The sequence below is a fragment of the Lynx rufus genome, unplaced genomic scaffold (assembly GCF_022079265.1).
Source record: "Lynx rufus isolate CCGP_SWC_20201006 ecotype Redwood Valley unplaced genomic scaffold, mLynRuf1.p SCAF_22, whole genome shotgun sequence".
Taxonomy (NCBI): domain Eukaryota; kingdom Metazoa; phylum Chordata; class Mammalia; order Carnivora; family Felidae; genus Lynx; species Lynx rufus.
Window position 1 is genome coordinate 10,515,203 of NW_025814837.1, and position 144,179 is coordinate 10,659,381.

At 37.4% G+C, this 144,179-nt stretch overlaps 2 protein-coding genes across 3 annotated transcripts; both read right to left on the bottom strand.

Annotated features, from left to right (window-relative positions):
• Window positions 1-14,156: 14,156 nt before the first annotated feature.
• Window positions 14,157-58,151, bottom strand: DSG4 (desmoglein 4). Its single transcript, XM_047086876.1, is given in 17 exon segments — window positions 14,157-14,924; window positions 17,298-17,506; window positions 18,255-18,318; window positions 18,471-18,610; window positions 21,408-21,713; window positions 24,964-25,182; window positions 27,055-27,194; window positions 28,402-28,673; window positions 35,395-35,580; window positions 36,611-36,745; window positions 37,015-37,181; window positions 39,367-39,511; window positions 39,814-39,969; window positions 41,622-41,753; window positions 43,287-43,322; window positions 44,015-44,163; window positions 58,082-58,151. Coding segments are annotated over 17 exon segments (3,294 nt in total).
• Window positions 58,152-79,271: 21,120 nt separating this feature from the next.
• DSG1 (desmoglein 1) lies at window positions 79,272-114,128 on the bottom strand. Of its 2 annotated transcripts, XM_047087007.1 has the most exons (16): window positions 114,081-114,128; window positions 104,559-104,594; window positions 104,172-104,303; window positions 102,593-102,748; window positions 100,365-100,509; window positions 98,334-98,500; window positions 95,952-96,086; window positions 95,463-95,648; window positions 92,667-92,926; window positions 91,227-91,366; window positions 88,024-88,125; window positions 87,790-87,978; window positions 86,020-86,153; window positions 85,617-85,689; window positions 82,316-82,524; window positions 79,272-80,318 (listed from the first exon to the last, which is right to left on the bottom strand). In XM_047087007.1, exons 1-16 carry the CDS (start codon window positions 114,126-114,128, stop codon window positions 79,272-79,274), a joined length of 3,159 nt encoding a protein of 1,052 aa, XP_046942963.1. The 2 variants fall into 2 exon arrangements, with proteins under 2 accessions (XP_046942963.1, XP_046942962.1); XM_047087006.1 differs by having other exon boundaries at window positions 87,790-88,125.
• Window positions 114,129-144,179: the final 30,051 nt, after the last annotated feature.

Sequence of the window (144,179 nt, forward strand, 5' to 3'; positions counted from 1 at the left end):
GTTAACCCATCGATGCAAGCTTGGGGAATTCATAAGCTTATTCCCCACAGTGGGGTTTGCTAGGTTCAATTTAATTGAAGATATGATGCACCAACAACCCACTGGCTTTTCTCCATGTAGACGAACTATCTTTCATTAGTAATAGTTATAATAGGTCTATGGTAGGTAAGGATCAAGTGCTCATTTTTACAAATTCTTCTGTAGTCTTCCAGGATCTGATAACTTCCTTGTTTTCCCAGTGTTTTCCAGGAAGAGGTATTCTATATAAAAGATCTACCCAGGGCTTATTTTCATGTGATGCAAATAATATCAAGGGCACTAAGGTATCTCTCACTTGCACTGCTTTTGCTCTGCTCTAAGAGGCACTGCCCCTGTCTATTGCTCTGAGCTTCCTCATTTCTAGCACTAAAACCCTTCTTATTTCTCTTGCAACTTTTTCAGCATTTGAGAACCTGAGGACATTTAAGATGATCTAGTCTAGTAGTTTTCTTTTTTTTTTTTTTAATTTTTTTTTTCAACGTTTATTTATTTTTGGGACAGAGAGAGACAGAGTATGAACGGGGGAGGGGCAGAGAGAGAGGGAGACACAGAATCGGAAACAGGCTCCAGGCTCTGAGCCATCAGCCCAGAGCCCGACACGGGGCTCGAACTCACGGACCGCGAGATCGTGACCTGGCTGAAGTCGGACGCTTAACCAACTGCGCCACCCAGGCGCCCCAGGTCTAGTAGTTTTCAAACGTCTTTAACCATGGTCAAAAATATGGTGTATGTCACCAACCAATGCACACATACTCTTACTATGTGTGATGTACTCTATTTCCTTTTCCTTTTTGTTCTGTTTAATTCCATTAAAGATGTTCATCTAGACAGGTATACTAAATTGACTTAATGACCCATCATTAGGGAGTATGACCCATAGTGTCATAGGGAGTATATACCATAGAAAAACAGTGGTATAATCCAATTCTCTAGTTTTACAAATAAGCCAAGTAAGGTAAACAGATTTAAGTGACTTATCCAAGAATTTGTCCTAAATGTGAATTCTCAGTACAGTTATTCAGAGCTGCAAGCCTTTATAGGTAGAAGGTGAATATCTAATTGTTTTTACCTCCTGGTAAGTTATAAATGTATGTTTTTTGATTTTATGATTTTTCTTTTAGAAAGCTGGATTCTCCTATAATCTACAGCTAGTAGAAGAGATAATTTTGAAAACAATATTAAGAATTGATTGAAGAAGGTAGTTTAATAAACAAGTATTCATTCCATGGCATTATTGAGTGTGTAATATCTACCAGGCACAGTTTGAGCCTAGAGATACAAAGATGAATGAAATAGTGGTGGAATCTTGAATCAGGGTGTGCACATAGGCAAAGAAAGAAAATGACTAATTCATTTCATGTTGTGAAGGATTTTACATGACTCACTAGTTACGTGAAATTGACAAATATTTAATGAATACCTACAATGGTGACTGTATTTTCTAAAACTCAACTTGTCTAAGAAGAATGAGTATGTCAGTGGATAACAGGGAAATGATTTCAGGTTAAGACTGAAAGGGATGGTGATAATAATTGTGAACCTGTCCTGGAAATCCAGGAAGTATGGTTACTATGAATTATGCACCCAACCCTAAGAATCGCCAACTGCTTCAAATGACAAAACTCATTATAAAGCAGTTTTTATTTTGGCCAGATTTTCCAGTTGACCATGGGATGGATGTTTTTCTCTTTTATGTATTCACTGCTCATCAGTCTGTCATGGAGCTTAGTGGTTCCAACTTCAGATTTCACTTCTCAGCCTTTTTCCTGTTGAGCTACATGCTTTTCTGTCTTAGCTGAGGGCACTTAACAAATAAGTTGCCAAAACATGCAATGAACTGAACACACCCTTATTTCAGAGAAAGGACACCCCTTTTGATTCCATGTAAACCATCATTCCTAAACCAGTGGGATTTTCTGTAGTCTTTTTTCCCTTCCTTTTCTTCTGCTCTCTAGGGGAAAGAGGAATCCTAGAGGAGTGTGCTGCCTTCTTGACCTTCTGGGTTTTCCTTTCTGAAGTAGCCCATGGTGTAGGGCAGAAAGGCACTGTTGACTTGGTGAGAGACTGGGAGAGGCTTGAATTACAGGAGGGTAGGTGTCCTGTTTCCTCCTGTTCCACTAAAGAACTGCTCCCTCTTTCAGATTCTCCTGCTTGCTTCCTCCCAATAGAAAGCAAGTCTACCATCAGAAGATCTGAAGATTGAGGGAAGACACTAAGTACTTAAACCAGTTGGTTACCAGAATATGGTAATGGATTTTTCCTTTCCATTTCTTTAGATAATCACTTATTTTTCAATGATACATTTTATGAATTGGGGTGGTGGAAAAGTGTTAAGGTTCCACTTGATTTTTTGAAGCACTTGCTGTGTGATATGGTCCTAAGGTACTGCTCAATTTTAGCAGTCAGTGGAAGCTCTTGGCTCTAGCCACGTTGTGAAGATTATGCTGTTGTTGAATAGATAACACCCATCAGCAAGAGTTCATGAATCTTATTAGCTTGTGATATATGTTTGAGGGGGAGGTTTGTTTGTAATTGTTGTTAAAGTGGTTACTGTATAAGCTGAATGTTCCCTCCATGCCCAGATCTTCCATTCTCTCTGGTCAAGGGTTAACACAAAACATCGTATCTTAGTTTTTCAACATTGTTTGTCATGGTAGCTTGTCTCCTGCCAACATCTCAGTGCAGGTGAAACAGAGAATGTAAATTCCCTAAGTTACAGGAGGTGGGTGAGCAACATTGGTTTGAAACTATGGAAATGGAGAAGATCAGGAACAAGCTAGTACTTGAAATCCACACATTGTGGAAGATTAGTCATAGTTTAATGTATTCCGGACAGTGTAAGAATCTCCATTTTTTTTGAAATTAAGAAGAAAGACAAGCAATAAGTGTCATCTCAGGATGGGATCTACAATCATCATGTCAGATCATGCTTTATCTTTGCTGGGAACAGTTTTTTTCCTCTAAAGCACATATTTAAATCTAAGGATCTTTCTTGGTGGATGGTGAACCTAGTTCTTTCAACCAGCTGACAGGTGGTACTTTGGAGATGCCAGTGTGGCATTGTAGTTTAGGTTTTCTCATAGTCTTTTGGGAGGAGAGATTTTTTTTTCAGTGTTCAAATTGTTAGATGGTAATTTGGTACTTTCTTAGAAAATTATAGCATATAATTTTCGTTCTAGAATTACATTATACATAGATCAGGGCTGACGACATAGATACATTGCCTTCACTCGAGAAAAATGAGTAAGTTCTAGGGCCATCAAAAATAACCTGGTGAAATTTAAGCCTTGATAGCGGGGAGTATCTATCTAAATATTCTTCTATAATGCTGGCATCCTTACAAATGAATATGTATCATAATAATGTGATACATTTCTTGGATCCATGGTCTCTGTCACAGTACTGGAAGGGAAACTGGAACTTCAGAAGTTGAACAATATATACTATGGCTGTGAATATTGCACTTTGGTGTATAAGGTATTTTTACAAACATTCAGGACTATCTTGTTAATGTGTTGTAATATACAGTTTCTTTAATTTTTTAAATAAAAATGTTTTTAATGTTTATTTTAGAGAGAGAGAAAGAGAGAGAGAGAGAGAGAGAGAGAGAGACAAGAGTGTGAACAGGAGTGGGGCAGAGAGAGAGGGAGATACAGAATCTGAAGTAGGCTCCAGGCTCTGAGCTGTCAGCACAGAGTCCAATGTGGGACTAGAACCCATGAGATGGGAGATCATGACCTGAGCCGAAGTTGACTGCTTAACCGACTGAGCCACCTAGGTGCCCCATAATATACAGTTTCTTAAGTGCATAAGTTTGTAGAAATTTAAATTCCAATGGAAATAATGTAAAATGCATGTAAAGTTCCACATCATTATTTACAATATGAAAAGAGTGGAAGAAACCTCAGCGCTCATTCATGGCATGAAATATCCCTTAAAATACTTTCATAAAGAATTTTAAATATAAAGTAGGCATGAGATTTTATATATCATAATCTCAACTTTAAAATGAGACGCAGTGGGGGCACCTGGGTGGCTCAGTCGGTTGAGCAACTGACTTCGTCTCAGGTCATGATCTCACAGCTCGTGGGTTCGAGCCCTGTGTTGGGCTCTGTGCTGACAGCTCGGAGCCTGGAGCCTGCTTCTGATTCTGTGTCTCCCTCTCTCTCTGCCCTTCCCCCACTGTGGTCTCTGTCTCTCTCAAAAATAAATCAACATTAAAAAAATTAAAAAAAGAATAAAATGAGACGCAGTAAGACTGTAGAGAAAGGATATAGAAGCTAGGTTTAAGAGTCACGAGTTTGGGTTTCTTGGGCATTAACCTGTCAGCTGAAGGGTAGAGCTGGGGAAACGTTAACTGAAAGGAAAACTATCATGGTGCTAGCAGAGGTTGTCTCTGGGTAATTGTATATGATTTCCGTTATCTTTTTGTATTTCCTAAATTTTCTACAATAGCTATACCCTAATTTTATCGTAGAAAATAATGAAAGCTGCATTAATAGCAAAACAAACAAACAAAACCAAGAAAAACCTTAAAATCTTAACACTGACCTATTTCAAATTTTTCATTTCTCTCCCTTATAAATGTAGAAAGCATTTTGTTCTTGAGATGAAAGTTTGGGCCTTAGTATCCATATTCTGCTCCTTTAGCAGACAGTCCTCCCGGGAGACACCTGTTTCAAGGGCATGTACTGGGCTTGATGGCTTGAGATTGCAGTGCCATCTTTGGGACATGGCTGGCATAGCTGGTTGTCACCATTTGTTGATGATGTGAGATACACAATTATAATATGGTTTTGTGATAGAGGCTGTTAATACGGGCAGTTAATTGGTCCATTATCCCAAGGATTATGATGAGTGGATGAAACTCCAGTCATTCTCTCACTGTCTTGGTTCATTGAAATAGCTTCCTCATTGATCTCCTATTAACAGCCTCATTGTGCCCTTTGATCTGTACCAGAGCAAAGTTCACAAGTGATTTCTTTTTCTTTTTTCAAAAAAAAAATATTTAAATTCAAATTAGTTAACCTACAGTGTAGTATTGGTTTCAGGAGTAGAACCCAGTGATTCATCTCTTATGTAGAACACCCAGTGCTCATCCCAACAAGTGCCCTCCTTAATATTACCCATTTAGCTCATCCCCCTGCCCACCTCCCCTCCAGCAACTCTCAGTTTGTCTTCTGTGTTTAAGAGTCTCTTATGGTTTGCCTACCTCTCTGTTTTTACCTTATTTTTACTTCCCTTCCTCTATCTTCATCTGTTGTGTTTGTTAAATTCCACATATGAGTGAAGTCATATGTTTGTCTTCCTCCGACTGACTTATTTCACTTAGCATAATACACTCTAGTTTCATCCACATTGTTGCAAATGGCAAGATTTCATTCTTTTTGATCGCTGAGTAATATTCCTTAATGAGGAAAAACTGAGAGCTTTCTCCTAATGTCCGGAACATGACAGGGATGTCCACTCTTACCACTATTGTTCAACATAGTACTGGAAGTCCAAACCTCAGCAATCAGACAAAAAAAAGAAGAAAGAAAGAAAGCAAGAAAGCAAGAAAGCAAGAAAGCAAGAAAGCAAGAAAGCAAGAAAGAAAGAAAGAAAGAAAGAAAGAAAGAAAGAAAGAAAGAAAAGTTATCCAAATTAGCAAGGAAGAAATCAAACTTTCACTCTTCACAAATGACATGATACCCTATGTGGAAAACCTGAAAGACTCCACCAAAAAACTGCTAGAATTGATCCATGAATTCAGCAAAGTCACAGGATATAAAATCAACATACAGAAATCAGTTGTATTTCTATACACCAATAATGAAGCAGCAGAAAGAGAAATCAAGGAATCAATCTCATTTACAACTGCACTGAAACCGAAAGAATACCTAGGAATAAACCTAACCAAAGAGGTAAAAAGACCTTTATGCTTTAAACTATAGAAAGCCTATGGAACAAATTGAAGAAAACACGAAGAAATGAAAAAACATTTCCATGCTCATGGATTGGAAGAACAAATATTGTTAAAATTTTGATAGTACCCGAAGCCATCTACACATTTAATGCAGTCTCTGTCAAAATAATACAAGCATTCTTCACAGAGCTAGAAAAAACAATTCTAAAATTTGTACGGAACCAGAAATGACCCCGAATAACCAAGGTAATGTTGAAAAAGAAAATCAAAGCTGGAGGCATCCCAATTCCAGACTTCAAACTACATTACAAAGTTTTACTCATCAAGACAATATGGTAGTGGCACGAAAACAGACACTCAGATCAGTGGAACAGAACAGAGAACCCAGAAATGGACCCACATACATATGGCCAACTAATTTTTGACAAAGCAGGAAATAGCATCCAATCAGCAAATGGTGTAGGGAAAACTGGACAGCAACATGCAGAAGAATGAACCTGGACCACTTTCTTATACCATACACAAAAATGAACTCAAAGTAGATGAAAGACATAAACATAAGACAGGAATTCGTCAAAGTCCTAGAGGAGACGACAGATAGCAATGTCTTTGACCTTGGTTGCAGCAGCTTCTTACTCAACACGTCTCCAGAGGCAAAGGAAACAAAAGCAAAAATGAACCATTGGGATCTCATCAAGATAAAGAGCTTCTTCACAGTGAAGGAAACACAAGTGATTTCAAATTCGGTGTTCTCCTTTAAATATTTCTGTGGTTTTCTTTAAGATAAAAATAAGAAATCCTTAGCATGTCATACATTTTAGGCTTCTGACTTGTTGTCCCTACAAACTTCTCTCCAGCCTTACCAGATTACTTTCCAGTTTTCAGAGGAGCTCATCTCTTTTTCCATGTCCCCTGTTTCTCTGTTTCTCTCCCATTCTAGCGTGCCCTTCCCATTTCTTCATCTGGCTGTTTCCCATGGGTCCTTCCAGACTCAGGTGAAAGGCCACTGCTGAGAAGCTTTTCCCAGCTCCACTCAGCTGGGTGCCCCCAATCTTATTTATTACCCTGGGTAACACTTGTCATACTGCATTTTAACTCTTTACTTCTTCCTGCATTGAATTGTGAGGTCCTTGGTGTCAAGGACCTTAGTTCACCTCTCTGCTCCTAGCAGTTAGCTCGCAGGTAAATAGTGAAATGATCAAACATCATTGAATGAATGAATGAATGAGCTTTGGAATGAAGTCATGGTGTTCCCGTAACTTTTCTTTCTCTTAATTTTCTCCATCTATAAAGGAAGATCATAGGTGGATTAAATAAGAATGTTTGAAAACCAACTAGCATAATGGCTTGCATATGATAATAAAGAAACATTTGGTTTTTTATTCTTCTCTCTTTACAACACCTCTCTAGTTTCATGTTTCTCACACCTGGTGGCTCATGTCTCACTGATACCAAAGTCCCCACCCAGTCAGTGCCTCCCGTGTATTCAAATGTGTAATGAAGTCTCCCCAGTCAACCAGTGGTTATGCTGATCACATGCATGCGCTATGACTTTTGTACCAACACCTCACCATCACTCACCACACATATTCACTGCCTCCCCGTTAAGCACACAGTCAGCATCTCTCTTACCTTTGACTTAGTCATCTTGCTAATCACAGAGAAACTCAGCTTTGTGGATTCCTAACCTAAGTGTGGCCCTCTTTTTGAGAAACACTTTTCAATGCTGAGAGTCGGTCTTTTATGCCAACAACAGTAAATACAGGTTTTCCTCAGTTTTCATTTGTTCCACTTTGATTCAACCTACTTTATCCACATTATATATTGACACCTTTATGTTGCCTTTCTGTGCACGGTTTCACCCACCCAGGAGCTGATGAACAAGTACTTTGTGGTAGCACAGGATGCCTGCCTGCCTGCCTGCCGGCCGGCAGTTCAGGTCCCCACAATTGCTATCTCTGTCTGTAAAGGAGAATTTATATGTGTAATTAATAGGGTTTCATTGCCTTTTCCTTTATTATTTTTTAAAATGATAAGACACTCACAATCTTTTGTTTATTTACTTTCTTAGCAATCCACAAAAGCACCAGCACCCCCCTGCCAGGGATCCCTTCCCAATGTGAATTGTTTCTTCAGTCTTACTGTCATTTCCAACAAGTTGAAATAGAATTTAAAGAACTTGTCTTAGCAAATTAATTTTCATTACCTGTGCTTCATATTTAGTCCATGTTTAAAATATTGTAACAACCATTGGAACATTGCAATGTTCAAGAAGTTATACCATATTTAGTGACAGTAAATGAGTTTTTTTGGGAATGAGTTATTTTCCATGTAACAAATAAGTGCAATTTTTAGGGTTCATTTATTTGATGTTCATGGTTGTTTTGATGAAAAGTTAAGAACCTTTATCTTAATATTAGGAACTCTATTTTTCTGGCTGTATACTCTATGACTTACACACACACACACACACACACACACACACACACATTTTGTTACCAAACTTACATGGAATACATGGTTTTGAAAGAGAAAAAAACCCACAATCAATTGCTCTAATGAAGGTAACCTTATTATCAGCAGCCTCTCAAAGTTTCAGAAATTTTAACTTTCTTCTGAAGTATTTATCCTGCCTAAAATCTCTTTCTCTGTAACATTTTAACATTCATTTTATTCAGCTATAACATAGCTTCTTTCAAAAAGCACATGAGGTTTTCAATAGCTTTATTACTTTTTCTGCAAAAGGTAAATTTCTCCTGAAATTAACTGTCTTTGTGAGTTATATACTTGCATTTTCTTGCTAAGAGTGGCATTTACACAAGCATTTCAAAGATCATTCAAAGGGCTGCTATCAAGAGGCAATGTTGTTGAATTGCAGACATTTCCTTTTAGATGCCTGAGAGAATTGGACTATATTCTTCACTTCTCTTTTATATATATATATATATATATATGTATATGTATATATATATGAAATTTATTGTCAAATTGGTTTCCATACAACACCCAGTGCTCATCCCAAAAGATGCCCTCTTCAATGCCCCTCAGTTTGTTCTCAGTTTTTAAGAGTGTCTTATGCTTTGGCTCTCTCCCACTCTAACCTCATTTTCTTCACTTCTAAGATTAATGAGTGCATGCTGTGTCCTAGACATTCTGTTAATCCTGGAGAAAAGCAGTGCCCTTGTTCTCAAGGTGCTCACAGGCTGATAGGCATAGGACAAATAGCGTGTTGCTGGTGGGAGTAAAGGAGACTTAGCTAAGCCAGCAGGTTGGGGATGTGAAAGAGATATCAGGAAATACTCCCAAGAAGTGGCAATGCTTGAGGTGAGTGTTGAAGGGTAAGGAGAAACAAGCTACTTAGATGAGGAGAGTGAAGAGGGCTCCAGGTAAAAGAACCAAGGAGGGGCAGAGTGACAGAGGTATGAAAAAGCATGCCCTATTCTAGAAACTGAAAATAGTCCATGCACCTCACTTAAAGTTAAAAAAAAAAAAAAAGTAAAAGGCATTCAGTGTAGAAAAACTTTGGAGTCACTTTAAATATTAACTGGGGTGCCTGGGTGGTTCAGTCAGTTAAGCCTCCGACTTCGGCTCAGGTCATGATCTCATGGCTTGTGAGTTCAAGTCCCACACTGGGCTCTGCGCTGACAGCGTGGAGCCTGGAGCCTGCTTCAGATTCTGTGTCTCCCTCTCTTTACCCCTCCCTGCTCGTGTTCTGTCTCTCCCTGTCTCAAAAATAAATAAACATTGAAAAAAATTTTTTTTAAATATTAAAAAAATTTTTAGGTTTATTTATAAGAGAGAGAGAGAGAGAGAGAGAGAGAGAGAGAGAGAGAGAGAGAGAAGCAGCATGAGCAGGGGAGGGGCAGAGAAAGAGAAAGGGAGAGAATCCCAAGCAGGTTCTACACTGTCAGCATAGAGTCTGACACAGGGCTCGATCCCACGAACTGTGAAATCATGACCTGAGCTGAAATCAAAAGTCAAATGTCCAACTGTATGAGCCACCCAGGCGCCCCTGATTGCGGTCACTTTAGACCACCCAACATATACCTGCTCATTGCAGCGGTCATCCAAGAGGATCTCTGACACTTTAGAGCCACCAGGCTCACCTTGGAATGTTGCCTTTTCATAAGATCCTAGGCTCTCTGCCTCAGTAATCTGGCCTCAAGGGCATCTCTGTAATCAACAACACACCAGCTATCATGAGGACTCCTGATGGCTGCCCCAGTGTCATCTCATAAAATAACACCATTTGACCATTTACCAGCACACAAAATTTCATTTGTTCCTCATTTTATACCAAGTTAAAACCAAACCCCTAATGGGATTCAAGATTCTTTACCATGTGCCTTTCTCACATATCCTTTCAGAATTAGGTCAAAAGAATTCGAAGATTAAGAACAAGAGTAGGCCTGGGGCGCCTGGGTGGCTCAGTCAGTTAAGCGTTCGACTTTAGCTCAGGTCATGATCTCGTAGTTCGTGAGTTCGAGCCCTGTGTCTGGCTTTGTGCTGACAGCTTGGACCCTGGAGACTGCTTCAGATTCTGTGTGTCCCTCTCTCTCTGCCCCTCCTGTCTCACGCTCTGTCTCTCTCTGTCAAAAATAAATAAACATTAAAAAATTAAAAAAAAATAATAAGAGTAGGCCATCCTGGGTTTGAATCTTAATCCTGCTACTCACTTAAGCTCTAACATAAAAATAAGAAATTCTTTTTGCTTTAGTGTCCTCATGTATGACGTGGATATCAGTCATACCGCGTGGTGTGGTTTTAAGAATTCAATAGGCTAATATATTCTGAGTAATTGGTATAGTAAACATCATATAAAATGGCTGACTATGAAATAATTTTATAATGCCTATTTTGTTTCAGATGTTTTTTTATTATGTTTAATTTGACCACTTAATATTCTTTGAATATGCTGTTTTTAGTTTTTATGCCTTTGGAATCTCTGTCAGATGATATTCTATTTGGCCTAGCACAGATCCCACCATCTTCAAGGAGCCTTCCTTAATTCCCCTTATTGAAATTAATTATTCTTTTCTTACTTCAACAGAAATTAGTACCTCTGGTAAAAGAGGAACAATAATGATAATTTTACTGAATTTAAATCCAGTGGGAAAAGAGGATATTTAATTCTGTAATGCATACAATGTTTAGAGCAATTTCTGGAATTTATTCAGTTGACTTGTTGACTAAACTAACGTTTATAGTGAGCATCTACTAAGAAAATAATGATTTTACTGAGAAATTTTACCATTGGTGAGTAAATGAATTATTCTGAATTTCATTTTACAAATGAATCCATGCTCCTGTATTATATACATCATGATAGAGATGATAATCACCTAGTAACACGATGGGAAAAAGATTTTCTGGATGTATGTTTGCATGTAGAACACTACATGCACCAAAGAGAAAATGAAATGTTTCTTTCCTTATCACATATTTTTTATTGAAGAAATATATAAAACACTATTACATTCAGGAATACATTGCAATCAGAAATATCTAATCCAAAAGAGGAAATTTTTTTAAATAATTTTTTTTTTTTGGAAACAAGGTTATAAATACTCTGTCTTCGTAATGTCTTCCTCTCCCTTCACCTAACAAGACTTTTCTGAGAGAACCCATTTATGCATTTGAATGCTTTCCCTACAGGTAATTGCATAGGGTAAGAGATATGACTGAAATTATACATTATTATATTTATTCATTAAATCTCATTTCTTGGGCTTCTGGGTTCATTTTCAAACCTTAAAATAAATGCTATATCAGCTTTATCTCCTAGATAAATCAGTATCCTAGCTCTTCAGCAGTGAAGGGGAAATCTTGCTTTCCACTTTCTGTTTTGTTTGATATTTTAAAAATATACCAATTTCAGAGATTTAAGTCATATATGAGTGATACTGACCGTCTTGGAATGATGGAGTTCTCCTCACTGATAATGTTAAAAGAGAAAATGAAATGGTTCTGGTCTTGTTTCCATGAATAGTATAAGGGAAAACATCCACCAGATGTACATTTTCTCTTTTGGAAGCACCCTTAAATCTTTGTGTATTGATGGAAGGAAAAGTTCACAAAGAAATTTTCTTACCCGTCTCACAAGAGATTTCAGTGAAATTCTTATGCTTAGTACTATTTTCTTAATTTCTCAGTCTTAAAGTATTTTCAGTTTTAATACTGTTAGCACCTTACATTTAATTATTCACTAGTTTTTTTCATAATTTAAAAAATTATTGTCCCAATAACATGCACAATTCAAAAGCAGAATATCCACATCAGGATATGCCACAGGACTGAGTGCATGCGAGATGTTACGTGGCTGGGACTATTAAAATGACCACGGTACTGATGCTCCTTGGCTACCCTATGGATTCGTCAAATTATAGAGTTATGAAATGTAGCAGAATCTTGGTTGTGAATAACTACGGTAAAGAATGACTATAACAACTGGTAACACACGTGATTTGGAAAAGATGAGAAAACATGTAAATAACCTTCTGGCATTATACCGTTCTAGCCATTCAGCATTTAAACTTCACAAAACCCATTTTTTTTTTTTGAGAGATAGTTTTTCTTCCAAGTAGGAAATAGCAAAGACCCTGCAACAGGCCAAACTAGATCCTGTCCGTGTCTGATGAAGTTATAACATTGAAACACTGGCCAGAATGCCCAAGCAATGGCTTCAAGGTTTTGTACCACAACTAGCAGGTTGTGGTCATTTTACCTCTCTAGTTCTAGATTCCTCTTCTGTCAAATAAGAGAATTGGGCAAGAGGTTATGTGTGATGCTCCAAATTCTACAGTAGTTTTAGTTATAAAGGAACAAATCAAGAAGCAATGCGGTTATTTCCTTCCAAAAGGAATAAGCCCTGACAATAAGTTTATTTCATTTACATTGTCTTACTGGTCATATTATAGTTACCACTATACAGTTTACATATTTTACAGAATTAAATAAAACTATCTTGCTAGAACCTCTCTTTCACAAGCCCACTTTATACCTACAAGGAGTAGCAATCTGTGCAAGTGTTTCCATTTCATTCATTCAGCAGAAGCAGCAATGTTAAACAGAGAAACACAACTTGGTAGTGGACTTAAATATTTTGTTACTTATTCTTGGTAGGAACCCAAAGCTGTATCCCCAGGGTTTTAAGTCTAGAAATGAGTTAGAAGTTCTGTGAAGTGAGAAATCATGTTTGTCTTCTTCCCCTATATATTCACGGAGACAAGACCAACAACACTCCACACATAATAGCTTCTAAGTAAATATTGTTGAATACGTGCATGACTACAGAGGTGCTTTGGAGACTATCTGATTGCCAAATGAAAGCTCTATGACTCAGGTCACTGAAACCGAGTAAACCATATTTCATATGTTTTTTTGACATAATTAGCAAGAATAGAGAAAACATTCCCCTTAAGAAGGAAATACTCTAATACTTTCCCTAAGAACTGTTTATACTCCATCATTGTCGTAATTCTTTTGACTATCATAAATTATTTTACAGTTACTGATATAAATCAATAAAGTGCGATACACATTCATCCATATTGATTTATGTATATATGCATATCTATCTATCTATCTATATACAATTCTTTTCGGTGAACCATTTTCAGTGGTGCATTCAGCTGGCAAACACTTTCCCTGTATTATATTAACCATGCCCTAAATATTGCATATCTTGAGAAACCGAACAAATGACTTCAGATGTCTAATGATAGATGTTCTATTTTCCTCTTAAATCTTCTTTCAGAAATGTATACTTCATTCACTTTTTCAATTAAACATTTTTAATAGAAATATTTCTCTAAAGGTATTTCCTGGCAAATGCAGGCAAGATTTCTTTTGCAACCTCCAAGAACAAGAGCATCCTGGTTTACATGACCAGTCCTATGGGCTGAAGACCTCTAAGATTCACCTTATGAGTTATGTGCTATTTATTAGACGGTATCGAAGGATATAAAACATTTTCTTTAAGTTTTTTGGCACATTATTTAAAACCAGAAAGAATTACAAAAGGCTTATCTAAAGTGCTTAGCCATATTCTCCCCCCGCCCCAAAGATATATTCAAAGAGTGGCATTGATCTTAGAATGTTCAAATATTTGTCGGCTGCTAAAATGTTAAATATAGTACATTATACATCTTTGATGGATATGTTGGTGATCACTAGGTGCAAGGTGTCCATATAGAATACTGACCAAAAGCACTTACTGTTGGGAGTAATGTATGTTACTATATCGTGTTACTCTGTGTCGAGATGTCATTGGAGATGTGGAGCCAGTGGTTTGACTTACGTGAATGTTGGGACTCATCATTTGTGTCACTTGAATTTCTGGCCCTACCAAAATACTGCCACTCATTACAGGCCCCATACAGCCATCAGTCATGCTACCGTTGCTCGTGTCAGGCATACCCGGACTAGACAGCACTCTCTCGGCATAGATTACATTGTGCGTGTTGGCTAACTCAGCAGGTATGCAGATATTCCCTTGAACATCATAGACAGGTGCCATTACTGTTTCGGTCACTACAACATTGGGTGCAAGCTGAGGATCGAAAACAATTGTTGTGGGTTGCACACATGGGTCAGCTGTTGTATAAGTCTCTGTCACTACGATATCCCCGTGGATCATGGGTTCCGGTATTGCCATTTCTGCCTGGAATTCAGCTTCTGAGAGGGTCATTCCTGAAGATTCATTAACAAAATAATTAGGCCCCAGCAAAGGCAGGTCAGTACTGATAGGTATACAGGCCTGCTGTGAAGGAAATGGTTCAATTTCTGTGTCTAAGCAGATTTCAGCCAGAGTCCTAAATTTTGGGTCTAAAGTTTCCATGTAGCTTTCATCTAAATCATCCACAATCCAACTGCAACAACCAATGGAGCCAACAGGAGACCCTACTCCCTCGTGGTCATAAATGAGCAAGCAGTCATTTGCAGGCCGACATTCATCTTCATCTGCATAAGCATACGCTTTCTAAAATTAGAGGGAAAACAGGAAGTTAAAAGTTACTTTTCCTTTAAAATAACCAAAGAATAACAACAATGCTTTAGAGATGTCTGATCTGAGAAGATTATAATGGAATGAACTGAAAAAAACACTGACGATTTTTCGCTGTATTTCTAAATAATTGGAATTTTTAAAGGAGATCAGAGGGCACTAATGGTGTATAGAATCTGAATCAATGTGAACTGCTCTTATTTGAAAGCTAACAAATAATAGTTTCTGCATTTTATTCAGATTTTGGCAATCTGAATTTGTCAGACAATGTTTTAACTTTTTGGATTTATAGTCTTTTGTTTCTGAGGGGTCTAGAAATAACAAAATATATTTAGTTATGTTCAACATGTTATTTCTTTAAGGAGAGAGATATTTGATCAACTTGGAATAAAAGCATGTATAAAGATGTCAGTATCTTTAAGCTTCAGAGACTTATGTCCAAATGTTCAGTGGTTTTACATGACCGAAGCAAAGAGAGCCAAGATGTCTTTGGAGTTAGGTTAACAGGAAGAAGGCACTAAAAGGTTATCTAGTGTGATTTTCAAATTATTTTTAATGGTGGACCCTTTGAATGTAATGCTAGGTAGGAGCCCTGTATATAGAACTAATGAAAGGGAACTTCTCTGTGGGAAGACGATGAGGTGGCTGCTCTCCTCCAGCTGCTATGGCTCTTGTTGGGTTCCGTGAAATCCTACGGGGCCTGACATAATCTTATCCCCTCTCTGTTTCATAAATAAGGTAACTGAAAGCCCAGAGAGAGTGAATGGCATGCTCCAGACTCAAATAATCATAGAATGCTACCTCAAATCCAACTATCCTTTTTACCCTACTTCGTGCTGCTTACCCTCTGGTCTATGCGAGACTCTAAATTCTACCATTAGAAATGGATGGTTTTAAGTCTTGAAAGCAATTATTCATGAGTTTGGCATTACCATAAACATGCCGCTTAATATTTTCAAGTGACACCTCGGTAAAAGGATAATCCCCCTTGCCGGGGCACAAGTTGGCTGTGGGGGTGGAGGGTGGTGGTGTAAAACATGGCAGAAAAGAAACACTGTACGTTCTGCAGAGGTTTTATCTTGTAGGGGGAGAGGCTGCATCTCACCACCTCTGAAACCTAGTGCCATTTTTTTAAAGTTTTTTGTTTGTTTGTTTTTGGATTTTTTGTTTGTTTGTTTGTTTTGAGAGAGAGAGAGTGGGAGAGGGGCAGAGAGAGGGAAAGAATCCTAAGTAGACTCCTGCATTGTTAGTGCAGAGCGCGATGTGGGGCTCGAACTTACAAACCCTGAGATTTAATGTATCAGGCACCAACTGTAATCAAAGGAAAAATTTTGAAAAATCAAAGGACATTAATGGTAAGGCTCTTTTAATGTTAGTGTGAATTTTATGAATGATTCATTAAATATAATTTCTATGACATTTCTATGACACATAATTTGTGCCCATTTGTTGGATGTACTTAGTGATATCTATCACTCATCTAAATAATCAATACTGTTCATGTGATGGTATTTGTAATCACCAATTTTAAGGAATAGCTTACATTTACAACAACATCCTTAACATTTTTTGTTGTTGTTGTTAATAGCAGGTAATAACTCATGTATTACCATATACGGAATAAAACAGGCTAGTTGAAATATGAGATGAAATGGATTGCTATTAAATGAAATAAACATACTAACTAGGGATTCACAGGGGATTTATTTACCCTTTGTGCCACCCTGTCAGGCCAACCCAATGCCTATGGAGCTTTCTTCTTTGGGATGCTCAGACCCATGATCCCTTCTCTTAGTGAGGGACACGTATCCCTTGGGGATGGGGCACTGGATAGAGAATAGGAGACCAGGGTTCTAGGCCCTGATATATCACCAAGTCATGGTGATACTCTGTTTCTGAGTTATCATTCTCTTCCTTTCCCAGTCCTGGTTTTTAATTTATTTTTTTTCTTCTTTCATTGGAGGTAACTGCAGGGTAGGAAGGACACCATAAAGAGAGGACATGCATACATTTTTTTTTTTTCTTGATCAGGATCTTCCTGTTTTGCTGCTGCTATGGGAAACAAAGTGGTAAAAGCAAGAGACAGAAGACAGAAAAATGGGAAAAAATGAAGTAGGGAATAATGAGAGATGCTAGCCTTTTCCACGATAGTAAGATGGATGTATGTCAATTGAATATGAAATGCTTTGGCAAATTGGCTTTCTGTATTCTAAGGAGAAATGAAATACTTTTTATTCAGGATTGGAATAGAGTTGAGAATAACTGAATATATTTCAGAAGAACCTATTGCCATCATTGTTATCATTCAGTCTCAAGACTATTTTGTATAACCGTGTGCAGGGGGATTACCTCAGAGAAATAACTGTCCAGGAAAGCCATGTTCAGGCCCGTGTCTGCATATTCCCACTGGGTTCCTATTGTGGAACTCCTCCTCCATCGAGCTCCTGCTGAACCTCCGGCCGCCACGCCAGCGGCCGTCACAAGGCCTGTGTTCAGTTCCACTCCTGACACACCCCCTTCAACCGTTCCTCCGCCCGCGTAGGTGTTAGTGTAGATTTCTGAAAGGACAGAGCATTCGTGGAACAGTGCTTGAGTGGTCCGCACTGTTCATCCACGTCAAACCCTGCTAGCCACTGTCTGCTATGTTGCACCACCACACATGTGAGTAGGTCCTGGAAAGCAAGGCCAGGAGCTATTTGAAATCTGCCCAGTCTTAGTTCCCTCATAAAATATAAGTCAGTAAATGGTACAGAGGGAGCCAGCTTTTGGAATTGGCCTCTGATTTGCACAAAAATATCCCCTAGACTCACAGGTATGGAGCCAGCCAAGGGGAGCAGGGCCTCTGCCTGTCTGCATCAGTCCTTCTGTCACTGCCTCTGGCAAGCTCCCTGGCCTGTGTGAGAGGGCTTGCACCCCGCTCAGGACCGCTCCACAGCAAGGCCAGCAGAAACTGAAACAGTCCTCACTCACCCCGGTGCTGGAGGGAGAACTGGCTTTCACAGGAATGTTCAGCCACCTTAGACTCTGCGTCAGAGTCTGGTTTGGGATACTGAGGAACCACTGCTGAGAAATCTCATGTTTGTCGACCTCTCTACTTCGTTCATTCATTGCCCACTAGTTGAGTATTTTACAGTATTCCTAGGTGTACATGGAACTGGTAAATTAGGAGAATGTAAGTCTGGTGAGGCAAATGCATGGATTGCATTGGCAGATATACTGTTTTTTTAAAGGTACTTATACATGAAATTAATCAGGTTAAATAATTTTGCAAACTTTAACAAGAAACAGATTTTGGTGTCCACTGACCAGAAGAATCTATACGATCCTGGGTATTAGAGGCTGTCATTGGTACACATATATTTGACACATCCTGAAAAGAAAGAGAAACATTTTTAAAATAAATGCTTTATGTTAAACACATAACAAATGACATAGTTTTCTTTCTGTGTGTCGTACAATTATCAAGACATGCTCGCTTGCACTGAAACCCCACCCCGCTCTGGACCATGGCCATTCACTCACCCTGTCCTCCGGGCGGGCCCCTTCTATTCCCCAGGCCTGCATCACTCCATCTCCCCCCTCTGGCACGGGAGCAAACCTCGTCCCCAGGCCTTCGGGCTGTCTTCGTTTGCAGCAACACATGAGGAGCAGGAGGGGCGCCACTGCCCAAGAAAGTGGATAGAGACTTAACACATTGTTGCTCAATTTAGGAAGTCACTGAATATATCATTTTTTGAAACATGTGGAATTATATTTAGAACCAAAGGGATGAATACAAATATAAGAAAGCATCAGTTCCCCCTGAAGAGTTGAATATATAGATCCATGTTTATGAATACAAAACCACCAAATCACATAGACTTTTAGAGCTGGACTGAAGGGAATTTGGGATTATGTAATCGGAGTTCTCTACTGATAGATTAGAAAAATTAGGCCCTTTATACCCTCTATTCCAAGACTCCTAACTGGCTGCTGGCAGATCCAGGATTCTGATTCCTAGTCCCCCATGTGCATGCATGTGCATTTATATGTGCATATGCGTGCACATATAGTCATCTGTATATGTATATGTATTTGCAAGCCTGTGTACACATATGAATAAATATGTACTTATCTCCAAGAGCATGTGTATAAGTGCAGGTGCCTATATATATATATATATGGACTATCTCTGTGGATATGTGTGTGTATGTATATATATATATATATACACACACACATATTTGCAAATCCATATAAAAACTGATATATACAAATCTGTGTAACCAAACATCATATATACACTATAAGTTAAATACATAATCAGTATATGTAATCAAAAGGATTGAATACAGGTTTCAGTTATAGACCTAGACATAGGACTCTTCCTCCACCCTTATACCAACCACATATCACCCTTAAAACCAACCACATATCACCCACCAAATTTAATTGAGTAACTGTTTACATTTATTTTAAGATCTTGTATACAAAATATAATGGAGACTTTACTTCAGTTCTACACTTTAATCCAGAAATTTACACATTTCTTAAGTTTTCTAAGATTCTAGAATACACTCAGTTTAGTTCTTTGGGTCCCCTCTAGTTGTTTTTTATACTTTTCAAATGCCCTAGTATAACATGCATTCCACTGAGTTAATTACAGGTGTGGAAGAAAAATGTCAAAGCTGCTAAGTCAGCGCTTTTTACTGATTTCCCTGAAACAGTTAATCTCACTCAGAGCAAACAGCAAAAGTCTTAAATGAAGGCCCTTTGAGAATATAAGTTTTGGGCAAGGACCTCTCCTCTCACTATCACACTGCACGACCCTCCCCCCCCCCCCCAAAACACAGCCTGGGCTTCTTCACTGAGAACCGATGACTTTGTCCAAAAAGGTCTTCCCCTCCTATTCTACAATCAACTTAACAACTCTTGTACTTTCTTGGCCTGATCAAGGAACAATCGTGAAATTTTGAGTGCTAGTCCACTGGGAATGTGGCTAATTCTGGGTGTTTATCCCTTAACTACACATTAGCTTCATTAGAGGGCTTAAACATACCACAACTTGGGTCTCATTTTGAGTATTCCTGCTTGAACATGATTAATTAAAAGACCTCCAATGATTCTAATGTGCAGCTAGGATTGAGAACCTCTAGCTTAATTTTTTTTAATGTTTATTTATTTTTGAGAGAGAGAGAGAGCGAGAGCGAGAGCGAGAGAGCATGAGCAGGGAGGGGCAGAGAGAAGGAGACTTAGAATCTGAAGCAGGCTCCAGGCTCTGAGCTGTCAGCACAGAGCCCGATGTGGGGCTCGAACTCACAAACTGCGACATCATGCTCTGATGTCAGATGCTTAATTGACTAAGCCACCCAGGCACCCTGAGACCTGCTGGCTTAAAGGCAAACTGATACCTCGACTCATCTGCTCTTGTCACGTTTTTGGGAAAATATCTCCAATATCATTATGATAATCACTCATGATCTTGGTATTATCTTACAAATTCATATTATTTTAAGAAATAAAGTTTGCCCAAAAGTCATTTGTTATTTTTTCATTCCTCAGAATGATAATGTTTTAGTTTGTACTTACCTATTGAAACATGCTAATGTTTTAGTTTGAAGGATTTAGTCAAATTGGATGTTAGAATCCAATTTTTGATTTCCACAAAATGTAAAGTATTGGGGCGGGGAACTAAAATGTGTTACTCCTCTGAGCGTCTACATGTTTTAAAACATGGTAGGGAGAGGAGGACACTTTTTGAAATGTTTACATAGGGACTTAAACATCCCTGTGACCATGGTCCTACTTGCAGATACTCTTATCAAGAATCCAGAGGCTAATTCTCTCTTCTAGGCTCTTCTCCCTGCTTCCTGTTATACCAGAATGAACAGGTCACCTGATCTCACACAGCCTCACTGATTTTTCATTGCCTGTGGACTGAAGCCCAGAATGTTTGGCTTATCATGAACGTTCCTGCAGACGGCTCCCAGCCTACCTTTTAGCCTGTCAACTTCCTGAGTGTTCTATGCCCTACCATCCCTCTCCCTGTTTATGATTGGGTTATTCCTTTCAGATTTCCCCAGATACCATCCTCCTTCTAAGAAAACCTTTAGCTTTTAGGGCCTGGCTTGAAGCCACCTTCTCCATAAAGACTCCCAACCTTCCCACTTGGACTTGATTGCTTCTACCTCTCTTAATGCACTTTGCTGAATTTTTCATTTTAGGATTGACTCTATGTTTTGCTATATTATATTTAGGAATTTGCTTGTGTTTTTCATCTTTATGACCCTCACTGCCTCTAACTGTAACTATTGAACAAGCACATGCCCTTATTAGCCCCATTGTTTACTTCCAAATTCCCACAAGAATTCCTATAGATACCAAAAAGGAATGGCCAAATGAACCTAGGCATCCCAGTGAGCCTGGTTACATTCTTATTTTGAAGAAGTGCTGAAAAGGGAGATTCAATCCAGTACTTACAAAGCAGTAGTAAGAGTCCCAGGGCAATCATGCCAATCCCTGTTGGTCCAAGACCAACATTTGAACCCTCAATTTGGTCTTCAGTGATGGTCCCATCTATATCACTGGCAACCGAGCTGCCATCCCCTGTGTTGATGCCTGTGGTACTAGAGTACAAACATATGTGGTTGTAGTCACAATCACAGGCCTCTAACTCCACAATCTGTGGCGATTCACATGCTCTGTTAAAGCTGTCCTTCACGATGATTGGGATTTGGTAAACTGTGGCGTATAATAGCTGCTCAGCCGTCAGGATTGCAGAAGTAGCTGAAAAGAAAGAGAGGAAAAAGAAAACAAATTGGAATTCCTTGGAATAACGCTTCCTAATACCCAAGACTAACCCAGGGCCTGAGTTTTTCATACTCTCTTAGTCATATGGCATCCTATACTTAATTTTTAAACATTTATAATGAATTGTTCAATACTTTTTGCTGCTTAATTATTTCTTTTTTTTTCTTTAAGTTTATTTTGAGAGAGAGAGAGGGAAAAGCAGAGAGGGAGGGATAGAGAGAATTCCAAGCAGGCTCCACACTGTCAGCAGAGAACCAGGCACGGGGGCTCAACGCTACGACCGTGAGATCATGACCCGAGCCAAAGTCAAGAGTTGGACACTTAACTGACTGAGCCACCCAGGCATCCCTGAATTGTTATTTCTATGAAGCAGGCTGGGATCCTGTTGCTTATTTCCAAAACAACAATATTTGTCATATTATGTGTACTCAATAAATATTTGTCCAGTGAATGAAGAATATTGAGTTGAAAGGAAATATTGGAAGTTTTCTATTTAGGATTACAGTTTGCAAATACCCTCCTGAAGACTATTATTTATCTCTTATTCAAAATCGCTATCCTATCATTTAAATTTAAATTATTCCAATAACTATTTTCCTAATTCTTTGTTACCATTGCCTATCAATTTGTATAGAAACTATTGTTTAAAACATAGGTTGAAATTTATTTATCAACCCAAGGAGGGCTTAGAGATGATTAAGTGTACACCTAAATCATGAATATTAATTGATTAATCCATAACATGCAATAATTATAGGTATTATTATTTATTAATTTCATTTAGCTATATGATAAGCCAGCTATGTCTACCAAAATATAGCCTATGCACAAAGAGTTGAATGAGGTGATGCCATAGCACATTAAGTGAAAGTTTATTCCTTTCTTTAACACCAACATTGAAACAGGACTCTAGGAATATTCTCTCCAATGTGATTATATTTTTTACTGGCAAATCTATTATATAATTTGAATACCTTTACAAACATCCACATAGAACCTTTTTTTTCTTATATTTTTACTCATAATATCTAGGATCTTAATGAGGAAAAAGTGGTTAGTACTTGTTATTTACCAATGGGATATTGGACTTCATAGGAAGGGTGAATTCAAAGTTGTCTTGATTTTTGTTTCTTTTTTTTTTAAAACTTTATTTTTTATTTTGTAAAATTTACATCCAAATTAGTTAGCATATAGTGGAGCATTGATTTTAGGAGTAGATTCCTTAGTGCCCCTTACCCATTTAGCCCATCCCCCCTCCCGCCATGCTCCAGCAACCCTCAGTTTGTTCTCCATATTTATGAGTCTCTTCTGTTTTGTCCCCCTCCCTGTTTTTATATTATTTTTGTTTCCCTTCCCTTATGCTCATCTGTTTTATCTCTTAAAGTCCTCATATGAATGAAGTCATATGATTACTGTCTTTCTCTGACAATTTCACTTAGCATAATACCCTCCAGTTCCATCCACATAGTTGCAAATGGCAAGATTTCATTCTTTTTGATTGCCCAGTAATACTCCATTGTATATATATATACCACATCTTCTTTATCCATTCATCCATCGATGGACATTTGGGCTCTTTCCCTACTTTGGCTATTGTTGATAGTGCTGCCATAAACATGGGGGTGCATATGTCCCTTCGAAACAGCACACCTGTATCCCTTGGATAAATGCCTAGTAGTGCAGTTGCTGGGTCATAGGGTAGTTCTATTTTTAGTTTTTTTTGAGGAACCTCCATACCGCTTTCCAGAGTGGCTGCACCAGCTTGCATTCCCACCAACAATGCAAAAGAGATCCTCTTTCTCCACATCCTCACCAAAAGTTGTCTTGATTTTTAATGGGGTTACTTTAATGTGCTTAACTTTTTAAAATATTGAAATGATTTTGTGTAAAAGAGCCAAAAGGTTTTATTATGAAAACAAGTTGCCTAATTTCCTCTTTTGACTAAGTGCTTAATGGTGGTCTGTTTTCTGGCATCATCTTAGGGTTTCTCCATTCTACGAATGGAAAAGCTTAGTGGCCTCGGGAGATGTGAAGTGTTTCCTCTCTGAGGACTGACCCTCTAAAAATCTTTAACTGTTGCCTCAAATGAATATAAGATTAGGGAGCTATTGTAGCCCAAATGAGGTCCTCTTAATGGCATTTCATTTCTATGTATATTTAACATCTCAGGGAAATAGAACCTAAGGTATGTAAAACGTTATCTTCTCTGAAATTTACTTTCATTTTAAAAATCAATTTCAGGCATTTATTTTTACATAGCAACAGTTAGCACAAACATACATATTACTTGGGTATCTTTACTCTTTAAGTACTTTGGTTTATGTATTTCCTTGTATCTAAATTCTCACATAATTCTTTTTTTTTTTAATTTGCAAATTTTTTACTTTTTTAAGTTTTGTCTTTTTTAAAAAAAATTGTTTTTAATGCTTATTTTTGAGACAGAGAGAGACAGAGCATGAGTGGGGAAGGGGCAGAGAGAGAGACACACACACCAGAATCCGAAGCAGGCTCCAGGCTCTGAGCTGTCGGCACGGAGCCCAACGCGGAGCTTGAGCTCAAAAACCGTGAGATCATGACCTGAGCTGAAGTCAGACACTTAACCAACTGAGCCACCCAGGCGCCCCAATTCTCCCATAATTCTAATTTTAATTCCGTGTGTACTACACCTTAATAATATATATATGTACTACTGTTTGCTTAACCATTCTTCTCATATTAAGCAATTTGGATTTAAATTTTTTACCTTTACAAAGAGTCTGAGCTCATCATTATTTCTAAAAAAAAAAATTTCATTGAACTTACGTGCATTGATCTTATGATATTAGAAAATATATAATTGTATCTATGGAATACTTGAGTTGCAGAAACTTTTAAGTGATTTGCCTGAAATAATTTAGAGTAGGGAATTATGACATACGGTGAGTTAGTGAAGGACTCTATTTCAAACTGTTCAAATATTGGTTTAGCACACCATATAAAATGGCAAATAAACTGATATTTACATACTAATATTTGTAATTGCAGTATTGATAAAACATATTTACTTTTATTTCAGTTTAAAATTTTTCCAAATATCCTGTGTGAATATGAAAGATTTTCTCATTTAATATGAATATGGCAAGAATCTTAGAAACAGAGATAGAAAGTATTACATAACTTGCCTAATTATTTGGTAATTGTTTTTGCTTTTGGTCTTAAAGTTTGAGCAAGTTTGGATTCCACTTACCATTTATTGATCTGATATCCCATAAGTCAGCTGTCCCTGGTGGCTGATCAGCCACACAGAAGGTAAAGGGAGCCCCATAAGAATGATCATAAACAGAGATAAGGATCGATGGAGAGGCAATGCAGATGTATTTACTTTCAGCAAAAATGACTGGACAGTAATCATGAACATCAGGAACTTCGATACATATGGTTCCTGTTGCTGTTTTCCCAGAGCCATCTGAAATAGCAAAGCATCATGAGTATTGGGGTAAATGGTGTCAGGGAGAAAATCCTTTCTTATATTCAATGATGATGCCACAACATAGAGGAATAGCATGAATGACTCCTGAAGTGGTGCATGATGGGTTCCTGCTTACTTCAATGACCTGAAGCCACTCTTGTCTTTGCTCACTACCTTCCAGCCACACTGGTTTCTTTTTAATTCTTGAAACAAATTTCTTCCTAACCCAGGACTCTTGTGCATTCTATTCATTCTTCCCAACATGTTTTTCACCTCCATTTCATTCAGCCAACTCCTACACATCCCAAGATGCAAAATTAAATGTCCTTCAAAACAGGCTTACAGTTTCTAGTCTTATGCTGTCCCCATAAACAAGACTCCCAGTCCAGTCTAGAGCCTTCCATTCAGGATGCTTATTGATTTCTGTATTTGTAGGAAAATAACCACAATTGAAATTAAAGAATTGTCTGTATGCTTTTTCTTTCTGTTTTACTATTTATTTTAATTCCATCCGTTAGATGCTATTTCTCTCTGAAATGGCACTTCTGAAAACAAATATAAATCTATGAGGTTTTTTTCCCTCACCCATTCAAAACAAATTTTGGGTCAATATAGTTTATTAGAAGGGCAGAAGAGCAAGAAATTTGAATCTGGACTTTTAGTTCACTTTTCCATCTGGATGGCTTGTGCCTATGCAGATACTCTGCTTAGGCAAGTAAACAATAGCCCTTGTTTTAGTTTTCTGTTGATACATTTTGATAGTTTTTTTCTCCCTCTTTATCACTTGATGACTAATTTTTATTCTAGTTATCGAAGATATTCACATATGACCAACATGCAAAGATAGGCTGTAATCAACATGGTTAGAGTCCTTTTAGGGAAGTGGCTTTCTAGCATGCTGATAACAAATAAGACTATAATATTTCTATAACTGACGCAGGTGTTAGAAGTGACACAGAATGAAGACCAGAATGTACGGACTATAATGACTTGGGGATTATCACGGTTTCTTTTAAAATCTTTTACTGCCCATTTATCTTTTTCTTTGGCTACTGTACAGCTCAGACATAAACAATGCAAACCTACAGTATCTATCTTCTATTAGGTGTATATCTAGAACATCTATTTTCTCTCTTCTTTTCTAGTTACTGACCTTTTTCTGTTTTGTTCTGTAGTAGCTGGTTTCCTAGGCACTGTTCAGAGAATGATTAACTGTTGGTAAATAAATAAACTCCTGTTGCTATCACCAAAAAGGAATGCTTAATAGCTTTTCCCGTGAGAAGCAGCTCAGTTACAAGTTAGTTCAGTGCATCTGCTCTTATGACTTTTAATTTGGCTCTTATATTTGGAATAATCTTGTGCTTTAACATCTTACTTTGGACATGTCTACTCAAGCAGCACTTACACAGGCCTCTCATTGTAGCTCAGTTTTAGTGGTTCTAAAATAACTATACTCTGGGACACTGACTTTCTCCTAGGTCATTCCCAAATGAACTTTGCATACACCTTGTAGTGCTTCCTTTACGTAAACATTCCTAACATACTCTGAAAGTTGGATGAAGCGTCTCAAGAAATGAGGCCAGAAGCAGAAATTGAATTTTATTTATAGACTTAAACTTTTGTGCTTTCTGCTGTAAGCCACATACTGTTCTTTTTTGGAAGTAGGTAAAATAAATTATGCTTAAATGTAAATAATGGTATGGGTGGACTGAATTCAGTTCTTGATCTAAGGTATTTAGAACTCTCTGTAAGTCTTGCAGACACACTAAATATGTTATTTGAGTCAATCTAGTATAAATATTAGAATTATATTTATATTTAATGGAATAATAATAATTTTATTGAAATATTGAAAATAAATTTTCTTACCATCTACAGCCAGGATCTCTGCTGTGTATATCCCATTGGTAATATATTTTGACTTCTTATCAAATTCCCTAGACAATTGTAGCTCACCAGTCCTTGAATCTACTTTTAACCAGCTGCCTGCATCATGTCCTATGATATACCTGTTTTTAAATAAATAAGTTCATCATTTGCTTATGTGAAAGTTAATGATTTTAAGTCACATGCAGTGCATTAAACTTAAATATAGTGTTTGTATGTTTTACAGTGATAATTGCCTTGGTTTATAAAATGTATATATATCAATAAAATTTTAGTGTTGAACATATTAATACACAGGTCCACAACAGAGTTTTAAAATTTCATAATTCTTACTCTTCTAGCTCTTAATATAATTGTTAGTAAAATGTATGAGTCTCTTTCAGGTTTGTTTATTGTAGCAATATCTACTGAGGGAATATACTTTATTCATTTTTACATGTGGTGCCCTTCGTTTGTCCTAGATTTTAAGGTGTATTAGTTTTAGGGTACCTTGCTGTTGGCCTGTTATGGGTTTTAGTATTATATAAATAATATAATATAATAATATAATGTATTCAAAATGCTCGACCTTATTGAAAGAAGATCTGGCCTCTGTACCAGGTACAATTTCAAGTGTACTTATTTGACACATCCTTTTTCTCTATCCCATACTGATAGACTTCATAATTTTTGTTGTCTATCTATTTGTTAACCTATTAAGTAATCAAATTGTTAATATCAAAGTAATTTACAAATCAATAGACTGTTGACTCCAAAAATATTAGGAGGAGGAAAGAAGAGAGACAAGGAAGGAGAATACACTTACATATTTCACTAGTCATTTTCCAGAATATCTTGTATAGATCTAATTCATGTATAATCTGTGTACCTAGTGTCTCTAATGCCTACTTTTCTACTTCTCCAGTTCTGAGTTTATACTCATCAAATTTCTGAAACACCTGTGTTTTAGTTTCTATTATCTTTTTTCTTCCTCTTAAGCTGGTGGTTGAAATTAGTCCCAGAGTCATTAGATAACAGGTTTTAAGGAAACAAGCAGTGACTCATCTTTTATGAGGTCTTATAGTTTACAATATGGCTTACTCAGCCTGGGGCCAGGGTGGTAACAACTGGCCACAAAAAGATCAGAGAGACTCAGGGAGTCAGAATCTTCTAGTAGTTCTTTGACCTTATAGTTGCTCCCTGTACACAATTACCATTCTAACCTTTTGGAGTCCATTTTGCAAAACTCAAGACGTATTTCAACCCACATACACGAGTACATTCTATATGAACTAACACTGGACAAAGCCACATTTTATCACTTTGATATGAGCACAGTATTTGTGGTACCTGACATTTGTTGCAGGATTCCCCGTGTCCATATCTATAGCTGTATATGTGCCAAGCACATAATTCAATAAGGAATTTCCTTTTATTCCTTCTCGAATACTGAAGGTCATGGAATTTGGATGAAATGTGGGTCCTTCTCTCACATTAACAACCTGAATTCTCACAGGGGTTGAGTGCATTCGGAATTGAGAAGCAACTGAGTGGTGAAATTCAGCTTGGTTTTTAACTCCAATACTAAGATGAATATTAGGCATTTGTTCATAATCCAGCATCTGAAATGATAGAAAGTAAAAAACTCTGAAAAGACAAAAGAGCTCTCTTTTGGTAGAATAAGTAGCCATGATAAGAAAGCCACATGCTAGAGTGAATTCCAGGAGTTATGTTATTCAGATTTTGAATTGATAAAACTTTATTAATTACTGCATTAGACACTTCAGACATGTTATTCCCTTTATCTATTGGCATAAGCAGGTATATAGGTCATTTATACCTACACAGGTCATTTGGGCCTGTGACTTAGGTTGGACTCAGACTTCTTTTTTTTATTTTTTTTTTAATTTTTTTTTCAACGTTTATTTATTTTGGGGACAGAGAGAGACAGAGCATGAACGGGGGAGGGGCAGAGAGAGAGGGAGACACAGAATCGGAAACAGGCTCCAGGCTCTGAGCCATCAGCCCAGAGCCCGATGCGGGGCTCGAACTCCCGGACCGCGAGATCGTGACCTGGCTGAAGTCGGACGCTTAACCGACTGCGCCACCCAGGCGCCCCTCAGACTTCTTATATAAAAACCCTGAAGTCAAAAATGATTTCTTTCCAAATGAGAAAAATGAAAAATAAACTTAGAATGAAATAAAACAATGTTCACAACTGGTGAATGAATAAATAGGACCCAGGTTTTCTTTGTAGAATTCACATCTAAGAAGCTCTTGAAATCAGCAGAATAAGGGAGCTTTATTAGTATAGTTGAACATGTAATTTAAAAAAAAAATGAGGCAAACAACTTCTAAAGGAGAATTCATGATTATTATATGCAGCCCTAAACTATAATTTAATTGTGCTGGGTCTGGTGGACAAGATTTCTTCACAGGGCACATTCAAATAAGCAAATAGCTTTCCCAGAGAAAAGTCACCTTTAAAATGGGTTGTTTGAATAAAAGGTGAATGGAATCTTTTGATCCCGAATGATTGATGTGGTGACATGAAAAGTCACCACCAACAATTCAGCATAAAGCCGACTGTGAATTGTGTACTAAAAAAATGGATTTTCAGTTGGAAGAGTTCCCTCTTATACAACAAGTGAAAAAGCAGTTGTGAAAAAGGGAGTCCTGGACAAAGACTGTTTAGAAGTGTTCCGGAATGGGGCGCCTGGGTGGCGCAGTCGGTTAAGCGTCCGACTTCAGCCAGGTCACGATCTCGCGGTCCGTGAGTTCGAGCCCCGCGTCGGGCTCTGGGCTGATGGCTCAGAGCCTGAAGCCTGTTTCGGATTCTGTGTCTCCCTCTCTCTCTGCCCCTCCCCCGTTCATGCTCTGTCTCTCTCTGTCCCAAAAATAAATAAACGTTGAAAAAAAAAAAATTAAAAAAAAAAAAAAAAAAAAAGTGTTCCGGAAGATAACGTAGCATCCCTTATATCACATTTGCCAACAACAGTAGTTGACATAACAATGCCACCAATAAGACCCTGAGGTAAATCTCTGCTTCTCAAGGAAATTCTATGACATCATAAATATTTACTCAGTAAATTTTAGTTAATTTCTTCACAAGAGCTAATAAGATGGAAATAGTCACAGGAATTCAGTTAGGTCCTTATTTGGGACTGACTCACTATGATTTACTTACATTTCAGCTCAAATCCTTCAGTTTTGGGATTTTGAGTTTTCTGTACATCTGTCCCCTCCCTGGTCCACACAATGCCTAGCACAGAGCTGACTATGAATGGTGTTCTCAAAAATAGATTTTCAACCAGAAGAGACCTGTCTTCTACAACTCAGTTTTTATTTTCTAGAATTCCACACTGTCTTTAAACAAATGGAAAATCTGAGATTCTTTTTTTCAGGTAGAGAAATCTCTTGGAGTTTTTGGTGCATACACACGTATGCGCTCTTTGTTAGAATAGTTCTCTCCCTTTTGAATAGAGGGTGGGGGAGAATATTAATATGTGTATAATGTTGTGTCAATTACAGATGTTCACAGAATATGGTGTAAGGAAATTGGTTGGGGGGCTAATCTTCCCTCCAGTAAGGAAGATAAAAAGCAGAGGAAAGACAGAAAGCCTCTCTAATATTCTTTGCAAATGGGATCTATTATCAAGAGTTTTGCGATTGTGCAGAGGTCAGGGTTGTGCAAAAAGCAATAAAAACAACTACGAGTCTCTGCTTGGAGTTAGAAGAGAGAGGCTGGAACGAATCAAGTTTCTGTGGTTGAAGACCTGACTGAAGAATACTCATAAAGGATATGCTGATATGTGTTAAAAGGGTGGAGCTAGTCTTAGAGAGTCTACAGGGGGCTCAGGAAGGGCTCAGAATGAAGATGACCCATCCAGAAAGAGATTTGGCTTCTGGCAGGTTTTTTTTGCTATTTAAAAAAATTTTTTAATTTTTAAAATTTAAAATTTTTTTTTTTTTAAATTTTTTTTTCAACGTTTATTTTATTTTTGGGACAGAGAGAGACAGAGCATGAACGGGGGAGGGGCAGAGAGAGAGGGAGACACAGAATCGGAAACAGGCTCCAGGCTCTGAGCCATCAGCCCAGAGCCCGACACGGGGCTCGAACTCACGGACCGCGAGATCGTGACCTGGCTGAAGTCGGACGCTTAACCGACTGCGCCACCCAGGCGCCCCAAAATTTAAAATTTTTAAATGCTTATTTATTTTTGACAGAGAGAGAGAGAGACAGAGCATGAGCAGGGGAGGGGCAGAGAGAGGGAGACACAGAATCCGAAGCAGGCTCCAGGCTCCGAGCTGTCAGCACAGAGTCCGATGCGGCTCGAACCCACGGACCATGAGGTCATGACCTGAGCCGAAGTTGGATGCTCAACCGACTGAGCCACCCAGGCGCCCCAAAGAAGTTAAGCTGTTAGAGTCTCCCATGCAATTTTGTATGTTTGGTTTTGGTTTTGGTTTAGGTCAACATGACCCTGCTATTTCTCAGAGGGGATGCCTGTTCATTTTAGAATTAAGTATGGAAAAAGATAGATCAGCAGTGTGTATACAAAACAGGCAGTTTTTCCATGGCAATTACCCATGAGGGAATTGTTAAATATCTGCCAGGGTGTGTATGTTCTCCTTTCTAGGAATTGACATTTTCTGGTGGAAATGCATCTGGACGACATGAGCAGGGCACATGCAGTTGGGAAGGGGCACAGAGGTGAACAGAGGGAGATGTCTGAAGGTACTAGTTCTTGCTTCAAACTTGTTTGACTGGCCCCGGATTACACGGGGAGGCACGGAGGGGGCAGTTAAGTATGACTTTGGAATCAGAGAGCTCTGGTTGGATCTTGTCTTTGTTATTTGCCACCTGGCTGAACTTAAGGCAAGTTAGTTTTCCTCTTTTGATTTTGTTTCACTTTCTATAAAAAAAGAATCAAAATATTTTTCTCCCAGAGTTGTGACGGTTTTAAAACCTCTGTATACACAGTATGACTGACTAGCTGGTGTTTAGTGACTGCTTAATAAACATTAATTAAAATTATTATAAAAATAGAGAAGCAATATTTCTTTGTTAGAATTCCAATTGTAATATTTTGCTTGTCTTCTCAGTGTTGAAGTGAATGTGTATACACACACATATTATTTGTTACTTTTTCTGTATACATGTATTGATAAATAGTAAAAAGAAGTTATTGACAAGAGAGTTTTTTTTTTACCTTCTTAAAGATTTTCTCTTGTTAAACTACAAGTTCCTTGAGAACAAGGACCATGTCTTAGTCACCATCATATCTCTAGCACATAGCAGTTCTCAATCCTTAGACTAAGAAAAGGGTTATAGAAAGCTCAGTCAAAAGCCCATGACTAAGAGGCCAGTTTCCATGAGGTTAAATAGCAGCTTGAGTGAAAATGGAGAGGGTACAGGACATTAGTGACCTTGTTCCAAATGCCAAATTCTGGAACTCGACACATATGTTCTCTAAATACATAGTTGTGGCTAAGTCCTGAAATACATACTGAGGCTTTAAATATCATTTTAATTAGCCTTTCCATATTATTTTGATGTTTTTAAACATACTTTTCCTGCTTTCTTTTTTTAAAATTATTTTTTAATGTTAATTTATTTTTGAGAGAGAGAGACAGAGTGGGAGCAGTGGGGAGGGGCAGAGATAGAGGCAGACACAGAATCTGAAGCAGGCTCCAGGTTCTGAGCTGTTAGCACAGAGCCGGACGCTGGGCTCAAACTCACAAACTGTGAGATCATGACCTAAGCTGAAGTCAGACGCTGAACCGACTGAGTCACCCAGGTGCCCTTCTGCTTTCTTTAATGGACTTGAGAAGTTATCATCCAGGAAAGAAAGATAGACACTGCATAACATCTAATACTGTCTTGACCAATTTTTCATGAACTTGAATTTCCCATAGTTTTGTGTGTGTGTGTGTGTGTGTGTGTGTGTGTGTGTGTGTATGTGATGAACTGAGAATATTTAAGAAACCCAAAACCTTTTAGCTCTCACAGAAGACACATTACGTAAGTAATAGTGCGTTGCCCACATTCTGAACATGTCTTCTTTTTCAGTTTTATAATTTTTTAGAAATTATGAATTATACAGTCAAGCATGGTGACTCGCATTTGGGTGAGAGCCTCACCATCCTCAATTTTTTGTGAGTTTCTACTATCTTCTGAACACTGGGCCGGATGCTAGGAATGGAAAGATATTTAGATCAAGTTGTTTATATTCAAAGCTCTTACTATGTCTTTTAGTAGTTTCAGAGACAGACCAAAAGCAAAGAACAGTGACATGCTATAAGATAAGAAGCTAAGTCAATGATTAAGATGGTAAGAAGATGGGTAAGAATTATCTGACATGTCTAGATCTTGATTTTTAACTGAGATGCAAGGTTGAACAAATTCTATCCCTGAAAACAAACTTGACTAAATATTCAGAATTTGATAAGATGGTAAGTGACCTTTTGTCTCTCTTTTTCCTTATCTATGTTAATTTGGCAATGGCTGTTTTTCTTGTTCCCTCATTTCCATTTTTACTGCTGTTGTCTTAAATCAGGTTCTTATTACCTTAGGACTCAATTACTATAATAATTATTTTCTTAATTTTATTCTTTCCAGAGTTGAGCTCATAGTGTGACTGCTATTGAAAAAAAATCCCAAAACTTTTCTTGGCCTATAAGTAGGGATTAGTAAAGTTTTTTTGGTTAAGAGCAGAGAGTAAATAGTTTAGGCTTTGGAGGTCATATACAGTTTTTGTCTTAAACATTCAACTCAGCCATTCGAGTGTGGAAACAGCCATAGAAAATAGTGAATGAATGAATGAGTGTGGTTGTTTTTTAATAACATTTTATGTGCAAAAAGCGACTATAGCCCATGGGCTATAGTCTGCTGACCTATGGCCTCAAGCAATGTTTCTCAAACAGGAAAGCTCTGGTATATTCTTCGAGTCCTTGTGTTCTCTTAAGAAATTTTGAAATTTTGTGGGCTCATTTGAATGACAATCTTAGAAAGTATACATAGACATTTTCCATAATTTTGATTACAACCTCATAAATTAATACACTGCATGATTTCAGTGCTAGTGTTTTGTGGTAAAGTAGGAATACTTCAGTTGCTCTAGAAAATTGCAAACAGAACAGAAGGACTGTATAGAGAAATGATATGTTTGCATTAGAGGGAGGCTAAATGGCTTCCTGATATACGGCAAATGGCATAAAGAAAAGTAGTAACGGAATGAAATAATTACAGGTCACTATGTACCAAATTAAATGTGTGCATGTGTCTATCAGTATATACTTTCATAACTATGAGTTCTGTTTATGTTGTTTGTACTGATTTTGCTGAAGGAAAAAATTAAGTTCCCCGATCACATCAATGTTAATTTAAATCTTATTGGTTTGTAGTTTTAGCTGTTTCTTATTTGTAGTTTTAGATTTTATTGCTGTCCATAAGACAGATTAGATTTATTGCTCCATAAATCATAAAGTAGTTTAAGAAAAATTAATCGGTAGGAAAAAGTCAAGCCCTACATTCCAGTATTCAAGGTTCTCAGCAGACCCAACTCTAATCATCATCTTCGCTCTTGCATCTCATTGTTTCCCTCCATGAACATCTGATACAGCCCCCCAAATTGCTCGTGGTGTCCTGAGCATGCTTTCCTTTTCCTCCCCTCAACTTGTTTGCTCATTTCAGCTCTCACATTAGCAATCTCAGTAGTAAGGTCTTGCTTACACCGTCTTCTCTGCATGAAACCTTTTCAGACAAACCCAACTCAGAAAGACCTCACCTCTTAGAAATTATTTCATGTTTCACCCTTTCAGCCATTAATTATGTTTAACATTATAACATCTGTACAAGCACTTCTTTGTTTTTAACTCGTCTTATTATCTAATTCAGGAGTACATGCCTTGTTTTCTTAACTAGATATTGGGCACTGTGAGAACAAAACAGCCTCCTTAATTCTTACTTCTCTTGGTAACAAAGAGCGTGTTGCTGAGCTGGAAGGCTCAGACCGACCTAGTGAGCTAACTTAGGGCACTAGTCACGTAAGTAGTATTCAAGGTTATAGAGTGTTTTTTTGGTAGCAAGATTCAGTCTGGAAGAGGAAATTAAAACTTCTTTAGAAGAAAATACTGCAGGGGCACCTGGGTGGCTCAGTTAGTTAACATCTGACTCTTGATCTCACGATTGGTGGGATCAGACCCCTTGTGGAGTTCATGCTGGCAGCATGAAGCCTGCTTGGGATTCTCTCTCTCCTGTGTCTCTCTGCTCCACCCCACCTCAAAATAACTAAATAAACTTTTAAAAAAGAAGAAAATACTGCAGGTCCCAAACTGTACCTTGACGACTTTCAAAATGCCCTCATTAGTTCGTGGGTCTGTTTGAATATCGAACCAATTCCCATCATTTCCGGAGAGAATTAAATATTTTGCCAGCCAATTATCGGTGCCTTCTTCATCAAGATCAATTGCTTGTAATCGTATCAGCTCTGAATTTAGACAATTCTCTTCAATACTTGCTGAGTACTGAAAAGACATGGATCAATTTTATAATCAATAAAGTTTCAAAGGAGGAAAGATATTTACTAATACATAATTATCACTTAAGATACTAACAACAAACTACATCAATAATTTTTGCACCATTATTAAAGGCCACACATTTCAATTAGAAATATAAGAACAGGAATATAAGATAATAAAACTGATTTTCTTGTGCTGTGTGTGAAGTCAAGGTCAAACTGGCACTTTATTTTATTTTCCTTGCTTATTTTTAATTTTCCGTAAGTTAGTCCCTCCTTTTCCTGTGAGGGGTCAGATGACATTATCTTAGGCTTTGTGGGCCAGAGAGTTCAGCTACAACTAGTCACCTCCGCTGCTGTAAGATCAAAGCAGCCGCAGACAGCATATAAAGGGATGAGTCAAGTTGTGGTCCGATAAAACATTTTTTTTTTAACCAAAATAGGTGGCGAGCCAGATTTGGCTTTGCTATTTTCAATGTTATGCTTCTTTGTGCCTAAAATGAAGACGAAAGTGGGAAATGTTTGGGACTCTTGTAGAATTAATTCAGCAAACATCAGGCCTATAAAGATACATCAATATTGTTACATGATTCCCAGCATCAGGTTAATAAAATCCCACATTTCTTTAAGTAGAGAGTATGGAGGAGTTGGTCTGCTGCTTTCATAGATGCAGGTTGTACAGAATAGTGACTCAAAGGCAAGCATGCACTATTAAGGTGTATTACTATTTTGTAATGAAATACGATTGAGATACAGTATCATTTTCGTTTGGCATACAACATAGTAAATCCATGTCTATATATAATGTGACATGATCACCATAATAAGTCTAGTTACCATCTGTCACCATACAACGTGAGTACAATATTATTGACTGTATGAGGTATATTATTATTATACTTAATAAGTTCCAAGGTTTACACAGCAAAGCTGAGTCCATCCACACACATAACAGAACCAGGCTCACAAAGTAGCAGGAAAGCAAATCAGTTACTGACACTTAGGGGAAAAGGATTATAAAAATAACAACTTACGGAAGTTTTCTCCAAAGTGGGGAAGTTATCATTGACGTCTAAAACCTTGATTCTACAGTCGCACTCAGAAGACAGTCCGTCTGCAGCTCCGTCTCGATCTGAGCCCCTTACCACAAGATTATACATACTGTGTTGCTTAAAATGAAAAAGAATTGTAAGCCTTAGACCACGTGTTGAATGAAACACGACACATTCTGAAATTGTTCCCCTAATTTCCTTTTATAATTTTATGTAGTATTTTAATATAATTTTTTTCTTCTTATAATTTTCATTCAAAAGTCATGGTTAGATTATTTTTCCTTCCCTCCTTTACACTGGAGGAAAGGCATACTTGGATCATTTCATCTTTGCCTTTTGAAAATTGAGTTCTTTATTTCTTATCATTCATTCATAGAAGGCTTTACCTCTCTGTCAAGGAAACTGGACATCGTGCGGACTTCTCCAGTGTACCTGTTCAGGATGAACATTGGTGCCCCTGCTGGCTCTTGAGAGATGATCTTATAGGCTATTTTAGAATTCAGATGATTGTCTTCGTCTGCATCTGTGGCACTTAACTTTACAACCAGCGTGTCTAGAAATGAAGATGGGGGTGAAGAATGTTTGGGACTCTGCTGGGATCAGTTCAGCAAATCATCAGGCATAGGAAGAAAGAGTGGTTGGCCTTCCCTGAATTTTCTGTTTTAGTTTTCCACAAGAATGTATTACCATAATTTCAAACTACACCACTAATTGTAAAAATAATGGAATGGCGGTTTGCTCTACAAAATCCTTTAGTATATAAAGTACTTACACTCCTTAAGTGACTAAATGGTAAATCAGGAGCAAACTAGAGTAATTGTTAATGTATGAAAAAGAAGTTCCATAGCCTTTATCATAAATCTGAAAAACCGATTTTGTCAATTTGTGTTTACAGTGGTCTTGTGACATTAATTTAAAATGCTTAAGTAAGAAGGATTATAGCTTGGGGCACCTGGGTGTCTCAGTCAGTTAAGCATTTGACTCTTGATTTCAGCTCAGGTCATGATATCACAGTTTGTGGGTTTGAGTCCCAGATTGGGCTCCGTGCTGACAATGTGGAGCCTTGGGATTTTTTCTCTCCCTTTCTCTCTGCCCCTCCCCTACTGACTTTGTGTCTCTCAAAATAAATAAATAAACTTAAAAAATAGAAAGATTATAGCTTAATTAAATTCAATGTTAAGATTATTAATTGATCACCTATATTCTTTATTTTCATTCATCCAGAAAATGGTGAATTATTATTGGTTGCCTTGGAGGATGATAGCACTTGACTGAATAGTCAAGAACATATAACTATTGAAAAGAAGATTTGTCCACAGGAATACAAAAAGTTGTTGATTATTCATAGGAACAAAGAGCCAGCATCCTAGGCAATCCCCAAGGACATTAGCCCCTAGGACAGATTTTCCAGAGCTGGCTGGTCCCTGATGTTTTTCTGCTTCCCAGCCAGTTTTCAAAGTGAAAAACTAGTACAGAGAACCAGGGACCCCTTGAATAAAAAGGCCAGGTTTCATGGAGTTCATAGTCTATGAAAATATGCCCTGGCCCTGTGGTTCACTCTCCTCACTTGAGGGAGCATTAATAAAACTGCTAATCAGCCACCAAGTGGACGTGGACGTAGACGTGGACTTGGGTGTCGGTTTGGAGGCGGGTTTCACCTTTCCTCCCTTCACCAAGTTATGCTGAAGTATGTTAGTGACGAAACAATGATGGGCTTTGGAGACCCTCTGGGGCAAAACCTTCACTTTACTTCTGTATGTCCTCTTCTCCTATGCTATAAAGCATTTTGTGTTTCTTATTTTCCACATCATTCTTTTGGGGACTCTGAAGAAGTTCTCCAGACACCCCCTCTTGACTCCTGCCTTTTTACCTCTTCTTTCTCTCTTCCAGTACTTCTTGCCTCTTTCCTCTTTTCCTCCAAACTTCTCCATCCTTCTTTCTTTGACTGTCCATTAGTACCTCTAGTTTGCTTTCTATATGTCTTTCTTTCTGAAATTCCTTTTTTATATTCCCTTTTTCAAATTTAATCTCGAGGTACACGTGCAGACATAGATATGAAAGAAAAAGGAATATTAGAGGATTGGGGAAAGTAAGGGTCAGAAGGCAAGGGAGGGGAGAACAAAGGAAAGTACCAACATAGGAAAAGCATAGAAAGGAAAGACATTCAGGAGAAGGGATAGAAAGAAGGAGAAGAGAGTATTGGAGCTGGAGATGGAATTAAACAGGATGGAAAAAGTGCAAAAAAAAAAAAAAAAGAGAGAGAGAGAGAATGTAATGTGGCTTGCCGTGTAGACTGTGAAGAACCAGAGATTACGCTTTGTGACCGACCTGATGGCTACTGTCGGAGATGCACCCTCCGTTACTCTCTGATGTGCTTCAGCCCACATTTGAGGGATAGATCAGCACAGAGACCTTTTCCATGCATGGAAAACATCCATGGTTTCTTTTTCAGTTAACTCATTTGGTTTAAGTTAATCATGAACCAGTAATAATCTTTAAGGAAGGTGCTAAGCTCCTGACATGTACAAGGATCCTCCACAAACAAACAAGAGGATATGTAGCATTTTAGATATGATTTTTTTTCTAGGTCAGTTTTAAGTTAGAACTTGTAGGGCTTATTCAAAATACAAGTTTGACTTTTTCTGATCTTTAAATTACCTCTGTGTCAGTCTCCTACAGCTTTTGAGCAAGAGAAATCGACGTGATAATAATGCGGAGAAGTAGTGTCATCCACTTACTTGCATCACTGTTTTCTTCAATGCTGGCTGTGTACACATTTTGGGTAAAAACTGGAGGGTTATCATTTATGTCCATAACTTTGACTCTAAGCTCAAGAGGTCTTTCTAAGTCTTCACCCCGTGAATTCAGAGCCCGGCAATAGATCTGTGGAGAGTTGAGGGAAAAACTGTCTCTTTCTATCAAAGGAAATTAAGTAACATGATCAAAACTAGTTCAGGAAATATGCAAAGAAACAATTTGCTTAGTGAATTCAGACAGATTAAAGTTTATTAATTTAAACATTATCAAGACATTTGATGGCATATCTATAAAACACTCTTGAACTATAAACTTATGTTTTCATACTCTTTTCATTGCTTTGGTCCCTTTGTTTGGCTTCAGCTTTACTGTGTTTTAAATAGGGAAGAAAAATAATATGCCTAAGTTAAAACACTACTGTGGCTTACCAAGAAAAGTGGGGTTATCTCTCTGTCCACCACTGAAGTGATGTTAATTTCCCCAGTCCGAGGATTAATGGTGAACACTCCGTAAGGTGGTCGATCAATTCCTACCCCAGAGATGCGGTATGTAATCTTCTGGTTCGCTTCACAGTCTGATCGGATCTATGAGGAAAATGGTTAGGATTGTGATCTTATTTAAAGCGGATAATGAACCGTGGCGTGTAATAGAATGAGAAGGGAATAGCTTTGTAGCCAGATGGGCTTTGGATTCAAACAAGGCACCATGATTTAGGCCTGTGTGACCTTGGAAAATTCACTTAACTTTGCCAAGCACCAGCTTATAATGGGATAATACCACTTACATCCTAAGTTTGTTGTGGGGATTGTATGAGGTAACATATATACACCACACCCCAATGCCTGGCATAAGGCACATACATGCTTGATGGGAGATTTGCTATTATTAATGGTACATTGTTCAATTCTCTGATTTTCTTTGCATATAAAGAGTTTGACAGAAGAAATCACCATCTTTAGTACTCATTGAAGGATCGTATTATATTGATATGTACCCTGACTAGACTTTAGAGATTTAATCAAAATTATAGATAACTTAAGAAAACCACAAGAGAAATACAGTGTTTTGAGATACTGGGAATAATTTTATCAATTGAAACCTACCATATCACTCATCTGCCAGATAAAGTTTATGGCAAATATTCTGCCATGTAAGTTTTGTTTTAATAGTTTTATATCTATTGCTCATAAATTTGAACAAAGATAGTTTAAATTTTGGAATCTCACCTGTATACTAAAGATGAGAACATTCAGTAAAATACTAAGATTTGTTACCCAATACCCACAATTAAATAAAGACAACTGGAAACACAACTTGGAGTAGCTCCACTCTACTCCAGAGATCTTATTTATCTGGATGAAAATCCAGGAAATCCCCAAATGCAAATAAAAAGAAAAGAATACGCCATACAGTGAAGTAACATAAAGCTATAACTGTGAGTTGAAAGGAAACAATAACAATTTAAATCTTTCCAAAAATTTCCAAAAATCGGAATACTCCTCTGACAGAGAATGTCTTCTTGAGTGGAGGTTGTATCTGTAATATCACTCACTGCTGATGCTTACTATAGATAGGTAAAACTTCATATAAACATGCAAACAATGTATAAATGTAAAGCTGTAAGGAGAGAATTCTGGTTGACTGCTCTGCTGTTTCACTAGTGGGGCAAGGCCAAGATGCCCCTTCCCAAGACCTAGTGAAACTGCTAATATGGATCCCATCCTTCTTGGATCAATTTAGTACACTTTCTTCCCTTCACTCACCTTCCTTTTTAATTACCATTATTTGGAATACTTTTTAAGACTCTCCTAATTCTGGATATAGGGAACTTTTGACACTTCCTTTCTTTCCTTTCTTGGAGAGAATTAATCAATACTGTAAACCTTTGATCTGGGGGAGGGATAGTCGGAAGATTATTACTACATGCATAAATTTTCTATAACATGTACCTATGACAGATAAGCAGGACACAAATGAACAGATAAAGCCCAGTTGTGCTGGAGATCCAGGTTTCTCTTCTAGGATCACTCGAAGACTCTCTGCTCTGTATCAGTTCCCACAAGGTAATATTCAAAACAGTGCCTCAGCAACATGAGCAAATGACTACCTGTCACCCCTCTTCCTAAGTCACTGTGGAGTAGTGAAGGCTGCAAATCCCCGAAATGTCTGAGGGCTTTCCTGCCCTGCAAATCATGTGTTATCAGCACCGCATACTCCTGTTCATTTCCTCACTTACTCTGGCAATCGGATTCCTCTTGGAGTTGTCCTCTCCTTCTCGACAGGCAGCAGCAAACTTGATCCACTCCCGCTTTTGTCTTCTGACTGTCTGCCATTTTGTAGTGCCATTTTCAACGTCTAATTCTCTCACCTTATGCAAAAATAGTTCACATTTTATACAGTGTTAGGACAGTTCTACTTAGTAAGGACATGTATTCAACATTGTAAGGTGCACCCAGAAGAAGCAAAGGTATTGAATTTGAGGAACAAAGAAAGTGTTCACTAATTCAAAACCCTTGGTGGATGTAGCCTGGTCACTTGCCTACCTACTTCTTTTGGAATCATCTCACTTGTAACTATATGATTCTAGTGAAACAAATTTCATTAGCTATGTGTCGTGCTCATAATGTGTTTATATTGGATAATATGTTGTGTTTTTTTCTTTTTTTTTTTTTTTCAATCTTTCCTCACCCCTCTTTGGGCTCTGACCAGGCTTTCTGATCTCCAGAGTTGAAAAGATTGCTGGTGTTCCATTGAGTTCATCCTATGCAAAAGGAAAATTGTGCTGGTGGGTATGGTCACCTAAAAGAGGGAAGGGATTTTTCTTTTCTTTTGGTAAGGACATCACTCTGGCTAAGCATCCAAATATATTATTGTAGGATTAGAAGAATATTTTAACTGAATTGATGGTACTTGCAATAATCCCATGGATAACTACAGGTCTTCTCAATGTTGTCCATATTTATCCCTGCTTGCTATATGTTTTTCTCTTTGTGGTCTTATGTTACTATTGTTGGAGGAAGTCTAAGAATTTTAAAGTATTGAAGAGTTTAGAAATGTTACTACATGCATAAACATATTTGTATACATGCATAAATGTATGCATATATACATATATATAAATAAATTTTTAAGTGACTCCTAATATACTTATTGAGGCCTAAATGATCGTAATGTTTGTTGAAGGTAATACTTCATTTAATTACCACTTTGGGGAAGGAAACGTTCCCTGTGAATGGAGCTTATCCTTTCAAGAACCAAAACACGTACACTTTCCCCCCATTTTGATACAACTTCCTGAAATGTACCAGAGATCTCTTCATCAACAGAGATTAGAAAGGTAATTTTATTTTCTTCAATGATTTGAGATTGATCATGATGAAAGTTTAATTACTGTAAGAAAATAAAGCCCTCCCAGAGATCGAGGACTTTATTTCCTGAGTCCCACTCTTAATGGCACTGGATTCTCTGTTGTTCTATTGAGTTGTGATGATATATATATATATATATATATATATATATATATATATATATATCTTTCCCTCGCTGAAAGGAGGAAATTGACCATTGGTTATCTTTCTTAATGGTGTAACTGTCTAAAAATCTTCTTCTCATTCTAATGTATTACTCTGCTTCTTTAAGTTGAGAAATGTATGAATAAACTACTAATACAGTTTGAAAAGTAGGAGTTACTATGACATTGAGTTGTTACAAACTATGCCTGAAAACATGGATATTTAGAAGTATGGGTTTGCCATTGCTATTTTAGTTTGGCAGAGGTTCTTTCTCTTACCTTTTACTAAGTGATAATGATTTCAGTATTCTGATTTTCGATATACGATGCATTACAAAATTCCATTTTTCTTTCAATTTAAATTGAGAAAACAGTTTTAATATACATTACCTCAACAATAAATTCGCTGTTTACTTCTAGCACCACCTGTTATAGAAGGTACAACATTAGCAAAAAGTGCATAATTTAAAGGAAACTGTCATAAAACCATTGACAATCTTCTTTTGTTAATTCATTTCTTAAATCCACATTTTGTTAATAATATAGAATAAGCATGGGTAATACAAAATGAATAATACAGTCTCTTTGCCCTCCAGAGGCTTTTACACTTTTAGGGAAGAAAAAACACATAATTACAGCAAGACAGGTTAGGATATATGCTTTAATGGAGGCACCGATGGGCTTGATGGATGGGTATAGCAGACAACTCAAGTGATCAAAGTGAATTTTGGTAAGGACTTGTAGGAGACTAGGGACTGAAAGGGCTCTCAAGGATGAAGCTGCTTTGATAAGAAGAATTGATAAAAAGGAAAATTTCAGCCAGAGTAAAACATGAACACAGGGCACTTTTGGATGTTCCAGAAATGATAAATAATATTATTAGCTGGAAAGTAGTAGTAAAGAGACATGGGAAACAAGGTTTGGAATCTCAGTTTGGAGACATATCATGAAGTGCTTTATGTAACAGATTAAGGAGTTTGAACTTCATTGGATAAGAGAGTAAGAGTGACAAAAGTAGTGTGTGTAATACACAGCATCGATACAAAGGGTGGAATGTAAAGGAAAAGCACTTGAAGTCAAGACATGTAGGAATTAGCAATTGCTGAGGTAAGGCATACTTAGAACACCAACATCAGTGTTGAAGTGGCACTGGAAAGGAGAGAAGATAGAAACATTCCCAAAGAACTGGTAGGGCTTATGGACCATGGGATGCCAGGAGGGGAAAGGTCAGATGGTGTAAGCTTGGCTTTCACGGACAATTGGAGTGCTAGTCATAGAAACAGAAAATTCAGCAGGAGAATGTCACTGCAGTGAGAGGGTGTCTGATGTTCATTTTATTTTTGTAAATTTTTAATGTGATTCTAAAATTTGTGGTAGATAGAAAAGCTAAAGAAGAATTTATCCAAACACGAGTGTTATTTGAAGTTAAAGGAAATATGGCTATTACATGCAATGGTGTAAGGTAAGTGAAGTAGGCAAGGAACAGAATCTTATGGGAAATGCTCATATCTGTGCAGGGTACAGAAAGAAGAAGTCTAAAAGCAGAGGGCTCCAAGAGCCCAAGGGAATAGAGAATCAGGGGACCAGGCTGTGGGTGCAGAGCAGATTCTCTCGGTGTCAGAATGCTACAAAGTGGTGATGATTGTGGTGGTTGTGGTGGGTTGATGAGGAAGCTGAGTTCAGAAAGGAGAGATTGGATAAGCAGGTGGAGAAGTAGTAAGAGAGGAAACAGAATCTCTGGAGTGGAATGATAAGAGGTTAGACAAAGAGGGAATATTTGATGGTTAATGTGCATAGCAAGGTGAAGGAGAATGGGAACCGAGAAGGTCATGGGTCATTACTAACTTTTGCTGGTGACATATGCCAAATCATGGGAGTCAAGGAATGAGTTATTGAGAAAGTGGAAATAGTAATTGTAGATTACACTTTCAGTTAGGAGATAAAAGAAATGTGGGAGGTAAGATATAGTTTGAGGGGTTAATTAGATCAAGATATATTTTTTAAGTTTATTTATTCTGAGAGAGAGAGAGAGAGGGAGAGAGAGGAGGGGCAGAGAGAGAAGGAGAGAGAGAATCCCAAACAGGATCTGTGCTGTCAGCTGTTAGCGCAGAGCCCAATGCAGGCTCGATCCCATGAACCAAGAGATCATGACCTGAGCTGAAATCAACAGTTGGATGCTTAACTGACTGAGCCATCTCAAGGCATATTTTTTTAATGTTGGGAAATCATGACCAAATATACGATCTAAAGGCAGAGGAGAAGGGGGCTGTGGAGAAAAAGTGATAGGAGGAAAAAGGAGAAAAGGAGAGGAAAGAAATCAAGGAACAGTTACAGTTGTGATTAAAAGAGAATAGGAATGGCTGGATCAAAATGTGAATAAAAGAGACTTGGTAATGAGGTAGATTGTTTCTTCCTTTGATACAAAAGATCAGAAGAATTCAATGAAGAGAGAAATCATTTTGAGGCACAATTAGAGGAAAATTATGCACATACCTGTTCCACAATTTTGTGGGGTTGGAGTGAGAAGAATTGGGAAGGGTGAAGGAAAGTGACAGGAAGCCAACTCATGCCATAAATGTTAGGGAACACTTGAGCACAGAAGGCTAGAAACAGAGGCAAGCAACTATTAGTCTGTAGTTGATGAAGAGTTTGAAGACCAACTGAGATGAGGAAGCAAGAATATGATGTGCAGGCCATCTGTTTTGAGCCTTTTTTTTTTAACTTTTTTTTTTTTTTTTTAGCATTTATTCATTTTTGAGAGTGAGGGAGACAGAGCATGAGTGGGGGAGGGGCAGAGAGAGAGGGAGACACAGAATCCGAAGCAGGCTCCAGGCTCTGAGCTGTCAGCACAGAGCCCGATGCAGGGCTCGAACTCATGGACTGCAAGATCATGACCTGAGCCGAAGTTGGATGCTCAACCGACTGAGCCACCCAGGCGCCCCAGTTTTGAGCCTTTTTTAAAGTAGAACTTGACGTGGGGCGCCTGGGTGGCTCAGTCAGTTAAGCGTCCGACTTCAGCTCAGGTCATGATCTCGAGGTCCGTGGGTTCGAGCCCCGCGTCAGGCTCTGTGCTGACCGCTCAGAGCCTGGAGCCTGTTTCGGATTCTGTGTCTCCCTCTCTCTCTGACCCTCCCCTATTCATGCTCTGTCTCTCTCTGTCTCAAAAATAAATAAACGTTAAAAAAAATAAAGTAGAACTTGACAGCCTAGGAGTGGGAAGAAAAGGAATGATAGGGCTGTCCTCTGGTTGGGGATTGTTACCAAGGCTGACTGGAGATTCAGGGAGATGATAAGGTACTATTGTGAACTCCGGTGAGACAGGGAACAGAGTGAAACAGGGAGAGACTGGAGAGAGACTAGGACAGGTAGGCAGGGTGCAGAGCAGATCTGCAGGTATGTGTGTGTATGCGGGGGTATAAGAGGGAATGGGTGTGTGGTGGGGATTTGGAATGGCACCTGAGCCCAGGAAGGGAAAAAATGCATATTAGAAATTCGGCAGTAGGGCATCGTGTTTCTTCTTAATTCACTTTCTTCCTCACGTGTACTTTTACTAGATATCAGCAAAATATCTAGACATAGAAAAGAAGTTCAGTATTTAATAGAAGATGGTTTTATTTGGGTGTGAAAGATGTTTTATTTCATACTAAATAATGTCCCTTGAGAGTCAGGTTTTTTGGTGTTAGAAAATTAGATGATTCTGGAAAGAGGGTAAGGACAAGTAAAAATCCCACTAAATCCCACTACTTGGAGATTGCCACTGCTAATATTTGGAGAATTCCTTTCAGGCTTTTTTTTTTTCTTCCAAAAACACATACTCACATAAGTTGTAATATTTTTTTTTTGACCAAAGGAGAATTATATTATAATACACCATTTGGTAATTTGTTTTTTTCATTCAGTGATTATTGTGGTAGAGTTCCACATCAATGAATACATAAAGACATCATATATTTCGAAGGTTGCCTTATATATCACTTTAGTAGGTAGCTTCCATTCAGGTCATTGAGATGTTTGGAAAACAGAGAACGGATAGTGCTGTACGTTAAACTCTGATACGTGATTGTCAAGCACTGTCCTCCAGCGGGAGGTTAACTGGAAACACTGCCTCGGTGGATGCCGGAAGGTTGGTGAGCCTGGCACGTGAGCCCTCATCTCATGTTAAGAGATTCTTGTTCCTCATCTTCAGCTTCCCACCTGTCTCTATTTTCTCCCTTCCCTCCACTTCTCTTCTCTCTCTCTCAAACATGGAATAGGTCTCTATTTAATTTTTCTAGAATTTCTCATGTATACCTTGTATATATTTTGTTAGATTGATACCTAACAGTTTAATTTGGGGGAGTATTAATTTATTTTTTTTTATATGAAGTTTATTGACAAATTGGTTTCCATACAACACCCAGTGCTCATCCCAAAAGGTGCCCTCCTCAATACCCATCACCCACCCGCCCCTCCCTCCCACCCCCCATCAACCCTCAGTTTGTTCTCAGTTTTTAACAGTCTCTTATGCTTTGGCTCTCTCCCACTCTAACGTCCTTTTTTTTTTTTTTTTTTTACCTTCCCCTCCCCCATGGGTTCCTGTTAAGTTTCTCAGGATCCACATAAGAGTGAAACCATATGGTATCTGTCTTTCTCTGTATGGCTTATTTCACTTAGCATCACACTCTCCAGTTCCATCCACGTTGCTACAAAAGGCCATATTTCATTTTTTCTCATTGCCACGTAGTATTCCATTGTGTATATAAACCACAATTTCTTTATCCATTCATCAGTTGATGGACATTTAGGCTCTTTCCATAATTTGGCTATTGTTGAGAGTGCTGCTATGAACATTGGGGTACAAGTGGGGGGAGTATTAATTTAAATGGTATTGTGTTTTAAATTTCAAATTCCACTTGTTCATTGCTGGTATATTAAAAAGCATTTGACTTTTGTATATCAACCTCGTATCCTGCAGCCTTGTTGTAATTGCTTATTAGTTCCAGGAATTGTCTTGTCAATTCTTTTCGATTTTCTACATAGACAATCATGTCATTGCACTTGCGTTTAAAGAAAAGTTGGGAAAGCTTTCTTGCTTGCATAGAAGCTTATTTATTGTTAACTGATTAAGTGCATCTCCACTGAAAACTATTATACAAACATGTTTATTGTGGAGTATAACGTATAGCTTTTAGATATGTTCCTTAGGAGTACCAAATCTATTCTCGTTAAGACTCTTTCCTAACTAGTTATCCCCAATTCTCTTAAGATTGGTACTACAGTTTGAAGAAGTAACCAAATACAAACCTTATTTAAATCTGATATTATGTATATAAGGTAAAATAGCTTAGGGGCCATATCACAGACTTTTTTGCAAGAGCCAAATAAAATATGACATGATAGCCAAGGCAATTTTTATAAAACATAATTTGGATTGGGGTGTCTGGGTGGTACAGTTGGTTAAGTGTCTGACTCTTGATTTCAGCTCAGGCTCGAGCCCCCTAGTGGGCTCTGCACTGATGGTCTGTCTCTCCTTCTTTCTGTGCCCGCCCCCCTCTCTCAAAATTAAAAATTAAAAAAAAAATTTAAAAATACCACAAATTGGATTGAGTCACTCCCTTGCTTCAAACTTGCAAGGCAACTTCCCATGGCCATTAGAATGGAATTTAGACTGCCTTCATAGCAAAGAGGCTCTATCTGATTTGGCCCTGCCCTTCTCCCAGCTCTGTCCTTTATCTCTGTCCCTGATGCTCTCTGTTCTAGGACTCAAGTTCTCCCTTGTCTCAGGTTACTGAATCACCGCCGGGAAAGCTCAAACTTCTGATTTTCTTTCTTTCTTTCTTTTTTTTTAATAAAAATTTTTAATGTTTATTTTTGAGAGAGAGAGATAGAGCATGAGTGGGAGAAGGGCAGAGAGAGGGGGAGACACAGAATCTGAAGTAGGCTCCAGGCTCTGAGCTGTCAGCACAGAAGCCAACACGGGGCTTGAACCCACGAGCTGTGAAATCATGACCTGAGCCAAAGTCCAACGCTCAACCGACTGAGCCACCCAGGCATCCCATCAACCTTCTGATTTTCAAAACACTGGCCCTGTCTCTTTCTTAGTGAGATATACCCGAGTCCCCCATCCCCAAGCTCAGTCAGCATCCATGGCCACCCTTTGTCAATGGTTGTCAAATCCATCATTGTTACATCTTCCTCTGTAAGAGTCTTCCCAGCACTTTTTCAGTGTCTGATGTTATTTTGAAAAGTTAACCATTTACTTCTCTGTTATCTGTACCTGTCCACTACTCTACATGTTCCAAGAAAGTTGGGATTTTGGGGATCATGTTCCTACCCTCTCCTATCAGAATGCCCAGTGACTAGGCATGCAGTAAGTATTTGTTGTAGAAATGAATAGACCATCACTATAAAATTGATAAAGATATTAAGCCTTGCAAAAATCGAGGGTGGCATTACTAAAAATGTAGAAGATGTAAAGGGAAAAATATATGCAGATATACAGGTGTATGAGATAATCCACACAGTTCTTTGAGAGAAATTATTTCATGGTGGCTTTTGATATCTTTTCTTTTGGTTCATGATATGCATGTGGTCACTCACTATCCCTGCTCTTGGTTAAGCATTGAACTTGGAGCAGCCTCTGAATGGGTGGGCTGCCTTCCACGTGCACTCAGACACACTTCTGGGACTTACAGCGCTTGTTCCTTATCTTATGGAGAATTTTCTCTCCCTAATTTTAAGTGATTTCTTAGACTTTCCCATGCCTTAAATAGTAATTTTGTGAGATTTCTTTTCAACTTTTTACCTGATCTGTAAAACACTGATCTAATTATAAGTATGATAAATTTCCATGAGAAAATAACTATTTGATTAGCAGCACCCGAGAGAATGACTAAAATCATTTATCAGGCATTTGCACCATAGGACTTTTTTTTTTTAATGTTTACTTATTTACTTTTGAGAGAAAGAGAGAGAGAGAGTGTGTGTGTGTGAGCGGGGGAGGGGCAAAGGGAGAGTGAGACAGAGAATCTGAAGCAGGCTCTGTGCTGTTAGTGCAGCACAGAGCCCCACACGGGACTGGAACTCACAAACCATGAGATCATACCCTCAGCCGAAGTTGAACGCTTAACCGACTGAGCCACCAAGGCACCATAGGACTTTGAGCGTCAATGTGACTAAATTGTGTTTTTGTACAAATGGGCAGATGATAGATTAGAAAACCAGTTGGGGAGCAGTGACTTCAACTCTACTCCTTGCAAATACATTGGCATGAGGATAAAACAGCTAGAGGGGACTGCCTCCTACAGACAGGGCCATATGCTGGATCTGTGGTATGATTAAGGTCTTATTACACTTGATTTTTGCCACAGGTCTATCTATTTAAGAAAAATGAAATAATAAGCTTTGTTTGAAACCTAGAAGTTGGTTTTGTTTGTAATCTGTGTTTACTTTGCAAATCCTTGGGTGATTTAAAAAAGGAAGACAGGGGCACCTGGGTGGCTCAGTCAGTTAAGCGTCCGACTTCGGCTCAGGTCATGATCTTGCAGTTTGTGGGTTCGAGCCCTGCGTCGGCTCTGTGCTGACAGCTCAGAGCCTGAAGCCTGTTTCGGATTCTGTGTCTCCCTCTCTCTCTGCCCCTCCCCCACTCACACTCTGTCTCTTTCCTTCAAAAACAAATAAACATTAAAAAAAATGAACATTTTCAAAAAGAAAAAGGAGGACAAAATAATATTTGTACTTTATCACTGTCTCTTATTTAATGTTTTGTGTTCATAAAATTAGTTCTACCACATATACAGACTAGATGAAAAATGTAAGATTGATCATTATGGAGCCTTTTGTGCTTCAAATTGTGCAGGTATGGGAAGTTACACGGAGATATATGTTGTAAGTGAAAGTCTTGTTCTGATCTAAAAGGAGGACACAATAGATATTTTACTTTTGCTGAGTGATGATCTGGAATTTATTGCTAATCATGAATCTGCCAGAGGCTTTAGTGTTTAAAAATATGTTAAAATCTTTGAAGAAATAGAATATATGTGTAAAATTTAAGAGAACAAAATTTTACTTTCATCTTCTTTCTTTATATTTCCAAAATACATCTTTGGATTTACTGCGTTCTTATAAGTGATCTTGCAATAGCAGACAATTTTGAACATTAACATTGCCACGGAGAGTAACGTTTTTACAGTATTTTGAATTTTTGAGAATGTTTAATAATGTTTCATCTATCGTTAAAAATGATTTATAATGACCTATACACTGGCAACCCTATTGGGTCCTCTTTTAATATTGTTGAAAATAAATAATTGAAGATCATATGACTTGTAAGAGGACACTATGAATTTTAGAGTCAATTCTTTCTCAGTTCTGATATGGATATTTTGAATTATCGCTTGGCTCACTGCCCCGGATACTTTTGCAATCCATTGCAGTGCAACCTAGCAATGTTTTCCATGTGTGAGAGGTGTGACTTTTTTTTAAAGGGAGATTTGGGAGAGGTCAGCTTGATACTTCAGGTTCAGGTACATGTTCATCATGTTGACTTAAGGAAAGAATATATATGTGGAAGCTGAGTATGTAGTGAATGATTCATTTAAAACTATCTGTGCACTTATACCTCTGTATAAGTATGATCATGTATCTCAGGGTTACATGAGAAGCATGATCATGTATCTCAGGGATATGTGTACCCCAAATGAAGATTATTGTTATAGCAGCAATTAGGCTGATATCAAGTTTCTGAAATCTGTGTATATTTCTTTTTTCAATTATTTATTTATTTGTTTTTGAAAGAGAGAGAAAGAGAGAGAGAGAGAAAGAGGCAGAGAGAGGAGAGAGAAAATCCCAAGCAGGCTCCATGCTGTCAGTGCAGAGCCCGACACAGGGCTTGAACTCATGAGCCGTGAGATCATGACCTGAGCCAAAATCAAGAGTCAGACACTCAACTGACTGAGCCACCCCGGCACCCCAAATCTGTGTATATTTCTAAGTCAAATAGTTTCTGTCTCAAAATGGATATGTAGCACTAAATTATAGTTTAGCTTCATAAAAAGCAATGTGGTTTAGACACATTAGAGGCAGAAGAACTGAGGACGTGTCTTGACTTTGTTTACCAGCTATGTGACCTTGGATAAATCTCCTAGCCTCTCTCTGTTTCAGGTTCTGATCTAAAACGAACAAAAAGTGTGAAAGTGATAGGCACAGGAAATGCACAGTGTGTTCATAAAGAGGAAGAAAAGTGAAAGAGTTTTCTTCTGTGCTTTAGAGGGTATGTTCACAGCACACCCTGTCATATAAAAGTACTAGTCACTCATTTTTAAAGACTTGAAATTAGCCACATCAACCTGATCAGTCCTCAGTTTAAAGGGATAAAAGGAGTGTTTGGAGTTTATTTTATTTGCTCTTGTCCTCTTTACAGAACCCAGCTCAACTGAAGGATAGCAATGATCCATGGTTGCCCTGCGAATCTGTGAGTAGAAGCTCCTTTTCATCCTCTTGCTGTCCCCGACATTTTTTGTTTTTTAATTTTGGGAGGTTGCAACGTTAGATCCCGGGTTCTTATCTAGGAGAACTTATATCGTGCCTGTTGGAGGTGGTACACATCTGGTATTTCTGCTTCCTACTCAGCTGGCTCTACTGATGAGAGTCCCAATCGCCACGCTCTCCAAATCCTGTCCCTTTAAGGACAGGTGTTCTTGCAGGAACTCTGCAGGTTTTATTCTCAGGCCCTATGAAATCATGAGCCCTGTCAGGAGGCTCCTCACTTTCCATACCTGGGAATGGGTGTTTTGGAAGAAACATGAAATGACATTGTCTTCCTAAGTTGCACACAGTAGCCTAACTGTGTGAACATCAATTAAACTGTGCAAAATAGTTATGGGCTCCTGGATAATTGCAGAAATTCCTTGCCTATAAAAGTCACCATTTTGGAGCCTATGTAGGTCACGCACCATTCTAAGGTGTGGTTTGGTCTGAGGGCCTGGCTAAAAGGCATCACAGAAAATGGAGACTGTTGGACTAGTTACCATGATGGTGGAGTACATGAAAAAGGGAGTTAGAGGCACCTGCAGTTGAGGGAGCAGAAATAACCCAGAGAGATGTTTGGTATCCTGGGTGTGCTATGCTCTCTCTGGCCTAGTTGATGAGAAGGTTTCCCATCTTCCTTTTTTCTTTGGACGTCCTTACAATAAATTGAATTAACTGAAGTAACCTGAATAGGCCTTTTTCTGGCAATATAAATGTGCCTCAGAAGCTAAAACATATGCACCCGTGCTACTTACTCTCCCAGAATGAAAACTAAGATAGAGTATCTGCCCAGAAAGGGCTCTCACGTTCAAAGAAAGAGGAAAGCAGATATAAAAAGATACTGGAATGTTACAGACCCTGTAAAAGAAGCATGGATGGGATACAGCATTGGCCCAGTTGAGAGAAGGAGTCAAATCAGGAAGAGTGGATAAAGTTTTGGACGTGTAATATTTGGTTCAAATTACAACTGTACCACTTATAGTACATTTATGAATCATTTATGTCCTAAAGTTTATTTGTAAAATGAGGTTACTTCTGTTTATCCTTTAGGACTTTTGTTATGCGTGTGAAATGACTTTGTTAACTGTAAAATGTTTTGTAGGGTAAGGGGGTGAAACGAGCATGCAGTTCCAGACCAAATCCCTGAGATCCAACTCCTTGGTTGTCTCCATTTTAAACCATCAAGCTGGCTTTATAGCTCACTAAACCACATTAAAGTTGCCTATTAGGTGATAAGTGGGAAATATGGAGAAGTGACTTGGTTAGAAAGATGCATTAGAAACAAAATCCATCCATTCATTTAAGATTTTTCATTGATACATATTATGTGACAGGTACTGTTGTTTTTTTTTTTTTTTTGTGGGAGACACATTCCAACCTGTTATGATGTACCCATTCTAGGGAGAATAATAGGTTATATATACAATATCCAGTAGCCATCTAACTTTTGGCAAATTACTGAAGTTTTTCTGGGCCTGTTTTTCCTTGTCAGTACTTTCTCCTACAGAAAATACGGTGATTTTATACAAGATATTGGAATCCAAGTCATTATGTGTACTAACTGCAATATTAGACTACATACCATTCTTTTCCATGATGAGTGTATTTAAAGTAGTAGCTACTGAACCAGGATGTTTTTCATTTTTGTGACTTACCTTTTTGAAGTCAGTTTTTGAAGTCATTTGCACACCTCAGACTAACTTATTAATAAGCAGTTCTCTCCTGAATAATACTTATAAAAATAATTGAGTAAAGCAATTGGTATCCTCATAGGGATATGTCAGAGATGCCAAGTTCAAGCCTAATTATACCACTTTTGTTTATAATTGAAGGTATATCAAGTAGTGGCATTTTAGTTTATAAGCTGTGTAATTTTCCAAGTAGAAAGGAAAGGCAAATATTTCTCATGCAGGTCATATCTGAAGGTTTCACTCAGGTCACTCCTTCCAGAAACCCTTTCATCAGAGGTGTTCTCTGTGTGTGAAATATTCCAATATTCCAGCTGCTCTCCCACTTGGGAAAGGGAAGGAAGTATCCCTGCAACTCAAACAGCAGTTTCATTACTTTGTAAGGAACTCCTACCTGGATACTTGGGGACTAAAAAGGAGGCAGCTACTACTCAGGATTGAGAAGTTCTCTAAAAAAGAAAAATATCTTTGTAAAAGGGAAAACATCATTGAGTCTCAAGAACCATGAAATATTTTCAGGGCAGGATTTTTATCCTACAACTACATCTACATAATATCTACAAGGTAGATATTATTGAGAAGACTCTATTAAAATCTCAGGTCATGTTATGGTAATAATACTAGATATCTCCTGGGTTATAACATTTTTTTGTAGCCCAGTGTGAAGTTTGTAGGAATCTGAAGGCAAAAATAAAGATTTGCCTACTGGGATTAAAGTATATATTGTAATTCTCTAGTCAGTTATATTGACAACAACAAAAATAATAGAGGTGAGATTTGCTTCCATGGAACCTTTAGTGTTACATGTTGAAAGAGGGAGGAAAGCAGGTAAGTGAAAAAAGATACTAGAATGTAATAGACAATGTAAAAGAAGCATGGATAGGATACAGCATTGGCCAAATTGGGACGTCAAGGTTTTTGTAACAAGCAGTATTAAAACCAGTCACTTAATGCTACTTAGGATATTCTATTTAGCACAAATGAAAACCAAAATCAGATAATGTGTTTTTGTTGTGGTTGTTGTTAGTGGTGGTGTTCCCATAAGTCTATACACGTAGAGATTTGTCTGACAATAAAATAAAAAACAAATGACTGTTCTATATGGCAGAATCACATTGTTTTATGTGAGAACTAAATTGATAAGTGGCTAGGTTAGTTCTAAATATGTTTGTAAATTTTGGTGTCTGTTTTCAACTTACAGTGAGATAATATTTATATGCTTAGCTACCTACCTGCTTTATTTTCCAAGAGCAAGAATACTTAGTTGAAGTGTTTACATCTCACAGGTAGCATATGATCACCATATGTACCCCAAAATTCTTATCTGATAGAAACTACATAGCTGTTTTTTATGATATCATCTACTGGATAGAATACAGGTCTCTTACAGCTCACTTACTGCCTTAAGTGATTCTTTCTTAGTAAAACCTATACAATCCCCAGCATGACCCAAATCTGTAGATTCTGCGACTAAAGTTATGAAAATACTATTTGTGAGCCAGATGCAGACTTCTGCTACATAACTCTTCAGTAGAGGTAACTAAAGAATCTCAGAGTTTCTGCATTGGCAGGAGCTTAGTGACATCATGTCTAACAGTGTTTCCTGACGTGGGGCACGATGAGGCCCTGAAAGGTTGGGTGCTTTGGCCAAAGGTACACAGCCCCTTTGAGGGGAAGCTGTGACTCAACCCTGAGGCTTCTGAGTCTCAGTTCAGTGTTGACTGTACCTGACTACCTCAATCCATTTTACAGGAGAACATGATGAACATCCTTAGGAAGACGATGCCAAAGGGCTTACATGATAAAATGGGACGCCCTACTGTAGCCTTGAGTTTTGGGTACCATTTATAGATCATGCTAGTCAAAATCTTGTTTAAAGTACCTTGTGGATGAGATATAGATGACATAAAGTACCCATCTCTGAGAAGCTGCCACACCCTCATTAGTGTGACCTGCAATGATGCCCAGATAGCCTTTGATTTAGTTAATGAAAAAAGGGCAGAGTTCAAGAAACAAAAGACAACTAGGTGTGCCTATTTTCCACAACATCCATAATATTATATTGACTTTCCTTAACTTGTTCTAATCTTGAAACATTCTAGAAGTTTCTACTTCCTAATTGCACAAGTTATTAAGTGATACGTTAAAAGATCTATTAGAAATAGAAAATACCTTAAGTCTATCACAATTACTAAGAAATGCAAAACACAAATACTTTAGTATCAGTGGGGAGTAGGGGGAAATTAAGTATCAAAAACCTGAAAATTAGTAAGGATAATAAATCAATACTACCTAAGAGAGATGCTGAGAATCTGAAATATAATACCCTTTTAAGATCAAGGAGAAGAAAAATGAACTCAATAAAATTAAATGGTCATAAAACATGCCTATGCGGAGAATAGGAGGCAAGATTTAATGCTCAGAAGTACCCTTTAAAATCTTGATACATGGGATGAGTTTTCCTTACAAAAACAAAAGATTTGTCTGAGTTGAAAGGCATGGAGATAACCCATAGAAATATAACAATAGGTCTATACTGATGATTCTTAATTTCTATTAAAAATTGAATCAGATTCTTTCCTTTTGTAATGCAAATAAATAATGATCATTATTACAGGGCATCACACTTCTATTTGGAGTTTTTCAGTTGACAAATATTTTTCAAAAACGGTCTTATTTAATAATCTGTCTCCCAAGCTCAGAGAACGGAATGTTCTACCGCTGTTTCCTTCCAAGTTTGGGCTGTGTGACCTTTGGCAGTGTTAGGCTGCTGCACCACTTTGGAAGCTCAGGGAATTGTAAATTCCAGAAGAATGGCACCTGCCAGGGCAAGTGGACAGCAATGTGTTCCCTTATCTCCCTAGCATTGGCTGCCCTCTGCCTTTTAGAACTGATGTTCAAGATAAATCCTATATAGAGCCACTTGCCGGAGAATATGGTGGAAATCATTTTCCAAGGTCATGTCATAGCATCACTGTGGACATTCCTAGGAGACTGAGAGGCAGCCAAAAATAGGGTATTTGCCTTTGTTTGCTTAGAAAAAAATGTCCAGTTTTCCTAATAATTCCCTCCTCTTATCATTCCCTTTATTTTTTTAACTCTTTTGACTGAATTGTCCTGTCATTTGACATTCAATAGACTTATGTCTAATGTAATCTAATTTTCTTTAAATGTTTATTTTCAGAAAGAGAGAGAAAGAAAGAAATAAAAAGAGAGAGCAAGCGAGCGTGCAGGAGGAGGTTCAGAGAGAGAGAGGGAGAGAGAGAATCCCAAGCGGGGCTCCATCCCATGAACCATGAGATCATGACATGAGCCGAGATCAAAAGTTGGATTCTTAACTGACTGAGCTCTCCAGGCACCCCTTAATTGATTTTTAAAAATAGATTTTTTTTCTAATTGAATTGGCATAGTTTGGTGAATTGACCGACCTGATCTCTGTTCCTCTAGGAATCCAGAATTAGAAGCTCCCTTACCTTTTTCAAGGGTAGGACACTTGCTGTACGTGATACCTATCCGGAAAGCACTTTATGCTTTGAGCACCAAAGGAGGAAAGTAGTATAATAACCAAAATTCCATGTTTATTTTAAATAAATATATCATCTAAATAGTTCCTTCCTGGACTGTAGGAATGCTTTAATAATCCCAGATAGGGTTCATCTTGATGGCTTGGTTTTCTTCACTTTCTTTAGCCATTTCTGATAGGAAAAAATTCTCATATGACTTAAATATTTCATGGTTAGTTACAATGTAATTTTGAGATAGCTAACATTACTTCGCCTTGAAACAAACTCACAGGGAAATAACTGTATAAAAGAAATGGGCTTGACCAACTTACTTCCCTACACATGTAGGGTTTTGGTTTAAGTATAAATAAAAGAAAATGGAAAATAATTTTGTTTCTGATTATAAGTTTTAGAATTGTTACGGCATTTAATCTGAATTAGATTATGTCTGTGACGCCATTGAAGTCTAGTTCAGCCAAATTCTCACCCTGCTTTTCTATGGCATTTGGTCCCTCCAGCATGGAGAGTCCTTTGAAGTCACCATAGGCTGAACTCATAGAACTCTTTTTTATAGGAACAGGTTTAAAAATGGAATAAATCCCATATAGAAACTCTGACAACTGACAGAAGAGATAAGGCCTTAAGGCTGCATTTCCTTCCCCAGGCCTTTAAATTCTACTTACCATTAAAATGATCAAAAGGCAGATGTTCCTGAAAAGGAGCCAATCCATTCCTTCAGGTCTTTCTTGCACACGAACCCGGATGAAATTTGATTTTAGTCCTAGTCTTCTGGGTTCTGAATTCGGCTCTGCAGCAAGATGTGCTTTAAGATGCCCTTTTAGGAGGGCATGGGTGATAACTCTGGTGCTTTCTGGGCAGAGGAATGAAAATGTTCTATAATGACTCTGTTTCCCCACCCCAAACTCTTGGGCTGGTCTGGAAGGCTGGCATTGTTTGAGCTCTGGGTAAGAACATAGACACACCTTGATTCTTATTGCAATGAAACCCTTTGTTGGACACCAAAGAAAAATCTTACAGAGGGAGGACAAGATTTACAGGGAAGATACCCAATGAATAATAAATTACTCACAACATGAAAAATAATTAAGATGTTAGGGCCTATCATCATGCTGAATAAAATTAGTAGGCTTCTTCTTCTGCCAACATCATAAAAGCAAAATTATATATACTAACAACACACACACATATGTACACTACAGAACCAACTTTAAGGACTGACACTTGGAGCAGAGGACGTTGTGAAGAGGCATCAGGCCCAAAGGATGGTGTAGGGAGAGAGATAGAATAATGAAACTCTCATCTCTTAAGGTGATTCCTGCTTCCCTCCTTAAGAAGTCCTGTGGTCAAACTGCATTCCTCAAGTTTAAAGATGTTCTGAAAAATAAGGTTAGGACAGAGAGACTCTGATTTCACTAGTATGTTGTTTTTGCACATTTTAGCATATTCTTTCCTCCATATACAGTTGAGCCTGTTATATATGATATGACATTAACTAAACTGGCTTAAGGTAACTGCAATACAGAGTTTGGTCACTCTTTGTGGCATATCCACTGATAAAAAAGTACATAATATGAGTGAGTAACACATTTGAAACCCTCATAAATATTTATTGAGAAGAAGCGGAGATGGGGAACCTGAGAATTTAAGGGCAAAAGACCAGAGCAGTATCTGGATGTTTCAGAATATCATTTCCCTTTTTTCATTTCTCTCTTATCCTTTGTTAGTGTGGATTTAGAATAGGTATAGCTCCCCTGTGAAAAAAATTGCAGGCTGGCAAGCATCATCAACAAATATAAAAAGAGAAGGTAGTTGAATGTTCTCTAACTGCTAATATACGTTGGTTGGAGAATTTGAAAGGGGGGGTTGCATCATTGCTGCATCTCAGAAACAAGATGGGCTCTATTGCTAGGAATGGAATGTATTCTAAACAGCATTCAGTCTTCGGGAATCTTAGTTTGACATTTTTTGGAGCATAGGAGAGAGTCTAAGCAATTAGAGCACTGGCATAGTATCCTAAAATGAAGATAAATGAATTATATGTTGAAAATATCTCTAAGAAAGAGAGCAGGAAATTATACGGAAGTAATGGAAAAAGTGAATTGTTACAAAAAGGCAGTATTTGGATATATCTGCCTAAGCCAAATATTATATTTGGGGATATCTATATTTATAATTCAAAAATGTATAAGCTGAGCTAATAAAGCATATGTGTGATATCAAGTTTTAAAGTACATCAAGTGGTCCTCTAGATATTAACTTACTATTTCATTGTATGTTAGATAAGTCTTTAAAACAAGAGTTATGGAAAGCTATGCTTGAGTAAATAAGTTTTAAAAACCTAGGGGTGCCTGGGTGGCTCAGTCGGTTGAGTATCCAACTTTGGCCTAGGTCATGATCTCATGGTCTGTGGGTTCAAGCCTCGTGTCGGGCTCTGTGCTGACAGCTTTGGAGTCTGTGTCTCCCTCTCTCTCTGTCCCTCCCTTGCTCGTGCTATGTCTCCCTCTCTTAAAAACAAACATTAAAAAAACTTTTTTTTTTTTAAAAAGGTCTTTTGCGAGGCATCTGGGTGGCTCAGTTGGTTAAGCATTCGACTCTTTTTTTTTTTTTTTAACATTTATTTTTGAGACAGAGAGAGACAGAGCATGAATGGGGGAAGGTCAGAGAGAATCCAGACAGAATCCAAAACAGGCTCCAGGCTCTGAGCTATCAGTACAGAGCCTGACGCGGGGCTCGAACTCACAGACTATGAGATCATGGCCTGAGCCAAAGTCCTACGCTTAACCGACTGAGCCACCCAGGCACCCCAGGCATTTGACTCTTGCTATCAGCTTAGGTCTTGATCTCAGGTTTGTGAGTTCAAGCCCCACACTGGGCTCTGTGCTGTGTGTTGAGCCTAGTTAAAAAAATTCTTTTGCAACTGTTTTACATGCAACTGAGCTTTGATACTTCTTTGTTTTCATGAATTGTTGTTCAGAGGTTTGAAATGTGACAATTGCATCCACCATGGAAAAATTTTGTTTTATAGCTAGGTTAAAACAGCATTGAATTAAATACTTTTACTCTTGAAATATATCCTCCACCAATAGTGCCAGTGAGCTTTGGGCTTTGGGGATGCAGTGGAATTTTCCCTGTGTTTTTCTACATGTGTGAAGTATAACGGACGTTGTTGCTTGAAATGAGTTCCAAGAGACAGGGTGGTTGGAAGTGTTTCCCTCCCAGCCAGCCTACCAAAGACCTTTTCATTGATTATAACTGTGCTGTGACTTTGTTTTTATTTTTGTACAAAGCATTTGAATTATTCCGGAATAAAGGAGGAAGAACAATGAGAATTTGTGCTTTATCAGTGAGTAGAGATAGTCCTGGGCTGTGTGCATTTCTGTCCCTAGAAATACGCTATAAACAGCTATGAAGATTGTTTGTGTCTTGTGGAAATTTAATGTGCCCTGTTGCTTCAGATTTGAATTATAGACACGTAAGAGGAGAATGTAAAATATCTCAAATAAATGGAATTTTAGACTTTAAAAAATACATGACTGACACCCTTTTTCTAGGTGCCTCCCAGTTTACCATGGCCCCTGTACATAAAATTGTTTTTGGTGTCCATATCCAATGGAGAGTATGAGGGAAGAGAAAAGAATGTATAATTTCAGTGCTTTCAGTATGATGCTCTGGGCCATCAAACAGAAATAAATCTGAGGGACCTTTTATTGCCATGGGAGTCACTGCAGAACAGTAGAGAATAGGAGAAGCCAGTAAGGATTCTTTAGCAGATTTATGGCTATAAACAATGGGTCAGTCAGAGCTTAAGAAAGTACTAAGGGATGAGGGAGAAGTCAGTGGTTGTCATGATGGTTTTATTTCCATCACTATTTCCAAGCAGGCTCTGAGTCAACATGTAACAGCGCATTATATTAATATGCAAGGTAGGGCAAGTCGATTATTGTTTAGCCAGCTAAAGAAATTCATTTTTGTTTTATTTCAGTTAATATTGAATTAGAATAATTTAATATGCATTAGAGAATTAATGAAACAGATCTAGAGTGTTCCTGCTTTTCACAAGGGGAAAATACACTATTCCCTGGCTATATCTGATAGAGATATTTGCAAGACTTTCTACCTTTTGTTTACATCATGTCGGGTTGATTTCTGAAATGTAAAATTTCCTACTTACCTGACTTGCTATTCATAGGGTGAGTTTCAAGAAAAGAAAGTAAGAAAGAAAGAAAAGAAAGTAAGAAAGAAAGAAAAGAAAGAAAAGAAAGAGAAGGAAAGAAAGAAAGAGAAGGAAAGAAAGGAAGGAAGGAAGGAAGGAAGGAAGGAAGGAAGGAAGGAAGGAAGGAAAAATGAAAAGAAAAGAAAGGAAAAGAAAAGAAACAGCAAACAGTAGAAGTAGGTACTAGGTCTTTTACGTGATTCCTCCAGATTTCCCCATTTATAACTCCTGAACTCAGTGATTCAGAATTTGAATCTGGTGATTATGATTATACGCAGATTTAAAAGACTTTGCAATAACTGAGAAGTGGACAGTTGATGTCCCATCACCTCATTTGTACTTCTGGGGAGAATTATGGAAGTGATCTCAAAATAGAATCCTGAAAGGATTTCAGTTAGTGAATCCTTTTCTTGGCAAAACTTAGGTCATGATTTTGACTTAGGTAGATAAAGAACAGCTACTTTTGTTTCTCTTGTGGGGTACCAGCCACCATTAAAATGGAGCATGAAATCATTAATGCTTAAAAATACCCTAGAGATGGGGCGCCTGGATAGCTCAGTTGTTTGGGCACCCAACTCTTGATTTTGGCTCGAGTCATGATCCCAGGGTTGTGGGATCCTGCCCCGTGTCGGGCCCCGTGCTCAGCTTAAGATTCTCTCTCTGTGTCTGCCCCTCTTGCACTCTCTCTCTCTCTAAAATAATGAAAAAAAAATACCCTAGAGATGATCTAATGCAATCTCTCCTTTCTCCCTTCTCTCCAATCCATGTTACAGGTATAACCCTGAGAGACTGTAGAGTTTAAGTGCCAAATTTGGGCAAGAGTTCTACCTCCTGATTATAGTCAATTTATATAAATACCAAGCCACTGTCCAGTGTTGGCTGGATACATGAAAGCAAAATATAAAAAAGAGGTGATGGCTGAACCCTATTATCTTTTACAAAAACTCTTCAAATAGTTTAGAGTTTACCGAACTATTAGGTTTAGTAGCTGGCTCTGCATGCAGGATTCGAAAAGCAAGTTTGTCCTATTGTTTATGTGTGATATCCTATTTCATTTGCTATTATGAAAGTGCACATAGAATTTCAGGGATGTTCTACATATTTAATTATTGTTCTGTGCTTCTGTAATATTGTCTCATACTGCTTTTAAAGTAGTGGGACATTTTCATTCCATACATCATGTCCATCTGAAAGAGCAAGTATTTTAACACTTACATTTTTTAAAAGTAATGCATAACTTAATGCATGCCAGTACAAATTCTTTTTGAAAAAAGAAATGTAATCTGTTCAGGCCAAATATTGTGAACATGATGGTAAGGGAGCATTTTTCTATCAAGTAATCAGTTTAGGGTTACTGGTGAATATTGCTTAAGTATCCAAGGGCAGCTTTATTTCTTGATAGCAGGTGTTAGAGGAAAGGAAATTTTAAAAATATTTATGGTCCTAAACCATGTTTGTCAAATGCAGTAGGCAAGTAGGTTTCAGAGTTGACTCAGGCAAAAGGGTTTTCATTAGCCTGGGCCTGGGGGGATGAACACAATGTAAACAAACTTGTCTTGGTTTTGACCTAGAGCAGTGCTGTGAACACACCTCTGACTGTCCACCTTGAGTTAATGGCACTGAAGATAAACGACCTGTTTCCTTGTTAAAGCCGATTTATGTATGGAAACCATGGTGCCTGCAAACCAGGTTATTTAATGGGTGTTGGAAATCACAGAGATTAAATGTCAGTTTCCTAAAGGGTTATGTTAATACCATAGGATGATGTTAGTTTACACCCTAAAATCATACTTACATCCTGACAGAGGTGCCTTGTTGATTCTCTCTGTGATGTCATGTTCTTGGTGTGGGATGTCTTCTAAGTAAGTGCAGAAAGAATAGTGTGGCTTCTCGCCCTGTGTTAATTAAAGCGTGTACTTACATGTTTATTGCATATTTGCTGCATACTTATCCCCTCAAAATGTCATCTTAGTCTGTCCCCTGACTCCTGATCATGATGACAGTGGCATCATCCACACTATGATAATTACTTCAGTGTCATGCTGACTACTGCAATGGCACTGGCAGTACCCCCTCTTTGGCAAAGTTGTTTCATGTATATAGTTTACCTTTTGTGCTATTAGTCATGCACCTAGCCGACTCTGAAATGGGCTGTGGGCTTAGGTTGTTTAGGAAGAAATTCAGGGGTAAGAAGTTCGAGATAAGCAGTGCATGTACCCAAATTATATGGTCCAGTACATAGGAAATACAGATTTCTTGGCTTCAGACTTACTGAATCTGAATGTCTGGACATGGCACCTGGAATTATTTATTCTTAACATGCTCTTCCCATAATTCTGGAGTTGCATGCTGGTTTTAAGAGGTTAAGAGTTTATTGAGTCAGGGTAATTAACCTAGACCTGTGGTTGGCGTGGGGAGAAATGGCAGCAGGTAAACATATTTTTCTAATATGATAAAAATAGCATCTCTTTATGGGGGTTGGTATTGACTATTTGTGTTTCCTTTTAGGTGAAAAGTTTACTTCCTTTTTTTCCCTCCACTGTGTTACTGATGCCTTTAGTATGGATTTGTAAATATTTTTCATATTTAAGGGAAATGAACTTCTGTTAAATGTGTTGAAACTATTTTTTACTTTTTTTTTTCTCTTTTGAGTTTGTTTTGGATTTTTCTTTCTCCTTTGCATTTGAGAATGATTATGTTTTTATTTGGAATAAGCTGTTCTAAACAGTCCTGCTATCTATTAGTTTCCTGTTGCTGTGGTAATAAACTATCACAAACTTAGTGACTGAAAACAACACAAATTCATGGTCTTACTAGTATAAATGATATATTTTCTTTAATTGTAGTTTCTAACATTTATTTTCTTACATATAGGAGTATAATTGATTTTGGCCTCTTGATTTTTATATCCAGCAGTTTTGCTAAGCCTGCATTATTGATTGACTGAAGTATAGTTGACCTACAATGTTACATTAGTTTCAAATACAGTAGAGCAATTCAACAACTCTGTATGTTGTTATGTGCTGACCACAAGCATAGCTACCATCTGTCACCATCCAACACTAATCCAGTACCATCGATTACATGCCCTATACTGAATCTTGCATCCCCATTAGATTCATTGCATCTGGAAGCCTGTACCTCCCACTGCCCTAAACAGAATTTTCCATCCGTGTTCATGTATGGAATTAATATGTAATTTTCCCTTCTTATGCTGATCTAGTCGAACTTGTCAAAAAGTTATGCTAACCTTATAAAATGAGCTAAGGATTGTAAGCCTTATTCTCTTATGTAGAACAGTTGTATAAGATGGAAATTATTTCTTTCTTGAGTCTTTGGCTCTTGAAAGTGTGGGTCAATGGTACTTTTTACTATGAATTTGTCTACTTCCTCTAAATCTTTTAATTGATTGGCCACAAATTATTTGTAATTTCCTCTTATTTCATTAATGTCTGTGAAATCCACAGTCATACCCTATTTTAAAGAACTCTTGATATTATTTGTGCGTTCTCTTTTTGTGTTGATCAGTCTTACAAGGTATATACTAGGTATTACTAGTTATATACTAGGTATTACTAGGTATATAAATTTTATTAGATTTATTAGATTGTTTGATAGTAAATCCCTGATGATTTTAATACATGAAGTCTTTTTTAAGTCTTTTTCGGCTTTCCCTTGTTTCTGTTGGGTTTAACTCATGAGATCTAGTTGGGATTGGTCCCTGAGTTACCTTGGACGTACTGCTGTGTTCTCTCTCTTTGTGCTTCTGCATCCTGCTCATATCCAAAGATCTCTATGGGAGAGGAAGCTCAGTGACAGAAAATAAAGGTGACATCTTTAAGGAATCTGCTTTTCAGCTTCAACTCCCCTATTGACCAATGATGCGGAACTGGTTCCAGCACTAGATCTTGAAAGAATGTGTCATTATATCACATTTGTTAGCTTTTATTATGTAGAAGTTAATTTTATTACATAGTTTATTTTATTTATGTAGCTTATCCCTAATTATAGCTTCTAGTTTGTCATGCTTATAGACTTAGCTATTTATATTTAAGGTAAATGTGCAATGCCAGCGTAGCATATTGAAATGGATAAAGATGCAGATCTGGCTCAAATTCCAGAAATTCCACTCATTTAGTTTGTTTCTATGAGTGAGTTAATTTATCTTTGTAAATTGCAATTACCTCATCTATTTCCTTCCCTGGCAGATTCTGGGAGTTAAATTAGATACATTTATAGAGAGACACTAACACATAGTACACTCTCTTTGAGTACTATTCTTTCTTCATAATTTCTAGAGTGTATATGTCTGTAACAGACTTGCCATTGATTACAGTCTATGGCATTAAGTATAGATATGCTATTTTTTTCTATATACTAATATTTAATTTTTAGTGAGTCAGTCAATAAATATGGTTTTCTTTATTGCCTGTTCCTCTAGTTTATAGCATTTTGATTTGACAGTTTTTTACCTGTGTTTGAAATGCTATTCAATCTAATTATTTCTTACAAAAATTTTTTTAAGTTTATTTATTTATTTTTGAGAGAGAGAGAGCACAAGAAGGGGTGGGACAGAGAGAGAGAGGAGACACAGAATCTGAAGCAGGCTCCAGGCTCTGAGCTGTCTGCACAGTGTCCAACACGGGACTGAAACCCACAAACCGTGTGATCATGACATGAGCTGAAGCAGGATGCTCAACCCACTGAGCTACCCAAGCACCCTATCTAATTGGTTTCTAATTCTCATTTTTAATTTTTTAAATTTTTTTAATGTTTTATTTATTTTTGAGAGAGAGAGAGAGAGAGTACGAGCGGGAGAGGTGCAGAGAGAGAGAGGGAGACAGAATCCACAAAGCAGTCTCTAGGCTCTGAGCGGTCAGCATAGATCCCGACGGCGGGGGGCTCAAACCTGTGAACCACGAGATCATGACCTGAGCCGAAGTCGGATGCTCAGCTGACTGAGCCACCAAGGCGCCCCCTTGTTTTGGTTTTAATGATTTTTAGAATACATTGTACATCTTTTGAAAAATCTGGCTCATTATCCTTACTTCATAAATAACAGTGTTTTAGAAGGAGTGCTTTGGGGCGCCTGGGTGGCGCAGTCGGTTGAGCGTCCGACTTCAGCCAGGTCACGATCTCGCGGTCCGTGAGTTCGAGCCCCGCGTCGGGCTCTGGGCTGATGGCTCAGAGCCTGGAGCCTGTTTCCAATTCTGTGTCTCCCTCTCTCTCTGCCCCTCCCCTGTTCATGCTCTGTCTCTCTCTGTCCCAAAAATAAATAAAAACGTTGAAAAAAAAAATTAAAAAAAAAAAATAGAAGGAGTGCTTTTAGGTCATCAATAATAAGAGCAAAGAGAAATCCAGCCAGATAGGCACCCAAATTGGACCCATTAATTGCCTAACTTGAATTGAGTTCCCCATTTCAAGCTTTACATCCAAGCTTTCTAACCTCACATTATTTTCGCCTTTTTATTGAAAGTAGATCAGCAGGCACCTGGGTGGCTCCACCAGTTAAGTGTCCAACTTCGGCTCAAGTCATGATCTCACAGTTTGTAGGTTTGAGCCCTACATCGGGCTCGTGTTGACAGCTCAGAGCCTGGAGCTTACTTCAGATTCTGTCTCTCTCTCTCTCTCTCTCTCTGTCCCTCCCCCACTTGCACTCTGTCTCTCTCTGTCTCTCAAAAATGAATAAATGTTAAAAAAAAAAAAAAGAAAGAAAGAAAGTAAGTCAGTTTTCCTGGTGATTGATGCTCAGTCATCATCTTTGTAGAAGGTGATTTATGAAGTAAAATATTTATTAATTTTCACTGGGGAGAGTTTCCCATGGCAGGATAACTATAAAGTTCATATTTTGTCTCTAAATGCCCTCCACTTACTCTAGCAATCCAGGTACTAGCTCAAAAATGTTTATTGGGTGTGAATGGAAAGCAAAGGTGGATAGATATTTTGACATGCCTTTCCTCTAAGCTGCAGGGGTATCTAGTAAAATATTCTTTCTCCAGGAGAGAAAATGCCTTTATTTATTCTCTCAGAGAATAGCATGTGGAAAGGCCTGAACTTTTACATATATTTGATTTAATCTACCAGGTGATATATTTTAGAAAAAATGAGTAGTGAATGGATTGCATTTATTTATGTCTCCCACAAATAATTATGAAGTTCCTACTAGTTGGTTGGCCAGCCTCATAGAGTTCTGGGAGTAGTTTTCTACTGCCACCATGACCTTTGTCATATGAAGAAAAGTTCCATTTCATTGTTTTAGGACTCTGTTTTCCAAATATTTTTCATTTTAAAAATGTTTGGTTATGTTTGAAAATAAACTACTTTTCTTTAGTTTACACTTTGATTCTCACTACCTCCTAGTAGGATCTAATTTTTTATATATCTTATCTTTTCCCAAAGCATATTTAAGATAATTGGTCAAAATATATTTTGTAATCTAACAAATTTAAACTGTATTGCCCCTCATTTTAAAGAGGAATCATCATGGCAAAGAATAATTTCAAAGGAGAAGTTCTATTGGGAATGGTGGTATTTGACAAGTAATATAATAGAATTGGGGGCTTGGTCAGTTCTTATATAGACCATCAGTGCAAGGATGGATTTTAGAAAAGTTGAGTAGTGAATGCATTGCATTTATGTATGTATTCAACAAATAATTATTGAGTTTCTGCTTGTTGCTGTGCTGACCTCTGTGTATCACACATTAATTCTTTTTTTTTTTCATTTGGAACATATTTTTTTTTCAATATATGAAGTTTATTGTCAAATTGGTTTCCATACAACACCCAGTGCTCATCCCAAAAGGTACCCTCCTCAATCCCCATCACACATTAATTCTAAATGTGTTATTTAATTTCTTCCATATCCAAATAGTGACCATACAGTTTTTGGTGTACCTTTTTAAATAAGCTAGGTGCAAGAACCTGTCTTAGAAACTGAGTGAGTTAACATCATGTTGCTGGAAATAAGCTATTAAAATGTTGGGCTGTGTATACAAAAAATGATGACTTTAATTGACTCATGACCCTTCTTTCTAGTAGTAAATAGACATCAAAACCAATTATCTATCAAGGTCACTCCTAAATTTGTAACAGTAAAGCTAAGTCATCTCTTATAGGAGAATGATTATATGTCTAAACACTTTACAGGGACAGGCATCTAATTAACATGAATCATATAATATCATAAAGGTATAAATTAACACCAAGGGGGACTTGAAGACTTTCCTATTTTACACCACATGGTTTTGTCATCTATTTTATCAATATATTAAATTATGATCCATAATTATTAAATTATGATTAATTTATGGAATGTGTAGGGAAGACCTGTGAAATCAGAAAAAATTTGAGGTTTCTTAGAGCATATCTCACCAGAGTGCTGCTGAGTATACCAGCGGTTGCAACAGATGCCATCGGTGCTGTCTTTCTATACTTTGCCCTTATATTTCAGGACCCACACACCCAATTTCTAACTGCCAGCTATTGTGTATTTTTGCCGATGTTATAGCCACTTTGCCCACTCACGCAGCAGGCACAGGTAGTCTCTAACTATGAACTGATGGTAGCTGTTGTCTAAATATACAATCTCCCTCATGTCTGAGATGGTTTAACTCTGCAGTGCATGCCCTACACCGACTTCCAACATTTTCCCCAGGAGAGCTGACCTTCAATTGCCCATGGGGGTAACTGGCCTTTGTTAGCTATTTTCCCTTCTCTATTTCATTTCCCAGTTATTAACCAGTAGTTCCTTTATATCCATCCCCTTCCTCCCTAGATTGCCCACAAGTCCTGTCTCTCAGCGTCTAATTCTAGGTAAACCCAATCTCAGATGTGATAAAACAAATTGAGAAGCCCAGGTCAGTAATTTATCGAGTAGAAACACATACAGTTTGAAAAAGATAGCTATTAATTTGAATACAGCAAGTATTTTCCACTGAAAAATATGACAAATTACATTCTGGCTCCAACCAGATATGACCTTTGACAAGGATTAGAGCCTGACATTTTGAGCAGTTGTGAGAAAGGTTTTGAGGTAAGGGCTCTTCCCCCTAGATTTTATTCAGTTTGTTTATTTTTATTTTATTTTAATTCCAGTGTAATTAACATAGGTGTTATATTAGTTTCAGGCATTCAGTATAGTGATTCAACAATTCTGTACATTACTCCGTGCTCATCATGATAAGTGTACTCTTATCACTCCTATTTCACCCATCCCCCACTTGCCTCCCTTATGGCAACCACCAGTTTGTTTTCTATATTTAAGAGTCCGTTTTTGTTTGTTTGTCTCCTTTTTCTTTGTTTTGTTTCTTAAACTCCACATATGAGTGAAATTATGGTATTTGTCTTTCTCTGACTGACATTTCACTTAGCATTATACCCTCTAGATCCTTCTGTATTGTTGCAATTATGGCTTAGTAATATTCCATTATATATATTATATAATATAGCAATTAAATATATATTATATATATTTGAAAATTTGAATTTGAAAAGAGATGTATAGAATATATTGTATATATAATATATATTATATATAATATATATTATATATTTTTATATAATATATCTATATCTATATCCTTATCTATCATTTCAAATCAGTGTTTTTATATTTTTTGGGTAAATACCCAGTAGTGCAATTACTGGATCATATAGTAATTCTATTTTCAATTTTTTGAGAAGCCTCCATACTGTTTTCCAGTGTGGTTGTACCAGTTTGCATTCCCACCAACAGTCCATGAAGGTTGCTTTTTCTCCACATCCTTCCAATGCTTGTTGTTTCTTGTGTTTTTGATTTTTGCTATTCTGATGGATATGAGGTGATATCTCATTGTGGTTTTGATTTTCATTTCCCTGACAATGAGTGATGTTAATCATCCTTTCATGTATCTGTGGACAACCTGTATGTCTTCTTTGGAGAAATGTCTGTTCATGTTTTTTGACCATTTTAAAATTGTGTTATTTGTGGGTTTTTTGGTGTTGAGTTGCATAAATTATTTCTATATTTTGCATACTAATCCTTTATCAGATATGTTATTTGCAAATATCTTCTCCCATTTAGTAGATTATCTTTTAGTTTTGTTGATTGTTTTCTTTGCTGTGCAGAAGCTTTTTATTTTGATGTAGTCCCAATAGTTTATTTTTGCTCTTGTTTCCCTGCCTCAGGAGACATATCTGGAAAAATGTTGCTACAGCCAATGTCAGAGAAATTACTGACTGCGTTCTCTTATGGAGTTGTATGGTTTCAGATCTCACATTTAGGTCTTTAATCCATTTGAGTTTATTTTTGTGTATGGTGTAAGAGGTCCAGTCTCATTCTTTAGCATGGAGCTGTCCAGTTTTTCTAACACTTGTGTTGAAAAGATTGTCTTTTTTCCATGGCATATTCTTGCCTCCTTTGTCAAAGCTTAATTGGCTATATACTTGTGAATTTATTTCTGGGCTCTCTGTTCCATTGATGTATGTGTCTGTTTTTGTGCCAGTACAATACTGTTTGACTCCAGCTTGGTAGTATATCTTGAAATCTGGGATTATCATACCTCTGGTTTTGTTTTTCTTTTCAAGATCGCTTTGGCTATTCAGGATCTTTTGTGGTTCCGTACAACTTTGAGGATTATTTGTTCTAGTTCTGTGAAAAATACTGTTGGTTTTTTTTATAAGGATTGCATTGAATCTGTAGATTTCTTTGTGTGGTGTGCTCTTCTCCCTACGTTTTTTATTTTTTTTCAATTTTTTTTAACATTTATTTATTTCTGAGACAGAAAGAGACAGAGCATGAACAGGGGAGGAGCAGAGAGAGAGGGAGACACAGAATCGGAAGCAGGCTCCAGGCTCTGAGCCATCAGCCCAGAGCCTGACACGGGGCTCGAACTCACGGACCGTGAGATCGTGACCTGAGCTGAAGTCGGACGCTCAACCGACTGAGCCACCCAGGCGCCTCACCCTACGTTTTTTATAAGGATTAGCACATTAGGCACAGAACAGACAGATATATACTAAGTTTCTCATAATTAAGTTTTGTTTGTAAAATTAGGAAAATAAGGGTCACTTAGAGTTTGTCTTATTTGAACTTAGTCACTAAGTACATGCCTGGCTCATTTTCAAACCTTTTGACGAATGTTATATCCCCACTTGTGTTTATTATGACTGAGTTTTTTCAAGACACTTTATAATGAGATTTGAATTTAATCTATTTCTCAAGGTCCTTTTTAAATTTCTTTTTGAATGTTGCTTTATTCAGCTGTCTAGGGTTTTCTTTTATTTTTGTCACTCGTTTTGCTATCAAACTACAAGGTCCAACCAGGTAGCAGGAGTCCTTCATGAAGAGAGCTAGCTATAGGTTATCTTTTAAAAATAATGTTGTTTTTTTGTTTTTTGTTTTTTATTTTTTGTTTTTTGTTTTTTGTTTTTGAGGAGTGCTCTGCCCAGGCTTTCCGATAGCTTTCTATTTCACTTGTGATTAAGTCAGAATTCTTACAATGGTCTGAAAGGTCAAAGTTAGTCTCATTCCTTGTTACTACTCGGATTTCATTTCTTAATGTTTTCCTTCTTTCATTCTCTGCAGTCACATGGGTCTCCTGTTCCTCCTTCAGTAACCCAAGCCTGTATCTACCTCAGAATTTTTGTAGTTTTATAGTTTCCTTTGCCCGAAATGTCCTGGACCCAGATAGCCACATGATTTGTTCCCTAAGGTTCTTCAGGTGTCTACTCAATAGGCATCTATTACTGCCATGTAGCACACTATATATTTTCTTGTTTATTGTTAGACCTCCTTCACCCCACTCCCTATCCTGAATGTAAGGTCAGGAAAAGGAACTTATCTGTTTTTTTCCCTGTCATATCAATGCTGCTTGGCACAAGTGTTAGGCATTCATTAATTATCTGTGGAATGAACGGATGAATGAATGAATGGTTTGGTCAAGGAGAATTTCTGGGAAAATGGTACTTAAATTGCTACCTAAAAGATCAAAGGATATAACCATATGAAAATAAAGAGGAAAATGTGCCGTACAGAGTGCATACCAATTGCAAAGCCCAAAGCATTTCCTTAATCCATTTCTTTTGCACCTTCTCCATTGCAACTAACCTAGTCCAAACCACCATTATCTTTCCACCGTCATCTTTCATACCAGGTCAGGTGGGTTCCTGTAGGCTATTCTAGGACATGCAATGGAAAGCCATTAAAATTCTTAAAATAAGGGATTGGCTTAATCTAACCTACATTTTATGAGGCCACATAGGCTCATCCGTAGAAAATTGTTTGAAGAAGGCCAGTATGGAAGTAGAGAGACTATTGAAGAGACAGTTCAAGTAGGGTGGGGCAGATGGGGTTGGAAGCTGTTAGATGGCTGGACATATATTTTGGTTATAGAATCAGCCAAAGCCATTTGCACTTACCAATGGATGAAATGGAGGAGGGGGATATGAGGGAAGGGATGAAATCAAGTAGGAGTACTTAGTTTCTGTCTTGAGAAATGGATCAGTGGAGTCATATTTATTGGAATGGGGGATATTGGGAGACTAAAAGTATGTTTAATTTTGAACATTTTAAAAGGGGCCTCGGGGTGCCTGGGTGGCTCAGTCAGTTAAGTGTCTGACTTTGGCTCAGGTCATGATCTCACGGTTCATGAGTTCCAGCCCCACTTTGGGCTCTGTGCTGATAGCTCAGAGCCTGGAGCCTGCTTCAGATTCTGTGTCTCCGTCTCTTTGTGCCCTTCCCCTGCTCATACTCTGTCTCTCTCTCTCTCTCTCTCTCTCTCTCTCTCTCTCTGAAAAATAAATAAATATTTAAAAAAAAATTTAAAAGGGGACTTGATGGGGTCTCATAGTGACATTGTAGAGTGTTAAGAGCAGAGGTCATGGGGCCAAACTTTAGGGAGAACATCACCATTTAATAGTTGGGTAGATGGGGAAAAAACAAAACAGAATAAGAGAGAGAGGCCAATGAAATGTAAGCTACATCCTTAAAGGATGGTATAAAAGCCAAGAAAGAAAAGTGTTTCAAGGAAGAGAGAATAGTTTTTTCAGATTCTTCCCAGAGGTTAAAAAAGACGAGGACAGAAAATTGGGCTATGTGTTTGGCAATCTATAGGTCTTGGACAAACTTGACAAGAGCCATTCTGGTGGATTGATGGGATGGGGTTGAAGTTTGATAAGACATGTGAAAGAAAAGAAGGCATGTGTACATGACTCTTAAGAAGTTTAGTGAAAACAAACAAAAAATAAGTCAGGGAAGGGTGCTAATGAAAATGATCAAAACAGAGAGAGAGAGAGAGAGAGAGAGAGAGAGAGAGAGAGATGATTTCAAAAAAGGGACTATTAGGGAAGGAGCAAAGTCCTTGAGCACAAGTGGGGGATTGTCTTTTTATATAAATAGGACACTAACTCCATTGTAATAAGGCAGGGGGGAAAGAGTCCAAGTACAGGTGGATGTGTAGGCCTGGTGAACAATAGGATTAGGTCACCAACTAAGAATGAGGAGGAGAGAAGAGGTGTGGAAGTTTTGAGGACAGAGAAGGTATGGAGTAGTAATCTAGTATAATGAGATGGGAAGTCTATCAGAGAAGCAGGTAGGATTGTAGAGAAGCATTTGATATTAATCTGAGATTTGAGATTGAGTATTAAAAATGAAAAAAAAAAGTCAGTTTACTTGAATCACTTGTTTAGCTGTTTGTGTGAGGACAGAGATGGAGGGTGAAAGATTTGGGATATGAAAGGGGAGAGCAGGGCAAGGAGTTTGAAGGCATTCCCCAAGAGGCAGTGTGGTTGAACTCATGAAGCTTGATTAGACAACGAGGAACATGGGGTGGCAGATAGGGGAAAGTAGGAGGAGTCAAAACATGGCAGCTTTGATTGAAGTGGAGGAATTGCACAATCAGAATACTTCAGCACATAAGCTGGAAGAGTCAGGAGGAAGTGGTCAGAGGCTGTGAAGGCTGGAACAGGCATCCACAGAAGTGCCCTGCTCGGTTATGACAAGGCTGCATGTGGCTAAAGTGGGATGGGGAAAATGGGGGTCTAAGAACTGAGAATTTCAGGTGTTGGGTGTCATCCAGGTGGTCGCTTAAGTTACTGTGAATCCTCACAGGAGTTGGAAAGTTTACAGCAGACTGTGGGCCAGAATATGAGTCTTCAGTAAAAGCGAGGATATTGTTGGGCGTTCCGTGAATGACACAAGCGGAAGAGAGGGAGAGGAATACAAGCAGATCATACGAGTCTGAAGAGGGTAAGGTTTCATGTAAGATGAAGGTGATAGTGTTCTGAAAGTGGCATTAGGTGGGGGCAAAAAGTGCTCCCAATAAAGATGGAAGGGCATGATTTTAAAGGCAGAGAAGAAGAAAATCCATTTTAAAAGAAATATAATGCTAGTGTAAGCAAAAATAAAAATTAGAGTATGAAAGAGAGAAAGAAAAGTATGAAGATGCCAAAAGTATCAGAAGGAAGTTTAAAGGGCCAACTATTTATCACTTAATGTATTTGTGTGAGGCGGCTCAAGCCTGTGATCTGATCTGCTGAAAAGCCCTCTGGAGAGGAGGCTCCTTAGTAAACACAGAAGAAAAAAAAGAGCTAGAAAATGGAAAAGGAAAATAAGTTTTAAAGTGTGAAAATAAAATATTTTTTCCCTCATATGGGCTGAAAATAGTCATTAGACTTGATAACCTCTAATTATTCCTTACAGTCTCAACCTCCCCACCTATACAATTCAGAAAAGATCATGGAGGCATACCAATCATTTTATTGCTGTAAATATGTCTTTGGAAATTACAAACCGACTTGTAATAGCCAACGGAGGACCAAGCAAGGAACTAGCACCAAAATAAACCAAGAACTTTTATATTGAAACCTGAAAGCACCTTGTTTTAAACATCACCAAAGATGAATATTAGAGTTTAAAAATACTTGTAAAATAGCAAAAGAAAAATAAGTTAGACTAGGTACAGCTTGATGATAAAGTGTTTAGTAATTCAAATATAATCAAATGGAAGGAATATAGACAAACAGTAGATTATTCCTTGTTTTAAAATTCTTTGATGGATAATAGGTTGATACATTCATGCGTTTGTCCTAACATAAATTGAACAATCTAGAACTGGAAGGCGGATTCTATTTAATGGGGGGCCAGTAATCTCTGTGGACTGTGTACTGCAGTGCAAAGTGAAGTAAGTCTTAAAAATACCAGAAATCTTACAAAAGGTTGCAATTTATTAAATGGGCATGGGAAAATGTGGCTAATACTTCTAAAAGTTTGTTTTGGGTTTCGAGTGTCTTTCTTATACAGCCATGGCTATTTTAGCCAATGATTATAAAACCTTTACCCAAGTCAAAGGGTATCATATGTGTTATACCCTGGTTGACATTCAGAGGTTGGTATAAATTCAGAAATTAATTAGGTATGTAACTAAAAACATCCAGTTGGAGTGTGAATATGTACGTTTTGGAGCTATATAGTTAAAATTCTGTTAAGGAACTACATTGAGTGGAGATTATAAGGCTAAAAACTATATGCAAATGTAGAATAGATGTCCAGATGAAGGCCTAAAAGTTTCCCCAAAAAGATAATTTTTCCGTAAATTTTTGGTGTGTATACAATTACATCAGGTAATATACATAGAAGCTAATAATATATAGCAGATATAACTGGGATTCAGTGTCAAAATTAGCTAAAGATGGTGTTTCGGTTGATATTAAATTATAAAGTATTTATGATCCAATAATTTTTGACCCTAAGTACCACCTCTTTAGAAAGTCAGATGTTTTATAAACATTAAACACACTGTTTTCAAATTATATACACATAATCTCTAAATTGCTGTTTCTTCCTTTTCTCTTTTGTTGAGAGCATGTTGATCTGGTATTCAGCTTGCAATATAGATTTGAATTATAACGATTCACTTATAAAATAACTTCCATATCTTAGGTCTGTAGAATGACCTATGGTCCATGAGTTAGAGTAAAGCATGTACAGAGTAGAACTAATTTCTCCCCCAAGGTTCTTTATTGAAAAAATGACGTGCCTTTAAATGATTGTTAGAATGGTATCTTTAAAGAGATAATTTTAAGACTTAAGAATAAAGAGTTAGAACATCAGTGTGTAATCCTGAAAAAAATTTATTTGAAAGTGGCTTCCTAGAAAGATCGACAACTAATACTGTCATTTTTTATATCTCCCATGGTTTTATGTAACTAATGGATCTTAATAACAACAGTTATTAAAGATGGTCAATCTAGCATTCGTTAGACAACCTAAAAAACTTTCTTGGAAGATATCAGGAATCTTTAAAAACACTTCTGATGATATGTCAAATCAAATTCTTTTTTATTGATTCTTTTTTTATTAATTAACTAATAACTAACTAGTAATTATTTTCCTTCAAACTCCTGGACCCAGCTTATCTCAATAAATGCCTTTTGACTTTATTTCTGGAAAGATTCCATCATTAATGGAAGACCCCCCAAATGGGAGAAAGAAATAAAAGAAGAGTCCCTGTGAATGACTTTATTTACACCTCTGTATTTGGGCATGCTACACATTATCAACATTTCACATAGTCTACATATGGAATAGGATGTATCTTTTGGCTTTGAAAGTATTGACACCATCTGCTATAACACTGAGAAAAATAGCTCTAATAAAATAGTTCACTATTTTGACAAGTGTTGGAAGTTGAGTGACTGTTCTTTGATCTTGTAATACCCTGGGAAATTTGGGTCATTGGTGGGAATGATCCTTAAAAAATGTTGTCATGTCAAGTTTCACTTTAGTGAGCTCACATTAACACTGAATTTAGAAAAGAGAAAAAAATTCCTCTAACTTGCTACAGTAAATTTACCCCTGTCTAAGAATGCTTTGATTCTATTTAGAGATTTTTAAACCAGGTAATACTATATAGCAAACACATAGAAATGACATACCATAAATAATACATTATTAAATTTTGAAGCTAGAAAAATATATCATACTGCATAATTTGGGAACTACCTATAAACTGGAGCATATATCAACCAAGAGCTTATTGACAAATCAAATCAGGGATATAACATTTACTCTAGTGAGAACATTTAGTTAGGGAGTGAGATAGACTAATGAAATGGGGTGGTTGAGAACAATTTCATTTGTATTAACACAATATCATCAACTCTGTTAAAAGTTTTTAATTGACCCCTTCAAAATAGCAGCAGAGGGTTATTTTAAAAAGTAAATTAAAACTATTAGTGGTGTTACTTTTACGCAACAATTCTAACTTTTCCCATTTAACATTTTACATGTTCTAAAAACTTCTTTTAGATCCCCTTAAAAAAATTTCCCCCAAAGCTTAACCATACTGCAGGCTTTTTTTTTTTTTTTCCACAGCTCAGCTTAAGTAAATTATTTTAACTTAGGAGATGTATAATAAAGGGCTGATGTGGATGAGTAACACTTATAAAACACACATCTGAAAATACAACGTGGTTTCCATCTGCTTCCTTAGAAGGCAATTTACCACTAAGGATGACAACCATGTCAGGTGTTACTTGCTTTGGTCAGAGAAGTACACTCGGCAAGTTTCCCGTTATTAGGTCAGCCACAGTTATAAGAAGGAGTGCGATATCCTGCAACCTCACCAGCATGCAATATTTGTAAATCTTGCACCTTCCACTAAACACAAACTAAAGTCAGAAAACTTGTCTCCATGGGAATTTCAGCTGAAGCCCCATCTCAAGATTCAGGTTTAGACATTGCCAGTTTTCTCCAAACGAATCTTACCCGGTTGCCTTATGGAAGTAAGGTTTCTCTTACGGAAATTTCCTCCCAGGAAACGTTTCCTAATATGAGGTTTATTTTATCTAGTGCAGTTATTAAGCTTGGTGGCTTGTGAATTTGGTTGTGTAGTCAGACTTTTTTCTTTAACGGTTAATCATGGTCTGAATGTATGGTTGGATTTTTATTTCTGTTATCTGTGAAACTGACAGGGTGCCTGGCACGTATTTCAAATTCTTCCTACATACATGAGCACATATTGCATGTTTAGTCCTTTTTCAATATTGCCTGAGCTACATGGCAAGTCAAAAACAGGGCAAGGAGAATTGTGCCAATTGCCGTCTTAAGGCCAGTGCTTTGCGTGACTCAGCTTAATTTATTCCATGTGCTGGAGATACATGACAGGCCACACAGAAGCAAAGAAGACCCTACAGGCCATATAGGCACAAAGAAGATGCTGTCTCAAGTTTTAGTTCACTGTCGCGATCCCATTAGTATTAATGTAAGAAAAAAGTTTACAAATGCTCAGGAGAGCTCTTGCCCAACAGCACTGTTTCCATCTATTTTCCCCATTGTGGTTTCTCACTTTGCTCCACGGTTTCTTAGCACCTAGTTGTGCATCACAAATCACATCGTTAGTTTTTTGGTGGTGGGAACTGGATCTGAATCACCATTACTGAGAACAAGTGTGCTGGGATCCTGGCTACTTCGTATATTGTACTGTACTGTATTTTGTGATTCGACTTCGGGCTGTACTAGGGGAGGCAGATCCAAGGGTCTGGCTAAAGTGATGGTCAGAGGAGCTCCTCATGTGGCCAATGGTGGCTGTCCCCCCCAAGCTGCTACCCAGGCCCCCACCTCCTCCCAGGCTGCTCTGCCCAATGCCACTGCCACTTACTCCAGCTGCACTGCCAACCAGGCCACTGCCTCCACTTATCCCAGCGGGGCCACTGATTCCGCTTATGCCAGAGCCGGAAACAACCCTCTCTGTCACAATCACATTTTGGGCATTTGATAACTCAGGGTGTATACTTAGATTGCCCATCATGCCAGAAACCGGTCGGATGACTCTTTCTGTCACTACCACATTTGATGACTCTCTAGGATCAGGCATGGTCAAAGAGGTGGGTAGACTTGAACTTGGTGCTATTACCCTTTCTGTCACTATAACATTTGACCCATCTCTCAAGTCAGGCATCTCTAACATTCCATGCAGATCAGTGCCAGAGATTGGGCCAACCACCCTCTCGGTCACCACTACGTTTGCTGCATGTCGGTTATCATGAACATGGACAGAGGGCTTCAGAGTGCCAGAGGTGGTGTAAGATTCTGTCACAGTGACATTACCATAGCCCAGAGGATCAGGAATAGGCATAGGATGCTGTACACCAGGTCCTGAGGGGTAGGTGCTCTCAGAGATGACAGTTGTAGTGCCGAAATGTGGGGAGATGGGTGGGTGTCCACCAATGACGGGCTCTGTTCCCTGCTGAGGGCAGATCGGTTCGGTGCTCTCAGGTGGCCAAGAGGGATCAGGGTCTGGATATGGTTCAGCTTCTTTTCCCAGGCTGATATCTGCCAGCTTCTTAAATTTAGGCCCCAGTGTGTCCAAAAAGCTGTCATCCACGTCTTCTCCGATGAAGCTACAGCAGCCCACGGAGCCAGCAGGGGAACCTACACCTTCAATATCATATATGAGCAAACAGTCATTGGATGGGCGTCCTTCGTCTTCATCTGCATAAGCATATGCTTTCTGGATTTGCAGAGAGAAGAGAAAATGAAATTATGGATACATATTTAGCAATAATAGAAATCTTTATCCCTTTTTTTCTTCCAGGGCACTACCCAAAGAAGAATATATAAAACAAAATTCCAAGATGTTTTAAAAATCATTATATAATTGCTTGAAAGAATTTGGTTAGAAATTATTTTAGCTGTTATTCTGATAATACATTTCGACTTTTAAAATCATCGTAGGTGCACTTTAGATACAAAAGCACAAGTAAAATATCGCATAAATTATTTTGTAACCAAGTTAGAAGAAGGTACTTAAAAGTCCTGAACTTGAAGTACACCAATCTTTTCCCTTGGTTTGTAGAAAAGAAGGTAGTTCATAGTTGTTTCAGGTTCATCCAGGACTGTGCTTTCCTTCCTTAGTGGAGTGAATTTGGAGGTTCAGTGAAGATTTATTTGAATGTGGCTTTTTTAGCAAAACAACAGGAACATTTGACTCTGGCTCCATGCCATTTGGGGATTTAAAACTGAAGGTTTTTAGAAATCAGATCTCCTTCAATTCAAAGTGAAAGCCCACAGACATGTGCACCTTTATTTCATTTTTTATCATTTGTAATATTGGATTGCAAACTTTCAGGTTAAGTATCAGAAATACTTTTCTCGGCAAACGAAATCGTTGTGCCGTTTCATTCAAAAATATTTTTTAGTCCTTACCATTTGCCAGACCCTCTCTATTAGGAACTTGGCAATACAGCAGTGAACAAAAACACTTGAAGTCTCTCTCTCATTAGACTTACCTTGTACTAGGATGAGACAGACAACATATAAGGTATTTATCAGGAAGTGGTAAGTGCAGGGCCAAGGGATAGAGTGACAGAGTAGCCACGGGCAGCATCTCAGAAAATGATATTTGATCAGAGGTTAGAATAAAGCAGTGGGGGTAAATAAAGCACACAGTGTGTCCTGGGCGGGAGGAGTGGTAAGATGCACAAGTTTTGAGGCAGAAATATACTTTTCATGAAAATAACATTCATTTGTAGGGACATGGATAGGAAGTATTCCTGTGGGTTTCAACAACAGTTCTCTTATTATTATCTACTCCTATTTGAAAGGATTTATCAGTGTTTTCTTTCAAGATATCAGCCACCCTCTAAGCCAGTAGGAGAGTTAAAGAAAATATTTTAGGCCAGGATGTAGAAGGATGTAAATCTATCAGAGATAAGACAGTTTCAGAGATAGGAAATCCCTGAAAGTTTAAGTAGTTACAGACAGTCTCTACCTGGGTATGGCAAAATTAATTCCTGCTTGTTCTTAGAATGTTTTGGAAGTGTCTGTGGCTCTTGAACTCACAGTTACTGAACGTTTACTATGTGCCTGGAACTGAGTTAGGTACTGGTAACATGATGTAGAGAACATATGGACAGGGCACTAAAAACCATGGTAGACATATAAACATATTTTACCAATGTAAATGGTATATTCTATAAGGTGTATACACAGAGCACTACAGAAATATAGATAAAGAAACATCAATTTTGTTTTAGACGTGAGGCCTAACAGTAAATGCTTCAGAGAGGCAGTGTTATTTGAGTTGAGTCTTAAAAGATGAGTATGAGATAATGGATAAAATCATCCCAGGAGGGGCACAGCATAGGCGAAGGCATGGAAGGGAATAGAGCAGTGTGAATGAGGCAAAGACATGTGGTATGTGGGATTGGTGGTAAGGAGTAATTGGAGATGAGGGAAGGGGTCAATTTATGAATAATCTTAATTGTCATGTTAAGGAGTTTGGACTTCATGCCTTGGACAAATAGAGCTGGGAGCCACTGGCTGTTTTTAAGGAGAGCAGTAAAGTGATCAGTTCAGAATTACGGAAATTTTATCCAGCAGCAGTATGATTGTCAGGCATAGACTAGAGGCTGGGAAACTGCTAGAGCCCTGCTGGGGACTAGTGGCAGCCTGGAGTAGAGCCGGGGGCACAGGATGGAAAGGAAGGCATGGGGCTAAAGACCTTACCTGACAGAAGTAACTTTCCATGAAGTTCATATTCAGACCTCCTTCTCTACATTCTCTCATAGAATTTCTTCTTAATGTTCCAGAATATTCTTGACATATCTCAGGTACTCCTGATGTTTTAACTCCTTCTGTTAATTCAAAGCCTGTTGTTCTTTCTCCTCCTCCTAGATCTTGCATTTCTCTGCCGCCATACTCATTTGTGTAAACCCCTAAAGGTTGTTGATAAAATCAAGTTTACTTTCTCTAGTGTCTTGTAGACTAAAAATTAATAACTTTCTATAATGTATGGTTTCTTCATTTAAATCAAATAAAGACAAACACAAAGAGCTGTAAATATGATATTGAGTTCAAAATAATATTATTAATCAGTTTGTTAATTTGTTTTTTTTTTTTTTAATTTTTTTTTCAACGTTTATTTATTTTTGGGACAGAGAGAGACAGAGCATGAACGGGAGAGGGGCAGAGAGAGAGGGAGACACAGAATCGGAAACAGGCTCCAGGCTCTGAGCCATCAGCCCAGAGCCTGACGCGGGGCTCGAACTCCCGGACCGCGAGATCGTGACCTGGCTGAAGTCGGACGCTTAACCGACTGCGCCACCCAGGCGCCCCACAGTTTGTTAATTTGTTAATTGATGTTAACTATTTGTGGTAATTGTGTCATGCTGGAGGCGGTGCACAGAGGTTATAAAAACATATGCTTTAGAGAGTTTGATTTCAAATTGAGGAAGTCTGGGGGGGAAACACCGAAATTCTAAAAGTTAAATAGTATAAGAATACTCCAACATGTTAGAAGCACAGGGTGTCCAGAAGAACGCCCAAGAACCACTGGCTTCAGAGGAGAGGCCATGGCTGTGGTGAGGAAAGGTTTACTTGGAGAACCTTGGTTTTCACTTGGATGTGATGGGTGGATAGAATCTTGTTACAATATTCAAGGTAAGTTAGATAAAATCATGGGTCAGACTATGGAAGAGCCATGGAGAGGGAAAGTGTTGACTGTGGGATAAATGCCTCATGGCTTTAATATTTTAAAGATCTTGATTTTAGGGACAGTGTGTTTTTTATACTTTTATGACTCTGGTGCCTCTCATTGTGCTTTGTTCTAGATTTGTGTAAAGGTTTATAGATGTAATGAAGGGATAAATGTGTAAGTAAATCCTGATAGACTGATGATTTGACAAGTCTTGAGAACAGAGTGGGTGTCAAGGATAGGGAGATAGAGGGATGCCTGGGTGACTCAGTCGACTGAGCTTCTGATTCTTGATTTCAGCTCCAGTCATGATATGTGGTTCATGGTTTCAAGCTCCACATCAGGCTCTGCACTGGCAGTGGGGACCCTACTTGGGATCCTCTCTCTTCCTTTCTCTGTGCCCCTCCCTGGCCTGCATGTGTACCCTGCCCCCAAAATAAATAAACTTAAAAAAAAAAAGAATAAAAAGATAGAAGAGTCAACCAGCTTCTGCTTTTGAGGTGAGGGGATGTTGGTGTCATTAACAAAAATGGAGACATTGGGAGGAGAGATAGGTTTAAAGGCTAGTGTGTCTAGTACTTTGGGTAAGGTATGTTTCTACAGGCTGTGAGCATTCCTGTGCCTCTCCCATTTTAAAGAGTTCAAAGTAGGGGGGCGCCTGGGTGGTTCAGTTGGTCAAGCGTCCAACTTCGGCTCAGGTCATGATCTCATGGTTCATGGGTTCGAGCCCCATGTCCAGCTCTGTCCTGATAGCTTGGAGCCTGGAGCCTGCTTTGGATTCCGTGTCTCCCTCTCCTCTCTGCCCCTCCCCAGTTCACACTCTGTTTCTCTCTCTCTCTCAAAAATAAATGCACATTTGAAAAGAAAGAGAGTTCTAAGTAGGAAAGTAACGATAACAAGTTTGAAAAAGACTGAGAGAAAAATAAGAGAATCACTAACTTTGTTTACATTGAGAAAAGGCAAGATGGTACAAGTGTTTTCAAAGTTATGAAAAATTAAAAAAAAAAACCTTTGTTTTTACTAACATGGTAGCTATCCCTTTGCTGTAAAATTCTAATTGTTCCCTCATTTCTGCCTGTGAACTAGTCTACACCCCTGTTTTAAGGCGTGTCATAGTTATAATTTTGGTTAACGGTGCGCAAGGGAAAACTCCCATCACCTGTACACAGCCTCAGCTGAGAATGTGGAAAGATTCTGATGGTGTTTCATCCACTTACTTTCAATTTAAGAAGCCAGACAAGTCTTTTTAGGTCAACCTTTATGCTCATGCTGAGAATGGATGCAATTTTTTTCTTTGTCATGATAGTGGCTAAGTCAGAGTAGTTTTGAATCATTCATGAATTGTGAAGGTAGATTTTAGCCTCCAGAAATGAGCACAGATCTATTTTAATTAGGTCATACATTGGGGAGTTTGGGTGGCTCAGTTGGTTAGGTGCCTGACCCTTGATTTCGGCTCTTGATTGAGGTCATGATTTCATGGTTCATGGGATTGAGCCTCACATCGAGCCCAGCGTTGAGCTCTGCACTGACAGCATGGAACCTGCTTGGGATTCTCTCTCTCCCTCTCTCTCTCTGCCCCTCCCCCACTTGTGCTCTCTTTCTCACTCTCAAAATAAATAAACTTAAAAAAATTGGGTTGTATGTTAATTCTAATTAGTACAGTTGACCCTTCATGGGCTTGAATGCAGATTTTTTTAATGAATAAGTTCAGTAATGTAAATGTATTATTTCTTTCTTATGATTTCTTAAAAACTATTTCTCTAGCTCACTTTCTTGTAAGAATACAGTATTATATATATATATATATATATATATATATATAGTATATATATATATCATGCAAACTATGTGTTAATTAACTGTTTATGCTAGCAGTAAGGCTTCTGGTCAGCAGCAGACTACTAATAGTTAAGTTTTGGGGGAGCCAAAAGTTAATACTTGTATTTTTGACTGCACAGGGGTCGACATCTCTAACACTGTGTTGTTCAGGGGTCAACTGTATTTTTTTGGACCTAGACCAAACTTGACTTGTGGCTACATTTCAGTTCTTCTCTCCTATTTGTAGAGGTCCTAATAGAGTCGTCTCATAAGTGCTCTCTAATCATTGAGGAAGATTTTAAAAATTCAACATATAAAAATAATAATTACTATAGGCTTTTCCTTACCATTGAATTTGCAAATTAGTCATTTAAAAGTGAATGATAGAAATAATTTTAAAGATTAATAAGATAATTGAGAACTGATATGGTATGCAAAGACAAAACAGAATTCCTTCTTACGTCATTTGAGCTGTTAAAATTAAAAAAACAAAACAAAACCCAAAAAACTTCTTACCTGAGGTGTCAATGCATTCAATCAGATTTCCATTACTAGGTAGTACCGGTGGTACACAGACAGTGGATCCACTCTAAAAGACAAGAAACATTTCCCCATTTTAATGACTCTTTTGCTTCTATCATTATACTTCGGGTTTGTTCTCAAATTACCTCAGGTTCTAAAAGAACACTATTTATGAAACTTCTGAAATCCATTTAAAACCTGAACCTCATTTCGAAAGCCTTTCCTGGTTACTTCCATCTGATTTCGATGTACCTTTGATTTCTCTTCATTTTCCACGTTGGCTGTCCCAGAACAAAGAACAGCACAGACCACAAGTGATGGCCAACGTCTTGGCTCCAGTGCATGAGGGTGAGTGTCGGTGACTGCCAAAGGCCATTTCTTACAAGTTAGCACTTACTATGGGAGGCGGTTGTGGTCCTTCTACTGCCCATGAGTGAATTGCTCCATCTGAACATTCGGGGACAGGCTCAAAGCCAGCGCCCCCACGAGGGGCGCCGCCGCAGTCACAACAGATCAACAAAAACGGGACCACTGATGGGGAAAGGATAGGAATATTGGAATTAGCCACAGAGCCACATTAAAATAAAACAACTTGCTTTTTATGATTAAATTTGAACCTCTAATATAATGGCACTTGATTTTAAAATTACTGTGAAAGCTTCAGAAAACAAACTGATTGATGGTCAGATACCAAAATCAGTGCGAGCTTCAGTATTCTAGACTGTGATCAACTTTTTAATTTGTTATCTAGTATTCAAATTATAGATATTGTTACACCATTAAAACAGATGAGTCTTTTTGCTGTCATTACTCAGGAAAATATTAAAGGAGACAAAAAGGAGAGCTGCAGAGGACAGACAATGTGTTTGAGTCTTTGCGTTCCCTCCTCCATGCCTTTATTTTTTTCCTTTCACACATGCATGCTTTTTTTATTTCAGCAGTAAAATCTTACCCATGCTTCAAGTAATTATTCCCTAAAGACTTCCTCCACATGGAATTTTTTCTTGAGTTTATTCACACACAAATAGAGAATATTATGCTACCTAACAAGGTCTTTCTGGTAATCATTTGGGTTTTCTTATTCATTTAAGTAAGTTTCTAGCACGGAGTTTTTTATATGATATAATCTTGATAAATGATTTGGAATGAACGGATGGATGAAGTAAAGGCTATGTAAGTCGAAAATATGACAAAGGTTGGAAAGAAACAATAAGCAAGGTAGAGAGGAAGGAACATAGTAAGGATAGTAATAAGGGGAGGGATAGTAAGAGAGGGGAAAAAGAAAGAAAGGAGGGAAAGAATCCTGTATATTTCGCTTTCTTGAAAATTTGCTGGGTTTAGAGATAGCTTTGTATCTAGGGGTATTTGACCCCAAAGCCCATGCACAATTTTTAAATCTGTTACCAACTACACTACCCAAAGGTAATCAACAATATAAAAAACAAGCTCAAAGTGAAAGTCATCTATTACTTGCAGTAGAGATAAACAATGCCTGAGTAATTAAGTTACTTTTATAAAGTACCTAATTTTAGGGGTGCCTGGGTGGCTCAGTTGGCAAAGCGTCCGATTTCGGCTTAGGTCATGATCTCACAATTCGTGAGTTCAAACCCCGTTGGGCTCTATGGGGACAGTTCAGAGCCTGGAGCCTGCTTTGGATTCTGTGTCTCCCTCGTCTCTCTGCCCCTCCCCTGCTCATACTCTGTCTCTGTCTCTCTGTTTCTCAATAAATAAATAAAGAAGCATTATAAAATACTTAATTTTAAAGTTTTAAAATGTTGGTTAATAATTACGATGGCTAAAAAAGTGAAATTAGAGAATTAGCTCTTCTCATAAATTTTATGTTACATTCTGCAAGTTTGCTTTTTCCGTGTAGCCTTTTCTGATTGTTCGGATCTTTTCTGATTGTCTTCTTCACTCAAATAGCAGTCTGAACCTGCCTGTTATGGCACTTTCCCATTGCACTGAGATTGAATGCAAGGAACTTTTTGTCCTCCATTGCACTTTGACTTTCTTATCTTATTAACCCAACAGCAAACAGGCATTTCTTGATACGTGCACAAAATAAGAATTTGGAAAGTACCTTTCATCAAAGGATCAGAAAGCTTATCTCCTCCCCATAATTTCAGGGAGGGGGATGCCTATGAATAAGATTGTTAAAAGTACTTACATCCTAGGACCAAGAATCCCATGATGAGTAGTCCAATGCCAGCAGGGCCAAAATGGACATTATCTAAGGGATTTCTCTGGTAATCACCACCTGTTTGGTCATAGGTGTTGCCGTCTATATTGGTACCACCGCCGTAATCAGTGGAAGTTTTGTCGGCTGTGTTAGTACTGGTGTCACCTCCGGTGTCACCTCCAGTGGCACCTCCAGTGGCACTTCCACCGCCATCATTTCCACCGCCTTCAGTAGTGGTTCCCTGATTACTTTTATTATTCTCTTCCCAGCCGGAACCGTCGAGGTTAATATTAATTGTTCCAGTACAAGTTCTTTGAAGAGTATCTGTAACAAGATTTAAAATGGAAGAAATATCTAATACACATACTGTAATAATTGTCGAACAACACAAAGCCATTTTTTGAATCAATAATTTATTTCAATGTTTTTCTTCTCATCAATTCAGTAACTTCCCAAATCGTCTCTTGTTTGTGACTGAGTTTTTAAATAAGACAAAGATGAATATTTAAAACAAATTTTTTAAATGTTTACTTACTTTTGAGAGAGAGAAAGAGAGAAAGAGAGAGAGAGAGAGAGCTCGAGTAGGAAAGGGGCAGAGAGAGAGGGAGACACAGAATCTGAAGCAGGCTCCAGGCTCTGAGCTGTCAGCACAGACCCCCACATGGGGCAGGAATTCATGAGCTGTGAGATCACGACCTAAGCCAAAGTCGGACACTTAACTGACTGAGCCACCCAGGACAACCCGAGACCAAGGTGAATATTAGTGCTCTCCTGAAAAACTGTCCCATATGTTGAGAAGCATAAACAATAAATGTCATGTTATGTATTTGCCAGTGGTGTGTGATAAGCCACAGTGGAGTCATTTTTAGACAATGTTTTACACACTTCTCGATATTTTAGACCTAGATTTTATTTGTTGTTTTACGGTCTTTCATTTTTTTTTTTTAAGTTTTTATTTACGTATTCTCTACACGCCATGTGGGACTTGAACTCCTGAACATGAGATCATGACCTGAGCTGAAGTCAGATGCTTAACCGACTAAGTCACCTGGGCACTGTTGCATTATCTTTTAACCTTAATTATAATGCCTAAAATTTGTTACTTATTTATGTTATATTGACAGATCATATGGCTCATTCCATTTTATTTTTTTTAATTTGCATTGTGAGAATTCTTCCATACGTCAATAAACTTTTCATTATATAGTTTTTTTATGGTTACATAATTTCACATCAAGTGGACCATAGTTTACCTACACATATTACCTGTTAATTATTATAGATAATGCTATAATTAACATCTCTGTACATTCAGACTTTTATAGTTAGGACTTCTCCTAAGATTATTAAAATTGGGTAAACACATAGGAATGATTTTGTTTGAAATCATTGTTTTTATCTCTATGACAGAAATGTGAGCTCTGTGTCAGACTTTGTTCATTGATATAACCCTAGAACCTGGCACAATGGCTGGCATTTCATCAGGATTCAATATATAGTTTTTGAATAAATGAAGAAACATAACAGAGACAAGTTTAAATTCAGTCTATCCAATATCAAAGCCCATGCCCTTTCAGCTCAGCTGTGCTGATTCTGCTATTGCTGTTGTTTTTGTTGTTATTTTTATCATTATCATTGCATACGCTACTTATAAGTTTGCATTTTTTGAAGACAAAAGGAATGCTCTCTATTTGCCCTAAGCCTAATAATTTCATAAGCAGAAGTTCCAGTTTCTTCATGTATCTAATTAAGCTTGATGTTGGCTGTCTGCAAAAGGAGTAAAGTGGCAATTGCTTAAGATAATTTCAGCACTGAATCAAAACAAGTTTTATCTATAGATTAAATCAGCATTTCTATTTGTAATGTATATTTTTAAAACCACATTTATTTTTGGTGTGCCTGAGTGGCTCAGTCAGTTAAGAATCTGACTCTTGGGGCGGGGGGTGGGGGTGTGTGCCTGGGTGGCTCAGTCGGTTGAGCGTCTGACTTTGGCTCAGGTCATGATCTCGCAGTCCTAGAGTTCTAGTCTCGCAACAGGCTCTGTGCTGACAGCTCAGAACCTGGAGCTTGCTTCGGATTCTGTGTCTCCCTCTCTCTTTCTGCCCCTCCCCCGCTTGTGCTCTCTCTCTCTCTCTCTCTCTCTCAAAAATAAATAAACATTAAAAAAGTTAAAAAAAAAAAAAAAGAATCCAACTCTTGGTCTTGGCTCAGGTCATGATATCAAAGTTCATGGGTTCCAGACCCATGTAGAGCTCTGCACTCACAGCACAGAGCCTGCTTGGAATTCTCTTTCTCTCTCTTTCCCTCTGCCCCTCCACTGCTCCTGCTCTCTCTCTCTCTCTCTCAAAATAAATAAATAAATAATTTTCTTAAAACTACATTTATTTTGACTAATTATGATAAAAAACCAGTATAATTTGGTAAATTTCTGAATTGTTGAAAGACTTTAAACTTATGGTTTCTTTTCAAAGTTTATTTATTTTAAGAGAGAGAGAGTACATGCAACAGAGTGTACACAAACTCACAAGCAGGGGAGGGGCAGACAAAGGGGGAGAGAGAGAATCCCAAGCAGCCCCCAGGCTGTCATTGCTCAATCTCACAAACTATGAGATCATGACCTGAGCTGAGATCAAGAGGCAGACAGATGCTTAACCAACTGGACCACCTGGTTGAATGACTTTAAAGACATGCTATTTCATTTGTTTTTAATCTGTAAAGCAAGTGGAAATTGTCAACCCCTGTCTAGGACAATCAAAGACAAGAGAGAGAGAAAAGGGGAGAAATAGAAAGTCAAGAAGAGGAACTGAATTAGCAAATATTGCTTAGTGGAATTAGTCTCAGACTTCTCTCCTCTTGTGGCCAACCTAATTTTAATTCTGTTGGTTTGGCAAAGTAATATAAGCATGCTACTTCCAAATTGTTCACATGAAGTTGTATATCACCTTTCCAAAAAAATTATGTAAAGTCATGTCAACTTTTCTTTTGGACTAACTATTTGAAAGTAATTTAAGAATACAAGTTAAAATTTTCATTTGAAATGAATAAGAACTAATATCTATTGAATGTCAGCACTTTTCTAAGTGCTTTACATGTTAATAATTCTTTTAATATCTCTAGATCCATAATGTTAGAGTCCCATTTTACAGAAGAAAAGACTGAGGAATAAAAGGGTTAAGTAACTTCTTTAAAATCTTATTGCTACTAAGGGATGGTGAAAGATACCAATCCAGTCTCACTCCAGAGCTCATGGGCTTAGCCACTGAGTTACACTGTTTCTCATATTATTAAAAATTTGAATCTATAATAGCCAGTATGATTTTTCTGTTGGGAAAGGATTATTTCAAAATATAACAATTAAAATTTTAATATTTGAGTGTATATATAATTTCCTCTAGAAGGGAAAAAAAGTTAAGTTGATTTCTTACCATCTATAGATAGAATTGTTCCTTGGTATTTCCCCCCAAGCATTTTATATTGTTCCATGGTAACTGCATTTCTCAAAGTAATTATGCCTGTTCTTGAGTCAATATCAAGTAGGTTAGCAGGATTATTTCCCATTACATATCTGTATTTGAAGAAAACAGTACAAATTAATGTTAGCTATCTAAAAGAGAAACAGACAGAGATTTTGATTATAAAACACATATTTCAAGTCAGTAGTTATAACCCCTGGATATTATTTTCGATTATTAGAGACTTTATTTTTTATCAGGGAAGTGCCACCACATTCAGAAATAGAAAAGGTTTGGGGTGCCTGGGTGGCTCAGCTAGTTGAGCATCAAACTCTTGATTTTGGTTCGGGTCATGAACCCAGGGTGGTGTGGGATCAAGCCCCGAGTCAGGCTCCTTGCTGAGTGTGGAGCCTGTTTAAGATTCTCTCTCTCTCTCTCTCTCTCTCTCGCTCTCTCTCTCTCTTTCTCTCTCTTTTTCTTCCCCCCTGCTCTTCTCCCCCACTCTCTCTCTCTCTAAAAAAATTTTTTTAAAAATAAATAGGAAAGGTTTAAATTTAAGAAAAATAAATTGCTGGCAGCCATTTCTAATGGAATATCTCATGCCCACTTGGATGTCAGAATCATCTTTGATGCTTGAAGTCTCATTTTCATTTGGTTTTGGTAGCATCAGAACTATCCTGGAAGACCCAGATCCTGGAACTCCCTGGGCTGCTTCTAATTCTAAACTGTTCTCTTCCCTAAGAAGTTAAGTTACTTCTCCATCAGTTTGTGGTTTCATTCTCTCCCAATTTTTACTCCCCCTTCTCATATTCACAATGACCTTATAGGGCTTCTGTTGAATTTCCTTCTCATTTACATATTTATTAAACATTGCTTAGATAACTCTGTCTCAGGCACTGTGAAACTCAAAGACTAGATGGGAGGGGATGGGAGGGATGGTCCGCCCTCAATGAACTCACATCTGTGGAGTACAAAGAGAGTGTATCATTATTCAATGCTGATTATAAAGTGAAGAGAGTAGCTGAAATGAGCTAACTAAATCTAATTGATTTCAATCTGGGCAGATCTGCAATGGGAAAATCAGTCCATCAGATCTTCTGGGAGAATAACCATGATATGTGGTAATCAGCTAATTGGTCAATAAAATACATAAACACAGAAATGTCAAACTTCCAATATTTTCCACATTTTACACCTTTACTTTTTTTACATCTTACATTTGCACAATTTTTTATGTTTTCCTAAGTTAAAAGCTCTAAAGTAAACAACAATTCAGTAGTTAGTACTTTTTATGATTGAATGATGGTTTCAAAAATAAAGTATTTTAATTTGGATACTTAAAATTTCTAAAGAGAGCACACTGTATTTAAGTTCCATATATGGTAAAAGTTATTTGGAGAATATCAGTCTTACCTAACAGTTGTTGAAGCTACACCTGTGTCAAGGTCAGTAGCTATAAAGTCTCCCACTTTATAATTTTGTCCCATGTTGCTAGTCACTACATATGTCTTTGAACCTGGACGGAACACTGCGCCTTCAATTACATTTAACACAGTCACAGAGATGGCGGTTGCTGTGAGTTTGTATTGAGACATAACTGAATGATGAAATTCAGCTTTATTTCTGACACCAATACTAAGTTGCAGATTCTTCATATCTTCATAATCTAGGGGCTAGAAATGACAGAGTGAAATAGTTTTACTATAAGGAAAAAACATTTTGGAAGAAAGACAAATCCTTTGATAATAGGCCAGAAAACTCTTACATCTCTTTCTTTAATTAAATATAAATACATATACATACACGCTCTATTCTTTCTTTAATTCAATACAAACACATGAAAATATAGCAAGAAAAAAATCCAATTGTCCTAGGTCCTTTGTCAAAACAGTTGGTAATATATGACATGAATTTTAATTATACATCAAGCAAATTAAAAACTTAAAATATATAGATGCATTTTGTCTTTTGTCTTTTGCATTTTGTAGCAAAAAGAAGTTTATGTTAGCTTCTATCATTTCATTTTTCTCAAAAAGTAGATCTAGGGGCACTTGGGTGGCTGAGTTGGTTAAGTGTTCAACTCTTGATTTCAGCTCAGGTCATGATCACATGGTTTGTGGAATTGAGCCCTGCGAGCCCCACATGGGGCTCTGCTGTGACTTCACAGAGTCTGCTTGGGATTCTCTCTCCCCCTTTCTTTGCCCCTCTCCTTCTTATGCATACATGCTCTCTCTCTCAAAAATAAACATTTTTTTAAAGTAGCCTTATTTATTACAAAGTATGGACCAAATATATAGTGCATTCAATCATTTGACTTTTTATCCATAAAGTACTATTTAGAAGAAATTTTACTTCTGTAAATGTGACTTCTTTCAATAAGTCTAGTAATCAGAGTATAAAAATAATAAAAATCCTTATTTTCTTCAGTATATTCTGGAAAAAATTTATTTCATATTATAAAATAATCAAGTAGTCATTTTCATTATGAAAGTTGGTGTCAATTCACCACTTATGAAATTCACAAACAACTATGCATTACGCCCATAAGTTCCGAGTGTATTTTTCTAAATTTTCATGTGAGAGTAATTTAGATGACCATCGATTCATACATCAAACTCTCCACTTAGTACATTTTTTTGAATTTGTTTAATGTTTATTTATTTTTGAGAGAGAGAGAGAGAGAGAGAGAGAGAGAGAGAATGAGTGGGGGAGGGGCAGAGAGAGAGGGAGGCACAGAATCTGAAACAGGCTCCAGGTTCTGAGCTGTCAGCACAGCCTGACGTGGGGCTCAAACTAGGGAACAGTGAGATCATGACTTAGGCCGAAGTGGGATGCTTAGCCAACTGAGCCACCCAGGCACCCCTCCATTTAGTACAATTTTTAATCCTTGCTATAATGTTGGCTTCATTTGTAATTCCAAGAAAGTCTATAATATCATGTATACATATATATTACACATAATTATAATAAAGGAATTAATATAGGATGTCATGCCTGGAAGAAAAATCAACATTATTCTTATTTTATGGATAGAGATATTGAAGATAAATAGACTAATTTTTAAAAGTAATGTAGTTATTTGGGATGAAAAAGATTAGGACTCATTTTCCCCAGTATGGAATCCTAGATAGAACAGAGGAGACAATATGAACTTATAGCTAGAGAAACTTATGTTTGAATGTCAGCCATACCACTTACTAGCTATCAGAACTCGAACAGGTTACATACTGTCTCTGAACCTCAGTGTATTTATCTGCAATATGGGCATATAACCTAATTTTCAGGGATGCTGTGAGGAATAAACTAAAACATCTGCATCCTGCGTCAGGAAATAGAAACTATAGGCATAGTGACACTTTATGAAGACATGAGATAAATGATCGCACATTCTTATGGGGACAGAATTCTTAGACGTCTGTTTCCCAGGACTATTCTGAAAGAAGGAAATAGTTTTAAAAATGACTATGTTTTGCCGTAAAGAATGCATAAATCCATCTTCTAGCACAGGCTGAAACCTTCACTATCAGCTCCCCAGGAGTCACATTCTCTTTTTCTCACATCTTAGAGGAAATTCTACCTCTGGTACATGTGGTGGGTCATCAATGTAGGGGGGACATAGGAGAATTCTGTTGACTTGGACCAAATCTTTGTTGCCTGGACCAAATCTCTAGTATATTTGTGTTCATAATAAGCCTTGGTCAGCAGCCACAGGGAGATGGGACTGTGATAATTCTATAATGACAGTAATTTAATTTTAATTTTATAAAAACACACTGGAGAACTAAACTTTTAATTACACGATAAATATTCTTAGTGCATATTAATTAATGTACATTATTGACACAGACACATTTTTATAAGGCCATGTTCAATCTGCTTAAAAATATTTTTCAAACGTCTGAAACTGAACCTTAAGGGTTACTCATACTTTGTTGTGAGTATAAAATAAGATTCATTTTTAGAATGCTCTTAATTTATATGATCTGTGAAGGCATAGTGTATTAATAGAAGACACTGTCAAGTTCAAGTTTAATGCCTGGCTTCATAAAGTGATATAAGCGGAAAAATGGTAAAAAAGCTCTATGTCATATATCATTTTAAAACACTGTATTTTATTCTTTTACTCAATTTTGTGAGATGTTAACATTTTAAGATTAACATTTTGAAAAAGACTAAAAAACTAAATTATTTAGGGTAATTATACCATACCTTAACAACCTTTAAAATTCCCACATTTGTTCTTTCATTCATTTCTATGTCAAACCAACCTCCTTCATTTCCAGAGATAAAGAAAATGACTGCTATCCAGTTAGCTGAGTACTCTTCGTCCAAGTCAATTACTCTAATCTGGGCCAAATTTGAATGTAGAGCATTTTCTTCAATACTAGCAGAATACTGAAAGAAGAAGGAAAAAAAATTTAACACCAACTGTGTGAGTGAGAGAAGAACTATACCAGATTTTCAGAGAATGTTTATGGTCATTCATTATTTAGAAAAGAGATCTGTGTTTATAGTCTCATGTTTCGTTGTCCAAATACATATATTTTGCCCATGTATTATGTAAACAAACACAAGACAATGTACGTGTTTGTTTACATTTGGGTTTTATGTGACTAAAACTATCACGTGTCCCTATGAATAGAATTATTTAAACAAATTTTAGAATTAAAGTTATTAATTCCAAGGACAAACACTTACTGAAGACTGTTCCATGTACGGGATGTTATCATTAACGTCAAGGATTTTAATGTTGCATTCACACTCTGCTGACATGCCATCTGCCCCACCGTCTCGGTCTGAGCCTCTCACAGCAAGGGAATACTGGCTGTATTGCTAAAAGCACACATATCAAAACACATTACAAAACATATCACAGTTGATCTAGACAGTCCTGATTCTGCCTCATGCAAAGTTCTTTTAGAATGTTAGTTCAACGTAAATCTATGATTAAAACAGGGTAACAGAGAATATTGAAAATCCGCAGATCTCAATGAATCAATATAGCAGTTCGTTCTTTCTTTCTTTCTTTCTTTCTTTCTTTCTTTCTTTCTTTCTTTCTCCTTCCTTCCTTCCTTCCTTCCTTCCTTCCTTCCTTCCTTCCTTCCTTATTTTTGAGACAGAGAGAGACAGAGCATGAGCAGGGGAGGGGCAGAGAGAGAGGGAGACACAGAATCCGAAGCAGGCTCCAGGCTCTGAGCTGTCAGCACAGAGCCCGACGCGGGGCTCGAACTCACGGACCGCGGGGCTCGAACTCACGGACCGTGAGATCATGACCTGAGCCGAAGTCGGACACTTAATCAACTGAGCCAGCCAAGCGCCCCAAGCAGTTGGTACTTCTATTTCCAGCAATGCTTATCCAGCGTCATTTAAAAGAAACAACACTTTTAAAGGCCTCATTCCTTATTACATGTCCAGGGTTGAAAAAGTTTATAAAGTGACCAAAAGTTTATAAAATGACCAAAATGGTCAGGAGGAGAGAGATTAAGGTTTACCAAGAATTAATGGCATGAAAATTCCAAGCCGTAAATAATCAGCCATGGAATGTGCAAGAAGAATAAAGACATAAGAAATGATTTGCATTTCTGGGAGGGGGGAGTGGTAGGTGGAAGCAGTGGCGTTATTGATGATCCGTCTTCTTGATTCTACTCAATGGTGCTTAAATTTTTACAAGCTAGAAAAAACCGTGAAGCCTTTTCCAGACACATGCATACACACATCCTCATTCAAAATTGTGGATATCGTTTTATAGGATTCATAGTTAGCGACATCATGAGGGCTCTCCGTGGTCTCTACGTTAAAAATATCTGCTCTGGTGGCCTGCCAGTGACTGCAGAGTTCCTTTAATATTTAGGGCTCTTCACCACTAAAAGTCTTGTGACATTAAAGGAATTCCATTGGGCTCTTTAAGGAAGTTTAAGAGAGAAAATGTTAATAGTTAATTTCTTCTGATGGTTGTTTTCAAACAAGTGAAAAAGGAGATACAGGTGACTTAGGAACTGATAGTTTTGGGATCATTAAACAGTGTGAAAATAATCTCATTTATCCTAAATGTAGGAGTCATTAATAGGGGAATCATCATTTCAAAATAACTATAATAATTAAACTAAAATTTAATTAACTATCCATTCAAAAATAAAACTTCTTCGTTTATAACCCCCAAATACATACACACCTGGTAAATCCTATCAATATTTTTTAAAAGATGAAAATGTTGATACTTTTATATTAAATAATGGGACCACATGGCATTAATAAATTCTAACTTGATTCTAACTTGCTAACAATCACTAATTATTTTCTTATTGGTAAATGAGAAGGTTGGTCTGGATTGTACTCAATTCCTTTCCATCATACTGATTCTGTGATTCATTTCCCGAAGTAATCAGTGGTCTGTCAGTAGGTGAGATATAGGAAGGAAAAAGAAGAGTTCTGTTGTCAGATGAGCTTAGGATATTCTGGGCTAAAAGAAAGATAAACAAGTTTCTTAGCTTGTAGGAATTCCTAGAGCTTCTACCATGTTCATGCACTGTGACTCGCCAAGATGGGGGATGTAATAGCAATTGTTTCTTAAATCTATTTCATTATAGAACACATTAAAAAAATAGAGCTTTTAGGGGTGCCTGGATGACTCAGTCGATTAAGCATCCGAGTTTGGCTCAGGTCATGATTTCGCAGTTTGTGAGTTCGAGCCCCGTGTCAGGCTTCGTGCTGACAGCTCAGAGCCTGGAGCCTGCTTTGGATTCTGTGTCTCCCTCTCTCTCTGCCCCTCCCCCACTCATGCTCTGTCCCTCAAAAATAAATAAACGTTAAAAAATAGAAAAAAATAGAGCCTTTGCCTCTGCCTTATGGATATTCTCATGTACTTTCAGAATCTAGTTGTCTTAAATTGAGGTAATTCTTAGGTAGGATTGAATGAAAAGTGACAGTTTAAAATGTATTTGTGGAATTCTCGTTTTTTTCATTTTGAAGATATTTGTTATACCATTACCATTACGTGAAAATTTAAACATATTGCTTTCTTTTCTTCTTAGAGTCACTTCCTTGGAAACTAACAAACCAATCAAAGAAAAAGAATATTACCTCTCTGTCTAGAAAATTATTCATTGTTCGAATTTCTCCAGTGTTTCTATTGATAATAAACATTGGTGAATCAGAAGGTTCCTGTCTTATGATCTTGAAGGCTATTTTTGAATTCAAATTATTTGGTTCATCTGCATCAGTAGCATTGAGTCTCATCACCAGTGTATCTAGAAATCAAGAAAAATTGGTTGGGAATGGACAGTTTGCATTTTTGTTATAATACAGTATATTGCTTTTTTAACAAGTGTTAAAGTTGGTTGGTCCATATAAGGTATGCTCTACCATTTTCCCTGTCTACTTCAACAGCTTAGCTCCTTTCTAAACTTTTGCCTGTACAAAAAGATCACATTTTCCCAGGAACTTACACATTTCTGACAGTTAGAAAACAAAGATATGTTTTATTCTGTGTTTCCTTTTCATGTTCTAGTATTATCCTTTTTTTAAAGCCTACTGTGGTGAAACAAATGATATCAAGGCCAGACCAACTTTTTCCCAACTATAGAACTTACTAGCTATATAATCTTGGCTTCAGTGTCCACCTCTATAAATGGGGATCATAATAGTACTGTGTTCATGAGAGAATTAAACAGTTTAATGAGAAAAAATTATAGGAAGTTCCCATTGGCTGAGTTCTGTTTTGCATGGTCCTTAGTGAAGCGGTAAGTAACAAATAGGTTTAAAGAGATGCTTAACTACATACTTTGTCTTATCCCTTATCTTTGCCGTGAATCTTATAAACAGTTTTGATGAAGGACACTAGAGAAGGAAAAGCTGCCAGTGTTCATGAGCTAGAATTCTTCTTTACATTCAGTCTTTTTTAGCACAAGTGCCTTGTCTATAAACACAAATGTAAGAGATATCTCCCTTCTCACTGTGTGCACACACACGCACTTGCCTCTCAAGAATGGTACTAAGAAAAACAAACAGTGGATTTCGATTCCATTTTTCTTTTCTATATTGTGTGAATTTTTACAACAAACATTTTTAGAATGATATTTTACAAGGGATACCTATTCAAAGTATACGTATAGTATTTTAATAAATAAAAGTACACTGTAAGGATTTTTGGAATTTATAGTAAATTATACCACTCAAAGGTCAAAAGTAACTATGGTGAGTTGAAGTTTTGAATTTAAATGAGAAATCGTCACTGCTGTTTTAAATATATTTAGGACAATCTTCACTGGTGTGCTAGACAGTTAACTTTCCCAAGTGACTCAATATTTGGCAGTTAAAATGTTGCCATTTACAGTAATCCATGAGGAGGACATTATACCTTCAGATAGTCAAAACTCTTACAAATAAATGCTCTACCAAGTTTATAGGTTTTCTGGTGCCCCTTAACTAACACCACTTGGGACCATCAGCTTTCACTATGCATGGGGGGGCAAACAAGGTTAAGGTTATAGTACATTCCAAACACATAAAATAAGTAATTTGAGTAAAAAGCAAGGAAAACCTATATTTATGACATCATATATAAAAAGGGAAAACAAGTTTTGCTTTGTGTTTATTTACTGTCAACAAAAACTCTTGAAGATTGTGGTCACAAAATAGATGGCCTGGAAGTGATTTCTACTAACGACTTGAAAGTAGGTTAACAAAAAAAAAAAAAAAAAAAAAAAAAAAAAAAAGGCAGCATGAACAGAAGTGGATGAGATTTGCCCTTCAGAACAGCTGGGCTGGGAGGCTAAATTCTCCCAGTGCCCTTGCCACCACCGTACAAAGTACTTCTGGGATTTCTCCCAAGGGGTCTACAACTGAGCTGGTGCGTGAGTTACATGAGAAGACCCTTCTCATTTCTTTGGAGTTGTTCCTTGTGTGTGCCAGATTGGAGCTACTTCCATAGTTAAAGGGAAGCCATTATGGAGACTTCTTGTGCTTTTCTGTTCTGGTTGCTTTTCTATACTTAATCTTTTACATTCATAATGATGTAGTACCTTCACATAGTTTGGCCTCTCGTTGCTTGGCTGTGAAGAGTGATCTGGAAGTCAGTATATTCTTGTTTACTTCATAAAATGAATTACTTACTTGCATTAGAATTTTCTTCTATTTGTCCCAGAAAAGTAGACATAGAAAATACTGGAGGGTTGTCATTTATATCCAAAACCCTGACTCTGAGCTCGAGAGGCCTCTCTAAATCTTGACCCAGGGAATTCAGAGCCCGGCAATAGATCTAGGGGAGAAGATAAGAATAATTATTTGGCGCAACAGATACGTATTAAGTTTTTATTTTGTTTGGGCACTATGCTAGGTGTTGTGGGTAACCAAAAAAAAAAAAATAAGACCTATTATTTGCTACAGAAGGTAGATGCAAGCAGTAGTTAGAATCAATAAGGGGAGGCAAACACAAACTCAAAATACCATTTGAGAAAAGGTAACGTGATAAGTTATTTAGAAGAAGACTTAGCATACTGTAACATTATAGGGGGATGTAATTATTGAGAGAGATCTTGAAGGAGAATTTCAGCAAGTGGAACTGGGAATTGGCAAGATGTTCCAAGCAAAGGGTTTTATGTGAGGAAAGAAGCAGAGTAATGAAAATGCATTATTTGAAATTAGGAGTCAGGGCTATTGGCTTTGAGGATGGGGTAAAGGAGGCATCAAAGAAAGGGAGTATTCGGTAAGCTTAAGTGGTGACTATGTGGGTGTCTGTATTATTATTGTTGCTGCTGTTATTGTTATTACTCATATATGATGTGTACATAAGTATAATGGATGCTATTTTACCCATGTGGTATATCATATAAAAATGCATTGTGCTTCAAGAAAAGCTAATAGGTTGGCATGGTGACTCAGAGGTTTTGTGAGTAAACATTGTCAGAGGTAAGGCAGAGTATAGATTTGGAATAGAAGGCTAAGGAATTGAAATAGCCCAAGGAGTACAAACAGGCAGCGTGACTGAAAGCACAAACATCCATTACTATTTGAAGGTGTTTGGGCATATGGGTTGATGGGGATTTTTTAATGTTTATTTATTTATTTTGAGAGAGAGACAGAGTGCAAGGGAGCACGAGTGGGGGAGGGGCAGACAGAGGGAGAGAGAGAATCCCAAGCAGTCTCAGCACTGACAGCACAGAGCCCCTTGTGGGTCTCGATCTCACAAGCCATGAGATCATGACCTGAGCAGAAATCAAGTTGGACCCCAGGCACCCCTGGATCGAAGGGGCTTTAACCGAGCGAGCTTACAAGATCAAGGAAGGTTTTCTTTATTTCCTTTTTATTTTAAGTATTAACAAGTGTTGATCATGATGATAAATGGACATGGAAGCAGCCAATGGAGAAAGCAGAAGAGAGATGAAAACAAAGTTGATAGAATAAGGTTCTTGAAGAAACAGATAATTATGGAACAATGGATATCTTGGGGATAAACTCTGGGGAAAAAGCAGAAAATTAATTTTATTTTTGGATTTAATGCAGAACATTTCTGAGCTGGGGGAGAGAGAATTAATTGTGGGAATGTTTGACAGAAGGCTTCACACTTTTTAGCCAAGTTGGTCATCAGGTCAGCTGCTTAAAGTGCAAATGAGGCAGAGGGTTTGGACTTTTGTCCCAGCCACTCTCAAGAATGGAAGTGTGATTCAGTTAAGGATGGATTAGAATATTTCCAAAGCACGTTCTGAGCTCAGGTGAGACTGAGCAATGTGAATTTATAATAAAGTATGTTTATTCAGAAAAGGCTCCCTTAGTAACTCAAAAATAATCTCTCAGGATTGGAGTTAAAGAGAAGCAATTATTCTCAACTGAATTAAAGAAAAAGAAATCAGGGGGCACCTGGGTGGCTCAGTCAGTTAAGCGTCTGACTCAAGCTCCGGTCACGTCTCATAGTTTGTGAGTTCAATCCCGCGTCGGGCTCTGTGCTGACAGCCCAGAGCCTGGAGCCTGCTTCGGATTCTGTGTCTCCCTCTCTCTCTGTCCCTCCCCTGCTCTCATTCTGTCTTGCTCTCTCTCAAGAATAAATAAAAATATTAAAAAAATATTTAAAAAAAAGGAGTAAGAGTTAGGTACTTGCCCTCCCAAACAAATATTCTAGCTTGCCACTGGAGACAGACCAGAGGCTAACATTTTTGGTAAGGCATTTTATAAAGGCGTTTCTCCTAATCTTACTTTGGTTCCGTTGGGTCATGAGATGCTCATGAATTGAGACAATCAAAAATGTCTCATATTGGGATTCCTGAAATCAAATCAAATGATCTGAGCTTAAGGTATTCCAAAAATAATTTGAGCCTGAACGTATGTATTACATGGAGCCCACTTACAATGAAAAAAGGGGTGACCTCTCGATCAACTATGGATGTTATATTAATTTCACCAGTTTTTTGGTTAATAATGAAGATTCCATAAGGTGGCTGATCAATTCCTACTCCAGAGATGCGGTATGTAACTTGCTGGTTTGCAGCACAATCTGAGTGAATCTGCAGAGAGAGCACAGGTGAAAATATTACAGAGAGCAAAATAGAAAAGTGTTACGTTTGATAAACAACAGCCATCTTTCCCAAGAACTATTGAATGTGAGTACCTGTTTTCTTCTGGGAAATGCTGGAAATAGATATTTTTCTAGTTATAGCTATAGTATTTTCCATAATAACTGGCAGTGTAATAAAAGAAATTCAATTCCATTTCTACCAAATAAGAAAATAATAAAATATCACCTTAATAAATGCAGGACTATGCAGTCACCATTCATTCATTCATTCGTTCATTCATTCAACATTTACAATTGTCTGTGTTATTTTCAGGTTCTGTGCTAGCACTGGCTCTAGAGTAGGGAACTCCTTGCCCTCTCAAGGAGTTTAGCAATGTTGTCATCATATAACTTTGGTCTCCTGATTCAAAATGTTTTTTAAATGTAAAGTTTCAGAAGAGAATTTGAAGTAGATTTATGTAGGTAACAAGAGTTATCTGACGCTTTGTAGAAGTTCTTAATTCTGAAAATGGGGAGGATGTGATATCAGAAAAGTAAGGAGATCATCCCAAATAAATGACTTGTAGAAACTGGGATTCTTTCTTTGAAATAAAATATTATAGGATTCTATGCAACTCTAACTGGGGAGTCTGTATATCTATCTGAATGTGTGTATATTTGTATATGTGTTTATGTATGTATATATATTTTTGTCTGTGAATCTGTGTGTGGGGATGCATTTATGAGTGTGTGTGTGTGTGTGTGTCTTTGTACAAAGGAAGATATACAAGAGAATATGAAAGAGAGTGCATTGTGAATTCTTACTTAAAAAGCCAAAAGTAGGTATTCAATTCTAATCAATCAAGGCAGAAAGAATACACATTGAAATAGTCCCTCTGAGTATGCTGAGTGTTAAATTCATTATTTAAATCACTATATTTTTGGGGGCGCATTGTGGCTCAGTCAGTTAAGTGACTGATTTTGGCTCAGGTCATGATCTCATGGTTCATGGGTTTAAACCCCACTTGGGGCTCTGTGCTGACAACTCAGAGCCTGGAGCCTGCTTCCGATTCTGTGTCTCCCTGTCTCTCTGCCCCACCCCTGCTCGTGCTCTGTCTCTCAAAATAAATTAAAAATGTTAAAAAAAAATTTAAATCACTATATTTTTCTACCTAGAATTTGGGATAACATATGGTCACTTGTATTTATTTTACCAATGAGGTTAGTCAATGTTTGTTTACCCATGTGCCTAAATTTCTTAATTTATCCTTTTAGTGGTTCAGTTTTCATAATCTAAGTGACTATAATTCTGTTTTGTGTTATAACTTCTTGGTGATTTATATTCATAAAATATTTAAAAGGCATTTTCTTTTGAGCTTTAACCACCCCATCCATTCTGACTTTCGATTCTATGCTTTGGGGTGGATACTTACTTTGGCAATCGGGTTCCTCTTTGAATTGTCTTCACCTTCACGACAGGCTGCAGCGAACTTGATCCATTCACGTTTTTGCCTCCTGATTGAATGCCACTTGATGGTGCCATTTTTGGTGTTGTAATCTCTTACCTTGAATGGGCAGGATAAAGTAGTAGTATCTATTAACTTTTATTCAGAATTCTCATTCCGCTGAAGGTTTTGGAGGAGAGGGTATTGTAATATCAGAGAGGATGTTTAATTGGGAAAAATTTTTGATAATCTATTAATTTTAGCATAACATTCATTTTACTTATACGGGTGAATTTTCTTTGGAAAATATGTTGTGATTCCCAAACAATTTTCTCAATTTTTAATTTGGAAAAAAATAGATTTGCTGTATATTACCTGGATTCGAAATTCACTGTTAACTTCCACCACCACCTATAAGAAAACAATATAATCACAACAGTTAATTTTTAATTAAGTGCTTTATAATTCATGTTATCCAATCATTTAAAAAAATCAAACAAGTCTTGTGAGTCATTAGAATTATTTTATCATTCTGGATAGCAGATGGATCTTTCTTAACTCTCAGGTCTCGTGATGATACTGTGGATTCCTTTTCATTTTGTTTTTACTTTTCGGTTATGCTTTTCTTCTTTTTAATTTCTTTTATTTTTTAACCTCTTTTTCATTCTTCACCTACGCAGATACTCATTATCATATGAGCTAGGACATTGAACCCAGGAGGAGTGAGCGTTGGAAATTTAGGCTTTCTTAGTAAATCTTGTGCCTGAAAAGCTAGAGATACTCTAATGCTGTTCAGTGATATTCAACAGTAAGGTATGATACTTAAACTTTTGACTATAGTTTCAGGATCTAACTAGTCATAGATGGAATAGAAAAAAAAATGTTTTGGAGTGAAGAAAGGATATGAAACAAGAAGTATCTGAAAAGTTTCAGAATATTTGCTCCTTCACATTCTAATCCTAAATGGGAGATTTTCGAGTGTTTTTATTTTTATTTATTTTTTATTTTTAAAAAAGTCTTTATTTATTTTTGGGAGAGACAGAGAGAGACAGAGAGAGACAGAGAGAGAGAGAGAGAGAGAGAGAGTATGAGCAGGGGAGGGGCAGAGAGAGAGGGAGACAGAGAATCTGAAGCAGGCTCCAGGCTCTGAGCTGTCAGCACAGAGCCCAACGTGGGGCTCGAACTCACAGACAGTGAGATCATGACCTGAGCCAAGGAAGCTTAACCGACTGAGCCACCCAGGTGCCCCTCCAGTGTTTTTGAAAGTCTTAAGATGGTATATTTGCTTTGAGATATGAGAATAAATAGGCCTACGATAAAAGCAAAGAATTTCTTTCCTCTGTAAAATGAGTTCCTGTTTGATGTTTCATGCTAACACTAAAAAAAAAAAAAAAAAAAAAAAGAAGAAGAAGTGATATAAATGCATCCTCCCATAGCAAGAAGAAATTGCAGGCATTTGGGGACAAATTAGTGGGTAGCAGTTTCCATTAGTCTCTTCTTCAGATTTAAGCAATTTCCCTGTCCAACAAACAACTACTCAGGCAGAGCTCTGCCTCATTTTGGCTCTGGCCTCAATCGTTACATATGATTTGTAAGTGAAAGATCAGGATAATTTAAATTACTTTTCTCTAAAACACTAAAACATTTCTAAAAAGACAGACACTTATATATTAAGTTTAATATGTCAATATACTTAAGACATAGTAAAATACCTATCTAAAAACTTAGTGTATTTGAAGGCTAGTTGCATTTATTAAGTTTTAACTTGCACTTAGAGTCATTAAAGTTGGTGTAAACCCTTGTGTTTATTTCTCTCTAAATAAGAAATTTTCAACTTCTATTTCAATTTTTTCAGAATTGCAAAGTATGAAAATTATTATCACGATTAGATTTCATCTGTATCATTGATAAAAGAAATTATAGCTGTATTATAATATACTAATAATAGTATTTTTAAAATATAGTAAATTACTTTTTATAGTTTCAGTCTCACCAGTAGATAAAAATAAAATTTTGCTTTCTAAGTACCTGTTATTAAAAATTACTATAAATGATACTTCAGGAAAATATGTATTTTTTGGTTAATAAGAGTAGTGTAAAGAGATAATTTTTTATAGGACTGATATATTCATTGTGTATTATTTTTAATGTTTATTATTATCACTGTTACAATTCACTGAATGGTGACTAATTACTAGACAACATATTTAGAGAAATCCATGCATTCAATCTTCAGAAATACATGTGGTCAGTACTATAATTTAATTATCTCTATTTTACAGATGAGGAAATTGAGTTTTGGACATTAATTTATGGCTAAATTCCCTCCACAACAATTCAGCGTAAATTTGTGCTTGAGGTGTGGGTTTTACAATAAAATATAAGATAGCCTGTTCCAACTAAATTACTAAATACAACATACTGCAAAGAATTGACGTTACAACTTTGAGAAGTCAAAACATTCTGATTTTAATCTAATCTCATATTAGCCTTATGATTAGGAATATTTATGTATAATAATAACACTAATAATAGTGATTCTGGGCAGAAAAAAGTAGATGGACCAAATGGTTTGGACAAGTAACTGAAAAGTTAGTATAGAGTCCCTCGCGGGTGCAGAATTAAGATGATGTTACTTTTTGCTACCTGTGAACTCATGGGCACTCTTTTCTCTCTCATTTGTGGGTGTGGAATGGGGGTGTGGAGATGCCTTATTTGTCTATTTGCAAGCCTTTCCTTCATAGCTACAGAAGTGTGTAGGCATCTGTTATCTGTCTTGCACTTCCCTGACCACACTGCAGTGTCAGAGCCTACTGTTTGTTTTGGAGAACTATGCCAGATGACTAACAAACCTTCCAACTTTATGAAGCTGGGTCATTCTTTTTCCCATGAGAGGCAATTTAGGCAGAAGACCAAGTAGGTTTCACCATAGTGTCAGCCTCCCAATTGAATCAGTAATTAAAAAACTGCCAAGTCTGCTTAAAAATATGTTGTGTTGACATAGCCTTATTGTCTTTTGCTCAGTGTCTAGAATAAATGCTGAAACGAAGTCACTACTGGATGTTCAAAGGCAAAATAATGAGATAAAAAGAGCACTTGGTAGAGTCAGAAAGCTTTCAATGTACTTCCCAAATTCTCTAAGCCTTAGTTTTCTCATTTTTAAAATGACAGGGGTAGACTAAATTATATACAGTTACCTTTCCAGTTCTAACACTAAATCTCTGTGTGCAGTTGGAAAATATCAAAGTTTTTTGATCACGGAAAAGCCATGATAAAATTGTGGGTTTAAAAGATTACTCTGACCACAGGTGGTGGCAAGAGACAGGATTATAGGCCACAAGCAGTGGAGTGTTCCACATCAAATCAGGCCAGAGATGAGGAAGAGGGGAAGCCGAATAGGAGCAGTGGCAGTGGTAACGGACCAGAAAGATCAAGAGAGAGATTCCACACAGTTGAATTTGACAAGGTCTGAGAGTCAAGAGAAGGAAGAAGCTCAAATGATGGCCATTTAAAAAAATTTTTTTTTAACATTTATTTATTTTAAGAGACAGAGAGAGGCAGAGCATGAGCAGGGGAGGGGGAGAGAGAGAGATACAGAATCTGAAGCAGGCTCCAGGCTCTGAGCTGTTTGTTAGCACAGAGCCTGACACGGGGCTCGAACTCACAAACTGCCAAGACCATGGCCTGAGCTGAAGTCGGACACTCAACTGACAGAGCCACCAGGCGCCGCCCCCACCCAAATGATGGCCATTTTAAACCAAGAGATGAGGGGCAAGGCAGTTGCAGAATTTATCAGGTTAGAATACATTGATTTTGAGATGCTAGAGAAATGGCCGGATGAAGGTGCTTAGCAATTTGATATACGTATCAGCACCATGAACAGTAGTTCAGGCCTCATACACAGATTTGAGGGACATCTGCTTGGGTAGGGCAGTTTAAATCATGGGAGAATTTGAAGACCCAAAGGAGGAAATACAACAAAGAAACAGCCTGTGGCTGAGCGTGAAACTAGGGGAATTCCTACATTGATGGAATAGGGAACAGTGACAGAAACAAGTGACAAAGGAAAAGAGAAGAGAAGTAGCCAAAGAAATGGGAAGAAAATATAATGCAGTGTCACAGATGTCAAAGGAAGAGAGAAATGAAGAAGAGATCGGATGTGAACAAGTGTCAGGTGGCATAAAAGACTTGAGCAAAGTGGATCCTGAGAATGCCTGTGACCTTCAGGAGAATCCTTCCGGCTGGATGGAACAGGTCCCTCCTGACTGAAAGGATTAGGGAATAAGATGGAGGGGAAGAGAACGTAAAGATGGCCACTTTCCTGGGTGATTTGTTTATAAAAGGAAACAAAAATGGTATCATAGAATTAGATGTGGTGTCCAAGGAAATATTCTGGGAGAGGGAGAAATGGATTTTTGAAGGTGAAGAAAATAGATTTTGATTTGAGAGAGAGGTTCAAAAATAAATTAGTTGGTAGAAGTGTAATGGAGAGAGCAGGAGGGAATAGGCAAAAAAAAGGGCTCTGAACACAGACGAAGGAAGAGACGAAGGAAGAGAAAAGATCAGAGATTAAAATCAATAGACTATGAGAGGAAGTTAAAGAAAATCGTCTGATTGATCTAGACCTTGTCCACACAGTAAGGATAAGGTGGTTTTCTGTCAGAGTACTTTGGATTCCTAAATAAATTGGAAATATGCGCTGTGGAGGCTTGCGATGGAAATTCACTTAGAAATGAATACATTTTTAGTTTTCTTCTTTTGATAGTGAGGTTTACATTTCTTTGCAAATAATAAAATGGTCTTGAAAGTATTAAGTGATTTCTACAAGGAAACCTCTCATATATAATAATTGGGAGGTTGTCTTCCACAGCCACTTGTTAGTCATTAAGTATGAACTGCTAATGTATTGGATAACTGTATATTACATCCCAAGGATGAACCTGAGACAAAGCTAAAATATAATAATTTGCTTCTTTCGAAAAACCTCCTCTTGTGTCTTTGTATTACTATCAGTTTGGAGTTGACAACACCTTGATAGGTTGATTTCTCTTATTTGTTCATTGGTTTATTTATTTATTTGACAAATTTGTATCGAATGTATATTATGGGGATCCAAGGCTGGATTAAGTCTTTTAAAGGGCATAAGCTCTAAAAATACGATAGTAAACTTTAGGTGAAATGTAAAGTAAATGTAATAAAACACCATAGAAATAAGTGTTGGGGAAATTCAACCTGATTGTTTCCATGTTTAATTTCTTGATTTTTTTGGAATGTGTAGGGAAAGAAAAATATCAATTATCCCACAAATGCCTTTGGATGCTCTTGCTTTGTGTAATTGAACGTCTGTTGAGCAATCTTGCATTATGGTGCAAGGGCACTATGAAGGATCCAAAAGTAAATCAGACACAGAATCTGCCCTCAAATAACTTACAGTCAGGTAGTTTTATGAGCAACAGGCAGCCATTAATTTGTGGAGATGTGGTTTTTCATTAGGCAAGTATAAAAGGCTGCACCCTATTCTCCTAGACCAACTGAGAATATAAATCAGCAGCCAATGGCACTTAAACTAATTCGACCTGCCTAAATCCATTAAAGGAATTTGCATAGCAAGCATAACCAACAAGAGTGGCCTGTCCCAGCACTCTGCAAGGGCGTTCCCTCACTGATGGAGGCATAATAAATAACTACAGTGATGAGCATACTTTCTGCCTTTTCGTTAGGCAATGCGTGTTTGGACATGGGAATACTCAGCACCAATGTCCTTGAAGAATGTAGAGTGGACAGAGTTATCAGAAACTAAGTACTCTGGGTATACACAAGAGTGTTTTTTTCTATATTCATAAGACTTATTAAATAGGTGGATCTTGTCCCTTGCGGGCCAAACCTTCAAATTTATTGAGACGGCATTCTCGGTGCTTCAGGTTCTTCTGTTACCTAAATCAGGCATGGCAAAATGTTTATCTTCTCTGGCAACTCAAACTAATTAAATGATGATAAATTTGTAGTCCCTGTTTTCTTTTTTTTTTTTTTCAACGTTTATTTATTTTTGGGACAGACAGAGACAGAGCATGAACGGGGGAGGGGCAGAGAGAGAGGGAGACACAGAATCGGAAACCATCAGCCCAGAGCCCGATGCGGGGCTCGAACTCACGGACCACGAGATCGTGACCTGGCTGAAGTCGGACGCTTAACCGACTGCGCCACCCAGGAGCCCCTGTAGTCCCTGTTTTCACAAAGGTACAAGAAGACTCTGATCCTAAATCCACAGTCAAGAACACTGTGTAAATGGAAATTATTTTCCTTAAATAGAATTTGTAAATCTTACTGAGCAGGTGAACAGAAATATTTCCATTTTCTATAAAATATTTTACTGATGTACAATTATCTATAATATATATCACTGTAAATCACTATATGCACAAGAAAGCATGAAGAATCCTCTCTTTTGCTTGTCTTCTGTTTGGTCTGTACTAGTTTGTTAATCCTTCTCTTGCTTTATGCATCAGTGAACACAATTACGGGAATTGAAGATGTCCAGTTCAAATAAGTTGATGAACTATGTAATAAAATATGTATTGTTTTCTGTGTATTTTAGCCTGTGCTGAGAAATACTCTGAAAAACTCCTGCTTATATTCCAAATGATTTCAGCTAAGTTCAACTTGTGGAGCAGGGTTATCAGGTGGTCAGAGGTTTTCTTTTGAAAGGAAATAGTAACCATGGAAAGAGCAGCAGCCAGGCTGTTATTATAAGCTGTGCAAATTGGGTTATTCTTGGTAATTGATAAAGATAGGCTTACTTGTTCTTTGAGTGTGAGTTGCAGAAGTTTTGCCTCTATAGAATTTGACACCTTGAGATTTGTATTGATTTGTGTTGACTAATTGAATCTGGCAAAGTTGCAAGTAATTTTCAGAAATCATTAGAACTATAGAAAGTCTACTGGTTCTATTTTACTTTCCTACAGTGGCTCTGCCATACATTTTCTTATTGTCACAACCATTCACAGAGATCTCTTGTATTTGGTACATAGGCAACATTGTTCTCTAGCCTAGAATATATTCCATATACCTCCCCCTCCCCCCCCCAACAATGCACTAACTTCATGGAAAAAGAAAAGAAAGAACAATAAATGAGGGGTCAATAGCATTTCTTTGGCTTGCAGAATGTTAACAGGTATAAGCCATTGCCTGTCTAGGCGGCTTGTCTAAATAATGGAATAGTGGTGTGGCAGTCTTGCTTGTTGTAAGAGCAGATTCATCAGCTTTCTTCTCCCTGATGTAACCCACTAATCTGAACAAGATCTGAAACGTTCAGGTATATTAAACAGACTATGCAAAATACACATAAACAGATGGTTGCTCAGCTCACAAATGGATTTGCATTAAATATATTGCCTGTTTAAACGTCTTAAAGATTTTGGGGCACCTGGGTGGCTCAGTCGGTTAAGCGTCCAACTTCGGCTTGGGTCACGATCTCTGTTTGTGAGTTCGAGTCCTGCATTGCGCTTTGTACTGACAGCTCAGAGCCTGGAGCCTGCTTTGGATTCTGTCTCCCTCTCTCTCTGCCCCTCCCCCACTCATAGTCTGTCTCTCTCAAAAATAAATAAACATTAAAAAATGTCTTAAAAGCTTTTTAAAATTGCCTAAGTATGCTCTCTACTGTAGATTTTTACTTATTCTAGACTTTGAGTGGAGAAGAATAAAGACCTCACATAGATTTTTTTCCTTTCTTTTTTTTTTTCTTTTTTTTTTTTCCGGTGAGAGCCTACATTCATAGTGAGGCTAGCCATAAGCTAAGTAGAAGAATTTGCTATCAAGTAGTTAATTTTCAGGGGAAAAAAAAAGTATTTTGTAGCAGAAATAGATTGTATAACTACAAAGGATATTTGTCCAGATCATCTGGTAAAATCTGCAGTAAGAATAAATTATGATTTTTCAAACCCTAGAAAGCAAAATGTTTTGCCAGAAAAGTTACAAAAACAGGAAAAAGAAATGTTTTAATTCATTATGCAGTAAGTTCTTTGAGAAATACGTCTCATAAGACAAATGAGAAATTTGTGACTGATTCCAAGGTAAAATATAGCAACAAACAAACAATCCACAAAGAAAAAAACAAAACTATCCAAATTCAGAAAATAAAGCACAAATGTCCAGAAACGTCTCTACAAAGAAGAAAGGTCAATGAGGATACATGATTTTGATAAAATGATACATTTTACTGAAGAATGACTAATTAGAGAATGACTGTTTAAAGGAGTTTCATAGGATGTAATTAATTAGAAATAATCATAAAAATAAAGAAATAAGGTATATTATGCATTAAATGAAAGCACATAAGCATCTGAATAAACTAATCAAATTAAACTGTAATAGGCCTTAATGGATCAGATTTAAATGAAATTAAAAATAAAAATATTTGAGGGGCGCCTGAGTGGATCAGTCGGTTAAGCATTTCAGTTCGGCTCAGGTTATGATCTCAGAGTTCATGAGTTTGAGCCCCACATTGGGCTCTGTGCTGATAGCTCAGAGCCTGGAACCTGTTTCGGATTCTGTGCCTCCCTCTCTCTCTCTGCCCCTCCCCCACTCACGCTGTCTCTCAAAAATGAATAGTCACCAGCAAAAATTTAAAAATAAACAAAAAATAAAAACATTTGATTACTCGGCAATACACAGATGCTCCTATACAAGTGCTCATTAATCCTTACTCACCCCAAATTATATTAACTGATCCTAAAGATCTATTAAAAATTCCATGGAATAGGGCTAGTCTTCGAAGGGCAGCTTGGAAATAAAGCTACCAGCTTATTGATGCTTATTCGTAACAAATCCACTGCTATGACCGTTTTTACTTAATAAACTGAATTCAGACCAACTGGCATGTTTGAATCTAAGGTCTGACTTGTTATTGTAGAAACCCAACAATCCAGTTCAAAACTTAAGCAAGTAGAAACAAATATGACCCACAGGACTATATGCTGCCAAATTGGAGGGTGATTTGCCTGGCACTTGCCTCTTTGGATAACATTAACCTTCCTGTGAGAAAGACTCTGATTTTAAAATTCCCAACAGAAGTGAAATTGGATGCAGCAACTCAGTGTTATCTTTATTATCTCTAAAAAGAGAAAATTAATGATGTGTAAGGGAGACGGTGATAAAACATCTCATTACATTTGTCTGACCATCAAACACAACTTTCATATCACAGTCATTGCTGATTTTCCAGTAGTAAGAACCAGTATCATAATAATTATACTCACTCCTTAATTATAGCTATTCCTTCACTTATTATATCATCTACAAATCTCCCATATTGTCATGGTTTTTGACATTAAAAAATGTTTTAAATAAATCATAGCTTAGCAGTGTGGGGCTTTTGATATTAGTGATATGAATCCCAAACATATCTGGAACCAATGAGACAGTTTGGATTGTGAGGCCAGTCGCAAATTGCTATGCTTTTTAATTTATATGTATCCTATTTTTATAGTGAATTTGCCAGCAGAGTTACCCAAAGAATGGAAAAATGTTTAGGGTAAAAATCAGGACACACCTGTGATATTAGCTTAAGAGCCCCCCTGCAAAAAGGAATTTGAACAACCAAATGCTATCAAGCAGCGATGAGACTTCCCCAAATTCAGTATTTTCCCGGCATGACTTAGCACTGACTTCAGTATCAGAGATGTGATAGGGTGAGTTGACACTGATGCATTAATATGCTCGAGTCTTCAATTAAGGAGAGAAACACTATTTAAAAATCTAGTTCATAAAATCACCTTGTCATTAACATAAACTTTTAATGGGTTTAGGTTAGAAAGAACACTAAATAACACTTTCTAAAAAAGTTCTCACTTGTTCACAATGAGCATGATTATGAGGTTTTTTTTAACAGAATCCACTTACCAGAAAAATGAACAGCACTGCAGCTGTTCTAACAAAGTGCCAGTCCATTGCAGCTGGGTTCTCTTACATCCAAGACCAAGGGAGTTTTGTTTGTTCTTCTCTGTTCTTTTTCTTTCTCCCACTCAGCTGGTGTCTGATTAAAATAATTTCTCAGTAGATGTTCTTACATGCAGGCTTTGAGGTGTTTCTGCCTTCTCTGGGAGAAGAGCTGAAGGTACGTATAACCAGTCTAGATCCCCACCCTAAAAACTTGGGCTGGTCTCACTGAAATGCTTGACAAGATCATCCTTGCTCCCAGGTAAAAGCTTAGGGACACACCCTTCTTCCAGTTGAAAGGCAACTCTCTGTGGGGCTGGAAGATTCACTTCTTTAATGAAGGTTTTCAGTGTCAAGCATCTAAAATGATCAGACGTGTGGAGAGTTATACACTTGATAGGAGCTTTCCCTGTGCTTTATTTATAAGCTGTTTAAGCTTCTCTCTTAAACAGGCAAGTGTAGTCTGGATGCTGATATTATTCAAAAAGGATTATCTGGTTCAGACTAATAATAGTAAGAACCTTCAGGTCAGAGTCAAAAATCATAAACTTTCCATTTCAGTGGATGTTAGAAAATATTCAGTCATTTTTTTAAGTTATTGTAAAAGAAACAGAAAATTTGCTGATGTTAAGAGTGAGGACTTTTTTAAAAAGTGTTAATCCAAACAAGCAAAACTATGATACTTACTGTTATAAGGTCCTCTGCATATGTCACAGTTCCCTTTAAGCAGACAGCTGGAGTCCAGGAAGCCTCTCTTTTCTCTCTAACCGAGTGTCTTCTCTCCTCAAGTACTTTTCCTTTTTTAAGGTTCTGCCCTTATCAAATGTAGCAAAACAAAATTTAAAATATCTCTAAGCCAGATTAAATGTAAAAACCAAGACCACCAATTAAAATCTTGTCAATAGTTTTACAAATGAATATCACTGCCTGAAATGCTAATGAAAATCCAGAGAGAGCTGCTCTGCAGGTGAGGTGGGTGAAAAGTCAATGACGAGTCCCAAGCACAGAGCCAAGAATCTGGATAGTGAGCCAATTAGAACATGGGGAATACACTGAAGAAATGGCTGCCCACACATGCAAATGGGAGACTGAAGGCAGCCCTGGAATTTATGAAAATAGTGACTCTCACAGGGCAACGCTGAAAGTGTTCTTGGGTTATGCTCTCTTCACCTGGTAGTGTATAGCATACACATCGTGAGTGGTGGGAAATCTTGAAATGGCAGTGTGGAACAAAAGATCCAGCTGAGAAGATGTTGATTATGGTCAGAAAGACACAAAGCATATCTCAGAAAGAGAGGATATCTCTGAGGGTCCGAGGCTCTACCAAATGCAGTCATTTCACTACAGATGTGTGGCAAAGAAGGTCCCTCAATGGTGGTTTGAAATTTCATGCCATTCCTCATGGAGCTTAGAGAGAAGGAAATGCAATGCCTGTATGTAGTTTCAGTGAATAAGAATGCTAATGATAAGAATTGATCGTTATGAATAAATGAAACAAGAGGAATAGTCTCAGGCCAAATTTCTCTTAGGGGAGTAAGATAGAATGTGAGTGTTGACCTATGACTTAGTCTGAGCAAGATATTAGTAGTAGGACTGTATGACTGTGAATGACTGAAAACTCACTGAGCACCAGAGATGAGAGGATCTTCTCTTTCACCTTTTCGGTGGCAAGTGAATGTTCTATCCACCTTGAATTTTGGGCATGGTGCTAGGCTATGCACAGGCCCTCTTCATCCATTGAATGCCCTTTCCCCAGGCCCAACCCTGGCTCCACCCCTAACTCAAAGCCCTACTCCCAGAGTCCCAGGCACCTAGAGCCTTTGTCGGCAGCGATCTCTCCAGCAGCTCTCTGGAGAGGAGGTGTGACAGAACCTTAATGTTGCAGAGCAGTGGCTATCCTGACTGTCCCATGAGAACTAGTAACATTAAGCACAAGTAGGAAAGGGAGTTTATGAATCATCATTCCTCCTTCTTCACTTCACATTCCTGCCTTTTCCTCTTTCCTACTATCTTCATCTCCTTAGAACGGTGTTGTCTAATAGAACTTTCTGAAACGTGGAAGGGAGTGTTCTCTATCTGTGCTATCCAGTGCAGTAGTCACTAACCATCTGTGGCTACTGAGCATTTGAGATGTAGCTAATATGACTGAATTTTTAACTTCATTTAATAGCTAATTTAAGTTTAAATAACCACATGTGGCCAGTGGTTAACATATTGCACAGTGTAGAGAGGTGAGAGCATCATTGCTTTTATTATCTTTTGTCTCGTCCTAAGCCTTAATGCTTGTTCTTTAGAAATTTAACTCCCTTTAATTAAATCTGCTATATTCCTTTTCTCATATGGGAGACTTCTAGCTTTCTGAGTTTCCATTTAATGCCTTTTGCTTCCCTTTCCTTTATGAACTCTTGTTATGTGAGTTTACCCAGTCCCTTTTCCTCCTTAGTGATCCTATTTCTTGATGACAATGAGTTAAGATACTCTAAAACACAGTCAACACAAACCCCTCCCATTTCTATATTCACATTTTCTCAATTATTTCTTCCAGCCACTTTATCTGTGATTTCATATCACACTGTCACATAACATTGCTACACAAGTTGGTTTCTGGTCTCACCAGACCCTGTTTCTATCTGAATATTGGTTAGTGTGGGAGTTACCACATATATACCAACAGTTCTTGTTTCTAGAAATTTTACGAAATTTGGGGTAATTTCTGTATTTGGAATTTCCCTGAGAAGCTGACAGATTTTTCTGAAAGGGATCAAAGTTCTCCTGGGAAGGGATTTTCCTCTCTCTCATGAGGCACTGCAAACTCTAGAATGTCTTGTTAAGTGCCTACTTTGTCTATTTGTTCACAGTTTGAGATACTGTAATACCTTCTTGAAAGACAAAATAATCAGCATCTTTCACTAAAGGTGATGGATTCTATGAATCTAGAATGTCTTAAGCCTAATTAAAGTAACTGACCATTCTATCCCCCTTCATATACATAATACCCATAGCATGGATTCATATATTTCAGAGAAACCCTATGAAATATGCTTTGATGTCATATGTGGAACTCTGCTTTCATATATGTGTCGAATTACCCTAATCAGCTCCACAAATTGTTTAAAAAAATAAGGGAAATAAAATAAATCTTAAAAATAGAGAAATTGAGGTAACTATATTAAGGATACTATAAACAAAAATGTTTGTATTTGTCTCTATATTAATGTTCCTTTGAGATGTATTGATTTCAGATCTTGTTCACATTTTTTAAAATCACAGTATTTCTCAGTAAGTCACACGAAAGTCTGGGGGGATGGAGGCTGCTATTATTTTTTTTAAAGCTATTTATTTTTAAGAGAAAAAGCGTGCAACAGAGAAAGAGGAAGACATAGAATCCCAAGCAGGCTCAGCACTGTCAGCACAGAGCCTGACGTGGGGCTTGAACCCACGAGCTGTGAGATCATGCCCTGAGCTGAAACCAAGAGTCGGATGCTTAACTGACTGAGCCACCCAGGTGCCCTTGGAGGCTGCTGTTTAGATTAAAAGATACTTTTCTTTTAATATGTAACAACCAAATATAATGTCTGACCCTTCATTAGATCCCTGATTTGAACAAAACAGCTATAGAAATAACTTTGGAGATATTTGGCAAAATTTAAATATAGACAGGGAATTATTATACATTTTATTAGGCTATGTAGTAATATGTCTTTATTTTTAAAGACACTGCTAAATTATGCATGGGCAAAACTGGTGACAAAAATTTTCCTTATGGTACAGGTGCCTAGGTGGCACATTCGGTTAAGTGTCTAACCCTGGATTTCGCCTCAGGTCATGATCTCATGGTTCGTGAGTTCCAGCCCCGAGTTGGGCTCCACGCTATCAGTGCAGAGCCTGCTTGGGATTTTCTCTCCCTCTCTCTCTGCCCCTCCACAGCTTGTGCACTCTCTCTCTCTCGCACACAAAATGAATACATAAACTTAAAAAGAAAAGAAATTTTCCTTACGGTAATTTAGCAATAACATAGGGTGAATGTGGCAAAATGTTAATTGTTAAATCTAAATAATAGTATATGGTTTTCTCTTTGATTTTCTGTATATTTGAAAATTTTCATAGTGACATTAAAATAATGGTTTGAAGTAGGTGTTGACAAATTATAGCCATGGGCCAAATTGGTCCCACTGCCTTTTTTCTTATTTTATTGAAAAAAATTGCTTACTTGCTTATGTATTGTCTGTGGTTACTTTTCCTCTGTTGCAGCAGAATTGAGTAGTTAGGACAGAGTGGCCTGCAAACCCTAAAATAACTACTTATCTGGCTTTTTACACAAGTTTTCTGACCCCTGCACTAGGTGAACAGATTATAATTTGTAATACAAAATATGACTCATTAGTAAATTAGTTGTCTTAGGAGAATCCACAAAGTTGATTCGAAGTGCATGAGCAGAAATCCTGACTGGAAGTAACCACCAACGTTAATGCAGTTAATCACCGAGGAAAAGATACATCTTTATAATAGAAATATATTTTTAGTTTTATGTTTTCAGAAAGACTGTTTAATTGCCTAGAATAATCTATGGCCCAACTCTTCCGCCTTTCTTTTAAACCAGATTTAAGGAAAATCTTAATTTTATTTTTTTCTAGTCAATTCTAGAATAAGAATTTGATAGCATCACATCTTAAGGTATTTTTCTCTATATAGAAAGAATGTTCATGAACAGGGAAAAAAAATCAGATGATTTTGAGGTCCTTGGGATGTATCTTAAAACTTAAATATTTTATGATAAAATAACAGTGGTTAGAGAGTAAGCTATTATTAAAAAATTAAAAAAATAATTTTAATTGTGCATCCACTTCATTTTCATTGCTATGCTAGGCATTGTGGAACATTCAAAATCATTTTGAACTTTGCCTTACAGAGGTTACTCTGTAGCTGCAAACATACTGAAATAGAACTATTGTTACTCTTTTCTGGAAGGCTTTCTTACTCACATACCTGTATATATTGGCTACCACCCCTGTGGACTGTTTGGATTTCATGTCCAAGTTCAGTCCTTCATTTTACTTACAGTAAATTATCATCAGGACAGTTCTACGACACACACACACACACACACACACACACACATGCATATATACACACACACACACACGCATATATATATATATTTTTTTTTTTCTACTACATGCTTTGACTATACTAGGAACTGGGGTTACAAAGATGAATATCCCATGGTTCTTGCCCTCACATGGCTCCAGGCTAGCTGGAATGGGAAAGACAACAGATTTTCCCCCGACTTGCTAAATAGAAACAAACCTGGGGCACATTGGGAACCCTTAGCCCTGTTTTGTTGGAGATGATGTTGGAGAAATCTTACAATGTTAAAGACTACACCTGTATGACATAATAAAGTTGATTTTTATTTATTTTTTTATTTTATTATTTATTTTTTTTAATTTTTATTTATTTTTGAGATAGAGAAAGAGCATGAATGGGGGAGGGTCAGAGAGAGGGAGACACAGAATCTGAAGTGGGCTCCAGACTCTGAGCTGTCAGCACAGAGCCCGACGCGGGGCTCGAACTCACGGACTGTGAGATCATGACCTGAGCCAAAGTCGGATGCCTAACCGACTGAGCCACCCAGGCGCCCCTAAAGTTGATTTTTAAAATTCTTGATTTCTTCTTTTCAATTCATGTTATATTTTCAAATTTATATCTCCTTTTGATTCAATGTTGCCTTTCTGTCTTCATTTCTGCTGTAGACCCTCTCCAGGCCCTCTTCACATGGCGTTCTGTGCCACACTTCTAATGGTATGTCTGCACTTGCCCTTTTAATACATATTGCATTCATTTTCCAGAATAGTGTTTCTGAAACATTGTTCTCCTTATGTCACACCTCTTTTAAAAAACTCTCATAAATTCATATTTCCTTCCAGATAAAAATGTCTTCATATTGGAACCCCTTGGCAGCAAATTTATGTCTCCAGGTTATTTATTATTTTTGGTGTAAACAAAGTACAGTCACTCTGCACATTCTTTACATTTTCCACCATTCTTTTCATTTTTGAAGACCCTGCTTTTGATGATAGTGGTATTAATATGTTTCAGGATAATATACTGATTGAAATTTATCTAGAGTATTTTCCATTTAGGGGTGTGTATACAGTCTATGAGTACATTAAAAGTTTACTTTGTCATTTTCAGAAACTTTTGGTGACTGTAGTTTTCAAAATTCAATTCTACCAATATTTCTTGAGGCCTACTAGGTACTATGCTGACTGTCAGGAGAGATAAAAATAGGTAATAGAACTTTCTATCTTTAAGAAGGCTATAACTTTGACTGGATCTCAAAAGGAGTGATGGGGCTTGTCTTGTCTCTATGACAAGACACATTGATGTATGTGCTGTAGGAAAGGTCTGTAGCATTTTATGAGCCCTGACAAAAAGGAGATAATTTCTACATTAAGGGAATTGGAGAACTCGTCATGGAAGAGGTATAACTTGAAATTTTCGGTTGAATACATTCTTAACAAATGGAGACGTAGCTGGGAAAGAAAGTAGAGGGGAACATGCATTTTTCCGGCCAAAATGGAATAAAATTGGACCTATGTGGACTATTTGTGAGAGGTAGCAGGGCTTATGTGTTAACAGAATGTGGAAGACTTTAAATGCCCTGCTCAGGTATTTGGATGATCTTCTATGGCAAAGAACTACTGTGGGCTTTGAGCAAGGTATGGACAAAAGTCATACCTGCTTTGGGAATTTGTCCTGGAACTGTTGGAATGGATAGAGAAGAGACACCAGAGAAAGGTGAATTTGGAGGCCACCATAATAGTTTAAGTGATGAACCTGAAATAGTTTGGTTTCAGTAGGAAAGGAAAAGGATATAGAAGTGTGACAAAAGTAAAATAAACCAGCAGACAGGTTGGATGATGGTGAAGCAATAGGGTGATGGGGACTGGAGGGAAACACTTCCTTCTCATATTAAGTGAAATGGAAGAAAAAGGAACCTGACGTTTTGATGTAAGAACTAAGCAGTTTTTAACATTTTGTCTGTCTTATTCTGTTCCTTTTCTGCTTAAAAAAATTCAACCTTCATCCAAATTTGAAATTTGCTAATGCTTTTTTCACATTAGCTCTCTGTTCATATACACATACATTTTGGAAGGTATATTTTGTATAGTTTGTGTATTTATATGCTTTGAGTAATTTGGAAGTAAGTTGTGTATATCATGACACAATACCATGACTATATATATCTACTAATAACAAAGTCCTCTGCTATGTAACTATAGTTTGTGCCTTTGATGCAAAAAGGATCAAAAAGAATAATGCTACAAATGAGCTCTGAATAAAAAAGAATACGTGAGCCCATAGTGTTCCTCAAAAGGGTAGTGGGGTGGACAGTAAGTTCTTCTTTAGAAAGATTGCCAGCTAATAAATATAGGGGGGATAAAGTAGAATTAGATTATTTTAATAGTGTACCCAGCAAAATAATAACTGATTCAGGTGAAGATCATCAATGAATGTTAATACTGTTGAATGGAAATTTGTTGGGAAACTGGGCATTTACATGATCTCAAAATATCATACCATTTCACCAACTGATCAAATTAATCATTTCCAGTAATGGGACAAACTGACAATGTGTGCCTCCTTGCATGATGCTATAAAAACTATATATAATGTCACCTATATAGTATTCTTGTCCAACATATTTAACCTGAATCATTAAATGAGAAACCAATCAGAAAAATGTCAGTTTGGGAATGTTCTATAATAAAATGGCCTGGAACCTTTAAAAATGTCAGTTATGATACACAAAATATGATGCTGGCTTGTATCAGATTATAAGGCGACATAAACTAAACATAATTTTTGATTCTTTGTTCTGAATCATAGAACGTTCAATGATAATGAAGATTAGCAATAAAGAACTTTTTTATGGGACAATTTAAAAATTTTGAATTGGGCATTTTAACCCTAGAAATTATAATGTTTTTGTCTATTTTTTAAATGTTTTATTTTATTTTATTTTATTTTATTTTATTTTATTTTATTTTATTTTATTTTATTTTATTTTATTTATTTTTTTGAGAGAGAGAGAGAGAGAGAGAGAGAGACAACGCATGAGTGAGGGAAGGGCAGAAGAGAGGGAGAGACAGGATCCAAAGTAGGCTCCAGACTCCAAGCTGTCAGCACAGAGCCTGAAACGGGGCCGAAGTCACGAATCACAAGATCATGACCTGAGCTGAAGTTGCGCTGAGTAAGCCACCCAGTGCCCCTGATGTCTATTTTTATAAATAGTTTTACCACCAGTGTATACAAAACAAAAAATTAGGAATAGCATTATAAATTTTTGATGAAATATAGTTTAATTGACACAATTAAAAAAATAATTAAATATCATGAAGAATATTTGTCATGAAAATTCAGTCATTGTCAAGAACCTTTTTTAATCAAGTCAAAATAGCATAGCATGCTCTAAGGGAAAAAAGGCAGGGGAAATAGAACTAAGAGATTTTCATTTATAACATTAGTCATTGGCAGATTATAAAGATATAATTCTGAAAATAAATCAGACAAAGACAACAAAAACAAAAAGCAACAATAATAACAAACCAAAGGGAACAATCTTATTCATTAATACAATTGCTGAAGTTGGAAATGATATACTGACAAATGGATTTGGGGAGCAGGTTAAAAAATTGTGACTGGTTGAAAGTCTCCCTAGAGATATAAGGTAGTTCAACATTAGACAAACCTATGGCAGTGTCTAACCATTGTAATAGCTCAAATTAAAAAAAAAAAAAGCTTCTACAGATGCTTTAAAAAGCTTGATTTAATTCATCACTTCTTTTTAAATGAAAGAATGAATATGAAGAAATAAAACAGTCACTAATTTGATAAAAATTATATATCATCCAAAAATCTACCACTCTGCTCAGTGTCAAAATGGTAAGCACATTTTTATTAAATTCAGGAAAAGGATCCCACTATTATATGACTTATTTCTGGAATGAATGGTCAAATAAAAATATTGGATACAACTTAAAATTATGATTATTCACATATCATAAATTCTCATTCACATGAGAATTCCAAGAATATCAGTTAAAAATATATTGCAAACAACTTGAAAATTTATTAAGTTGGCTGAGCACCTAATTAATAAAATTCAGTAATGTAAATAATTTGAGTTAGGGATTATAATGAAAGAAATATAAATGGGTAATCTAAATAATTATCAACTAAGAAATATAATAAAAGAAATCTAATAGTTTGTAGTAGTGAGCATAAATGTAAACTACCTCGTCATGAAGCAGAACAGAAATGTATAGAACCTGCATGATAAAAATATTAAAGATTTCATAAGGAACATGAAGAAAACATGAATCAATACAAAGATATACCTTGTTTTTTACAGAAAGACGCCTTATGATAATGAAACCCCAAATTTCTTTTTTTGTAGAATTTGACAATTCTACAAAATTAATAGGCCGAAAAACAGACGACCAACTTTAGTCAGAACTGAATATATAGGGACTCCCTGAGTGGCTCAGGTGGTTAAGCATCTCTGACTCTTGGCCTCAGCTCAGGTCTTGATTTCAGGGTGGTTGAGTTCAAGTCCTGAGTTGGGCTCTTCAGTGGGCATGAAATCTACTTAAAAAATTTGGATATATAAATAACAATAACAACAAAAAAAGAAAAAACTATTTCACCAATCAGATTAGAATTTGATAACAAAAAATTGGATAATACCCATTATTGGAGAGGAAGTAGAAAAATATGAAATCATCGTCTTGACCAAAAGTGGAAGTGCAAGTTGGTAGAATGTTTTAGGGAGGTAATTTGACAATAACAAAAATTTATACATACAGTTTGATGCAACAATTTCCATTCTCAGAAATTAGCCCCAGATACACTGATAAAAAATACCCATACAAGGATGTTCATTGCATTATTGTAATAGTGAAAAACTGGTAGCAACCTTAATGTCTATCAGGGCACAGTTTGTTAAATGAATTAGGGTACATTTATATAGTGGAATTTTAAAAAATGAGACCAATTTAAATATACTGCTATGAAAAGAGATCTAAGTTGCAGTAAATTTAAAAACCAAGATGCAGAACACTGTGCACACCTCTTGTGTAAAAATATGTGTTGTGTATATTCATTTCTTTATATGCATAGAAATTGTCTGGAATTACAAAAATCTGTTTATTAGAGAAGAAATTGCATGCTTAATTTTATACTCTTCTGATCCATTTCTATATTTTATCATCAGCAGGCCTTTATTTTATAATAAAAGGTGAAGATATTTGAAGCTTTGTAATTGACCTTTTAAAAATAGAAGAGACAATATTAAGTGTCCATTTGAAGGCAGATGGACAGATAAGGTTTAGAGAGATACATGTGAAAGTTGTCAGTTTCAAGATGACAACAAAATTGTGTAAGTGGTAGAATCACTTAGGGAGAGGATGAAGAGAATGGTATGAAAATATCTGAAGAGAAAACTTTCTTTGCTTGGTAAAGGGGAAGAAGAGTTAGCAAAGAGATAGAAAAGGTGCTTCAAAGAAGTGGTCAAACTGGTTCAATCCAATGTAATTTAAATCACAGGAAGAATTTTAAGATGAGTAGTTTCCAGAACAGTGCTGAAGACAAGAGAAAAATAGAGCACCAACATTTTCCTGATTGATCTCCCAACTCTCTAGTTCTTGCTTTTCTGTTTGTTTGCAGGCATATTCTTCTCCAACCACCCATTCGATGCATTATTTCATGAAGCTTGGTCTTGTATCCCTCTTCCCGTAGATTGGATTTTATGCAATAAATCTACCCATAGACTTATTCAGTCTAGACCTTTATTCTTCAACTCCAGACCTATATATCCAAATGCCTACTTGACATGTCCTTTGGAAATTTCAGATACAGCTCAGAGTGTTGAAAACTTACATTCTCCCTCTCAGAAAGGGTCCCTTCACTTTGTTTTGTTTTGTTTTGTTTTAATTCCAGTATAGTTAACATGCAGTGTTATATTAGTTTCAGGTGTACAATATAGTGATTCAACAATTCCATATATTACTCAGTGCTCATCAAGTGTACTCTTAATCCCCTTCACCTGTTGCACCCCCTTCCCCCTCCACCTCTTGTCCCCTCTGGTAACTCTCTGTTTTCTGTGTTTCAGAGTCTCTTTTTTTTTTGTCTCTTTTTTGTCCCTTTGTTCATTTGGTTTGTTGCTTAAATTCCACTTATGAGTGAAATCATGTAGTATTTGTGTTTTTCTGACTGACTTATTTCACTTAGCATTATACTCTCCAGATCCATCCATATTACTGCAAATGGCAAGATTTCATTCTTTTACGGCTGAATAATATTCCACTGTGTGTACGTATGTATATATACATATGTATATCACCTCTTTATCCATTCATCTATTGATGGACACTTGGGCTGCTTCCATAATTTGGCTATTATAAATAATGCTGTAATAAACATAGGGGTACATATGTCCGTTTGAATTAGTATTTTCATATTTTGGGGGTAAACACCCAGTAGTATGATTCGGGTAGTTCTACTTTTAATTTTTTTGAGGAATCTTCATAATGTTTCTCACAGTGGCTGCACCAGTTTGCAGGTTCCCTTCACTCTTACCAGCCAGTAAAACCACCATCTATCTGGTTGTACAAGACAGAAGCCTGAGAGGTATCAGCAACTTTTTCTTCTTACCCTTCCATTTCCAATCTATCACCAAGTTCTACTGGTTTTACTACGGAAATATCTCTCAGATTCATTCTCTTCTCTCCATCTTGACTCTACCACTGTCCCAGCCGAGCGATTATGCTGCCTCACCTGGATTACTATTGTAACTTTCTAACGGATCCACATCCCATTCCGGCTAACCTCTAATCTGTTTACTACACTATTGCTGGAAAAAAGGTATTTCCAAGAGCAAGCCTAAACATAACAATCTCTTTTAAAAACTTCCAATGGCTTTTAGAGTAAAGGGGAACAAATGTCAAGACCTTATCCGTCTCCTTTGCAGTTATCATAGTTGCAAGGTTACAAGTGTTTTTGTGATTGTTATTCTCTGTCCTCACCACTAGACTGTTATATTCATGGGAAGAGGAACCATGCTGTTCTTTACATCAAAATTGTATTTCTGGAATCTGGTACATGATAATGCTCAGTAAATATATTTTAAGTAATAAATGAATGAAAACAAAAGGGAGTTGTTTAAGAGGAAAAGCGTGTGTCTCAAACTTTGTCAACAGATCTAAAAGGATGATGGTAAATACTGAAAAGTCAACAAATTTGAAAATCGATGATTCTTGGTAAATTTGTGAATAAGATGAAGGTGAATATCGTCAAGAGTATCCAAAGAAATATACTATGGAGTATGTTCTGGGAAGGGAAGAAAGTGAGGAGTAGATCCCCTAAATGATTAATTCTGAAGAAATGCAGGGTATAGGAATCTAGAGGCTTACTAAGGTCAAAGACCTATGTATTAGAAGCAAAAGAGTGAGGCCATAGGAACTTGGGTGTGGCCATAAGAACTTGTATGAATGGTACTCTAGAGTTTCCTGAGAAAAAGCTGCTTAAAACTAGGGAGCATGAAATGTCCATCGACGGATGAATGGATAAAGAAGATGTGGTATATTTATACAATGGCATATTACTTGGCAATTAAAAAGAATGAAATCTTGCCATTTGCAACCACATGGATGGAACTAGAGGGTATTATGCTAAGTGAAACTAGTCAGTCAGAGAAAGACAATTATCATATGACTTCACTCATATGAGGAATTTAAGATACAAAACAGATGAACATAAGGAAGGGAAGCAAAAAGAATATAAAAACAGGGAGGGGACAAAACATAAGAGACTTAAATATGGAGAACAAACTGAGGATTGCTGGAGGGGTTGTGGGTGGGGGAAGGGCTATAAGGGTAAGGGGTATTAAAGAAGACACTTGTTGGGATGAGCACTGGGTATTATACATAGGGGATGAATCACTGGAATCTACTCCTGAAATCATTATTGCACTATATGCCAACTAACTTGGATGTAAATTATAAGTAAATAAAATAAAATAAAATAAAATAGGGGAGCATGTCTGCCCTCTGCTTTCCTAGGATTGCCTAAGAACCCATATATGCTTAATAAATATTTTACATTAAACTTACTTAAAGCCCCATTTTTCAGAAATTTTACCACCTTAATTTTTACAGCCTTGTTTAGACTTGATGTCTTACAGTTAATTCCATATAAATTCTATTTCATTGCACCTTCTTGAAAAATAATCAGTATTTGTTGTATCTACTTCCTCATCACTTCATCTCAAGCAATGTTTTTTTTTTTTTTTTTTTTAAATTCTACTATTGGGGATTTTAAGAGTAAGTTTTCAGTTTGTAGTCAGTGAGTAGTGCATATGTTTTGGCAATTATGACTGAGTTACAACAAGAAAGCTGGGAACAGGTTTTTAAAACATGTTTCTGATTCTTGGGAGGGTTTTTCAGCTCTAGCAACTGCAAACATCATCAAAATTCCATGATATAATCTACTAGGTATCATGAAATGCTGATGACTAACCTCTGGAACTGCACATCCAAGCAGTCAAACTTGTATATCGTGAGTCACAGAATTGTGGATTTAGAGTCAGTGAGAAGAACACCCAGGGAAATCTGCATATATTCAGAGATATTAATTGAGAAGTATAAAAGAAACACCCCATTCTATCAGCAATCTTGTGTTGATATTATATCATCAACTCATCTCAGACTAATATCAAGTAGCTACAGAATCTTAATATAAGTTTTTGCCATCAAACATATTTACTTCCATTCGGAGGTATGAAGTTTCATGGTAGTAAATGTCTTGCACACAAAAAAGCATTTGGAAAATTATTTTTCAAAAAGCTCTTAATGTTAATTCTTAGGTCTTATTTTACATTTACTAAATCCACAATTTTAGAGTGAGATCTTGGCCAAAGACTATATATTTACTTAGTGCCCAAAGTGGATTAGATGTATCTTAAAATTAGAGAACTTTGGACAGAGAAACTTACTAAGATTCTATTTCTAAATTGCCTTTGCATGTGTATCACAAATGTTACACAAATTACAGAGATACAATGATCAAGAGAGTGTTCTATTTTTATACTTTTCGTGATATTACCAGCAATGGAGAACAACCTGAATGCTTCTGTTAATTAGGAGAAATTGCTTGATCTAAAGGAGAGAAGATAAAGTTTGGAGTCAGACAAATTGAGATCAAATCCACATCTTCCACTGTGTGACCTTGGATGAATCAATCAATGCCCATGAGTTTCAGTTTTCTCATTTGAGAAATGGAGATGATGCTATCTGTTTAATAGGCAAGAGTTTGCGGGACAAATGAGGGGCAGAAAAATCATGGTGAGTTGGTGGGTCTTCAAGTAGTTCAACAGAAGTGAACCATGAGAAGGGGAATATGAGGGGAGAAACCAGAGGATTCAGCAGGAACCAAGTTACGAATGGTCTCATAGCCATAGGAGTCATTTGAGCCTGAGGATAATAGTTTTTCAAATCCTATGGTCCATCCGTGTGGTCTCATGGTGTTTATTTTATTAGAGATACCCAAGTAGTTCTTCTGCCTCTCTCCCTGAGCAATCTCAGCTCCACTGAAACCAAGCCTCACTATCTAAGAATACTGAAGACCATAGATAGGGATGTTGCTTCAAGAATCCTTGAGAACATGGAGGGTAAAGAGGTAGTGCTAATCTCCTGGCCAGCAAGAAGGGTTACCAGTGACAACTTGGGCACTCTCAGTGGAGGCTGCCAGGGAGTCAGGGGGAGTCACACTCACTGGTACTGAAGCATCAACAAGAATTATTGAGCACATATTGGGCTAGGATTTGAGCACATGAATATATGTGAGGTATGTGTGTGATTTTTTTATATGCAGGTAAAAAATAAATTAAAATGTTACACCACAACTTCTGTAATAGAAATAGAAGAAAATTCTATAGAGAAAACACCAATATGCTTCAAAGAGTGAGAGGAGTCTCCGTAGAGATGGATCCTAATGGAATATGGAGGATGTCTGGAGATGAAGAAGGATGTGAGCAGGGAAAGTGTGTTGTACTAAAGGGAAAGTATACCAAAGCCACAATAAGCCCAAACCTGTAGAGTTGAAAGAGAAAGGATCTGATAGGATCGTTCTTGGGGTTTGCTCTGTTGTAACTGGCCATGCTTTATTTTAATCCAAGAGGAGATGCAAGTGAACTTTCTTTTCCTGTTGTTAAGTAGGTTGCAAAGGGCCTTACAGGGATGTCATGCCAGTCTCTCTTTCCTTAACTGTGTCCTCCTCAGTACACTCCCTAGCAAGGTGTCTTTGCAACCATCACTTGCTTGCTTCCATCAGCCCACATCAGAATTACTTTTCTGAGAGCCAAGTACTACTTTCCTGGTGTTTGTTCAACAGTTGGCTTATGTTACTCATCTGCAAAGCATCTTAAGATGCCCCATGATAAGCTACTTCTCTTCAGCACAAGTGGACAATGAGACTCCTGATGGGAAAGTTTCGTGTTCATTTTATGTATATGATTGAATCCAAACAACTCTCTTAAGTGCTAGGTATTCCTCTCCAAACATTTGTCTAGCAATTTATTGCTGTTGCTTATCTGTTATGTATCTTCTTTCCAGGGGATGACCTCAGTCCCTCTGTGTGTGTGTGTGTGTGTGTGTGTGTGTGTGTGTGTTGGTTTGTGTGTATCAGTTTGTAGGTCTTTTCTGTAAACCCCTCATAGTCTACTAAAGAATATCCTCTCATTGCCTTTTGTTTATCATCAAGACTTTTGGAATTGGGGCTAAATATCCCATAGTAAAATCTCCACTTGCCTTTATCCCTAATTCTAGAAATAGGGGCTTTTTGGCATTGAATAAGATATTATATGTAAAGCTTTTCTTGGGCCAGGATTCCTCCACAGGATTCCTCCACACCAGGATTCTTTGTGAAAAGCAGTTCTATCTCTAGCAGTCGACCACTCTTTAAAGAGAGCATTTCCCAGAGGTCTTCTTTGTTTTGAGGCAGGAAGTACAAATAGGACCACACTCCTAGCATAGTATGTTCCACCCTGCAGCAAGGATTCCACTTGCTCCTCAAAATGCCCCCTTCTTCATCCTCACTCAGATCCCAACAAACGCTCATTTGGTTTAAGAATAGCCATCAATTATTGGGGTTCCTGGGTAGCTCAGTCAGTTGAGCATTGGATTCTTTTTTTTTTTTTAATTTTTTTAAATGTTTATTTATTTGTGCAAGAGAGAGACAGAGTGTGACTGGGGGAGGGGCAGAGAGAGGGAGACACAGAATCTGAAGCAAGCTCCAGGTTCAGAGCTGTCAGCACAGAGCCCGATGTAGGGCTCAAATTCACGAACTGGGAGATCATGACCTGAGCCAAAGTCAGAGGCTTACAGACTGAGCCACCCAGGAGCCCCTGGATTCTTTTTTTTTTTTTTTTTTTAATTTTTTTTTTCAACGTTTATTTATTTTGGGGACAGAGAGAGACAGAGCATGAACGGGGGAGGGGCAGAGAGAGAGGGAGACACAGAATCTGAAACAGGCTCCAGGCTCCGAGCCATCAGCCCAGAGCCTGACGCGGGGCTCGAACTCACGGACCGCGAGATCGTGACCTGGCTGAAGTCGGACGCTTAACCGACAGCGCCACCCAGGCGCCCCAGCCCCTGGATTCTTGATTTTCGCTCAGGTCATGATTTCGCGGTTTCGTGGGTTCAAGCCCCACATCGGGCTCTATGCACTGACAGCGTGGAGCCAGCTTGGGATTCTCTCTCTCTCCCTCTCTCTCTGCCCCTCCCCCAATCATGCTCTCTCCATCTGTCTCTGTCTCTCTCAACACACACACATACACACGCGCGCGCACACACACACACACACACACAACTTTAAGAATACCCACCGATTATTAAAACAACAAAAGATCCTTTTGGGGGTATACTTAGAAAAAGTGGCAATGATAAATTTATAGAAACTTGCCAATTAGTGAAATTCAATAGATTATTTGTTCATGCAATAAATGTGGATTGAGCTCTTATGTGTCAGATGCTGTTAGGTGTCAGAGATCCAAGATATCCATAAGGAAGTCATAGTTCAGAGAGGATAATGCCCTTGTGGAGAAAATGACAGTATTATTTTGTACTTATGTTTATATTATTTATTTTCTTCAGGTCAGTGCAGCCCAACCTGTAAGCCAGGAACTTGGGAAGTTGAAATTATTGCAAGGAGCCTCTGATATCTTACATTTACCCATCATTGTGTGTAGACTAAATAATTGATAGATCCAAATTTATATATTCTCTATTTACTAGTTAAATAATAAGTAATATTTCCAAATATTTATTTTTTCAAATATTTATAAAAACATTCTATTGAAAAATAAAATAAAAGTAATAGAATATAAATTAAATTGATTTATTGTTACTTTAGTCACTGAGTATTTTTTGACAGATATTAGTAGTCTAAGCTAGTAGTATAATCTAGTAAAAACTTTTTATATAAATACAAAGTACCTAAATGTTTAAAAGGAGAATCCAGTACTTTAAAAATAAGAATTACCTGAGTATCACTGACCATTTAAACTATTAACATGAATGAGCTTAAGACATATTTATCTTGAAAGAAAAAACGAGTAATTCATTAATGTTTTTTTTTCTACCCACAAGGAGTGTTCCAAGAGTTTTTGAGACTGAAAATTATTCTTTCATTTATTCCACTAGTATTGATTGAGTGCCTACAACTAGATGCTGTACCTACTAGAGAATATTGCATTAAAATCTTAAACATATTTGTGAGATTAACCATTTAATAAAATATATGGATAAATTTGTTTCTCTTCAATGAATCTACTTTTCTTATTAATTTTTACATAAAGTTGTTAATGCTTCAAATAAAATGTTATTGACTCCAATAAAAATATGGTCTTCAAGCATGAATACAGGGAAAAAAATGAATGCAGCCAAAATGTTTTTTTACTACAAAAATTGGAAAGATTAGATTTCCTCTAATTGGCTGTCTGACTTGATGCTTGAATTACTCTCTTACATCACATGTTTGATGTGAAATTGTTAGTTTTAAACATTCCAAAGTTCAAAAGTTGTTAAATGTAATGAGATAATTCCTAATAGTACTGTTTCATATTCACTATTAGTAATAGAATAAATACTGAAAAAGAAAATCAAATATAAACTCAGGAATTCTGGTAGTGTGGTTATCTGCCCTACACATTTTACTGCAACAGTGGTGGAAGAGCAAAGAGTGTCAGAGTTAATGAAAGTACTTGAACACTTTCTCCATTCCTAAATGTAAAGTGTATTTTAAATGAAACCTTCATTTCTTTTGCAGACATTATGAAATGCATCACTCACCATCTTTTGAAACACCTTTATATTTAAGAATCTTATATGTAGTTTATTGTCCTTGAATTTATAGGAAGTTGTGGCATTTAAAACTAAAGATTATCAAAACTTGCTGAAAGATAAGTGGATGCTTCAGTGGTCTGGGTTCTGTCTAGAACTGGCCAATATTTGACAGCAATGAACAGATGAGTAGATAGGTGGTGACGTTTTATCCGTCTTCTCAACTTAACCCCGCGTATACTTAATTAAGAGACTGTTGCTTACTAGGGGCTATTAACCCATCAAGATGGAATTTGTGGCATCTAGTCAGGTAGTGACCTTCCTGCACTTTGACGGTTGATAAATTGTGAGGTTGATACACTCTAGAGTTTCCCAGACTCCCACCTGAAAGCGGTATTAGGACAAGTGGCGATGTATGGTTGCCAGATTCTCTAAGTTGAGGTGAATATTTGATTTAAATGGTAAACCCCTAATTTCAAAATGATTTTGAAATCAGAGGCACTCCTGGAAGCTGAATGGACTTTTACTGCCTAATGATATAGCTGTTCATTTAGAGATACCTCCCAGATAGAACCATAACCAGAAAAGTTACCTCATACTCAGCGTATGGTGCACATACATGGTTGTGTTGGAATCAAACTCGTCAAACATGGGAGAGATTTGACCATTGTCCCATGCCCACTGCTATCTCACTATCTTACCACCTACTACAGTTGCTTTATAATAATATTACTATTATTTTGCTAAATTAATAGGTCTAGTAAATGTATGTTCTTAGCAAGAACTTGTTAAACTTGTTTTTTTCCCCCCTTTGGTCTGAGTAGGCGTGACCCATTAGGGTAACTTCACAGCCGTCCTTGTTATTTCTCTGTACCAACTCACATAGAACTTAGTTTGAAGACAAAGCATTTTAAATACTTCAAAGACATGGAAACATTAAGAAGATCAACTGATTTTTTAAAGGGTCATTCTAAAATTTGTGGCCTTAAAAATTAGTTTTTCTTGGCAGTATACAAGGAAAGTTGTGGTTAATGTTTTTAAAGCCTTCCCTGCCATACATTTTTAAGTAAATTATACCTGAGCTCAGTTGCCATATCTCTGGATCTCAGAGCTTTTTTCCATGAAGTGGAAATGTTCTGGTAAATGAAATAAGGCTCCCTGCTTCTATAGTTTGTGATTCTGGGACATAAGTATTTTGTAATAAATACATTTTGTTGTAAACTTAAGAGAAAGAAAACTTTGGATTTGTGTTAAGTAAAACTGCACAGTTAATTCTTATAATGAATAATTAATTCTTTGATGATTTTTGTGTGGTGAACTTTTCTATCTAATATGATTGCTGATTACTACTTTTAATACCCTAGAACTTACCATATGGTGTGTGCTCAAATATATTTTAGAATAACCAAATCAGGCAAAAAGGACTTGTTTAAGGTCAGCTCAGGTCTTCTGCCTTCTGTAGAGCTTTCTTCCACATTTGCTTAGCTTTCCAATGTGAGATTTCATAAATGCAGCCATTTTTATTGACAGATAAATAGCATTCAGATATAAGATTGAAATTCCTCTAACCTAACATGACAATCAAGATGATAAATCAACATACTACCCAGGCACTCCTAGAAACAAAGGAACCTAAAAAGAGTTGTTTTATCTAGAATGGAATGGAAACAATGGAAACTTAAGTCAATAATCAAAAAATAGGATCAATAATTGAAATATAGGTCCCAAATTTTGGTATTGTTTTTTCTTTTAAGTGAACAAAATTGTATTCTGCTCAGTTTTCCAATGTTTGTGATTTTATGATTGTTTCATCACTAGCACATGGTTATAATTTTGTAGGAGTGGGTTTTATTTTTTTAGCTTTTATTCAGTTTATAGTGATAGCATTAATGTTCATGTTTCCCCCTTTTCGTTTAAAAGAATAATGGAATAATGGAAAGACGCATTTTTAAATTACTACTGAAAGGCTTTTGTATTTTGTTCATAATATCAAAATACATGATATCAATCTGTCCTGAGACCTAGATATGTAATTTATTAAAAGTGTTTTATATTTAACGAGAAATACTATATTAATTCTTAACATTAACTTGTTGCTTAAGATAGCCATCTCCAAAACCTGAAAAAATGAGTCTGTCAAATGTATTTACTGTTAATTTCGTCTTGCAGGAGGTAAGATTATAAAGTAAGTGAACGGAACCAGAATCACATTAATGATAACCTTTGAAAACCATTAAGTTACCCATAAGTAGCAATATACTTTGATTTGTGAAGCCTATGTAGTGATTTAAGTTACACATCTAATGGGGCTGGGGAGAGTAGTTGTGCCAGAGTATGGCAGCCTGGATTCAAATTCTGGTCCAGTCATTTCCTATCCATGTGACCTTGGGAAAGTTAGTTCACTTCTCCATGCCTCAGTTTCCTTATTGGTAAAATAGGGTTGATAAAGGGCCTACCTATAGTGTTGGGGGAATTGAATGATTTAATATATGTGCCAAGCGCAGAGCAAGTGCCCCATCACTGTTACCTATTATCATTGTAACATAGGAATGTACGTAATATAATAAAGAGTTCATGCATACCACAGAAGTTTACAGTTCTTTTTAAATGTGTGGCTGTTCATGTGTGTTAGTTCTGTGCATGACATAGTCGGTACATCCCGTTCTTTCCTCTAGTGTGTTGTATTAATTTATATTTTCTTCAGTTTATACGTGTATACTCTGGGTCAGAGTGTAAAGTGGATTTCTTGTGAGGGGTTATGGTTAAACAAAGGGGGGGATTGAAAGTCATCATTCTGGAGCATCTGAATTCCTCTGCAGCTGCCTCCTGAAAGCTATGGGAGTGCTGCCTCCATTCTGTTTTGTTGTGTTTTTTTTTTTTCTCCCCTCCCTGCAGGTGAATAACTAGCAGTAAAACTGGCTCTAGGGATGGGGAGTGAAGATAAAGGTCTAAGTAGCTTGGGAGAGCAGGCAATTGCCTCCAGGTGTAGACTGGGCAGGGATGGAGGAGGTGGGTGGAGAGGTAGAACAGGGTGGAGGTGGAGAAGCCCCAGAGCATGCAACAACCTGTGCTCAGACTCTGGGCTGGGCTGTGAGGGGTGGAGAGCTCTGCTGAGATGAGACATGCTGGTCCTTGAAAGGACAGGATGCAGGTTGGGAGAAGGGAGAGAAGAGGTTTCAGTATGCTCACAGCTGCGTGGCACGAGATACAGTTCTGAGGAGCACAGCACTGTTGAAAACTTGGCAGGGAGAAGAGAGAGGGATAGATGGGGCAGGGGGTAAGGCAGTGAAAGAAGTTGGGAGGAAGAGATAAGGAAAGCATGGAGGCGGTTGAGTGAGAATCTCATCTCATGGGACTCCTTATGACTCAAGGTGACAGCTTAGTGCTCTTAGGCCAATTAAGAGCTGAATCGCACAATGAGAACTCAAAGATTGTACCGGACGCAGCGCGTGAGAATAAAGAGCTGTTGCTGCATCAGTGAAATCCGAAATTTGGTTTCTGTAGCTGATGAGGAGTTTTGTCTAATTGTCAAATTCATCATGAATTTAACAAAGGGTGCAAGCGCAAAGGGTGATGGTGTGGTTTTCAGTGTGATCTACATAGGGATTTTTCTAAGGAGGTAGTGGACCACCAAAGGAATGAGCCAGAGGTTATAGATGTACACTAACATGGGTAAGCCAACTGTAGATAGTCAATAAGGACAGTCTGTGGGGAAAGGGGGTGGATACATAGTTGTGGGGGGGTTTTAATGGTAATTGATCTCCTACTGGATAATTCATGCACCTAGGTCACAAAAAAGACTAACCTCCCAACTCCCAAGCATTTCTGAGGTTTCTTGGAGGATTTCATCAAAGTGTTCATAAGCAGATCTGGTGATGCCAGGTGTACCACTGCCCTTGCCCAGACAATGCCCACTCTCCCACTGGGAAGAGCTGGATCCCACAACACAGCCATCTGAGGAGAACAAAAGGCAATGTCATTCTCTTTCATTTACAAGGGGTATCAAACTAATGATGCCCTGTATCTTTCAAACATGAGGATTTTTGTATCACTGTCTTCCTAAATCTCAGGCATGGGCAGGCCAGGAGGAATTCTGAGTGACACATACTATACTGTTCTCAGTGGTGTTTCACTCTACCAGAACCAAGGCTTTGCTCCTGGGCCAAACTATGCTTGTTTTTTTCATGTACATGAAGTCTCTGCCTTCCTCCTCACCCCCTATTGATTATCAGTGTAACCTTTTGTTAATAACTTTTCTTCATTATTTTTAAAAAGTTTCACAGGATAATAATAATAATAAATAATTGTTTTTCTCATTTTAGAGCCTCTAAAGCATTTTTTTTTCATATAGCACTTTAAGCATTTGGTCATTGCAGTGAATATATAGCTACATAAAATATGTCCTTTGTTTCTGTGGCTCTTCCCAAAAGTCAAGGGCTGCCAACACATGGAAAGCATGAACTGAAGGGCAAGAAAGACTTGCTTTCTCTTGTTCACCTGTGTGCCCCTGGGTTCAGTATGTATAAGTTAGGCCCTCCTGAAAATGAGTTATAATGAGGGATTGGCAGGCAGCCTAGGAGAGAATGTCACCTGAAAGGAAAGTCTCGTCCAGGAAACAAAATATGATTGTCAGAAGGGAAGGCTCAGTCATGACTAGACCATTTTGCCCATCATATGAATTAGTCTCTTGTCTTCAATGCATGCCTGATTCCATTGGAAAAAGAGGTGCTCATGTAAAACTGAAATGATATTTTTCTTTCTTGCTTTTCACTAAAGCCTACAAACACTGATTACCAGCAGCACTGATACATGGTTCCCAACTGGAAATAAAAGGTCTAATAACCCTTCTTTGTAGTGTTTTGAGGATTCCAGGAGGAGATGGTGGTGTGTGGCCGATGATGATGATAACCCTCATCGTGTAAAAGCAGCTCATCTCTGAGCAGTGCAGCCCATTGGAGCAAATATCACCAGAATTGAGGAGAGGAAGCAAATGGCAGATGCCATGGAATGTTTGAGGGAAGATGTTCATGAGCATGCAAGAGACATCCTGCGGTTTCTGCTTGGTCTAGACATAGCTGGGATACAGGATAGATTTTGTAGTACATGAGGTCCTCTCACAACAGCTGGGAAAAAAGAACCAACAAAACAAGTACACCAAAAATTGTGTACAGGAATGCTCAGGCCATTTACTCTATTAGATTAGTTGAACAGGGTTTAAATGTGTTCTGTACGTCAACTAAAACCACACGTCCATTTATAAGAAAGAATACATAGTATGACTGAGAAAGATGGCTTTCTATGAAGACAGATATAGGGTCCCTGTATGACAGAGCTAGTGATGACATCTGCACCAAAACCCCTTCTAGGCTGTCCTGCTCTTCTACCCTGAGAAAAATGAGTCAAGAGTGACAACTAGGGATTTTAATCTTTAGTAGAGTGCCCAGTGTGCTGCCTATATGCATGCTTAAGTGAGGCTGCATTTCTCTAAAATAGTGAAGGGAAGATTCCTAGCTAGGAGAATACTCTTCTTCATTTACTATCTAAAGTCTTCAGATCTGCAAGAAACAGATTCATAATGATAGAGAACAGACTGGTGGCTACCAGAGAGGAAGTGAGCCGGGGAGGGTGAAATAAGTGATGGGGAGTAAGGAGTGCACTTGTCCTGATGAGCACTGGGTGATGTGTGGAGCTGTTGAATCACTATATTGTCCACCTGAAACTAATATAACACTGTATGTTAACTATACTGGAATTAAAATAAAATCTTAAAGTCTTCAGATCTGATTAAAACCTTCCTTTCAGCTCTCATCACTTCCAGCTTCCAGTGTGTATTCCACTGAAGTACTTATCCTTTCTCCAAATGCTAGGCCCTTTTGCTCATGCTATTTTGCTCAAATGGCTTTATCTTCTTGGGACATCTTCCCTTAGCCCCTGTCTCCTCAGCCTGAAATATTCTTTCTTATTCTTTAAAATGCATCTCAAATGGTTTCTCTTTGCAGACTTTCCTGACTTCCTAGGAAGAGCTAGTGTTCCAATACCCATTTCTGTGTATAATACATTCTGTTATGTAATTACCTGTTAATCTGTTTGTTTCCATGTTAACTCATAAACGCAAGGTCTGTATTCTATTCACATAGAATGGTGACTAGCAGAGAGATAGGCTAATAAAGCTCATGAATATTCAATGACTTATTGACCAATTGAAATAAGAAATATAATAATTTGAAGATCTGTATTCTTTAAATCCTGCCTGGTTTTTGTTGTTGTTGTGTGTTTGTTTGTTTGTTTTTCTAACATTTCATTTTGGGACTAAGATGATTTGACAGAAAAATCTGATTAAGCATTTTTATTTCAAATGGTGATTTTTTTTTTAAAGAAGAAGGAGATTTCTTCTCTGCTTTGTAATTCCAAACCTTTGAGGAACAGTCTATTGAAAATAGATTCTTGGCTAAATGCATAAATATAAATTATATATATATTTTCTGAAATGATGTATTTATCTCTTTAGGGAGTAGGGCATGAGTCTTTTCAGCTAACATTTTGCTTTGTCTTATCAAATGCATCTACAAAAGGATTGTAAGTAAATGGTTTAGCGAATTAGAATAATGAAGAGTTTTATTTTTTTCTTTCCAGACATCTTCTAGAAGATCTGCTCGTTCTGTATTTGTTGCACATGTTGTTCAGATGGGGCTTCCCATCTTCCTGGTTCAGTGTGGGGGGCTACATGGGAAGTGCTTGCTTGAAAATGACGCTAACAGCAGGACAGCACAGAAAAAAGGTGGGGGGGGGTGATAAGAAGGGGATAGAGGGAAGGGAAGGGAAAGGAAAAGAAAAGAGAAGAAAGGGGTTAACAGAGCACTGGTGGTGTCACTGGAGTCCCTGGATCCAAGACGAATCAGCTCCTATATTTTTTAGCATTTTATGAGCCAATAAAATTGGCTTAAGTAATTTGAGTTACATTTGAACTAATTTGAGTTGTAGCAGAACCAAAGTTTTTGTACCTATTTAGGTTTAGGAGTTCAAGATGGAGATTAGAGTCAGGAATCGTATAGTCTGAAGACTGACAGTCCTTATATGAGGAGATGGAAATTTTTCTTGGGATCAGAGAGCAAGAAAAAATAACAATAATAGTTTTCTCTTACTACTTGTGTCTTTCCCACACAAATTTCCCTTAAAAATTTTCAACTAAGCCTATACTTGCTGCCACACACATATACATACACTGACATGTATGTACACAGATACACGGAATGGAAGAAATTATGACAATAGGAAACCGAAGTAAAGAACTCTCTAAATTTTTGTCCATTTATTTAAAAGCAGTCAATTTAAAAAACATAAATTTATAAAATTGTAAAATATATGAATGAGTATAGCATTCCAAGTGAGGGATATTCTTCGCAGCTTAAAAAGCATGTTTTAGAAAGTTAACGGAAGTAGAACCATAAAGTCTTGCAAATATAAAGGAACTTTGATGTCATTCAATAGGTGCTATTCTCTTATCCTCTCTATGAGGTGGACCCAGACAATCAAAGTGACTGGCCCATTTTCTCCCCCAAATTTGAGATTGTGCCAAGCTTATTCATTATACAACAGAGCCCTTCAAAAGGAAATTACCTCCATGGGCTGATGTGTGGCTAGACACTTAGCTTATTAAAAAAAATGCTTAAATAAATACACTAATAACAAATTAATAATGAGGCGTTTTTCAGGTAAACCAGCTCTGTGTGTAAGCCCCTAATCTTTGAAGCTGATGTCATAAAGATCAACAATTTATCAACATAGCCTCTGATAACACTCTCAAGGAGTGAACACCAGATTGGAATTGCTTTGTGAAATTGTTGTTGGGCATCACCAACATGTTAGATAGGGCATGTAGAAACCGAAGTACTATCTAAGCACTTGACATAAGTTGTTTCAGTTCCTTATGAAACATATCTTAATTAAACTTCCAATCACTCTGTTCTGTTGAATCAGAGAGGTTAAAATTGCAGGGTTTAAGCTCCACGAGAACAGGACTTGTGTTCTTTTCGAACTATCTGTACCCAGCATCCAAATGAGAATCGGCATAAAATGGATACTCATTAGATACCTGCTGAATGAGTGAAATGAGACAGATCGTATTCAAATAAAATGCCAAGTGACTACAAAGCCCATGTTGATTCCAGGATGACCTATTGACTCCCAGGCTCTGGTGTGAACAGAGCTAACTGATCATGAAACAAGTTGTGCTTTAGCTCCTATCTCTGAAAAGATCGTTTGTAAAATCTTTTTTTATTTTTTTAAATTTTTTTTCAGTGTTTATTTTTGAGAGAGAAAGACACAGAGTGCAAGTGGGGGAGGGGCAAAGAGAGAGGGAGACACAGAATCTGAAGCAGGCTCCAGGCTCTGAGCTGTCAGCACAGAGACCAATGTGGGGCTCAAACTCACCAACAGTGAGATCAGACCTGAGCTGAAGTCAGATGCTTAACCGACTGAGCCACACAGGTTCCCCGATCATTTGTAAAATATTAACAGAAAGACTAATATGTACCTTAAACCAGGTAAACAGAACTTTGTCAAATTTCCCCTGCTAAGGCACCTAGCTCTACAATACATCAAAACACCAAAACAAAACAAGAAACAAACCTTGCCACAAACTCTACCCATCTGTTCACCAAATAAAAAACCCACGTTTTAAAAAACTTTGATAGACAATGATGTTAATGTGGCTTCAACGTAAAAGTCATGCTAGATTCAGGGATGCATTTTGTTAGCTCATGTTAGCTCTAAAGTTTGGTCACATTCAGTTCTTTAACACTGGATTATACTTACTTTCAAATAGCATATAAGACCCTTGTAAATCTTCTAGAGTAATCCAGCCATTGCTGGGTACAAGAAAAGACCAAAGGAAGAGTCACCTGTCCTCTTACAATCACAGATTCTACTAATATGGAATGGTACATGAAACCAGTAGATAATTACTTAAGGTTTTATAGTCTATGAAAGCAGACGATTTCATAGCTTAGCAGAAAGAGTCTAGAGGGAGGTGAGGGAGATGATATACCACTGAGCAGATAATCTGCTGCCCACATCATATGGTCATCAGAGGTCAGGCATATTAGTCATTGAATAAAAGCTCGGGTTTAGTGTGTCTTCGTCTAGGATAAATTTGTTCCTAATTTCTGGAATAGCATCAGAAATCACTTGGCAAGCCCATGACAAATTTGCAAGAATGTCTGGAGAATTTCAATGTGAATATTCTCCTACTCTCAAACGATGCAGACTTTATTGCAGTGTTGAGTTCCACTGGATGCATAACATGGACAAATAGTCTAAGAATATTGAGAAAATCCAGAATATAATCATAAAAATTATTGATGTTGGAAAGTAGGATTGATAGAATAAAATGTTTGTATTCATTCTAGGTAGCTAAAGCTTGGAAAGGGTAGTCATTTTTACGTCTATTCAGTCAACAAACATTTATTATTTAAAAATGGTTGAATTTTTTCATCATCTTCGGTTTCTCATAGTTTTTAATATTCTCTCTCAAGTTTATATGCTTTTACCTTTCACTCCCTCTGCCTGACTACTTCTTATCTTCAAAGAGTCACCTGGGGCTGAGCTCTGGAATCCTTTGACTCTCTAAACAGGCAATAAATACTCTTTCTACAGGCTCCTAGAGTGCTCTGGACTTTTTTTTTTTTTAATATCACAAATTTCTGTTTAATTTCTGTTTTATATATAATTTATTGTCAAGTTAGCTAACATATAAAGTATCAGTGTGCTCTTGGCTTTGGGAGTAGATGCCTATGATTAATTGCTTCCATACAATACCCAGTGCTTATCCCAACAAGTGACCTCCTCAATGCCCATCTTCCATTTTCCCCTCCCCCCTCATCAACCCTCAGTTTGTTCCCTGTATTTAAGAGTCTTTTATGGTTGGACTCCCTCTCAGTTTGTAACTATATGTATTTTTTCCTTCCCTTCTCCCTTGGTCTTCTGTTAAGTTTCTCAAATCCCACATGTGAGTGAGAACATATGATATCTTCTTTCTCTGACCGATTTTGCTTAGCATAATACCCTCCCATTCCATCCATGTCGTTGCAAATGGCAAGATTTCATTCTTTTTCATTGCTGAGTAGTATTCCAGAACTTCTAACAGAGCATTTATCCCTCTTAGGTTTTAGGCTTTAGTTTTCCCTAAAAAAGAAAAACAATACAAAACAACAATAAAACAACAAAACTCTTTAAATTCCTTGAGTTCTCACACAGTGCTCAGAACACAGTATGCATTCATAAATGCTGTGTAAATGAGTAAAGCAGTGAAATAAATGATTTTTGATCCTTTCAGAAAAAAACATGGTCAAAGAATAAGGAAGATAATATGGAGAGAGTGATGCTGGGAATCCACAGAGGTTCATGGAAATCTCTTTCAGATCCCCCAAAAGTAATCCTGGGAAATCCACTTGAAATTTTCTCCATTTATTATTGAACATTCTTAGCTTTGACTGAGTTTTTTTTTAATGTTTATTTTTGAGGAGGTGGGGAGGGATAAAGAGAGAGAGGAATAGAGGATCTGAAGTGGGCTCTGTGCTGACAGCAGAAAGCCCGATGTGGGACTTGAACTCACAAACTGAGATCATGACCTGAGCCGAAGTTGGATGCTTATCTTACTGAGCCACCCAGGTGCCCGTTTTTCTTTTCTTTTTTTTTTAAATAAGGATTTAAAAGTACATGAAGTTAAAAGCTCCAACCATTTCCAAAACATTATCTTCTCAAAGTCTAAACTAAATGCGAAACTTTAAACTACAAAAGGAAACAGCTTGGATGAGAGGTTACTTTCTGAGACAAATGAAATCCAATTCATTCAGGACTAATGGGTACATGGATTAACTTGACATTATCCGTGGCCAGCAAGGTCATCTCTTGGAGACATTCAGTTCTCTAAAGATAAAAGCAAATGGGAATGTGCTAAGTTACTGAGGGGCAACTCAGCTCCCTAATAGGCACTGGCCACCTCCCAGCCTTCCCTAGTGTTGCTGCCTCAGCAAAGAATGCCTCATCCTCATCCTCTGCCCATCACTTTAGTACCTGGCTTCCACCTCCAGGCACAGAGGCTGCCTCCTTCCATTAACTTTTTGGATATATCTTTTTTTTTTTTTTTAATTTTTTTTTTTCAACGTTTATTTATTTTTGGGACAGAGAGAGACAGAGCATGAACGGGGGAGGGGCAGAGAGAGAGGGAGACACAGAATCCGAAACAGGCTCCAGGCTCTGAGCTGTCAGCCCAGAGCCCGACGCGGGGCTCGAACTCCCGGACCGCGAGATCGTGACCTGGCTGAAGTCGGACGCTTAACCGACTGCGCCACCCAGGCGCCCCGGATATATCTTAAAATCAGAAGAACACATCTAAAATACCTCTGTGGCTGATTTCATTCTGACCTGAATTGCAGTTGACTGTTTACACATTTCCCCATACGTACTCATCCTTCTCTTACACACACACACTCTCTCTCTCTCTCAAATATGCGTCTTCTTTCCCTAGAAGAAAAAGATGGGGACTTACTTGTCTTTCACAGAGTCTTTCATATTGTAACTTAATATGTCTTCATAGGAAGAAGTAAATAATGGAGAGTAAATGAATGGGAAGTGCTTAGTTAATGCTTGTGGATAGTTTTCC

Excerpts from the sequence above, each read along its gene's own strand:
- DSG1 (XM_047087006.1), bottom strand. The coding sequence starts at position 114,128 with ATGGACTGGCACTTTGTTAGAACAGCTGCAGTGCTGTTCATTTTTCTG. Across the intron at positions 100,510-102,592 it reads AGGTCACCCCTTTTTTCATT|ATCTATTGCCGGGCTCTGAA; the intron begins GTAAGTGGGCTC and ends CTTCTCCCCTAG. Across the intron at positions 86,154-87,789 it reads GGGATTCTTGGTCCTAGGAT|TGGTCCCGTTTTTGTTGATC; the intron begins GTAAGTACTTTT and ends TTTCCCCATCAG.